At 38.4% G+C, this 144179-nt stretch overlaps 1 protein-coding gene across 3 annotated transcripts; it reads left to right on the plus strand.

Moving 5' to 3' along the window:
* Positions 1 to 13550: 13550 nt before the first annotated feature.
* MINDY3 (MINDY lysine 48 deubiquitinase 3) lies at positions 13551 to 94828 on the plus strand. Of its 3 annotated transcripts, none has more exons than XM_040248974.1 (15): positions 13554 to 13877; positions 25803 to 25882; positions 29946 to 30006; positions 31675 to 31848; positions 35095 to 35146; positions 36023 to 36137; positions 38623 to 38696; positions 39568 to 39647; positions 50720 to 50790; positions 55848 to 55928; positions 75982 to 76054; positions 87112 to 87184; positions 89056 to 89143; positions 91232 to 91303; positions 93840 to 94828. In XM_040248974.1, exons 1-15 carry the CDS (start codon positions 13784 to 13786, stop codon positions 93987 to 93989), a joined length of 1338 nt encoding a protein of 445 aa, XP_040104908.1. In that variant the 5' UTR covers positions 13554 to 13783; the 3' UTR covers positions 93990 to 94828. The 3 variants fall into 3 exon arrangements, with proteins under 3 accessions (XP_040104910.1, XP_040104908.1, XP_040104909.1); XM_040248975.1 differs by having other exon boundaries at positions 13555 to 13634; XM_040248976.1 differs by lacking the exon at positions 35095 to 35146 and having other exon boundaries at positions 13551 to 13877.
* Positions 94829 to 144179: the final 49351 nt, after the last annotated feature.

Raw genomic sequence — 144179 nt, forward strand, 5'->3', positions numbered from 1 at the left:
AAGCAGAAACAGTGTCCTTCCCCTCAGAGAGTTAATTCCATCCAACTCTCTTTATTTTGAGTCTCCATCCTCTGTGTAATTTATTCTATCATAACTTTATGCATGGCTTTAATCTTTCATATGCATTCTGGAAGAGTTATCCAAATTTGTGTACTTTAGTGCCAACCTGATTACCTGCATCACTAATTACGCTCTTTGTTGCCTCCATTTCAAATCTTTCTTCTTCCACGTTTTTGTTTTTTTTCACAACCTTTCTCCCATGTATATTCATTTTGTTGTTGTTGTCGTTTTTGGTTGCACCAGGCAGCATGCAGGATCTTAGTTCCCCGACCAGGAATTGAACTCCAGCCCTCTATATTGGGAGCGAGGAATCTTAATCACGGGACAGCCAGGGAAATTCCTATATATCCCTTTTGTAACAGTCATTTCTATTTTCTTCCTTACCTATTAACATTTTATTTCATATTTCTATTCTTATAATCTTTTCTGGATCAAGGGAATTTTTTCTTTATACTATGAAGGATGCAAACAACGTCATGAAATTCACTTCCAAAAGTATCTTCCCCTAGAAGCATCCTGTCATCCTTATAGCTTCAACTATTTCTGCGACTTTTAACAACAAAATATTCTTGATTTTCCTCAGTGTCTTAACTTATATAAACTTATTGTTATGTGTAATATATGTTATATGCAATAGATAGTTACTTTGTATAAAATTTCTCTGTAAAAAATTGAGCAGCAAAATTTTCAATAAATATAAAGGATACTTTCTACTATCAAGGAAAACAAAATCTAAAAAAAGATAAAAAGTTCACCCTTGTTGAAAAATCATGAATTTACTTTCCGGACATAAAGGAAAAAGTACAAAAGTAAAATCTTATGATTTTTCACAGAATGGATAAGGATCTACAACCAAACTTTGAGAAAGCATAATGGCAGAGAGGAATTGAATATTAACACAATATGTCTGGGATATGCCCTCACTCTGTTTTTGTGCCAAGAAAAATATTCCCCATTCTTCACTTACCACTCCAGCCGGAAAAAGCTCCAGATCTGAAAATCAAAGAGATCCTCCCTGCCCATTTTAAACCCTAGTAAAGACAGAATTGCAGTATGTTAGAATAATTCATGGAGAGGATGATATGCATATCATTTCTTATCACAATTTAATAAAAATACCATTTGGATTATTCTATATCTTTTTTCCTCTAAACTTATTCACTTACTGTACTACACAGCAACTTCAGTTGTTAAAATTTACTCTTTTCACTCCTCATTGTGTAATGAAAAGAACACATAACTTAAAAGGATCTGGATTACTGTGGGCTTCAATACTTATTTAAGTGTAATTTTTGAAAACTAATCTTGACTATGAATGGCGATTGTAACAGAGTTGTATCATTAGAATCAATGAGAGTAAATCTGATAACAAATTTGAAAATGTGCCTTTGAACCATAGAGGTGTGATAACAAATGAGAATTATATATTAAAACTTATACTGAAGAATTATGTTAACATTTCTTAGTTTATAATAAAATAAAATGTATCCAGTATGTTGATAATTGTATCATTTAACATGTAGCCCCTAACTTGGATTTCTGCTGCCAAATAAATTGTATTTTGTCTACTCTGAGCTGAGTTTTCCATCTGCTGATCTGCTCATCAAATTGATGCAAATGATTTTAAGTAGGTTTGTTTCACTTCTTGACATTTGTGTTGTGTACATTTTTAGATTTGTGTGTGTATATATTTTTAGTATTGCTAAAGAACTGTATTATTTTCAATTTCTTTTTTTCAGATCATCCATACCAACAATGCAGGACTAATTAGCATAGACAAGCTATGGGTTCCTCAAATCACTGAGGAGAATTACAAGAAACCTCAAAGTAAGTTCTTTTGGTGAGTCACAACTTCTTATTACCAACTTCTGTGTTCATGCTGTGACTTTGACAAGCACTTTCTAGGGAAATAGCTTTGCCAGTTTACACAGTGAACCAAAGGCAGAACTCGGAAAGGATCGGAGCCAGCTATCCTCCATTCACTCTCTTCATGCCAGTGCATATGGGGTTCGCCCATTCCATTCCAAGCTGACCCTGCACAACTTGCTGCAACATGGAGAGATCGCCCAGTGGTGTTATTTCTGGGAATACTGAACTGTAAAGAGATCTCTTGACAGAGGTGTGACCAATGTAATATTTAATAGCATCTTTAAAAAAATAACCTATACACAAATAGACAATGAGTGTTGTCTTGCTTTTCTCAGTACAAAAAAGAAAGAATGCAGAGGTGTTCTGTTACAAATGCAAGTGTTGTTAGTTAGTTACTCAGTCACGTCCTACTCTTTGAGACCCCATGGACTGTATAGCCCACCAGGTTCTTATGTCCATGGAGTTCTCCAGATAAGAATAGTGGCGTGGGTTGCAAAGGAGTATTTTAAAAATTATAAAATTTTCTGTTGCCTTGTCATATATAGCCTTTATTATGTTGAAATATGTTCCTTCTATACCTAATTTACAAACTTTTATCATGAATCAATGTTTTTTGCCACGTGCTTTGTTTGTGTTTACTGAGAATATATAATTTTTTTATTCTAATAATATGGTTGATCACATTGATTTCTGTATGTTGAACCATCCTCACATCCTAAGGATAAATCTCACTTGCTCATGGTGAATGATGCTTTTCATGTGCTTCTGAATTCTGTTTTAGAGTGATTTTGCATCTATATTCATCAGGGACATTGGCCTGTAATTTTCTTTATAAAATGAGAACTTGTGATAATCTGAAATTATAAAGCATACATTGGTCCTGTAGATATCAGAATACATAGTTATTATTTTTGGTTACTAGTTGCTTTGTCAACAAAATGGCACACATTATATCCTGAAATTTCTAGAAGTATTATATAAAGTAGAAGAATCCAGCCAAGTTTATTCCAGGACATGATTTTCAACAATATACATGTTTTAAACAAAATCATAAAATCAAGGTTCCTAAGGTACAAAAGCGATGACCGAAGTCTTTGGAAAAAGGAAGATGCTTATAGGTGCAACTACTCCAAAAAGGTTTTTTGTTTACAAAATTCAAACTATAATACAATGGCACCACCTGTTGATGGAACTGCAGAATTGAAATGCTAAAATTACAGATACAATATCAAATATTTATTGGAATTACAAATCAAGGTACGGATATACACATCATTGACTACTGATTAGATGAAATCTATCGGTGAGATGGTTAGGTGGTAATTGACTGGCTTACATCAATTGTTCTTTGACTTTCTGGCATTCTGTGGAATGGCACAGCATTCCTTTAAGGGCTAGTCATTTCTTGAACAAAAGAAAGTAGATACTTACAATTAGTTTTCAATATTTTTAATTGAAGTATACAGTTGATTTACAATGGGTATTAAGTTCTGTTTTGGGCTTCCCTGGTGGTTCAGTTGGTAAAGAATCTGACTGAAAACTGGTTTCCATCCCTGGGTTGAGAAGATCCCCTGGAGAAGAGAATGGCTACCCACTCCAGTATTCTTGCCTGGAGATTTCCACGGACAGAGGAGCCTAACAGGCTACAGTCCATGGGGTTTCAAAAAGTTGGACAAATTCAGTTATGTATATATATATATATATATATATATATATACACATTCTTTTTTACGTATTCTTTTCCATTATGGTTTACAATAGGATATTGAATATAGTTCTTTATGCTATACAATAGGACCTTGCTGTTTATCCATTCTGTATTTAAAAAGCTTACATCTGCTAACCCTCATCTCCCATTCCATCCTTCTCCAAACCCCTTTCCTCTTGGCAATCACCAGTCTGTTCTCTATATCTGTGATTCTGTTTTTGTTTCATAGATAGGTCACTTGTGTCATATTTTAGATTACAAATATAAGTGATGTCATATGGTATTTGTCTTTCTCTTTCTGACTTACTTAGTATGATAAGCTCTAGCTGCATCCATGTTGCTGTAATGACAGTATTACATTCTTTTTTATGGCTGAGTATAAATGTATATACGTCTTGGTTAATGTGAATAGTGATGCTATGAACATAGTGGTGCATGTATCTTTTTGAATTATAGTTTTGTCTGGATATATGTTCAGGAGTAAAGTTGGTAGATCATATGATAATTCTGCTTCAGTTTTCTGAGGAACCTTCATACTGTTTTTCAGAGTGGCTATACCAACTTATATTCCCACCAATAGTGTAAGAGGGTTCCCTTTTCACCACACCCCACCAGAGTTTGTTATTTGTAGACTTTTTAATGATGGCCATTCTGACCAGTGTGAAGTGGGCCCACACTGCAGTTTTAATTTGCATTTCTATAAAGAAAGCTGAGCGCAGAAGAATTGATGCTTTTGAACTGTAGTGTTGGAGAAGACTCTTGAGAGTCCCTTGGACTGCAAGGAGATCCAACCAGTCCATCCTAAGGGAGATCAGTCCTGGGTATTCATTGGAGGAACTGACGTTGAAGCTGAAGCTCCAATACTTTGGCCACCTGATGCGGAGAGCTGACTCATTTGAAAAGACCCTGATGCTGGGAAAGATTGAGGGCAGGAGGAGAAGGGGCTGAGAGAGGATAAAATGGCTGAATGGCATCACCGACTCAAAGGACATGGGTTTGGGTGGACGCCGGGAGTTGGTGATGGTCAGCTAGGCCTGGCGTGCTGTGGTTCATGGGGTCGCAAAGAGTTGGACACGACTGAGCACCTGAACTGAACTGAAAAACTAGCAATGTTCATGTGTCTCTTGGTCATGTGTATCTCTTCTTTGAAGAAATGTCTATTTAGGTCTTCTGCCCATTTTTTGATTGGGTTATTTGTTGTTGTTGTTGAGTGGTATGCGCCGTTGATGTATTTTGGAAATAAAGCCCTTGTCACTTGCATCATTTGCAAATATTTTCTCCCATTCTGTAGGTTTTCTGTTTATTTTGCTTATGGTTTCCTTTGCTGTGCAAAAGTTTGTGGAAAACTTGTCCAAAATATGACAAGTAAAGGTCTCTGTCTTGACATAGAATCTACATGGATCAATAAAGAGCCACATTTGAGAATTTGTAATGATGTATCTTCCTCACATAGGCTGCAGTTATCATTTTCACTCTCTGCATGGTCCAGGAAAATTTCGTCTCAGAAAGCAACATAAAATTGATCTATGGCAGCATAATACGCAAATTCAAAATGTCTTTGAGGGACAAATACTCAATCTATATATACAGTCATACGAGATTCCCACAAACCAAACTTAATTTAAAAACAAGTTTGGGAGTCCCTGGTGGCCTAGTGGTTAGGATTCTGGGATTTCAGTGCAGTGACCTAGGGTCAGTGCTTGGTCAGGGAACTGAGATCCCACAAACTGTACAGTACATCCAAAACAGGAAAAAAAGCTTATAATCCAAATCATAGAACTAACAAAACATTTCATAATAAATGAGTTAGAAAATACTATTATAAAACTTCTGGAAAACAATCAAAGATTTTGATTTGTATAAATAAAAATGAAACAATTGAGATTTAAATTTTCAATTAAATTTTCTAAAAGCAGTAAAGACAGAGGTGAGCAGAGATTAAAAGATGAAGACTTTATTTTTACATATATATTACGTAGAGAAAAATAAATGGCATATATGGAAGACAAGTTGAGCATGGGGGCCTGAGTGACTAAACCCAATGTATGTCTGTTAGGATTTCCAGAGATGGATAATAATGACTGAGAAAAAAAATATTAAAAATTAAATGGCTGAAATATTTTCCAAGTTGATAAAAGACATAAATTTACAATTTGAAAAAGTACAACAAATACCAAGCAGGATAAATAAAAATGACCCATACCATATAACACAGTAGAACAATAGAAAACCAAAGATAAAGATGGGGGAGAATGAGAAGAGAGAGGAAAGAGATAAAGAGGGAGATGTCTGGTGTCTCTTCCTTTTCTTATTAGCCCACCAGTTCTATTGGATTAGAATCCCATATATATGATGTCATTTAAGCTTAATTACCTCTTTAAAGGCATTATTTGCAAGTCACATTGAGGCTAAGGCTTCAGCATATGAATTTGGAAGAGGCACAGTTCAGTCTATGGCACCTCCTTAATCTGACATTCTTCACTCATCTCTCTAGTGACACTAATGCCAGGCTCCTGCTGCAAAATTTCATGCCTAAAAGCACATCCTCCCTGTCTTTGCTAGTCAAAATTCTATCCAGTTCAGGGGACTTCCCTGGTGGTCCAGTGTTTAAGACAGTTGCTTCTAATGCAGAGGATGCAGGTTTGATCCCTGGTTGGAGAACTAAGATCCCATATGCCACGCAGTGTGGCCAAAAATACTAAATTCTGTCCAGTTCAAACTTCTCTGATGTTTTCTCCAGGTCAAATGCAGCAATAAGTCATCTTTCATCTTTCTCCCCAAGGTTCCTGGTTCAAACCATCAATATAGCTAACACAAGAAGAGCATTTTTCATTATGCATTTTTTTGTGTACTCTGTTAAATCCCATAATCCCTGTATGATGTAAATATTAGTAAGTTTATTTTCTGTATGTGGCATCTGAGTCTCAAAGTGCTTATTATATCAAAATAGAGAACATTTAAATATGCGCATGTTTATACAGAATGGCACCATTCACTGATAATGAAACATGAAAGGGGAGAAGGTTTTCTGGGGCAAGATATTTGATTTAGCACATACTAAGTTTGAGTACTTGTGACACATCCAAGTGTGTATATCTTATATACTCATTTAATATAGTTAGTTCTGGATTAATATGCAAGTTTGAATTTGCTCGTAGTTAAAATGATAGCACAACTAAATGGCAAGTAGCAAATTACCAACCTCTTTAATTCTGTGTTAGTGAAGAATAGTGCTAAACTGTTTACTCTTTATACTTGCTCAACATTCTTTTTCTTCTCACTCCTTCTATACATCTTAACTTCTAATCAGCCAGTTTTTAAAATCAGAACTGGGCATGATCTAAAGTAAATGGGATATTAAGAGAAGATTTAAATTTAGTCCTTACTATGAACAGAGAAAGCACAGTTAAGTGATTCATCCAAGGTCATGGTACCCAAATAAAAATGAACATCCAGCTTTTCTAATTCCTATAAAAAAATCTATTCCATTAGGGACTTTCCTAGTGGTCCAATGGTTAAGACCTCCCCTTCCAGCACATAGGGTGTGTGTTCAATCCCTAGTCAGAAAGCTAAGATCTCACATGCCTTGTGGGCAAAAAACAAAAAACAGAAGCAATACTGTAACAAATTCAGTAAAGACTTTAAAGATGGTCTACATCGAAATAACCTAGGAAAAGTTTTAAAAAAATCTCTTCCATTATACTGTGGCCAATGATTTCCAAACAGTTATCTGTAGAAATAAACTGTAAGAAACTCAGTGAACAATATGATTCAAATATAATTCGATCTCTTGCTCAGTTCAGTTTAGTCGTTCAGTTGTATCTGACTCTTTGCAACCCCATGGGCTGTACCACACCAGGTTTCCCTATCACCAATTCCCGAGCTTACTCAACCTCATGTCCATCAAGTGGGTGATGCCATCCAGTCATCTCATCCTCTGTCATCCCCTTCTTCTCCCTTCTTCGATCTTTCCCAGCATCAGGGTCTTTTCAAGTGAGTCAGTTTTTTGCATCAGGTGGCCAAAGTATTGAAGTATCACCTTCAGCATCAGTCCTTTCAATGAATATTCAGAACTGATTTCCTTTAGGATGGACTGGTTTGATCTCCTTGCAATCCAAGGGACTTTCAAGAGTCTTCTCCAACACCACAGCTCAAAAGCATCAGTTCTTTGGTGCTCAGCTTTCTTTGTAGTCCAACTTTCACATCCATACATGACTACTGGAAAAACCATAGCTTTGACTAGATGGACATTTGTTGGCAAACTAGTGTCTCTGCTTTTTAATATACTGTCTAGTTTGGTCATAACTTTTCTTCCAAGGAGCAAGTGTCTTTTAATTTCATGGATTCAGTCACCATCTACAGTGATTTTGGAGCCCAAGAAAATACTGTCTGTCACTGTTTCCATTGTTTCCCCATCTATTTCCCATGAAGGGATGGAACCAGATGCCATGATCTTCATTTTTTGAATGTTGAGTTTTAAGGCAGTTTTTTCACTCTCCTCTTTCACTTTCATCAAGAGGCTCCTCAGCTCCATTTCGCTTTCTGCCATAAGGGTGGTGTCATCTGCATATCTGAGGTTATTGGTATTTTTCCCAGCAATCTTGATTTCAACTTGTGCTTCATCCAGCCTGGCATTTTGCATGATTTACTCTGCATATAATTTAAATAAGCAGGGTGACAATATACAGCTTTGATGCACTCCTTTCCCAATTTGGAACCAGTCCGTTGTTCCATGTCCAGTTCTTTGAAACTGTTGCTTCTTGACCTGCATACAGATTTCTCAGGAGGCAGGTAAAGTGGTCTGGTATCCCCATCCCTTGAATAATTTTCCAGTTTGTTGTGATCCACACAGTCAAAGGCTTTGGTGTAGTCAATAAAGCAGATGTTTTTCTGGAACTCTCTTGCTTTTTCAATGATCCAGTGGATGTTGGCAATTTGACCTCTGGTTCCTCTACCTTGTCTAAATCCAGCTTGAACATCTGGAAGTTCTTGGTCATGTACTGTTGAAGCCTCACTTGGAGAATTTTGAGCATCTCTTGCTTGACTTTATTTAACTCAGCATTTAATGACAGAACCCCTTTTCCACCATGTGTTTGTAGGAAATGACATTTTATGTCATACCTGAGCATGACAGTGGTGGATTTATAAGGAACTGAGACATGTTTAGTTTGATGCAAAGAAAAGAATTTCATGCGCTCGACAGATTTACACTGTTATTGGAAGCCAAGGGACATATACATGAAATAATTTTTGTTAATAAATACAGAGAGGATTGTTTTAGTAGCCTGCTTAGAACTTATCTTATTGTAGAGTGGATTTCTGAAAGATTGATTTCTCTTAAACAAGTGGTGCAAATATACTAAATTAGAATCTGAGGGCTTCTAGTTGGAGAAGTGTCCTTTCATGGTAGTTGCTAGGAACATGGTCATGAAGCTGTTTTGCTCTTTTTCGACAGGGAAATTTGGGGAAAGTTAATAGAATAATTCAGCATGGAGTTAGCATTTGATAATGAGTAATTCTGTTTCTTTGAAATAGTGAATTTGGCTAAAGAGAATTGATGATTCTAGTAATCTAAGCCCAGTTTTATAGAGGTGCCCTGACTTGAGTTTGAAAGAGGAATACTAAAAATAAAATTTAACATGTTAATAGGAATTTTCTGATATTTTTAGACTCTCTTTTAGGATTAAAAACCATTTATGCAACCTATATGTCAACCTGCCCCACTGTTCTTGCCTGGAAAATTCCATGAACAGAGGAGCCTAGTGGACTATAGTCCATGGAGTCGCAAAGAGTCTGACATGACTGAGCCACTGGGCATTCATGTATATGTGCATCTTAATGACACACATCAATTTAATCAAAACTATAGATGGTACTGGGCTTTTCTTGTAGCTCAGTGGTAAAGAATCAGTCTTCAATGCAGGAAACCTGGGTTTGATTCACCAGGTTGGGAAATGGCAATCTGGAGAAGGAAATGGCAACCCACTCCAATATTCTTGCCTGGAGAATCCAATGAACAGAGGAGTCTGGCAGGCTACAGTCAATGGGGTTGCAAGAGTCGGACATGAGTTAGCTACTTAGACAAAGACTAATAGATGGTCCTAAGGAAAAAAAATATTATGGCAAATATGGAACAAGATAAATATGCCAAAGAAAAATTACATAATTTTCAAGTCATTATAAAAATGAAAAAGGCATTATCCTCCTGTACCAGAAATATATGCAACAAACTTGACTGTTACAATTATTGTTATTTTTCTAAATAATTACTAACTAAAAATATGTTAAATGAACATTAATTTGCATTTCTAATGTAGTGTAACTTCACAATTCAAATGTAGCAAGTAATGAATAATTAAGCAACATAAATAATTTAACAATCAAATATTCCTTGTTAAAAATATGTCCAGCTAATTTAAAGTTTTAAAGCATGTTGCAAATAGAGAATACAACCTAAAGGTAGAAAGATCATGCATATTAACATCTACCCAAGATTTTGCCAGTTTCATCACAGCTGAAAACTAAGAAAAATCATGGATCAAGAAATAGTTCATTAAAATTTTTTGGAAAGTATTTCTTTCTATTCATGGACAATTATATCTATAATTACGTCTCTATAATAATGAAAAGAGAAAAACGTGGCAAACACCTCTGAACTTACTGCTGACTTTAAAAAAATGCAGTGTGAGAGTTGTGAGTTAAGTTTTATTTGTGGCAAAATGAGAACTATAGCCTGAGAGACAGCATTTCAGATAGCTCTGAGAAACTGCTCTAAAGAGATAGTGGTGAAGGTCAGTATATATGTGATTTTGGTGAAGGGGGTGTACATGCAATCAAGCATATATTTTTGGAAGGTTTCTGCTAGTCACAATAAGCAGTTGTCACCATGAAGGATTTTAGCACTTTTCTAGATATGACAAGATACTAGAATTGGGCTCATAAAATCAGCTCCTCAAAATATCTAACTATCTGAAGACCTGTTCTGTCCATTTTTTCCAGAGCACAGAGTGCTACATTTCTGTTCTTCACCCTGAAGGCCTTTCAGGGGTGTTAAAAATCAGCAGCTGCAGCAGCACATGATTTAATCCTTGTAGATTACAGGTAGATGGCAAGCTCCCATGGCAAGTGCCAATTTGTAGTTGACATTAGAGTTCTGCCACTTACAGGATCTATGAATATTGGCCCTTCTGTGTCTTTTAGGAAGTGAAATAATTGTGCAAATTATAAATCACCTGTACAAATAATAGACATTTACTTGGACCAGTCACTGGTACTTTGCCTCATTTCCTCACTTCTTGAATTCTTAAGTTCCATAAGTGAATTCTCAAGTTCCATAAAGGCAAGTTTCATTCTGATACTGAGATCCAGCTATGTTCAAGGCTCTCTATTAGTAATTATGAATAAGACAGGTCCTCATCTTCCTTAAACATCTACCACAGCAGAAGAGTAAATAATTATTTGCAAATTACAAATGACAGTAATTGTCATAAGCAAGTTACAAAATGGCAAACCACTCCAGTATTCTTGCCTGGAAAATCCCATGGATGGAGGAGGCTGATAGGCTATAGTCCATAGGGTCACAAAGAGTTGTACACGACCAAGCAACTTCACTTTCACGAAATTTCAGAAGCTAAAAATTTTCTTGTATATTGTAACAACTGGAGAAGGCTTTATTCAAAGTACCATTTCTACTATGTGAGAAGTAGAGTGAAAAGTGGAAGTGTTAGTTGTTCAATTGTGTCCAACTCTTTGTGACCCCATGGACTGTAGCCCACCAGGCTCCTGTGTCCATGGAATTCCCCAGGCAAGAATACTGGAATGGGTAGCCGTTTCCTTTGCCAAGGGATCAGCCCAACCCTGGATCCTGCATTGCAGGCAGATTCTTTACCATCTGAGCCACCAGGGAAGTACCAAGAAATGGAGTATTTCCTGCCACATCAGTAAACAGGGATATCACAGTCATCAGTGATTATAGAACTCCAATGTGAATTCCTGAGCCCTAAGGGCACTCAGGAAGAAGGGTACCTGTGGATTAGCAGCCACCAGGACTGTAGCTACTCCCTAAGGGGAGTCCCAGTGGAGCTCAGGATGTGAAAAAACACAGGCTACTGGCCCAGGATAGCTGAGATTCATATGAAAGAAATGATTTCAGTGATCCCAGACTCTTGCATCTTCCCATACATAGAAAAGTGCTAATTTCTTTAACTTGGGATATCTGTGCTGTGCTTAGTTGCTCAGTCGTGTTCAGCTCTTTAGCCTGCCAGGCTCCTCTGTCCAGGGGGATTCTCCAGGCAAGAATACTGAAGTGGGTTGCAATGTCCTCCTCCAGGGGAATCTTCCCCACCCAGGGATCGAACCCAAGTCTCCTGCATTGCAGACGTATCCTTTACCATTCCAGCCACCAGTGAAGCCCAAGAATATTGGATTGTGGGATATCTGGCTTCCTTTAATTAACAATAATCTTTTGATGTTCAGACTACCTGCCCTTTGTTGCAAAACTTCTATTAACCTGGCTCCTCCCCTTCCCTCCTTAGAGCAGTTGTCTCAAGGTTACTACAAATGCTGTCTCCTAGGCTTAAAGTCCTAAAAATTCTCACTGAATTAAAAAAAAAAAAAAACCTTTGAATTTTTAGGCTGTATTTTTTAAGTCAACATACATCTTGAAGAATGAATAAGATTTTGTTTGAAAAATAGGATAAAGGATATTTCACAAGGAATAAAGATTGGGAAGAAGGCTATGGATAGGGTTCAGGTACTTTGAGCAATTCCTTTTAATAACAGCAAAGGTTGCTTAAGTCAAAAATAGAGTATAAATTAGCAAACTCTGTTATTTGCTGCCTGGAAGGAGCCCAACAGATTTTTGCCCTTTTGTTTTCCAAATTCAGCCAGAATAAGTTTTCTTCTTTGTAAGTGTCACAAACAGAAAATTTTCAGTTCAATTCAGTTCAGATGCTCAGTCGTGTCCAACTCTGCGACCCCCATGGACTGCAGCATACCAAGATTCCCTATGTATCACCAACTCAGAGAGCCACTAAATTTAACTGAATGCTTGTCAATGATTGAAACCTGATCTTTAAGCTCACGTGTTGCCCATACAACCTACAGTCTTCAAAATTGCAGGTAAAATTACTCTACCGTTTACAAATGGGCAGCTTTGAATCTGTTTTCCTATAAAGAGCTTTGTAATTCTGCGTTACGCTTGGGTCAGGCATTTCTAACATTCGTTCGGCCACATTCTTGTTATATTGATATTTGGTTTAACTTTATGTGACTTAGCAAGAGATTGAGAGCCTTCAATTTATGGGCACAGACATGAATGTTTCCTCAGGGAGACTCAACCATACTTTTAAAGCTGTAGTTTGGCATAATTAATATTACAAATTTTAAGGTATAGGATATGTTTCGAGTCCAGGGCTTGGGCCTGGGGTCCTACGGCTAAGCCCAAAACAGTGCGAAGGAGGTATTCTACAAGCTCCAGTACTTTGGCCACCTCATGCCTGGAAAGAGGCAGATTGCAGGCAGACTCATTGGAAAAGACTCTGATGCTGGGAGGGATTGGGGGCAGGAGGAAAAGGGGACGACAGAGGATGAGATGGCTGGATGGCATCACTGACTCGATGGACGCGAGTCTGAGTGAACTCCGGGAGTTGGTGGACAGGGAGGCCTGGTGTGCTGCGATTCATGGGGTCGCAGAGTCGGACACGACTGAGCAACTGAACTGAACTGAGAAATATGCCAACGCCCACGGGACGCGATGCTCCTGCCAACACAAAACCAGCCACCGCACGAGTCCCCTTGCACTGAGTTCAGAAAGGCCTGAAGACTCCCCTGCAGCTCTTCTCGCCCCACCCCCACTTCCGCTTCCGGGGAGGTGCCGCCTGCCCCTCCGGCCGTGGGGTCCGCAGTGAAAGAGAAGCCGGAAGTGGCTCCGGTACTTCCGGTACGGGAAACTCCTTGCTGCCGCTTCGACCGGGCTTGACAGGCGGGGTCTCTGCAAGTAGGTCTCTCTCCTTTTGCCTCCCTCCCGTCTGACCTTCAAGCTCGTTTACCGCCGCCGTCCCGCCACTCTGGTCTCGGAAGCCGCCCCTTCCCCATGTGCCGGGGCAGGAGTCCTGAAAGCCAAGACCAGCTCGCCGGCATCCCATCATGTCCGAACTGACTAAAGAGCTGATGGAGCTGGTGTGGGGCACCAACAGCAGCCCCGGTCTCTCTGACACCATCTTCTGCCGCTGGACGCAAGGTACCCCGGCTGGACTCTGGCTTCCAGCCCCCGCTTCCTTTTGCCCCGAGAGAGTCGAGCCGTGACGCCTCTCGCGCCAGTCCCCTCCCGTGCCCTGTACTCTGTCCCAATTCCCCTGCTCTGCACTGACACTGGACTTTCTAGAAACGCCCTGCCCTTCCAGGGGGTAAAGGTTGGGTAGGAGAATGGTTCCAGCTGGCAGCTAAAGACCCGAAGTGCCCCTGCCGCTCCCTGGGCTGCCTCTTGGGCTGGAAAGGAGAAGGGGGCGGCAGTCGGGCTGCAGGGTGTGACACTGAAGGTGTGCCCTGTGCCTTGGTATCCATTTCTCAAGACTTGCTCTGGCCTCCTGGGTCTTTACCCTCTAACGAGGCTTCATCTTGGTGTTTGGTCTAATTTTGGAGAAGGGAAGTCCACGTGAAACTCACTGTGGCTAATTCCACGAAACGATTGTGCAGTTTGTATTTTAATTAGGCGGTTAGGCGTGGTACTCGGTGCAAAAATAAAACGCTGCTGCAAAGTGTTTTCTACACCCCAATATGCCTGATTTTGAGGTGATTTAGTATCTGTTCCGTGGCTCATAGAACCTCCTGCGCCGATCTGATAATGCAGACAGGATTTTGAATTATATAAGAAGTTTTGTTAATACTACGAATAATTGTGAAATAGAAAACACACACACACACAGATTTAATTCCAGAGCTGTCCCAGGCTCTGCCTTGGGCACTTCATGCTAGTCATCATCCCTGTCTCGTGCGTTTTAATATTAAAACGAAACGAACACATTGGTTAAGGTGATAAGAAAGTGAAGTTAACAGCATAGTCTTTGAAATCAGAAGGGTAGGTAATGTATATATGTAAAACACCACAAGCCAATGAATAGTAGCTATTTAGTACTATTATTAAAATGTTTTGTTATGAAAACATTTATTTAGAAAATACTGATTCTCAAAGGATTTGGGGTAAATTTAGCATAGTAGATATATGTCTTTACTTCATAATGTTTACATAGTAACAAACATTTACGGTTTAAATCATGTCTCCTTCCCTCTCAGATACTTTTAAGACCTGGTAAAAACAGAATCATAATGTGTAACAGCTAGTTAGGTTATTTAGTCCATTACTCTGTTTGAAAATGAGAAAAATGAGTCCTGAAGGCTAAATGACCAGGCCAAAGTTGCACGAATTGATAGAACTGGGAGTGAATTACAAGTCACAGCTCTGTCTTGTTTTCCTTTCTGTTTTTAACCAGACATGTAATTAGTTCCTGGTGGCTCAGAAGGTAAAGCGTCTGTCTACAATGCGGGAGACCCAGGTTCTATCCCTGGGCTGGGAAGATCCCCTGGAGAAGGAAATGGCAATCCACTCTAGGACTATTGCCTGGAAAGTCCCATGGACAGAGGAGCCTGGTAGGCTACAGTCCATGGGGTCGCAAAGAGTCGGACACGACTGAGCGACTTCACTTTTCACTTCACACACCTAATTTTGTCACTTAACAAATTTTTTTCAGAAATTATGGGCATTCACATTTGCAAGTTCTGTTTTAAAACTTATTTTCCTATTTGTCTTATTTATTCTAGTAATGAATAGCCCTAAAGTACACAAGATTGTAAGATTGAGAAAGGTTTTACTTTTTGTTAATTAAGTAGTAATATAGCATAGAATAGGGTGATATTTGGCCTCATTTATTTTAGTACTGTGTTGCAGATACAAGGAGAATTCAGAGAGGCTGTTCTAATAATGGTTAGGAGCAGGAGCAGTCTTTTGGAACAGGCATTCTTTGGTTCTGGGTTCAAGTTTTTTAACTTAAGCCTCGGTTTCCTTCTCTGTGGAGAACAGATAGTACTAGTGCCGATCTTACACGTTTGTTGTGAGGATTAAAGGCAAGTACTTAACACAATATCTGACATAAACACTCAGAAAATGATAGCTTAATTTAGAAAGTGCTTAATTGTAGGATAGATCAAGCCAAAGATCACTCAGTTGCAAGAAATTATTGTTAATTAGATCACTTTGAAATGACACATTAGAATGCTCTACCATCTTGTAGTCAGAAGTTCCTTAACAAAATGTGTTCAATATCATTTGAAAATAAAAGGTTACTTTTTGCTCTTTACAGAGTGCAGCTATATTGTGGCTGATTCAAGGTTTTAAATTGATCATGGTTTTAAGGCAACCGAATATGTATTTTTAAGTTATCACTTCTGAATCAGAGGGGTGGTGTTACTGGTTTCGCTCTGTTGACTTTGTATTCATTTATTCTTTCTCAGAGGAGACAGAAATTGCTGAAGGTTGCTGTGGCAATGATTTGGGAATGACACAAGACACTGCTTTGCTTCACTTACTGCATTTGTAATGTGACATCAGCTTTGGCTTTATTTCATCATCTGTAGCTGTGCTTTGCATTGACAGCTGTAACCTCATTATCTTTTGGAAGCAAGTTATAGATGTAAGGTCTTTAGCGTAAATATTTATAGAACTATGTCCAGGAATATTCCATTTATGAAACTATACTGATTGGTCCTGTTAAATTCCTTTGATATGTTAAACAGCTTTAGGAGTTTTCCTCTCTCCCCTTTAATTGATTTGGCCTCTTTAGATAAAACGTTAAAGCAGTAAGTGCAGGAGTAGCACATAGGTTTTTGTGTGTGTGTGTGTGTGTGTGTGTTTTAAAATTCATTTGGCAGTTTAAGATAATTCTCTTTTTCGAATACTTTTTTTAAAAAGAGAGAAAAGTAGGGTTTTGGTGTGAGGTTTTTTTTTTTCCTGCAGTTTTTATTTTAAAGTCAATAAGTCACATAATTTAAAGATTTGAAGTTGTTTTGTTGTTTAATTTGGACATTTACTCCCTACTCCTGCCTACTTCCCTCCTGCTCAATTGTCACTAATGCTTTTTAAAGGAAAAAAAATTTTTTTTCTACTTCATTATTTGTAAATATCATTTATTCTTCCTTTCTCTCAAACTGAAATGTTCCAGGCTTACTTGATAGGGCACAAGGGAAGACAAATAATAAATATGGCATAGTATATATACTAGAAGGTAAAGAAATAGGAATTATAGGGTGAAGTTGCCTGGAAAGGCCTCATTTTAAGATGAGGTTTGAACAGACCCTTGAAGTAACTACATTAGTCATGCAGGTATCTGAGGAATATTCCAGGCAGCGAGGATAGCCATCATAAAGACTTAATGCAGAGTACGTCTGGTCAAGGAATGGGAAGGAGGTTAGTTTGGCTGGAGACAGAATGAAGGAAGAGGGCACCAATAAAGATGATATAAGAAACAATATGGCCCAGATCATTAAGATTTTATAGGCCATTGTAAGGACTTTGGTTTTTATTTTAAATGAGATGACAGGTCATTGGGAGTTTCGGAACAAAGGAGAGACACAACGTGACAATTTCTAAAGGACTGACCTGACTACTAAATTTGAGGATGGACTGTAGTCCTAGAGTGAGACAACAAGACCAAATGAGAGAGAATTGCAGTAATCCAGGGGGTAAAAGACTGTGACTTAGACCGGGAGAGTGGTAGAGGAGATGGTTGGAAGTGGTCAGGTTGACCTCAACACAGCAGAACCAGAATAAGAGTCACCATGATCTAACAAAAGTAAATATTCATCTTATTACAAAGGAAAACATTTTGGCTGGTTGAGACTTTGTTTTCTTTTCAGTATTGATTGTCTAGCCAGTGTCTGGCAAATATTTTCTTTAAAGGGCCAGTGACTTTATTGTCTGGCATTGCAGCAGAAGCAGCCCTTGATAAGATGGGTGTGGCTGTGTTTCAAATCTGCATTTAAAAAACACGCCAACCTTGATGTATATTATAAACTCTGAGAACCCATCTTTTCCTTTTTTCTACCCAGTTCCTTCCAGCTTTAAATTACTTCATTGTTTCACCTAAAGATTAGCCAGAAGAGAAACCCAGTTTTGCTGTTTATTGCAGTTCAGTGTGTTTTAGGGTGGAGGTGAAGTGTTTGGAGCTGTGGTTGTTTGAAATTAGAGTTTTGCACTTTCTGTGTAGGACATTATTTACTATATGATTAAAAAAAAAAAGATTCTAAATAACTTTTGAAAAATTGAGGGATTAATTTGGGTTAAAATCCAAAAGTGTGATGTGAAGGTAAGTCAGTACTATGGATCATATAATTTCAAAGATCTTTGTTGTTGTTGGAAACCTTTTATTTCCAATATAGATTTTACTTTCTCAAACCTACCTACATCACATTTGACCTAAAAAAATCAATTTTAAAAATCTCTAATTTGTAACCTTATGTAATAAAGTCAATTTCTTGGTAATTTGAGTACATAATGTATTCTTAAGTTCAAAATATTTATGATAATACCTTACATTTGTATTATGCTTTACAGTTTTTGAAAATCTTGCTTAATCTTTGCAAGAACCCCAAGAGACAGCAAGAGATAAATGTAGTTATTCTCCTGTTTATAGATGAGGAGACTAAGGCTCAGTTCAGATTCCACTTAATATTATATTATCTAACTTATAATGACAAATGAAGACTTTTGTTTACATGGAAGACTAGAACTACATAGGCAATAGTTGTCAAACTGGTTTGAATAATGTAAGTAAGTCATATGAAAATAAAAGACTAGGAAATTGCAAAGAGGTTCATGGCTTAGGTTTAAATTAGTTATGAGCCATAAAATTGAGAAAGACTTATATGTCTGTCCAGTGTGATACAAAATCATATGCTTAGGATCAGATGCTAAGTTAGATGGCTAATTTCAGATCTAATTAGTAAAGCAGTCATTTTGTGATAAGTCAATTCCTCTTAAAACTAGGAAATACAAATATGAGAACACTTGACAAGAAAAATAACTGTATCCTAAAAAATTCCAACTCAAGTGAAACCTTATTATAAAAGGAGATGCCTACATAGCATAGTCCTGTTTCAGGACAGAAAAGTTCATTTCCATTTGTTTGACTTTATTACATTTTAAGCTGTAAGAGCCTTTGTTCATTATCAGATAAAACCCTCAAGCATATATGCTGCAATTAAACAGAATTTGGTATAAAGCAGATCTGCCTAGAATTCTCTCCCTGGGGTTTTTATCTCTAAAGTACAAAAGCAACTCATCATAATGTATTTCAGTCTAAAAGCCCCACCCATGGACCTTGAAAATTGAATTACATTATTAGTGATTTTAAGAAAGGCAAGAATCCATTACTGATACTTATTTATCGCATACCCTGAAGTTTGGAAGAGCTTAGTTTCACCTCTGCACTTAGCCCCAACACCAGTGACCCTTTCTTGCCACTAGGAAAAGAGGTGGATGAAGAGTAGAGGTCCCTTGGCTTCACCTCTTGTTTCCAGGTTGGATCTCAGTTTTGCTTGTCTTGATGTGATCACCAGCACCCTTAGTTCTCATTTGTCCTTATTAAGTTTGCCCCATCGTGCCTGTTTTTTAGCCTCTATTCTGTTTCTCCCAAAGTGTTGCATGTTGCTGGAGCAAATTGTAGTCGGCATCAGTACAGATATACTAATTAAACCTTAGCTGAGCCCTCAGTATTTCTTTTAGTTCTTTATCCTGTCGACTCTTATGTTTTTTTGGAATTAATACTGTTTTCTATGCCCCTCATTCTGTTGCTCTCAGTCAGTAACATCACTTCCTCTTTGCCCATATTTCTAAGTTGAAAACCTGCTAAAGTTTTCTTTTTCTCAAGTTTATAAACTCAGGGCCCCATTACACTCTTAAAAATTATTAAAGACTTCACTATGAAAAAAAATTGAGACCTGTGGCATTATTTTACATTAAAAAATCTCTTCAGTGTCTAGCTCATTAGAAGACAGCTGGATTCTCTCACTTGCTCCTCCAGTCTGTTATATTCAGTCTGTTGTTTTGGTTGAAGTGTATGCAGAAAATCCATCTTCATACATTTAAGCAATTGGTAATATAGGAGTATCATAATAGCATTTTCAAATAATTGTGGATATTCTTCTTTGATACTACACTGAAACTCAGCAAATGGTAGTTTCTTAGAGGTTAGTTGAGATATGAAATCTGAAGCCACGTTGATGAACATTTTGTACTGTATTAAATTGAAATCCATTGGTTTTTTGTCTTGTACTTTGAGTGGATCTTCTACCTGTGAATTAATTTGTAACCATTTGTTGTTTGGAAATTATTGGTCTGCTGGTTTATGCAAATCTTCCAAATGTTAACACATATTATTAAACAATATCTAGAAGACTCTAGAGAGTCCCTTGAACTGCAAGGAGATCCAACCAGTCCATTCTGAAGATCAGCCCTGGGATTTCTTTGGAAGGAATGATGCTAAAGCTGAAACTCCAGTACTTTGGCCACCTCATGCGAAGAGTTGACTCATTGGAAAAGATTCTGATGCTGGGAAGGATTGGGGGCAGGAGAAGGAGACGACTGAGGATGAGATGGCTGGATGGCATCACCGACTCGATGGACGTGAATTTGAGTGAAGTCCAGGAGTTGGCGATGGACAGGGAGGCCTGGCGTGCTGCAATTCATGAGGTCTCAAAGGGTCGGACACGACTGAGCGACTGAACTCAACTGAACTGAACTGAAAGTCATATTTTTTATTATCTCCCTGATCCTGTCAGAAAAATCTCTTTGAGTATTGGGAAGCTTCAAGCTCACAGTGCTGGCCCCGAGTTTTCCAGAATTTTAGTTAATCACTTGAAAGCTTGAAATTTTATTGCTGGCAAAAGTACTGTCAGTTTTTTTTTCCTTTAAGTATCAGGCTCACTACATTTACTTCTGAGAAAAAGTCTAAATAATCATAGTTTGTTACTAGCTCTTCAAAGTAAAAATAACATTCACAGACAAGCTGTTAGTTCAGCTCACAGTTCAAAAAATGACACATCTGCTTTTCTTTGAGCGACCTGTACAGGGTGCGTAGGAGAGGTGCTTCATAGGTAGTTTCCATTGTGTCATACAATTTTTTTTTAAGTACTTTGTATTCAAAGTTAGGATTTAATAAGATTAGCATTAGCAAGAGCTTTCTTAAGTTAAATTGGCTTTTTCTGTGTGTTTGAGAGCATATCAGGGTGTTTCCTAGTACAGTGACTGCTGGTATAGCTTAATGGCGTTGCCTTGATGTGTGCTAAGGCACCAGTAACATAACCCACTTTTTGTTTTGTACCATCACTGTGAATATCAAACCGAGAAAAGGGCAGATATCTCTGTATTATAGCAAAAATGATTTTCACCTCTAGCAGGTTCCCTAAAAGGTCACTAGAATTTCCAGGGTTCGGTAGACCACACTTTGAGAACCTCTTTATCCAGTCCCCCGCCATCTCAGCTTTCTCAGAACTCAGCGTCCTTAAACTTTCTCTTTTTCCATTTGATCACTCTTTTCCTTCTTGGAAACTCATGCCTTTTGGCCTATAAGATAATAATTCTGTATCCAGCTGCCCTTCAAGCTGCCATCCTCTGTCACCTCACTTGTTTACCATAGTTTGCAGTGTCTCTTTCTGCTTGTGTTCTGAATCACACCTCAACCCTTTCAAATCTGACTGCTCTTCCTGGTATTCTAAGTTTCCTTTTTTTAGTATTCCCAGTGATGACATGCTTACTCCAGGGTTTTCATGTATGTTTCTATTCCACTCAGCATTTGAAACAGGTGACTCCTGCTTTCCCTTTTGGGGCCTCACTGTGTTTTTCTCTTACCTTTCAAGTCTGTCGGTCGTCTTTGCTGACTCAGCACCGGCTTGTTTCTTTTTCTTTTTTTTTTTTTTATGTTAACTGCCTTCATTATCTTTGTTCTGTGTTCTCATTCACTTTAACTGCCATGTTTAGGGTGATTCAAATTGCTGTCTTTAATCTTCAACCCTGCTGTGAGCTCCAGACCCATATCCACCCCCACCACACTTTAGAGACTGAATTTAGAAACAAAAATTTCCATTATCAGGCTTCCCAGATGGCTCAGTGGAAAACAATCCACCTGCCAAAGCAAGAGACACAGGAGACATGGGTTTGATCCCTGGGTCGGGAAGATCCCCTGGAGAAGGAAATGGCAACCCACTCCAGTATTCTTGCCTGAAGAACCCCTTGGACAGAGGAGCCTGGAGAACTACAGTCCATGGGCTCACAAAGAGTTAGATGTGAATGAGCTCACCCCTATTATCTTTCTTCCCAAAACTTCAGCAAGTATTCATTGAGTATTAACAATAACACACTAGGAAAACAGTGGTCAGTAAGAGAAACAGGATACTTGCAAGGCAAGACACAATAAACAAATGAAAATAATGTAATTACAGATGGTGATAAGTCCTGGTTGGGCTGGGGAATGGTAGGAAGGATCTGCTTAGCTAGATTTGTCAGTGAACATCTCTCTGAGGAGTTAATACCTCCGCTGAGTCTTTTAGGATGAGAAGGATTCAGCTATGAGAAGGGTAAAGGCCATTTCATGCAGAGAGAACAGCTGACACCGAGGCCCCAGGTAAAGATCTTGAGATGTTCTGAGGACTAAGACCACTGTATATGATGAAGGTAAGAGTGAACTGAGGGAAGTTGGGATTGATAGATCATATAGGGTCTTTTTTAGGCAATGAAAAAGGAATTTGAATTTTATTTTAATTGCAGTAAGAAACCATTTGAATGTTTTAAGCAGTCTGTGAGAAAAACTGGTTTCCATTTCTAGACTATTTCTCTGGTAAATTTATGGTGAATAGGTAAGGGGTGGGTTGGGAATTGGGATGTGGGTGAAATGGGGCAGGGGGATCCTGATTGGAAATTCCTAACGGTGTTCTAGATGAAAGACGATGGTGGTTAGAACCTGAAGGTCAACCAGAAATGGAACGGAGATGGGCAGATACAGATGTGTTTTGGGCCCTTGAACCAAGAGGTTCTTATAAGGTGAAGCCTTAAAGTTAAGTGGGAGTTTTTTGGAGAAGGTGTTTCAAGTGGAGGGAACATGTTCAAAGCATGAGAAACCAGAGAGAGAATGGGTATTTGATGGTCTAAAAGAAAGTCTGCACACCTGGAGGCTAAAGAAGGAAAGTGTCAAAGGATGAGATAGGAGACACAGGCAGAAGCCAGACCATAGAAGAGCATGTTAAAGAATTTAGATTCTGTCAGCGACTGGAGTTCCAGTCAGGGCTCTCTTTGGAGATGACCTGATTATAACCCATAATGGAAACCTTGGGAGTAGATGAGTTACACAGGGAGAACATGTAGAACGAAAAGAACAAAGACTCTAAAGCCAAGACCTGAAGAACATTATCATTTAGTCGCTAATCAACGTTGATACAGAGTAGAAACAAAAAAGGAAAATCTGGAACAAGAGGGACCGCTAAAGCCAAGGGCCAGAAGGTTTTCACAAGTCACTGGTGAGCATTTCAGATGGTTCTCTGAGGGGTCATTGGTGAATTTGGTGAGAGTGAGTTTGATGCAATCACAGGTTGAAAACCAAATTATTGTGGGTTGAGTTAATTGAGGAAATTGAGACAGTGCATACAATTAGGTATGCTTTGAGCGAGTGGTGTTTGGAGTCTTGGATGGAAATTTTTTTTTTTAATGGTCAAATGATTTTTTAATAAGACTTTTCCTTTTATAACAATGTTATTTAGGTTCACAGCAAAATTGCGAGCAAGATACAGAGATTTCCCCGTATACCTCGTGCTCCCATGACGTGCACAACCTCCTCCAATGTCAGTGTCTCCCACCAGAGTGTTTGTTACAATTTTGAACCTACATTGACTCATCATTATCACCCAAAGTCCACAGTTTTTATTCTTGGTTCTATACATCCTATGGGTGGTGACAAAATATAATGGAATGTATCCATCATTATAGTATCATAGAGTATTTTCACTGCTGTAAAAATTCTCTGTGCTCTATCTGTTCACCCCACCCCTCTCTCCCCTCCCCTTGGCAGCCTCTGATCTTTTTTACTGTCTGCATAGTTTTGCCTTTTCCAGAATGTCATATAGTTGGAATCATATGGTATATAACTGTTTCCCCCTTGTTTTTTTCGCAGCTTGCAAGCCATTATTTTTTATAAACACCGAATAATATTTCATTTTCTATACATACTATTTATCCATTCCCCTACTGAAGGATATCTTGGCTGCTTCCAAGTTGTGGCAATTATGAAAGGCACAGTAAACAGTGTGTGTAGGTTTTTGTTGGGGGTGGGGTGTGCTAAATTTTCAACTCCTTTGGGTAAACAAGGACCTTCTGGTAGAGTCTGAAGGAGAATTTTTGTTTTTAAATAGGAGGTACATGTTTAAATCCTATTTGAAAGAGATTGAAAGGTAAAGAGAGAAGAGGTGGACTGGAATGGCGACCTCTGTACTATTTGTTAACTCACTTGCTACCTAGTGTCTCAAGGTAGAAACAGAGTTAGATCTAATTTCTTACATACCCAGCCTTTGCTGCACTTGCATATATTCATCAAATCTTAATTTTTACCTTAGAAATACTGTTTGTATATAGTGTTTTCTCACAACATTAGTGTTGTTTTTATTAGTCTGGAACTGTCTCTATAGGTCTGTTGAAATGGTCTCCTCCCCATCCTGGTCCTTTAAAGAAAGAAACAAAATACCAGTATGGTTGTGTTACTACTTTAATTAGCACTTGTCATGATGTGGCCCTTCCCAGTATGAATGTCCTGTCATCTCTTCTTTCTCACCACCCTGCCCCCATACAGCTCTTTAACTGTATGACATTTCCCTCTGATCCATGAACTTGTCCTGTTCTTACCACACCTTTTTCCTTTACTGAAGATGTTTTCTTTACCTGAAAGTCATTCTCCCACCCTTGCCTCTGTTAAAGTTCCATTCAAGGTCAGCTTTCAAGTTACCTGTTATGACTTGATTTAGGCAAAGTCATTCCTTTCAGTTTCCTCAACACTCTCTTCATACTTCTGTTAAAACATTCATTTATCCCTTTATTTTAGTGATTTATTCGTATGTCTGTCTTCATCTGGACTGTTGGCTTCTCCAGACAAGGGACTTTGTCATGCATGTCATTTGTATATCCTGGATGTTTGGTGTCGTGTCTGAGGGTCATGAAATATTCGTTGGATAAATGACTGAATTATAACCATTAGGTATGTTGGAATTGGAAATGATTGTTTTAAAGCTAAGTACCCCGAGGCCTAGGGAGGTGAAATGATTTCCTGAAGGTTGTACAGATTGTAACTCACCTCTCCTGACTTTGGCTGCAATATCTCCACAGTGTGCCGTGATCTCTGTGGGAACTTGTCCTGGCTGCTCTCAATCAGTGCAACTTGGTAATACTTAAATTGAGATGGAGCCAGTATGAGCACGTTTGGTGTGTATGTGCTGGGCTTAGCCACTCGGTCATGTCCAACTCTTTGCAACCCCTTGGACTGTAGCCTGCCAGGCTCCTCTGTCCATGGGATTCTCCAGGCAAGAATACTGGAGTGGGTTGCCATATCCTTCTCCAGGGGATCTTCACATCCCAGAGATCAAACCGGGGTCTCCCACTTTGTGGGCAGATTCTGTACCGTCTGAGCCATCAGGGAAGCTGTCAGTGTGTGTAATGCTCTTTAAGTTTTAATGCTTTTTAATTTAAAGAGTCCTAAAATTTCTGTTTAAATTCAGTAAACTGTCTGGTCTTTCTTCCAGTATATTAAATTACTTTAAAAAATCAGATTTAGTGTCCTTTTACTGAGGTCTACACTGTATCTCTTTAGTCCACTTAATAGGGGGCCCTGAGTGCAAAATTGTGTTTGTGTAGGTGTGTGTGCACACGCACATGTGCACTTGGCAGGGAGCCTAGGTTCCATATCTTTTTTCAAAGGGTTCTTTTATCCTCCAAAAAGCTAAGAACTATAGCAATGGACTGACTTAAAGATAATTTGCTGTTGTGATAAGTGATTCTCTCTCAAAGCAAAGTACATTAAAAATTCTTTCAGCTACTACTTGAATGACATGTTTAATCTTTGCTGCTTGCTTTCATTTTTAGGGTTTGTGTTTAGTGAATCAGAGGGATCTGCATTAGAACAGTTTGAAGGTGGCCCCTGTGCTGTTATTGCACCTGTTCAGGTAACATAGACTACTTTACCAACTCCTTAGAGGGACGTGTTCAAACGTTCCCTCCTTGACTTTGTGTTTTCTAATACCTGTACTCTGTGTAATCATGAAGCATAATCAGTTACCTCTTAACTTGTGTTCATGTAAATTGCTTTAAATGTCTGAAATAAAAATGAATTCAGAATATGAGTAGCTTACACAGCAGTAGCCATTTGGCTGACTTTAACTCCAAATTTTCTATTATGTTTTCTTGAAAATAATGACCATGACATCTTACACAGTGATCCTATTGAGTAATAATAATTTATGCCAGAGGTAGTTATACCATAATCATGGTACCGTTTGTATTTCTTCTGGCTCCTAAAATGACTCTTCAAAAAAGTTGAAGATGGGTTAATATTTTCATGGCCTAAAACTCAATCAGATTTTAAAGTATGTTGACAATATATACTGTTTTAGGGTGTATCTTTTTGGTCTTTAGAATAAAATCAGTAACAGCAGATTTCAAACAATTCCCAAAATTAAAAAAAAAAAAAAGATTTTTTTTTTCTTTGCACATGAGATAGGGTGAATTTCGGTGTGTGTATTTGATTTTGAATTTTTATGTGTTGCATTGTTTGAAATTCAAAGGCTGATTTGCCATGAAGTATTAAATTATTAAAACAGAAAATTGAATTTTCAGTTTGCTGTGATATTTACGATGTCTAAACAGCAGTATAACTTCAGAACTGTTAAAAAGAAACTTGAATTTATTGCTTGTTTTAATCAGCACATTTTGAAAATACATTTTTAATGTGGTATTTATTATTCATTGGGCATAAAAAATGCTTTCCTGACTGTTAGTTGCAAAATAAATTTGTCTCTCAAACTCCATACACTTACATTGTTAAATTTAAAGTGCATTTTCTGAAGAAATGAAATGTTTTCCTTTATGGTTGATTCTAAAATATATTCTTTTTAGGTCATTGTTTCCTTTTTAAAAAGTAAAGTTGATACATTTTTTCATTAGTAGGTTTTTTTAAATTAAGAAAAATTGGAATGAGCTTTGCCTAGGGATTTTGGAGTATAAATAAATTTAACTATAAATTAATTATTAGAGCTGTTGAACAACTGAGGTAGGTTTTGGTTTGCTACTAGGAATCTTATCAGAATTTGAGGATTCTGTGTCTTGTTTATATACAAGATAGATTTTATTACCACTGACCCTCTTGGAACGTGATAGTACCTTAGAGTCTGTAAATGCAAGATAAATAGCAGGAATTTCATGTTTTATAAAATTCAGTATATTTCCAAAATGGTAGTTATTTTTGCAAGTGGAGTTGTTATGTAACAGGAAATAATTGTAATATTCAAAATCAAGATATATCTTTGAGGTAGTAACTTAGCTTCATAGTCACATAAATGTTTTCAATTATAGAACTTTGTTTGTATTAATATTTCAATGTAAAAATCAAAACTAAATTACTGAGTAATGAAGGGAAGTGTGCGAGTTGGATGTTGAACTTTTAAAAACTGAACTCTAGAACATGGCACTTTTGCTAGAAGAATAGACATTATGGAAGGTGAAGGTGCAGCCGCTCAGTCGTGTCCGACTCTTTGCGACCCCGTGGACTGTAGCCTACCAGGCTCCTCTGTCTAGGGGATTCTCCAGGCAAGAATACTGGAGTGGGTTGCCATTTCCTTCTCCAGAGGATCTTCCCGACCCAGGGATTGAACCCAGGTCTCCTGCATTGGAGGCAGACGCTTTAATCTCTGAGTATGGAACCAAGTAGAAAATACAGTAGTAGACCATGTTACATACAATAGTTCACTTGGAATTAATCGCATACCATAATAAGAAGGAATGCAAGTCATTGATGAAATACAGTGTAGTTCAGTAAATGCTACTGATATGACAGGTTGATAATTTGAGGGGGAAAACTGAATCTCGGTCGTCTCATACCATGTACCAAGTTTATTCTTGATATAACACTTAACCACGGGAAGTTGAAAATAATGGGTTACCAACCTTCTAAGAGAATAGATGAGTTCCAGGCTCAGAAAAATATCTGCAGGTAATGTTAGCAAAAAGTGAATATCTTTCTTAGACAAAGAACTCATACACATTGGTTAGAAAAACACTTAAACTTCAGAGGCGAAATGGGCAATATGCAGTCATGGCAGGTGGAATGATGCTGCACAACCAAAAAATCAAGATGCCCAAGCTCACTAGGGATCCACCAAAGTACAAAAAAAACTTTTAAATAGATTCTTTTGCTTACTCTTCCCTATCTTTAGATATAAAATAATTGCCCAAAGGCTTACTCTTCCTAATCTTTATATATAAAATAATTATCAGTACATATAAGGATAGGATGATGCTGGCACACTCTGTAGCTACAGATAACTCTATGTAGTATAAATTTGTACTATGACCTAGGAAGGAATTTTACATTATAATTGAAACCATAATAAAATAATGCAGATTCTTTGATGAGAATAATTTTACTTCTGTGAATCTTTCCTGAAGAAATAATCCTTAAAATTGAAAGAGTGTATTCAGAAATTAGCTTTTTTACAGCAAGTCCAAATATGTTTTTTATTTATAGTAGTTTTAAAAAATTGCAAATAACCTAATACACAGTAATGTCATGTAAACATGGAATAATGTTGAAGTAAACTTTAATAGCTTGGTAGACAGTTAGAGATTGACTTATAGTTATGAATTATGTGGGAAAACAGAAAAGTGGAAAACAATCACATACCCATTAGGCTTCTCACTTAAAATTTGAAACAGCTATGAAAGAAAGACTGGAAGGAAGTATATCAAAATGCGAATGGTGGTTCTATTAGTGGTGAAATAATGGTTGTCCCACCTCACTTTTCCAGTTTTGCAATGTAGTTATGTTACTCAATTTTATGGTTTTTGTTATTTGGGGGAAAGTCAGAAGCACTTGGTTGTAGTATTTGTAGATTTTATTACTGTGAGAATAGTACTTATTTTTTTGTTTAAATGTTTAGAATTGATAGTTTATTAGGTGCCAGGTATTGTGCTAAGTATATTACTAGATCATCTCATGTAATCCTCATTACAACCTTTTAAAGTTTGTGCTATTATTTTTAATTAGTAAAATAATGGAACCAGAATTCAACTAAAAGTAGTTCTCTTATCTGTATACTGCTGTTTTCAGACACTGATGAGTAGGAATGAAATGGCAACCCACTCCAGTATTCTTGCCTAGAGAATCCCAGGGATAGGGGAGCCTGGTGGGCTGCCATCTATGGGTCGCGCAGACATGACTGAAGCGACTTAGCAGCAGCAGCAACTAAAAGTAGTTTTCTTATCTGTATACTACTGTTTTCAGACACTGATGAGTATGAATCACCATAGTTACTACTTTTTCTTGAATCTGCCCCCTGGAGATAAAGTAGGTGGAGCATCAGGATCTGCCCCTTAAATAAATAAGTCAGGTTAACTACACTTTGAGAAGGAAACAGTATTATAGTCAGAACTGCTGTCTATTGAAACACTAATGTAACATAGTTGGCACACTTAAGAAAAGGTTAAAAATGGGTTTGTTTTTTCTTTGGGATCTTAAAGCTTTTTGAGTTAAATCAGAAAGTTAGGAACTCCTTATCAGTGATCCACACAGTGGTATTCCTGTGTCACAAATGACAACTAGTACAGAACCACTTTTGTATTTAGCTTTCTTTCCTCAAAGGAATCAAAGAGAAACGTAGATTTTTTTTTTTTCCTGGTCGATAGAGCTTTCACTCTGTGAATGAAGCAGAAAATTTCTTTTTCACTTACGCAGTTATTATTTTGAGTCAATTCTTCTATTTGCCAAAAAATATGTACTATAAAAGAAGAATTGTATGGATCTAGAATCAAGTTTATAATAATATATTCTAAGTAAGTAAGTATGTTCAGTTACTGGTGAATGTGAAGGAAAATGATTTGAAATCCTATAGCACCATTCAAAAGATCAGAAAGGAGGTACAAATTAGGTGGGGTTTTTTTCCGTTTTAGAATAAAAGAATGATATAAGATATGTTTATAATAAATTCTAATAATTATTGCTTTAATTGTATAAAGGCATTTCTTTTGAAGAAGCTCCTGTTTTCATCTGAGAAGTCTTCTTGGAGGGATTGCCCAGGTATGATAGCTGTCTTTTATCAACTTTTACTCCATCTTTTATTTCATAAGTGATTCCTGCAGCATTCATTGGCAGTAATTCAGTTGATATTATCTGTTTTTAAAAAGTAAACTATCAGTTACTTTTTTGTGAGGTTGACTTTTTAAATGTTCCCGGAAGTTTCATGAACAGTGACTCTAGGTCTTAAAAATGTGTATTTTGTAATGTGGTTTTCCTAACTGAGAGAGGTAAGACAGGTTTTTACAACTTAGGGAAAAATCTTTTGGTGCAGTTAAATGATAGCATACCATAAGAAAGAATCATTTATGTTTGTATTGTCTTATTTAGCTTTGAGCAAAAACTCAAGATTATCTTTGTATTGCTGAATCTTTTAGTATAACACTTTACACAATACCAATACTACTACAGGTAATTCTGAGTTAAATCACAAATGACGCTTTCGTGGCTTCTGCAATATGATTAAATCAGAGAACTGTATGTGCTACCTGATAATAACAAACATTTGCAACCTTGACAGTTTACAAAGATATTTTCTTCACTTACACTATTTTATGTGAACTCACAATGACTACTGAAAGAAGGTAGAATATATTATAATTGCAGTTTTGTATATAAGGGCAGAGCAGCTTCCATTCCAAACCATGCAGGTACATTCTACTAGTGGTTTTGAATTTAAGAGATAAAGTGTCACTGTCATGCATTTTTAATTAATAACTGAAATGCAAAATAAGTTTCAGTAGAGAAGAAAGAAACTATTCAAAAGAGACTGTTACTAGCATGAACATTTTACTAAATTTCTAAAATTTCTTGCATAGAAACATTCATATTGATAAGAAATTTTTGTAGCATTGTTGTAAGTGCCGTAAATGCTGTGGTGGCTACAAAGTGAATAGGACAGTTCCAGTCTTTAAAGAACTCTTAGTCTATCTAGGGAGAGAGAAACCTCCCTCTAGCATAAAATTTCCCATGGGGCATATAGCCATCTTATCCCCTTTGTTTGAAAGCTTCAGAAAGTGGTACTACTTCTGGAGACAAACACTACTCAAAAAGGGGAGGGTGGCTAAGGTTCAGGACAGAGTTGAGCATTTGTGCTATTTTTTATAAATGTCTGATGCTCAGATCACCACAGTACAATATCAGTGGTTTGTGTACTATGCGGCATAACCGCAACGGCCTCTGCTAATGTAATGGATTGTGTCATTGTATGTGCTGATGGTATATTATCTCATTATCCTTCCCCCGTGGGACTGGGAGTTCAAAGACATGAGACTAATTCAGAAATGGGGAAGAACAGAGGTCTCCACAGGCCCTTACAAGACCTGGTTCTATAAGAAGGCTGAAAGGTTCCGTTTGCAGCCTAAGAAAGGAATGATCAGTATCAGCTTACTCCATCCACATAGCATATTCCTTCCTCTGATGTTTAATTCTGCATTTTCCAGGATTCTTTTTCTCCTGAATGGAAACATTCAATAGCAGTGACAATTTAACCCTCAAGCACATTGTTTTTCTAAACTGTAATTGAAGATCAGTGGCTTATGGATTTCTACCCCTCTAAAAAATGCTTGATTTTCATCACTAAATTAACATATTCTTAACATTGTTATTTGACAGGATTTTTTTGTCCCCCACAGAGAAAACCATTGTAACTTATGCTTCGGTTATTTTTAGAGGAAGAGCGGAAGGAACTCCTTTGTCATACCTTGTGTGATATTTTAGAAAGTGCTGGTTGTGACAACTCGGGATCCTACTGCTTGGTTTCTTGGTTAAGAGGAAAAACAACTGAGGAAACCGCTAGTCTTTCTGGGAGCCCTGCACAGTCTAGTTGCCAAGTGGAACATTCTTGTAAGACACACTTTTATTTCATGAAGTAATTTCTTGTCTATGTGTTTGAATAGAACTACTGAAAATTTTAAAGAGAGAACAAGATTTAAACATTGTATAAGATCTGTTTCTTAGCCTAAGCTTACTTAATCCTTGAGCTTTGTTAGTTTTCATTTCTCACATGATGATTTTAATTGCTGGAGGATATTACATTTGTTTATTTTTTCTTTGATTTTTGGGGAAAAAACATAGGAAATGCATCTCTTAAAGTAAACTTAGTAAAAGTTCTAGTTAACTTCTACTTGATGACACTCTCTTTTCAGCTTTGGAACTCTCATTTAGAAAGCTGAAAGAACATATTTCTGTTTCCTTTGCTTCAAATACTTTAGTGTTTTCCTTGGTATTGGAAAAAACAGGGAAATTATTATTGTTACAACTGTTTTTTACATTAGGAAATGTCTTAATTATCTTCAGCTGTTTCCTAAAGCAAAGATGGGGACATTTTTCTTCCCTGTGTTGTTTCTTTTCCTCCTGAACTTTTTGGACATGGTTACTATAGATGAATTATTTTGAGATAGCTTTTTTATTATGAGTTTTAATTTTGCGTTCATTTAAGTTTTTCATACCTTGAAGATTTCTCTTAAAGAAAAATAACAGCCCTTCTCACTCACAATAATTATATATTCTATAGTCTTTAGTTTTTAAATATTCTTACCTAGTTAACCTACAAACTGCCAGAATGAACTAGTAAGATTGTACTACAGATAGAGTTGCTTTTCTGGTTTTCTTTTTAGAAATTAAGTTGTTCATAGGTTGCTTTTGGTAATTGATAGTTCTAAGTGCCTTTATTAAATAAGTGACTTGTTCTGTTTATAGTGTAATCCATTAACTATTGTCTTTGTGGAAACTGTAGACACCCAATTTCTAAAAAGTAAATTTCAGTTGCTATGGTACACATCTTTTTCTCCCTATAGGATTGTCTACGAGGCAAGTTGTCTCTTTGAGCCAACATGTCTCTATGATGTCAGCATCTTCTCTCTCTCACCTTTGCAGTTACAGTGGCAAATTCTACTAATAGTACATTTGCAAGGAATAATTTTTCAAATTTAAACAGTTGAATGACATTTCCTTTTAGGCCTTTCAAACATAGCATTTCAAAAAGAATTTAATATATTTTTAGAGTTAAAGAAAACAAGTGGAAAATACTCACAAGGTTGATAATCAAAAAATGTCATTAAGGCTGGTCTTAAAATATTTTCCAGATTTTACTGGATTGCATAAAAGCATGTTTAATAGTTTTGTTTAGGATATTAAAATCTTAATAGGAATAGTTGAAGAGGTTAGAAGTTGTTTTAAAGAATATGTGGTTAAAACTACTCCATGTATTAATATTATAAGAAAATAGTTTTTTGCTAACATTTTTCATTCGTATCTTAGTACACTCTGTGCTCACCGGATGTGCTGTACATTTCTGTGTTGATGGGTTAAGTTGTTCTAGGTTAAATGCCTCATGATGTTAACTTTGGCACTTCAGTAACCTATTTGGGCATATTATATTGACTCCCCCTCCAAAAAACATTTTTTAGTAATTTTCCCATTTACATTGTCTCATTTTTAAAATAGACATGAAATGAAACTATTATAAATTGATTTTTAATGTTATATAAATTTGAGAAGTTTTAGTAATTGAAAATTTGAAAATTCACGTTAGATGTTGACAATGAAATGAGCTTATATTAAAATTTATTCCATATAACAATCTGTTTTACCTGTTTTTTCCCTTTATTCCCAGCTTTGTTCTTTTTCTTGTGTTTTATATTTTTTCTACCATCCTGCCTGCTAAGCTTTTTATTTTGCTTGCCTCTTTACTCTAAATTACTATCTTTATGTCAACTTTCATATTGTACACTCAGTAAAATTATTTAGATAATCAGGTACCACATAGAAGTTAGCACAGTTTGGAAAAGATTAGGTAGAAGTTTTATTCTCTCTTGAAATTTTAAATGTGAAGTGTTTTTCCCCTTGTCAATATTACATTGTGTACAAACATTAATTTCATTGGCTTTTGTGGTGTGTAGTTTTGGCTTTTGGTAATGCACACTTGTTTGCAGTAGTGAATACTCAGGTTCAATTTCAGTTTGTTTCCCACACACAAATCAAAAGATTATTTAAATGAATCCATTTGGACTTTACAGATGTTAAAAAGTAATTCAAAACATTTGAAAATTAAATCTGGACTTTGAAAGGCTAAAATAATGTGACTTTTTTTATTGTAAATCAAAATTTCACTTTTGAATACATAGTTTCTTCAGATCTCTAGTGAGGATTAGTATTTGAAAGTACTAACATTTATTTATTTATTTATTAAGGTATATATGAAATTGTTCCTTGTGATTAATTAGAGTGAGCATTTTGATCTGTGTAGGATTTCTTTAAAGACAGGATTTCTTTGTAGAGCTGAGACTATCCAGGTTCAGATCTCAGTTCTGTAGTTTATAGCTTTTTGCTCTTGGAAGGATTCTTCTTTGGGCCTCAGGTTCCTCTACTGTAAAATGGGGTAATAGGCTTGTTTGTGGATTAAATAAGGTTAAGGCCCATAGAGCATTTAAAAAGGGACCTGGAACTTAGAACTGTGCTAAGTAAACATTACTTTTCATTTAAATGCTTTCTTTGATTTCCTTTGATTTCTTAAAATTTTATAATTTTATTAGTAAATATAATCTAAATAAGATACTGAAAACTTGTCAACAGTTATACAAGTAAATGAGGAAACAAACTTAAAGCTGTCGTTGAACCTGTGTACTTTCAAAGTTCTCTGCCTTTTTATACACAGTTGTTTAATAATGAAACATCAAGTCTAAAGATTTTATATTAGAGGAAGATTAGCAGTGAAGATTTGACTTGGCTCTAAGAAATGAAAGATGATTTAGAAGTGCAGGACACATTGCAGTTATGTGTGAAGCACTATGATTGTCAATGCTTTCTCACGTTATTAACTATTCTAGCACAACTGAATTTAAAGAAAATGTTTATTATTTAATCACCTTTCTACATTCTCAGTATTAAATCCATTTTAGTTCTATTCATGATATCTAAGATGTTGAAATATAAATTTATGTTACAGTAAAGTGGAAAATAAACTGAGAATTCTAAGGAGTAAGGAAAGAGGGAAACTTTTGATTGCTTAAAAGTATTTACAGCCTGCTGTGTGTATCTTGTGTCATTTATTTGCCATGTGTAGTGCTGAAAAGTGTCTTTTATGTATAGCTGCCTTGGCTGTCGAAGAGCTTGGCTTTGAGCGATTTCATGCATTAATTCAGTAAGTAACATTGGAACATTTAAAATACTTACTTGTGGACACATTTGCCATTTTAAGTCTGTTCATACTGTGGAAAGGTACTTAGATTTGTATGCTTGAGGATTAATTTGTTTTCAGATTTTTTTTAAAAAAGAATGCTTTGTCAATATGTTCTTAAAATATTCTGATTCCCAAATTAACTTTGGAAATACACCCTTTTGTAACATTAAAGGCTTTTTCATCATTATAATGAAAAATCATTTTAGCTTAATAATGTTTCTCCAAGTGAAAATAAAGATTTCTAGTATGATAAATATTTGTGTTATTGCTTATTGTCAAAATATGCTTTCTATAATTTTCATTAAAAGTGCCATATTTTCATTAGAGTATTTCCATTTTTTGTTGTGAAATAAAAGGTAAGGATAGCTATGTTGGTAGAATTGCAAGTGGCATTTGATTTGAAATACAACGTTATTTTAAAAGAAGCCACAAAGGTACACCTTATCCTTGGTGTTCAGATATTTGTTAAATAATTTTCAAGCTTTAAAAAGTCAATTTTCTTTGCTCTTAACCATATCCTAGAAGAGGACCACCTAATTCCTTAAATAACTGTATGATCATTAAACAAGTGATTGATGTCAGACAGTTCACCTAAGAGATGAAGAGGTTCCCTACCAAGTAGGCTTTCTATTTTAATGGTACCTATTACGTATAATGACAATTGTCAGCAATAGCTTCAGCTGTTAATGGCTAAATTTATATTTGAAAATTTGAGACACAAAAATCTCCTCTTTGTATGTATGCATTTTAATATAGAAGACAATTAAAAAATGTTCCCATTTATGAATGTGGTCAATCTCATCATCATATTAATACTTAATTCTTTTTTCCCCCCAGAAAAAGATCATTCAGAAGTTTAGCAGAATTAAGAGATGCTGTCTTGGACCAGTATTCAATGTGGGGAAACAAATTTGGAGTATTGCTTTTTCTGTATTCTGTGTTACTGACAAAGGTTGGTTAAAGAAGATGTTTTTCTGATTTTTATTCATTTGAGTTTAGTATTTTTCCTGCTGCAGAGAGAAATTTTACTCCTGATGTTGTTTCTAAATCTCAGAATTGAAATCTCTTGTGCCAGTAATGAAGAATCAGTCTCTCTTTCTTCATTCACCTGTTACTTAACCACGTTTCAAGCTTTACCCATGATCTTCTAGACTGCAGAGATTTATCAGTAATGTTCTAATTATGAAGTGCAGTGAGGTATTTGGTATTTTATTTTCTTGGATCATAGTGGAAGCACTTGACCCCTTAGCCCCTTCTGGAACAGCTGTATCTAACACCAGTCTCTTCTTAGCTTACCTGATAAATCACTATACTGGTTCTCTTTCTGTAATGCCTCATAATTACTTTTCTGCTTATAGCTTCATTTCCATCTTTTCCCGTTAGTTAACCTTTGTATCCTCTCAGCTTACCTTTATATGGTTCATTCTGACCTGTATACTTCTGGTCTTGCCCTTTTCTGCAAGTGCCAGCCTCACATCTCCAGCGACCTGTTTGGTCTGAGTTATCCTGCTGGATTTGCCATATCTGGAATCAGACTTCATTCACTTGATAAATGTTTATTGAGCACTGACTGTTTATTAGGGACTAAACTTACAATGTGGGATACAATTTTTGTTTAGTCATTCCTCGCCAATGTTGTAAACAAAAAAGTAGACACATTAATAGTTACTTCCATTTTGGCAGTGTTTTTGGTGTTTGTTTGTTTCATGCACAAAGCGTAGTGGGACAATAGAAGGCTCGCCTTAGTTCATATGGTGGAATCAAGGGCAGACCTTGTAAGCATCATCTGATAGATGGGGAGAAGTTTTCTGGACAGAATAACTATGGGAAGAAATTCCAAGCTGTGGGAATAACAGGTATAAAGACATTATCTTAGTGTAGCATAATATACCAGAAAGGCAACCGTTTAAGTTGAGAATGGCATATATGTAAGAATTCTTGTCAGAAATACTTAAAATCTCATTTTATATGGCCAGAATTGGAACAAATAAAAAATTGTGAGCAATGGAGTAACGAGATCTTTCTGTTGCTAAAAGGTTCTTTAAATTGGTATCAGAGTTGTGCTGGAGGGAGTTGGTATGTGGATAAGACGACTAGAGTCAGGGAAACTGGAAAAGTAGTTACTGAAATAGGTGACCCTAAGCCAGAGCAGTGATCATGGAAATGGAAAGAAAAGGAGCATATTTTTTAGAAGCATGTTTTAAACTTAGAAATTTTAAATCATTTAGGAGCATATTTAAGAGAAAGAATGAAAAGTAGTTAGTGGTCGATTAGCAATGGGGACTGACAGTGATGGAGGTCCCGAGGATGCCTGGTTTCTTAATGAGTTCGTGACTGTTCAGTACTCTTCCAGTTCTTATGCTCAAAACTTTTGATACCTCCTCTCTGTCTAGTCGTTCACAGCCAAGAAAACTGTCATGTCTAGTTCTTCCTTGACCTGGTCTTTGAAATAAGATCCCCTCTCTCCCTAGTGATTTTTGGCACTTGATTATGCTATTCATTGTGACTTTATGATAGTCCATTTTGTATAGTTGTCCACAAGGAAGGCCAGTGTGAGATCTTAAACTTGTTTGTATCATTCTATAGTATTTCCACAATTTACTATTTTGATTGTTGATTATCATCTCTTTAATTTTTAGAAATGGCCTATAATCACGTGGAATCAATAGTTAAAGTTAGGTGAATAGCACAAAGAATGGCAGTTTATCTTTGTCATTTTGGAATTGATGGAGATAAGATGCCTAGGCCTTCTTGTACATATCCAGTAACTAGACCTTTAGGGATTTGAGCGATCTTTTGGGCGATTAAAAATACCAGAAAATTGGCTTTCAAGAAAATAAGAAACTCCTGCCCTCCTAGTTTACATTTTGTCAGTGCACATTTGAATGACCAATATGTAAGAACACACAATCAGAAGAGAACCTTCCATTTTCTTATGTACGAGAAATACCTGTTGTGTATTTAAATTTATATCTTTATCGTGTGTGTATATATTTAGTGTTTTAATGATCTAAGAAAATATATCAGGTACCTCAGTAGGTATATTGGGTTCAAATTTAATTTCACCTAAAGTTAAATGAGTATTAACTTTCAGATAAAATAATTTTCTCCTCACTTCTCTTGAAACTTAAACAGTCTCTCTGTCTCCCCCTCTCTGGCCCTCCCCCCCACCCCTTTAACTCACATACCCACATTGGATCTGTTACCTGTTCTGATGTCTAATACACAGAAGAAAAGATTCTAAGAATTAACTGCTTCTCACCATTTTCATTTCAAATGCACCCCCTATTTCAAATCTGGGTAATTCTTTGGGAGAAAAGTTACTTATATAATGGTGTTTTATTAATTCATAGTATAAACTGGTTAGTTTTTAAACTACCGTAATTTTCATTTTTAGTTTTTTTAAAAATAAGCCAATGAATTCTTGGTTTCTTTAGGGCATTGAAAACATAAAAAATGAAATTGAAGATTCGAGTGAGCCTTTGATAGATCCTGTGTATGGACATGGCAGGTAATTGACTAAAATCTATTATTTCCTCATATGGACTTTAGGTTTTAGGACTGATAATATGCACATAAGATAAAACACTACTGAGTCAGATAATTTTGTTTGTCGGTACTTACAGCTTAAAGTCTCTGAGTATGAGCAGTCTTAAGCTTTATACATTGCTTTTAGGTATGAAGTATTAACTTTCACTTTAGATCTATGTATGCACTGGGTTTATTGTAGCAAATAGTTTCTTTTAGGATGACAGTGGGAATATTTTAACAAAGTTTGCTTGATAGTGCATTCATGAAATTTTCTAATAGATGAAATTTGCTCACTTTAACTTAGAAATAAGTATACCCATGTGTATTTGTGAATGTTTTCCCTGTTTGGGGGAAATTTTTTTTTTTCTTTATTTTTCTCTGAGAAAACCCTGCCTCTCAAGCTTTTTATAGCTATTTATGCTAAAAATTGATGACACAGTGACTGATTGTTAACTCACTCCAAAACATATTGCCTTTAGATCTTTCTGCCCCAGAGGTTAAATTCACATGTCTTGCATCAAACACAAAATAATAAAAATTATATCTGTATTTTTAAGGTGATTATAAATAAATTAGCAGTCTAAGTATCATTTCTAATCTATTTAAATATGATGCCTTGACTAAAGTTGTTAAATTTATACGATTATGTAGCACAACAAGCACCATGGTGGTGACACAGGAAGTGGTGCATTTAGCAAGGTCGTGTAGAAAATGAGGACTGTAAGGGTTTCTGTTTTTTAAACAACATAATTCAATGTAAAAAGTCATGATTTTATGCTTTGTCATAAGAATGATTTGTTTTGAAAATTAGTATATTCATACTTTAATTACTTTTTCATCTTTATTAATAGCCAAAGTTTAATTAACCTCCTGCTGACAGGACACGCCGTTTCTAATGTATGGGATGGTGATAGAGAATGCTCAGGAATGAGTAAGTGTATTTATTCTTTGTTGTGTTTATTTTGTTTATGATGAATATTCCACTAAAATACAGTTGATTGTTAATTCATCTGTTTAATGGCTTTGTGTTACTTAGAGGTTAAGATAAATGCTTTAGTATAGAGGAATCCTTTACAGTTTTCACAGCACTATAACATGAAGAGCATAGACTTTGGAGGCTGACAAACTTGAGTTCAAATCCCAAGTATGTGACTTGAGTCAAGTTACTTAAGCCTTTAGCTTTCTCTAATATAAAATTAGGGAGTAACTTGCTTAGAAAAAGTAATAGGTCTTTGTATATATGTAAAGTTAAAATGTTTTGTATATATGTAAAGTTAAAATGTATATATATGTAAAGTTTGTACATATCCAGTGATATCTGTCTGTAAGTTGAGAACACTATTGAATTTTGCTTAAAATTGAAAAATTATGAGTATCATGATTTGGAGTACTTACTTTAAGAGTCTAGTGGTTTTTTCCCTGTATTACTTTTAAGGTTTGTAATTTCCTTTAAAATGCTGGGTAAATTTAAGGTTGTCTGAGAATTTTAAAACACCATCACCTCCATCTCTGGTCTCAATTATTTCTTTCATATACCTTCATATGTTGCCAGGAATGTTGAAGTCAAGCACCTTTGGCCAATCCATCTAGTTCAGGAGAGCTGATATACAGCTCTGAAAAAGATTCTCTGTAGCTTATTGTTACTTCGTCAGTTTGAATTCATTTATTTGTTCTTTCAACATACATTGAATAACTACCACATATTCAGTCCTGCTAGTTAAAGGCATGTCAGACTCTCAAGTATGTAATACTTGAAGTGTGTAATATAGAACAGAAATCATCATGACTCCTATAGTTCACAGGGAAGTTTAATTTTTCTCCTAAAATTGAATAAAACTGCCAACAAATGACAGAAGCAAATATTATGACTGAGAAAATAATAATTACTGCTTTTTGCTCCCATTTAAATGAATGAATCTTGATCTTAAATTCAAATTTTCTCAAATTTTAGAAATACATGGAGTTAATAGAAACATAAAAGAATACAATACTAGGGGGAAAAAATCAGTAAAAAGGAATGAATTTCAAAATTGAAAAGCACCTTAACACCATCCAGCCTTAACTATTTAAGAAATCTAAGAGGTACCCTTCCATCCTACATTAGCTAATGTATACAAAATTATCTCAGTGATGAGGTGAAAATGAGAACCTAGTTCAGGTGATTTCTGGTAAAGGTCAAAGTTCAAACAGTAAAATGCTCTGACAAAAAAAGCAGTGAGGTGAACTTGCTCTATATTTTTGTAATTGAGCCCATCCTGTTCTTGAGCCCTCATTCTGATTGAGAGCTGAAAGTATTCAACCCTGCTAGTCAAAGGCAGGTCAGATTCTCAAGTCTTCCATAGGCTTTTCTTCATGCTATATATGGGTTGGCCAAAAAGTTCATTTGGGTTTTTCCATTACATCTTATGAAAAACTTTTTGGCCAACCCAATATTTACAGAATATTGGTCAGCTATCCAGTTGTTGATATGTACTAATTCATCCTTTTCTGTTTCTTGAAACACTAGCTTTCAAAGCTGTTGTCTTACAGTGTTTTTTTGTTGTTTTTTTTTTTGAAGTGAAGTCGCTCAGTCATGTTCGACTCTTTGCGACCCCATTGATGGTAGCCCACCAGGCTCCGTGATCCATAGGGTTTTCCATGCAAGAATACTGGAATGGGCTGCCATTTCCTTTTCCAGGGGATCTTCCCGACCCAGGGATCGAACCTGGGTCTCCTGCATTGCAGACAGATGCTTTACCGTCTGAGCCACGAGGGAAGCCCAGTTTTTTTTTAAGTATAGTTTAAATATCAAAACTAAGCAATGGCTTTAAAATATTATCTTGGAAAAGAAAATAGACATGGTATATTTCTTGCATTCTCCCTTAATTGTTATGAATGTTGACTTAAGGTTGAATCTGTTTTCATTCACCAAAATTAAAATGAAAATCCATACATTCATCTAGCATTTATTGAATATTTTTCTGTCTGACAACATGGGGGGAAATTGTGATATATGTATTATACAAAGAATAATAATTAAAGAATTACTAGTTTTGCAGATCTTTAGGCAAGCTGCTTTACTTCTCTTGTCTGCAGTTTCCTTATTTATAACTCAGGGAGGTAATACCATCCTTAAAAGAAATGTTAGATTATGAAGATTAAGATTAAATTTCTAAAATGCCTCAACCAGCCCATGGGAATACTTGGCCTTCCCTCAAAAGAGGAAAACAAGAACATGCACACAGATAATTATAATGCAAGGCAAAATGAACACAAGTTGAAGTAAAATATGATAGACGTTCAAGGAAAGGAGGAAACCTTTCCTACTCTGTTTGCCTTGGGATGTAAGTAGGAGTGGCCATTTTAATGAGGCCACATGGAATGAGAGAGAGGGAAAAATAACAGGTTTGTATCTAGAGACAGGGAGACAGACCAGTCTCATTAGAGCAGTGTATCTTAATCCCGACTATGTGTTGTCACTTAGGAAGCTTAAGAGTAAGTCACTGCTCAGGCCCCAGCTGAGAATGAATAAACAAATTAGAATTTCTAGGTAGTGGGCTCTGGACATGATAATTTAAAAATTACCTGTACTTAATTAGAATGTACAGCCAGATTTGAGGAGATAAAAGCATTGACTATGAAGACGACAGAAAAGATCATAAAGATAAGGTTGGGTAAGAAACCAGAGGATCTTGATACTGAGAAGTTTAAACCTTAATTGTCAAGTGTTAGGAAGAGAGTCATTGAAGGCATTTAAGCAGAGCAGTAACATAAGACAAAATAAGAACTTGAACCTGTCAGCTTGTATGCATAGGAATGGGACGGGATGACAGGTCACAAACTAGAACACGTAGTCAATGGGTGGGAAGTAACAAGATGAAATAGGTGTGGCAAGGAAGAGAAAGAGAGCTGCTAGGATTATGTACTTTGTGCCAAGCAATATGTTTTGGATGTGTATCTTCTCAACCTCAATTTATAGTTAAGAAAACCGAGGCTTAGGTCATTTGTAATTCACCCCATGTCCAACAGCAGGCATCCATGGCTTCTGACCACAGCCCAGGCCTGTGCTCAGTCCACCATAGCATGTTCTCCTGCTGGAACCCTGCCTCTGTGAAAGAGCCTCCGGGAAAGTAGAATCTGTAGAACACAGCTGTGAATTAGACGGATAAGAGTAAGGTACAAATAACCAATAGGTTTTCAAATGAAGTTTATTGAGTGAATGAATATGTGCAAGAAACATTATAGGAAGTCAGCTTTAAGTCACTGTTTGGGTGGCAGAGAACAATTCTTGTCCTCAGGTATTTCATTTTCTTTAAAGGGCCATTAACAACTGTTGACACTTATTAAGAATGCTGATCCTGTGTGCCACAGCTAAGACCTGGCACAGCCAAGTAAATAAATAAAAATAAATAATAATAACAACAAAAAGCCCATTATCCAGCAGTGACAAGCATCATCTTAGCAGTGCCAACCTCTGTTCTTAATATTTCATGATTCTCTTTCTTTTCTCCCATTTTACTCACTTCTTTTCTTAAAACTACTCTATGAAGGTCATAGAATAAAGGAAACTAAGGCACCAAATTGAGTATCTTATTTCATGCAAACAGAGCTGGAGTTTAAACCACAGTTGTCTGGTTCTCTTACAACCAGCATACTTAATCATCATGATAGCCTATTAAACCACACTTAACAGAGTTTTCAGTGTGAAAATAAATATATAAGATGATATAGAAGAATTTCATTTTATTTAATTTCACAATAGCCCTAAGAGGTAATTTTTTGCCTCATTTATAGAGAGAAGCAGAGATTCAGAATTTTATCCAAAGATTTATGTGTGTGTGTGATACAGAGTTAAGTGAATGAGCCATGCTGAATTTCTCAATCAAGGAGAATGAGGACCAAGAATAGGCTATGAATTTAGCAGTTAATGAGGGCTTTCCCATAAAAGAGCAGTTAAGATAGAATCCATAGCATAAGGAATAAATATTTTAGGAATGTAGGCAAGGACATTTTGCTGGTGAAAGGGTGGAAAGAGAGGAGTTCGTTGCCTGGTCATAAGACCAAGAGATGGTATACACCAGTTTTGTTTTAAGGGATAGAAGTCTCCTAAATTATCTGTTAGGAGGAAAACTGCTTTTAATAGAAGACATAGTAAATGGAGTTGATAGTAACAGTGATGTTGGAAAGATACACAGTTCTTCTAAAACAAGAAGAAAGAATGTATTGAGAAAAGAAAAAGAAAAAGGCATTTTGAGGTATCAAATATTTAAATTGGGATAACTTTTGAGAGTTTGAATTTGTCCACTGACAATGAATGGACAAAGTTAGAGGCATGTAAAGGAGAAAGAGTTTACATCGACTGCTTTAAGAAGGAGTATAAAGATGAATTATGGAAGGAATGTGTAAATGTGCAATCAGAATTTAAGAGCTGAGATGAAGTTTACATAGGATTATTTATTAGAGTGGATCCAACCAATAAAGGTTACAGTTAGGCTTCTGTTCTTTTTCTTTTTTTTAACTAATAGATTTATTGAGATATAATTCACATAATTTACACATCTGCCATTTAAAATGTATAGGTCACTGGTTTTTAATATGTTCTTGAGTTGTGCAGCCATCACCATATCAGTTTCAAAACATCTGTATCATCTTCAAAAGAAACCTTAAACCCATAAGTAGTCACTTCCCCTCAGCCACCATTCATCTGCTTTCTATCTCTGTTGATTTGCCTTTTCTGGACATTTAATAGAATCATGTAATATATAAACTTCTGTACCAGTTTATTTCACTTGGTGTAGTATTTTCAAAGTTCATCCATATTTTAGCATGAACGAGCACTTCACTCCATTTTACTGAACACTATTTCATTGTATAGCTTATAGCACATTTTCTCATTTTCTTTTTCATTCATCAGCTGATGGACATTTGCTTTGTTTCCACTTGACTGTGATGATGTGGTTAGTAACATTTATGTACAAATGTTAGTGAGAAGATGTTTTTATTTTTCTTTAGCATCTACCCAGGAGTGAAAATCCTGAGTCATAACTGTGTTTATTTAACCTTTTGAGGAATACCTGTTAAACGTTCATATGCCAAATTACCTTTGGAAATTTGCTTTACCGACTAGAGAAGTATAAACTTACGCTTGCAGTGTATAGTTCCTGTTTTTCTACATCCTAACCAGCACTCAGAACTTTCACTCTTTAATATTTTTGTCAGTCAGTTTATTGACACTTGGTAGCCTATTTTGATTCACATTTCTCTGATTCCTAGTGAACCTGCACCTAATCATCTTTTCATATGTTTGCCAACTTTTAGTGTTTTCTTCTTCTGGTAATTGTCTGTCTTTTGGCATTTTAGAAGAGAGGTTATTTTACCTATAATTTCTAGGGGTACTTTATAAATTCTTAATTCTTTATGTATTAAATCTGTGTTGTAGATACTTTGTCTCAGCCATTTCTGTCTTCTTTAACTTTGCCACTGCTATCTTTTATATACCAAAGCTTTCATTTTTGATGAAATTAAATCATTTGATCTCTTCTTTTAGGGCTTCTGGGTTTTGCTTCTTTTGTTAACATTTTTTTCTTTGTATCTGTTCTGTGTTTTTCCCACCCCAAGGTTAAAGCTAGCACTGCCTAGTATTTTCTTAAAATGCTTTGGTAGGCTTTATTTCTTTTTAATGTTTATCCGGTTAACCCATCTGGATTTTATTTATTCATGAGTGGTATGAGAAAGGGATCTACCTTTTTACTTTTCCCCAAAGGATTACCTAATATCCCAATTCTAACTTCCCTAGTGGCTCAGATGGTAAAAAATCTGCTTGCAATGAAGAAGACCTAGATTCGATCCCTGGGTCGGTAAGATCCCCTGGAGAAGGAGCAAGCCACTCCAGTATTCTTGCCTGGAGAATTTCCAGAGATGTCTGGCAGGCTACAGTCCATGGGGTTGCAAAGAGTTGGACACTACTGAGGGACTAAAACACACATACGCACACACACACACACACACACACGTTGCTAGATAAAATGCAGAGCTCCCAGTTAAATCTGAATTTCAAATAAGCAATCCTTTTTAGTGGAAGTATGTCTTGTTTAGTATTTGGAGTATACTTATAATGAAAATTTTTATTTTGTATCTGAAATTCAAATATAACTGGGCATATTGTGTTCTTATTGGCTGAAATTGGCAACTCTGGCTAGATGCCAACTCCGTAGCAACCTGACTTCTCAGGAATATAACAACCAGTTAGTGGGTTTTTATAAAGCGCTTCACTTCAAAAATAGATTTCACAAAGTTCATGGCTCAGAGTGCATGTACCTTTACCTGTAAATGAGATGAATCAAGCCTTTTTTTGTATTTTTTAAAATTTTAGGTATCCTAGCATTCTTATTAAAAAAAGCCCTCCCCCCCCATTTTTAAACTATAGATTCTTCTTAAAATTTTTATTGGAGTATAGTTGCTTTACAGTGATGTTAGTTTCTGCTATATCATAATCAGCCGTACATATACATGTATCCCGTTTTTTAGATTTCCTTCTCATTTAGATCACCACAGAGCATCAAGCAGAGTTCCCTGTGCTCTACAGTAGGTTCTCATTAAATTAGTTATCTATTTTATGCACAGTAGTGTATATGTCTATCCCAGTCTCTCAGTTCATCCCACCCTCCTTCCCCCTGTGGTAACCATAAGTTTGTTCTCTACTTCTGTGTCTCTCATTGTGCTTTCAGATAAGACACAGGTGTACCATTTTTCTAGATTCCACATATATACATTACTATATGATGTTTTTCTTTTTCTGACTGACTTCACTCTGTATGACAGTCTCTGGTTCCATCCACGTCTCTGTAAATGGTACAGTTTCATTCATTTCTGTGGCTGAGTAATATTCCATTGTGTGTAGATTCTTTACTTAGTGACCTTACATAATTTCACCCCAGCTTATATTTTCAGCCATCATGAACTTATCGATGCTTGAACAGAATCCTGCTACTTACCTTCATTTCTTCATGCATGCTGCTCCTTTTGCGTGAAGACCTCTATCCCTCCCATCTCTGCTTGGCCAGTCCTTCAGCTGCCACTGCTTGTGCTGTCTCCAGGAGTCCCCAGAGTCCCACAACTGCTGGTTATCTGTCTGGTCTCTGAGCATTTTGCCTTCATCATACTTACCACATTCTACATTGTTGTTGGGGGGAGGGGGAGGATTTGAGTTTTTTTAAATTGTAGTAAGAATGTTTAACATGAGATCTACCCCTGCAACGAAGTTTTAGAGTATGGTATTAATTATAGGTATGAGATTGTACAGCAAATCTTATTTGTCTTATATAACTGAAACTGAAACTCTTCTATCTGTAGAATAGCCTCTCCCCATTTCCTCCTCCTCTAGCTCCTATCAACCACCATTCTACTTTCCGCTTCTCTGAGTTTGTTTTAGATACCTCATCTCAGTGGAATCATGCAGTGTTTCTCCTATGAATGGCATCTGTCAGTTAGCCTAAGGTCCTCAAGGTCCATGCATGTGCACATACGATAAGATTTCCTTCTTTTGTAAGCCTGAATGGTAATCTTTGTATGGATGTTGCACTCTTTCTTCATTCATTCGTTGCTAGACATTTAGGTTGTCTGTTTCTCAGCTGTTGTGAACAGTGTAGCAGTGAACATGGGAATGTGGATATCTCTTTGAGATGCTCATTTCACTCTTTTCAATTAAATACACAGAGGTGGAACTGATGGATCATACGGTGGTTCTATTTTTAATTTGGGGGGGGAACCTCCATCCTGTTTTTCATGTTAGATTCCCACCAACAGTGAACAAGGATTCTACACATCCTCCACAACACTTATTTATAATCTTTTCTGTTTTTTGAGAATGGTTATCCTAACATTGTGGTTTTGATTTATTCCTGTCTGATGATTGGGGATGTTGATCTTCAGCATCTTTTCATATGCTGTTGGCCATTTGTATGTATACTTTAGAGAAATGTCTAAGTCTTTAGCCCAGATTTTTTTGTTTAGCATTTTGTTTGGTTTGGGGAGTTACTTTTTTTTCAAACAGTTTTCGGAATTTCTTATATGTTTTAGGTGTTAGCCCCTCATCAGATACATAGTTTGCAGAGAGGTTCTTCTGTCTTCATAGTCCTGGTGATGCCTTTGTATTCCTACACTGTGCTTAACATTGTTCTTTTCAATACTTGGCCCTCAGGGTGTTTGTTAAATAAATATAGCGCAGGTATGTGCTTTCCAAGTCAATATCAAGTTTGAAAGGCCTAACAAGGACTTCTATAGACACCCTGACAGTAGTGAGAAGTGATAGTTGGGAGCAGAGAAGGGTATAGAGAAGCAAACTCGTGAATATATGAAACTCTACATTTTGATACAGTCTGACTGACTGAACACAAAGGTGGATAGACACTTAATCATGGTTAGTCTTAATTGCTAGGCTAAAAACAAGAAGAAAGTTCTGAAATATAATGACAGAATTATTAGAATTTTCTGCAAACTTAAACAGATTTCTTGGAAACTTAGTGAGAAAAGTGTAGTGTAACTAAATTCTTTAAATTTTAATATGTGAGAATAGTATGTCTTCACTGTAATTATAACATTGTACAATAATAAATATTATTAATGATGCACTTTAGCTATCAAAAAAAGATAAAAATTTTAAGTACATAGGAGTGATACATTTTAAAAATATTACCATTCAAACAACATGGCTAAACATATGATTACTGACTGCATCTGAATAATTCAATATTCAAGAGTTTTGAAAGCTGATTTGGTGTATTTAGTAGCATGATATTATAGATATAGTATTCCAGACATCTGTAAGGAAATAGATGATGTAGTAATCAAGTCATAGCACTAGGTGGTGGTAAGTGATTTTAGAAATTAAAATGTAAAACTGTTTCTTCATTTCAGTTCAGTCGCTCAGTCGTGTCCGACTCTTTGTGACCCCATGAATCACAGCACGTCAGGCCTCGATGTCCATCACCAACTCCCGGAGTTCACTCAGACTCACGTCCATTGAGTCAGTGATGTCATCCAGCCATCTCATCCTCGGTCGTCCCCTTCTCCTCCTGCCCCCAATCCCTCCCAGCATCAGAGTCTTTTCCAGTGAGTCAGCTCTTCACATGAGGTGGCCAAAGTACTGGAGTTTCAGCTTTAGCATCATTCCTTCCAAAGAAATCCCAGGGCTGATCTCCTTCAGAATGGACTAGTTGGATCTCCTTGCAGTCCAAGGGACTCTCAAGAGTCTTCTCCAACACCACAGTTCAAAAGCATCAATTCTTCAGCGCTCAGCCTTCTTCACAGTCCAACTCTCACATCCATACATGACCACTGGGAAAACCATAGCCTTGACTAGACGGACCTTAGTCGGCAAAGTAATGTCTCTGCTTTTGAATATGCTATGTAGGTTGGTCATAACTTTTCTTCCAAGGAGTAAGCGTCTTATAATTTCATGGCTGTAGTCACCATCTGCAGTGATTTTGGAGCCCCCAAAAATAAAGTCTGACACTGTTTCCACTGATTCCCCATCTATTTCCCATGAAGTGATGGGACTGGATGCCAAAACCACTAGACCATTCAGGCATGACCTAAATCAAATCCCTTATGTTTATATAGTGGAAGTGAGAAATAGATTTAAGGGCCTAGATCTGATAGATAGAGTGCCTGATGAACTATGGAATGAGGTTCGTGACATTGTACAGGAGACAGGGATCAAGACCATCCCCATGGAAAAGAAAAATGCAAAAAAAAAAAAAAATTTACAAATTACTGTTACCCAAATTACTATTATCCTGATACTTTACGTACTTTAGCTGAAAGCTGTAGTCTATGGAAAGACTTTATTACCATTACAGTTACATTTCTGATGTGGAATAGTCTGTCTTCATTTTCTGTGCTTTTTTTGCTCTTTCTTATCCATTTCCATGATCATGTTGGTGATTCCCTAAAGCTTTGCATCCAGTTCTGACCTCTTTTTCTGTGTTCCTGAACCTTACTTCTAGTAATGTACCCACCTCTCTCTCAAAGTCCTCAAGGTCACTCAATTCGACTTGTCTAAAACTAAACTCATGCTCTCTCTTCATACCACTTCAGAACTTAAATCTTTATTCTCTCTCTCAGTCAGTCACCATTTATCAGGTTCCCTAGGCTAGAAACCTTTAAGGAAGCTTTGACAAATTTTTCACCCTTGAATACATTGATTTTTCATACTTCTTTGCCATTTCTTCTCTTTAAATTTTCTTCTTATCCTCTTCTTGGCCTGGAAAATTCCTACATATGCTTCAGGATTCAACTCAGATGTTAGCACTTGCATGCACCTACCCTAACACAGTAAACAGATGCCCTTAACACCACTGTAAGATGTGTGTGTTCATCTAAACAAAGAGCACAGGTTTTCTCATCTGTCTCCTTTGATAAGCTCTTAGCCTTTGTAAGGGTTTCCCTTGTAGCTCAGTGGGTAAAGAATCTGCCTGCAATGCAGGAGACCTGGGTTCCATCCCTGGGTTGGAAGATCCCCTGGAGAAGGGAATGGCTACCCACTCCAGTATTCTTGCCTGGAGAATCCCATGGACAGAGGAGCCTAGTGGACTACAGCCCATCGGGTTGCAAAAAGTCAGACACGACTGAGTGACTCACACTAGGCTTTGTGAAGCAGGTACTGTGTTGTGTTCTTCATTATTTCCCCAGTCTTAAGCTGCTGCTTGTGTTTATTTAGAGGAGAAAGGGATGATATCAAATGTCTATCAAAAGTTAACATTGAATATAAAGTTTTATAAATGCATTTAATGTACATATAAAGGCTCCATTACCTAATCTAATGGTATTTTGTAGTGAATAGGACTATCACGATGACTTGATGTGATCTCTTAACAGTAAATGTATGCTAGACTTTTAAAGTACAATTTTGGGTGAAAGCGAAAGTTTTGGTGTAGAATATATATATGTATGTGTACATATGTATTTATATTGAAGTGCTTTTCAGATCTGTATGCTAATGCATTGCTGACTTTTTTGTTGCAGAACTTCTTGGTATACATGAACAAGCTGCTGTAGGATTCTTAACCCTCATGGAAGCTTTAAGATACTGTAAGGTAAGTTGATTTTTAAGGTACTTTGAATGATTTTTATTCTCTTGTCCCCTGTTAGAGAGAGCATTTTTCTCCTATGACAGCATATTTTACTTTACTGCTGATAGTGTATACTCTCAATTCCTTTTTCATCACCCTTTCTGAACTGACAGGCTTATCAAGGATAGAGTTAAGCTGGCCAATCATGCTGAGTTTCCTGTTTTTTTAGGCTCATTCCTTTTGAGGGTCAGAGGCAGAACCCACTTTGAAATAATTTATGAAAACAGATATCCATTATTGAATATAAATAAAGTTTTTTATAAACTGAGGGAAGAGAATGTCCTATTTGATCTTCCATACTAACAGTATGGTTCAGTGAAACAACTGGTAATAAATATTTTGTCAGGCATAGTAAAACAATTTGTTAAATGCCTGAAATTCCAACTTTTGTCTATTTCATCTGAAAAATGATTTCACACTAAAAGAAGAAAGACCTAAGCATTTCACAGCATTAAACTCTTAACACATGTGCTAGGATTAGGAGCTGCCATGAAGCTCTCATTTCTTGATATGTATCTCATCACTTTTCCTGCATAATCTGAAATTACTATGGAGTTTAAATCATTAATGATTTGCATTTAATAAAATGTTCTGATTTTGGAAAAAGAAGTAGATCTCCTATTCTTTTCCAATTTAGAATGGTGGTTTCATAGCAGTGGTTCTAATGGTGGTGATTATTTTTAGTAACAGTAACAGTCCTTGCCTGCCTGCCTGCCTACCTCCCCTTCCTCATCCTCCCTCCCCTCCCTTCCTCTCCTTCCTCTATTTCCTTTCTTTTTCACTAGACAACATTTGTCTTTCATGACAACACTTGCACAGGGATGATATGGACATGATGATCAAATGATTTCATCCTGCCTTTATTCATTAATAGTAATTGTACTGTCAAACAGTAGTAACTCTTACATTTTTAGTGACTTTAGTTACACAAGTTAAAGCTATTCTGAGGCAGTCTAGCGACCAGGGAATAAAGCTGTGTCTCCTCCCCAACATACCCACAACCAACCATTCCTAAGTGTGACTGTGTATGCACATCAAAAAAATGGTGACTAGAGTTAATGGTGTTAATTAGCTTGATTGTGGTGATCTTTTTTACAGTATGTACATGTATCAAAACATCAAGTTGTCTACCTTAAATATATTTAGTTTTTGTATGTGAAAGATATTTCAGTGAAGCTGTTTTCTAAAAAGTGCATGGAGTGTGTTTTGCAGGATAGAGAGTGAAGGTGATAATGTTCTGAAATCTTCACCCTGTGGCCTTAAGGCCCTGATGGTCTGGATTCTCTGTCCTCCAGCCACACTGTCTCCTGTCAGTTCTTCATACGTGCCAAGTCCTTACTTCCCTGGGTTGGGAAGATCCCCTGGAGAAGGGAATGGCAACCCACTCCAGTTTTCTTACCGGGAAATCCCATGGACAGAGGGACCTAGGTGGGCTACAGTCCATGGGATCGCAAAGAGTCAGTCATGACTTAGCGACTAAACAACAGACAACAAGCCTGTACCTGATGAATCTTTATACTTCTTTCATTTCTGCCTGGAATACTGCAGCTGAATGGATCACTCCTCTCTCCTTCAAGCCCTAACTCAGATGGTACCTCAAAGGCCTTTTCCTGGACCATTTCCCACTGACTCCTTTTCACATTATTTTGTAGGAATAATCACTTTGTAATGACCTTTTTTTGTTGGCTTAGTTATCTTTTTTTTTTTTGATCTTGAATTTTTCTGTTGTCCTTAATGGAATATTAACTCTATGAAAGCAGTCACATTGTCCTTCTGGGTACATATTAGATGCTCAGTAAACATTTGTTGAATGAATGAGCAGACAGTTTCACCAGAATGGTGAGCTCTTCTAAATACATGCGTTTGCTTTTCTTTAACTGTTAGATAGAACAGAGGAATGTTTGTTTTCTGCCTGCGATCATAGTGGGAAGTCATTAGCTGCTGTATATTCTCCTGTTACCCCAGTATTACTGCCTTAGTACTATCCTAGTATTACCCGTCTAGTGTTGTAGCAGTAATTGTGTTTTCTAGGGTTTAAAGATATTTCTTATGGTAGGATACAGCACACAGATGCTCAGATAGATGAAAGGCAGAACGCTTTTGTTACTTACAGCTCTAAGCAAGAGAAAGCTCCAAGACAGGAAGAGAAGGAGACCTGTGGACAAGGCACCAGTAGGCTGCAGCCCTGAGGGGCAGCTTCCTATGGGAACTGGGGTGGAGTTGGCTGGGGGGCTGTGCAACCCATGCCTGGCCCCGCTGTGGGCTGGCTGGTTTGAATAGATTCAGTGGGCTCTGGGCTTGGGAGTTGTCCCTTGTTGTCTGGTACCAGGCTCCAGGGCGATTAGGGCCATACATGGTGGCCTGGAGGGTGGGAGACATATCAGGGAGGTTTGGACTTTATCAGCTGCCTTTTTTAAAGGAAGCTGACCAGCCCCTAGTGAGGACCTCGAAACTAAGTGAAGACAAGCATTTAAAAAGGAAGAAAAATAAAACTCTTACACTGTGGTGCTCATCTGTATTTAATTATAGCTGTCCTTCTGAAAATATATATATACTTGGAATTTTATACTAATTATCAAACATTTAGAGAAACAGCAGTAAGGAAATAATTGTGTTGTTAATGGATTTTGTGAGTCTGAACATTTTCCTTTTCTTTGATAGTGTAGCAAATTGCCCTTTAGAGTTAAAATGATCAATTTCATATTACGTTTATCATATGCATTCATTAAGACAAAGGAAACAGTTGCTCTCATGGGCTCTCTGGCTCTCTTTCTCTCTCCCTATCTCCATGTGTGCATGTGTCTATCAGACTGTACTGAGATGAAAGGTTGACTCTGAATGCTTTGGGGTGTGCACTTAAAAAATATATATATAGAACTCCAATGCCTTAAAATTCACCATTTTAAAGTATATAATTCAGTGGGTTTTTTTGTGTATTCACAAGGCTCTGCCATCATGACCACTATCTAATTTCAATACATTTCCTCCAAGAAGATTCTGTACACCCTTTAGCTGTCACTTCCTCATTCCTTGCCAGACCCTGGCGCCTTTTTGTGTCTGAAGCTTTGCCTCTTCTGGATAGTTCATCTAAATGGAATCGTATAGTATGTGGCCTTTCGTGTCTGGCTTCTTCTTTCACTTAGCATAATGTTTCCATTGTTCACTCCTGTGTATTAGTACTTAATTTCTTTTTTATGACCAAATAATATTCTTTTGTATGATTTATCAATTTATATCAATTTTGTTTTTCTCTTTAGTAGTTGATGGACATTTAAATTGTTTCTGATTTTTGACTCTTATGAATAATACTGCTATAAACATTAATATATAATATTAACATAATAATGTATAATACTACTGTGAACATTAGTGTTTTGTAGACATGGTTCTATTTCTCTTGGGTGTGTACCCAGGAATGAAATTACTTGATCAAGTGATATCTGCATAAGTTTTGGAGGAACTGGCAAACTGTTTTCCAAAGTGGGTGCACTATTTATGGCCTTTCAATTTATTATTACAAAACACTGCATGAGTTCAGCACTCATTTACCCTTTGATCCCACTGTATATACTTTTATCCTCATTTTTTTACTTCTACCTTAACACACACACACGCCTACACACTGATACATGCACACTTTTTCTAGAAGAGGAATTAAACGATGTCTAAACGTTGCATCACAAGAGGCAGCATGATGTAATGGAGAGCTGCCACATTGTGTGTCAGAAAACATGAGTTTTAATTCTGACTCTATACTAGTTAGCTGTTTGAATTCAGACCAGGCACTGATCCTGTGTATCTTCCGGGTTCCTTATGTAGAATGGAAGGACTTGGCCGAAAACCTCTAAAATCCCTCAATTCTGAATCTCTGCTAAGCTTTGTCTTCTCCTTTGTCCTTTTGCTGTTATCTTCTCTGTTGTCCTCAGATCACCCTTCCTCCTCTACTGGTTGGTCATTCCGATTAGCACATCCAGCTCATGTCTCCCATCACAGGTCAAAAGATAGTTTTACTATCCCACTGCCCTCCTAATGATCACAGTAAATTTCAAAGGTGGTTGAAAGCAGGACACCATAGCAAGGCTTTTGGCTGCCTAGTGATGAATAGTTGACCCTGACTGACTGTTGCAAGTAGCCACTTGGGATTTCCCAGCTCCAGTGGGGCTTGGGGGATGGATGAAGGTCTTTGTGAGAAAAGAAAACTCAGCAAATGTTATTGGTAAGGTTACTTGTTTTTTAAGACTCCTTGTCCATCTAACAGTGAATGACTGATGTGAACATGGTCAGATTTCACAAGTCAGTTTTTAACCTGTTGAATTTTAAGCTTGCCTTTTCTCTGTCACACGAAAATGATACCCTTAAATTTTCGGCGCTGTTGTTTTTATAGGTTAAGTGTGTAACCTTGAAGGCAGGCCATAAGGTATAACTTTTTAATATATTTTAGAATGAATATTGTGTAACTTTGAACTTACTTCCTGCCATAATCAAGTGAAAGATTCTTTAATATTCCTAGATGGAAGTATATATTTTGCTTTAGAGAGATTATTATATTGCTCTAGGTTCTTTGAAGATAGAATGTTCTTAAGGCTTTTTTTCTTATTTATTCATGTATCTACTCACTTGTTAATTTATGATTATTTTCCTGATAAAGTAATTACCATCAGATTTATAGTTTTAGAGTTTGAAGTACCAAGCTGAAATTCTAGAAGTGGCCATTTTATCTAGGATCTTCAGTGAAACATGAGAATGATTCTTAGGGTTACTCTAATTTCTTTTTTGCTGTGTTAAATCTGTATTATTATTATTCTGGTGGAAAGATGCAGTATAAGCTTTGCCCTGACAGTCTTTATAACACTGATTTTTACATTTAGCATTTGACCTTTATGGGTAAGGCATTCTGGCATAATCCATTATTCCATTTAAATATGAATTAGGCACTTTAGTGATGCTTCAAGGATTTGCTGGTAAATACTTAACAGGCAATATAAAATTTTCATTTTCTTATTTTACTACCTTTGTTCTAGGTTGGCTCTTACTTGAAATCTCCAAAATTCCCTATTTGGATTGTTGGCAGTGAAACTCACCTCACTGTATTTTTTGCCAAGGTATGCTTTGCAAGATCTCTTGTTGTTGTTGTTAAGTTTGACATCAGACAAACAGGTAATATTACGTCCATATTTAGTTTGAATCTTTATACAGAGTTCAGTGGATTGTTTCAAAATCTAAAAAAGCGATACTAAAGATTGTACTGCTTGTATGATTGTCCTGCTCTAGTTTTGGAATCATTTCAGTCAAGTCTGTCATGATTTAGTTATAATTTCTTTATCTTTACCAACTATACAAGTTTGACGTCTGATTTTTTTTAGAAATCACTGTGTTCTGGTGAAAATAATTGAAATTAAATGTTTTGAGTTACTGTTTTCTAGAGGATAAAAATCGAATTTACGTGATATAAAATAGTTTTAGTTACAACATCTAGGAAAATATTTTGAAGTTTATTAATAGTTCAATGATTTAGAAGTCAGTTGCTCTTTTAGAATGGAATATTTCCACAGTTTTAGTATATATAGTATAACAATATCGAACTAGGTTAAATACATTTGAATATGTTTAAAATGTTTGCCCCCAGAAAACTGTTGCTAAATGCAAGGCTTTATAATCTTTCTCTTTCCACAATTGAGTGGTTTAGAGCTTTGAATTCAGAAGCCTTTGTTAGCATCCCAGCCTTGCCACTTCCTAACATGGCTCAGCCTCTTCGCCCATGTCTTTAAAATAGGGTTTAGTAATAGGATCTTGTTCTTAGGATTGTTCTCAGGCTTAAATAGAAAACATTTAGCAGAACCTGGTACATGTTAAATGCCCAGTAAATCTTAGCTGTCATCGTCATCATCATCATCATTGCCTTTTTCATTATTCTGGTATGCCTGCGTAGACATGCTAGATGTTGGACTAAAAGGAGAAAATAAATAATTCTGTTTTTGATGATTTTTAATCCTGTTGCACTTTGCTGATTACTCAGCGTGCTCTTCCAGCTTATACTTGTTACTGTTCTTTATTTGTGTCTGTGGTAAGAAGTCTGAATTATATAGATTGTACTAAAGTCTAAAGTGACAGTGTGAGGTGTAGTGGGTCTGTTTCATTATTTATTACTGTATTTACTTTTATTGTGCTGGCAAACATCCAGCAAGTGGGTTTAGTGGCAGATACAGGCTTAACCTTTCCTTACAGGGAAAGCTATAAATACAGTTGAAAAGTACAGACCTTACTGATTTGTTGTATTTCATCTGACAGCTTTTGCTGTTCATTTCCCTCCTGAAGTAGAGAGAAAGAAGTTAAAAGCAAGTGTAACCTGCAGAAACTAAACACCCAGTTCCCTGACTGAAGATTTCATCATTTGACTAATTTTAGTGTCAAGTGTTATAAATTTCCAGAAAAGGAAATCAGTTCCAGTTCACATACAGAAATGTGTTATCAAGCCAATTATTAATTATTTTTATCACAGCCCTATTCTTAAGCATTAGGAAAACTATTAAATTCTATGAAATATAAAAGATAAAATGTGTTTTTTAATTTTAACTTTTTATTTTGTATTGGAGTATATAGCTGATTAACAATGTTGTGATAGTTTCAGAGATGCAGCAAAGGGACTCAGCCATACATATACATGTATCCATTCTCCCTCAAACTCCCCTCCCATCCAGGCTGCCGCGTAGCATTGAGCAGAGTTTCCTATGGACCTACAGAGTTTCCTGTAGGACCAAGGCCCTACAGTAGGACCTTGAAGATAAAACTGTTTTCAATCTTAAATTTTATGAGTGATATTTAAGAAATGATTTTGTTGTCAGAACAGCAGAAAAGATTTCATGGGAGATGAACGCAAGCAACAGTGTCAGCTGAGCTATGTAACAGTGCAGACATTCTGTTTTCAAGCATTGAGAATAGGCATGTCGAGAGTGTCGTGGGAGCACGCACCTTGCTGTGGAATACACACTGCCCCCTCCCTGTCCTGGTTTGCTTCATTGTTCCCAGTGAAGTTCCCTTCGTTGTTCCCAAGATGCACAATTGTTCCGCTCAGGCCTTTTGTCGCTTGATTCCTGGTCAGTAGTGAGCCTTGTGTAGGGCAGGGACTCTCATTGATTTTCTTATCCACAGACCTCAGCCACATGCAGTGAAAAGTTGAGTTGGAGCCATGAGGTACATACATAGAGAAAAAACAAAGACCTTGCAACACCAGTTGCATGTAGGCCTCAAAACACACTCAGTGTACACTGTGGAAATCAGTCAAGACTTTTAAATGTTCGTTTGTTTTTGGCTGCGTTGGGTCTTCGTTGCTGCATGTTGGCTTTTTCTAGTTGGGATGAGTTGGGGTCACCTTCGTTGGGGTATGCCAGCTTCTCATTGCAGTGGCTTCTCTTGTTGTGGAGCCCAGGCTCTAGAGCACAGGCTCAATAGTTGAGGCGCATGGGCTTAGTTGCCCCACAGCATGTGGGATCTTCCTGGATCAGGGATTCAACCCATGTCCCCTGCATTGGCAGGTGGATTCTTAACCACTGCACCACCAGGGAAGTCCAGTCAAAGTTTTAAAATCTGTCTTCATTTATATGCATCCTCAAAACTACTAATAATCCTAATAGGAAAGTGCACGTAAATTTAAAGTGATTATAGAAGTTTATGTTAAGATTTTAGCTTCTTCTGCTGTTATAAATTATAAAATTTGTATATTTCAAATACCTTATCTCTCTTTTAGAACTCTTAAATTGTGTGCCAATTGTTTTGACACTTACCTTTGTGTAGTTTAGTCGCTCAGTCATGTCCGACTCTTTGCGACCTCATGGACTACAGCACTCCAGGCTTCCCTGTCCATCAAAGTATAGGGAATTCATTAGTTTCATGAATAAAGCCTTTGCACAAATTTTCCACATTTAGGTTCCAGTGACATTTATATCTTCTAAAAATGTTTTCTCATGACTCACTCTGAAGCTTCTTAAAAGCATGGGTACTTCTTTTTCAGTGAATTTTAGAGCAATTGAATTTGGATTGCTTGCACATGGTATCTTTAAAAAGTTAGATGTAAAGAATTTTTCCCTTTGAAATAAACTGTTACAAAGCTGGAAGAACATGTAAATGGTAAATGATATTAATAATGTGCTCAGTCTCTGTCGTGTCCTACTCCTTGCAACCCCATGGACTGCAGCCCGCCAGCTCCTCTCTCCGTGGGGATTCTCCAGGCAAGAATACTGGAGTCGGTTACCATGCCCTCTTCCAGGGGATCTTCCCAACCTAGGGATGGAACGAACCCAGGTCTCCTGCATTATAGGTAGATTCTTTACCGTCTGAGCCACCAGGGAAGCCCAGTATTAATAATACTTGATAATATTTACTGGGTTCAAATATAAATTTTTCAAAATTTTATTCATGTAGTGTTTGCCATTTAGATAGTATTGTAAACTTTGTTGGTTTTTACATTACAATAAGATCTGTTATTTGGTCACACTTTCTTGGATGTTTATGTATTTGAGTAAGTGATTTTGGCAGTGAATTTATTTTTGTTACTGTTTTTTATTTGTTTTTGGTAGGTTTACCCACTTGTATGTTCCTGACCTGAAATAACACAATTTCCCCTCTCTCTCCCTCCCCCAAAACTTAAAGTGAATATTGATACCTTTTTCTACAAAACTTGTGTGTTTGTCAGGAAAAGTATTTTGTGTATGCTGACTTCTTTGTACGGATTATGATGAAATATTTAAAAAGCATGTTTTAAGGTCATGATTTTAAAGGCAGTCTATAATTTGGCATTATGTTGGGTTGGCCAGAAAGTTCATTAGGCTTTTCCATAAGCTGTTACAGGAAACCCAAATGAATTTTTTGGCCAATGCAATAAAATGCCTTTGAAAAGCAATAGACTTTCTCATGTGACTTATACACTGGAAGTGATTATAGTTGCAGTTCTCTTCATTTATGTATGTACCCATTTCTTACATATTTACAGGGTTTATTTACTATGCGCCTGGCATTATGCAAGGTGCTGTGAATACAGTGGTGAGGAAAAAATAGATTAGGCGCCTGTTATGGATGTGTGCATTCTCATGGAGGAGGCATTAATCAAAGAGTCACACTTAAAAAATTAAAGCTGTGATGGGTGCTGACAAAGCACAGGTCTCTAAAGGTGGATTAGAGGAAGATTAGGGATGTCTCCTTGAGAAATTGATGTTGAAAATGAGCCCTGAGGCATCAGTAAAATTAAGCTACAGGGAGAGGGAAAAAAGCAGTTCCTACAAGGGAAATAGTTGGAGCAAGCAAATTACTGCAGAAGAAAGGACTGTGGTGCGAACAGCTGATAGAGAAGAAGGGGAGCCCTGAGACTTGGAGGTGGGGGCAGGAGGAAAATCTGCAAAGGTAGACAACCTGTGCAAATCTCTTGTAAGAGTAAGGGCAGCCACTAGAGTTTAAAAGTCGGTGTTGGGAGTAGTTTGAGGGAGAGATAGGAAGGAAGGGAACAGGACTAAAAGTACATTTTGAAAAAAATCACTCTGGCTAACTGCAGAAAGCAGACATTGAAGGGTATCCTAGGGATTCGATAAACAAGACTCCTGTAGTCTTCCTGGTGAGCAAAGGGTAGTTTGATCCAAGGTAACAACTGTAGACATGGATAGAAGTACAGCTGACCTCTGAACAACATGGGTTTGAACTGATTTTACATAGATTTTTTTTCATTAGTAAATGCTACACAATTTCTGGTTGGGTGGATCTCCAGTTGGTTCAATCTGTGGATACAAAACCACAGATACGGAGGAACTGTGAATACACAGGGCCAATTATAAGTTTCCTGTGAGTTTTTGACTGTGCTGAGCATCCGTGTCCCCAACCCCTGCATTGTTCAAGGATCAACTGTATATAAATTTTAGAGATTTATTCCTGAGTTGACAGAACTTGGTGATAGATTGAGATAAGTGAGGAGTGAGAAGTCTAATGAGATGTGTGTTTTTAATTAGACCGTAGACCCTCAGAAAACTCCACAGCTTTGCGCTTGTCGAACGCACCTACTCATGATTAAGGCCATTTATTTTTCTTTGGCTACGTTGACAAGGTCGATATAGCAGTGAAACGGCCCAGCCAGAATAACTCCACAGTGAGGTTTACAAGGCCTGCCCACACAGACAGTGCTTTTTAGTCTCTCACATATTAAAAGACCACCAAGGATCATGAGACATTTGAGAAATGTTAATGTGAAGAACAGAAATCAGAACAAATAGGGAAAAGGAGCTCACAAGATTAGAGACAGTGTAGGACAATGAAGGCATCAAAAGAAAATTTCAAAAAAACCAAGAACCATAAGAGAATTTGTGATGAACTTCATGAAACTGTGGAAGCCGTGAGGAAAGGACATTTGAAGGACAGAAGAGAAACCGGAAACTTCCTGAAAGAACTGAAAGACAGATTGGAGAATGCCTGCCCTAGGTTGTGGCAGTAGCTTCCTGACGACCGTGCTGTTGCCCTTCGTGGAGCTTAATAGCTTCTCAATTCAGCAATAGAATGAGCCTATTGCATGAGTCGCTTCATGTCACTGGCTCCCTTTTCACTAAGAGTAGAAGCCCGTGTCCTTAGAGTGACCCCCTTGGCCCTTCCTCGGCTCATCAGACTCCGCATCACCTGGTGTGCGTGTTTCTTGCTCCTCTCACCTCCTGCCTTGCTTGGCCACGGTGGCTTTTCCTGTACCTCCGACGGGAAGCAAGCCCTCCACCCCTGCTCTTGCCTTTAGGATCTTGGAGCAGACGTCTGTATCAAGGATTCCTCCCTACCTTCATGTCGTGCATGGCAATCCAAGTGCAGGCTGGAAAAGAATCTCCAGACAGAGCATTTCAGAAGGGAGTGATTTTATTAAGAACAAAGAGCTGAGATAATGAGGGCACTGTGAGCACAGCGGGCTGACCACCTGGCAGATCAGGGAGAGCTGACTTAGAACTGTGGGCCTGTTCAAGAGAAAGCCAACCCCTTTCGTGGATTAGTAGTCAGTTTCTGTAGCCTCAAGACAAAATTCTTGCTGAAAGGGTGGCATTAGGTGATTGGTTAGGGTGCTATAGGGTGAGTACTCGAGTGGGCATTTTTACCTAATACGGAGTCAGGGAACTGGCTGGTAAGGATGTGGGGGCTCATGGCAATGGTTGCTATGGGGCTCAGTCAGTTCTGGGAGATGACCTTGGTGGGGGACTCTGTGGCCTTAGTACAAGGCCTCACACCTGTGACCTTGGTATGGAACTCTATACTTCAGATCAGGATTCAAGTGTTAGTTTCTTAGTGAGGCCTTCCCTGGGGCCCGTTATAAAAATCTCAGTCCCTCCTCCCTTTTCATTAACAGTCTCTCTTCCACTTATTTTCAAAATAGATATTTTTTAATTGAGGTAAAATTCATGTAACAAAATTAACCCATTTTTAATGAATACTTTTGTAGCATTTGGCACTTTTCACAATATTGTGTAGCCATCACCTGTATCTAGTACTAAAACATATTCATCACCCTGAAGTAAAACCCCAAATCTATTTAGCAGTTACTCCCTATTCTTCCTGCCTGGAATCCTAGCAACCACCAGTTTGCTTTCAGTCACGATGAATTTACCTATACTGGATATTTCATATAAATGAATCATACAGCATATCACCTTTTGTGTCTTGAGGCTCATCCTTATTTCAGCCTGTCTCAGTGCTTCAGCCCCTTTTCTGAAAGAATGATACTCCACTATGTGCATGTAACACAATGTGTCCGCTCATCAGTGGATGTGTGGTTTGTTTCTTCCTGTGGTTACTGTGAATAGTACTGTAGTGAACATTCCTACACAAGGACCTGTGTGAGTCCCTATTCTCAATTCTTTTGAGAATTTGGTATCAATGTAGAACTGGAATTGCTGAGTCATATGGCAGTTTTATGTTTTAATTTTTGGAGAAATGCCAAGCTGCTTCCCAGCAACTATACCATTTTACATTCCTACCAGCAGTAAACAAGGGTTCCCAGTTCTCCACATCTTTGCCAACACTTGTTACTGTCCCATTATTAGTATTGCCATCCTAGTGGGTGTTAAGTGGTTGTTGTGGCTTGATTTACATTTTCCTAATGACTGATGATGTTGATCATCTTGTTTTGTGCTCTTTGGCCATTTGTATATCTTCTTTGAAGAACTGTCTATTCATGTCCCTTGCCTGATTTTGAATTGGGCTGTTTGTCTTTTTATTGAATTGTAAGGTTTTTTTAATATATTCTGGTTACTAGGCACATAACATATATTTTACTTACTTGTTTTAGGTATTATCTCACTAGTAAGCTCAAAGATGGCAGAATTCTTGTCCACTTTGTCTCGTCCTGTTTCCAGCACCTAGAACAGTGCCAGGTTCAGTGTTCATGCTCTATAGATTTTTGTTAAACAGATGAAGAAAGAAATTAGCAGAATACACTGAAGATTTATTTCACATTGTGATGTAACCATGTTGATACTTGATAAAGGGGGAAAATGGAGCTGAATATGCTAAATTGTTTTTTATCATAAGAATTCAATAGATCCCTAAGCTTGAAATCAAGAAATAATTGTTAATGCTTGCAGTATCCTATATGGAGGCAAAAATAGAACTTACTTTTACTCTTTGGCCTGATCAACTTAAATACACACACATACATACACAGATTCTTTCTCCAGATGAGTGAGTAAAAAAACTTCGAGTATTCATAAATAATCATTTAAAAGTCTGTCTTCATGGTTTGAGGATGGATAAGAAAATTGTTTCTATTCAGTGAAATAACTTCTTTTTCTTTTTGAGATGAACAGTATATTTTTAGGACTCTCACTTCCATACATGACTACTGGAAAAACCATAACCTTGACCAGACAGACCTTTGTTGACAAAGTAATGTCTCTGCTTTTTAATATGCTGTCTAGGTTGATCATAACTTTCCTTCCAAGGAGTAAGCATCTTTTAATTTCATGGCTGCAATCACCATCTCCAGTGATTTTGGAGCCCCCCAAAATAAAGTTAGCTACTGTTTCCCCATCTATTTGCCATGAAGTGATGAGACTGGATGCCATGATCTTAGTTTTCTGAATGTTGAGCTTTCAGCCAACTTTTTCACTCTCCTCTTTCACTTTCATCGAGAAGCTCTTTAGTTCTTCACTTTCTGCCATAAGGGTGGTGTCATCTACATATCTGAGGTTATTGTTATTTCTCCCGGCAAACTTGATTCCAGCTTGTACTTCATCCAGCCCCGCGTTTCTCATGATGTACTCTGCATAGAAGTTAAATAGCAGGGTGACAATATACAGCCTTGACGTACTCCTTTACCTTTTCAGAACCAATCTGTTGTTCCATGTCCAATTCTAACTGTTGCTTCCTGACCTGCATACAGGTTTCTCAAGAGGCAGGTCAGGTGGTCTGCTATTCCCATCTCCTTCAGAATTTTCCACAGTTTATTGTGATCCACATAGTCAAAGGCTTTGGCATAGTCAATAAAGCAGAAATAGATGTTTTTCTGGAAATTTCTTGCTTTTTCTTCTCTTTAATCATCAGTTTTCCCTTTGGCTCAATAACTTCCTTTTTTACATTTGGTGGTCACAGATTAAAATTATTTAGCTCACTTTCATATTTTCTTCTTGAATTGGAACTAATTATGGAGCTAATTTTCAATGCAGATTCAAGATGATGCTCTATTTGATAGTATGATACTTAATAGTATTGGAATTATATTTATAAAAGGATAGACAAATAAATTTAGTGTTTTTGTTTTCATTGTGCATTTAAATCTCTGGAATGGAAACTGTTGATTGAACATAAAAATAGTTGGAACCTACCTGTGACATCTGGCTTCATCTTCAGAAGATCAGTGACTAATTTCCTTGATAATCCATTTCCAACTTTCTTTTGAAGCCAGGAAGATGAGTTTTACATTCCTTTTTGTTCTCTTTTATGGTTATAAAAGGACTCCTTGTATACTGTGTACAGAGTGTTGCCTTTGACCTTTCCTATGATAAAATAGGTTTCCTTTTAGATAAGTACACATGAAAACACATCTCTGTTTAAATGCAAAGTATATGGAGAAACTGAATTTAATGCAAAGGAGAAACAAAACATTGAATTGTTCCTGCATGAGCTGACTCTTCTTACAGTGGTATCTGTTACTGGGAATTGAGATAGAATTCTTTATACAGAGCGTGCTCTTTTTGTGTCCCTACTCTTTGGTGTAACATTAGCAGGACTACTGCAGTTACATGTTAGAACCTTTTTTAGGGCGTTCAAAAGTTGAACAGTTCTACTTTATCATGAATATACTCCTCTACGTGTATTAACACAATTTTAAGGAAAAGAAGCAAAATGATGCTTTATAGATTTTATTTCTCATAAAGAAAATTCACTTCTATGTATCTTTCATTACTGATAAAAGTCTTAGGACTTGGAATATAATTAGATTCACAGTTGGGCATTTTTTAATATGGTTTTCCTATGTATTAATACGGTTTAATCGTCCTATCCATTTATCCTAAATAAATTTTAGAGTTTTGTGCATTTGTTTAAATTTCATGCCTTATTTGCCTCAGAAAGGAAAATGGATTTAAGAGCTAAAATATTACTGTTTGTAGTTTAAATCATAAAATATTACTGTTTGTAGTTTAAATCGTAATCATTACTGTTTGTAATTTAAGTCCATAAATCATAATTTTGTGTCATATTTTGGTATTGTTTTTTATGATTTTTCTTCTATTAATTATCTCAGTCATATCCATGGTATTATGCAGTTTACTGAAACTAGTAAACTCTTTCCATTTGAATTTGTGTCTTGTAGCTTTTTCTTACATTAGAACCCAGATAATTGTCCATACAAGATACAGTATTGCTGATATATGCCTAAAGGCATTCTGTTATGAGTAAAGTCTATGAGTTTTCATTTAGAATCAGCATTGATAAGTCTGTACCTCTACCTGTCCATCTAGAATTGATGAAAATAATTGTGGCAAATAGAGTGGGTTGCAGAAAAAGCCTTAGCATATGTTTAATATATGATGAAAGTGAAATTGAAGGTTGCTCAGTCATGTCGACTCTTTGCAACCCCATGGGAACTATATGGTCAGCATCTTATGTGCACTCCTCATTCAGGCCTCTGTGCAACCCTGTGAAATAAGTACTGGTTTCATCTACATTTTAGAGTCTGGGACCAGTGAGAAATAACACCTCCGGGCTAAAGCATGAATTCTGTTCACTGAGCTTTTAAATACTTCTGTCCCTTAGGAAAACAAATTATTAGACTAGGGTGAACTAGGGACTGAAAGAGGGGAGAGGTGTGTGCAGAAGAGATGGCATTGGAATTAAAGGACATAATGTATATTAGACGAAATGAGGAATGTGCTCTAGGCTTGGAGTAAGAGTAAGCAGAAAGAGATGTGGGATATGAAGCTCTGTGCTGTATTTGGAGAATAATAGTTGGTTCATGATGGCTGAACTATATTCATTGTGCTAAGAGATAAGATGGAAGCAAAAACTGGGTTTAGATACAGCAGCAGCTGGCATAATCATTTCTCCTCTGACATCTCACTATACTATGCTTATCTTGATAAGCTATGCATGCTTATCTTGATATGAAAGGCTAAGCATGAGCATCCAGGTCATGAATGTAAAGCCTGTTCGTGGAAGTGGAACAACCTTCTTAAGAACTTTCTCTCTGAAGCTGTGATGAAACTTACAGAGTATTAGAAGTTGAGTACTGTCAGTATTTTTCACAGTTTAAACTTTGTTTAAAATAGTAGGAAAGTTGGAAGGAGGATGTGGGAGGATCTAGGGTCAGGGATGTCCCTTACTTTGCACTTACACTAATCCAGGACTACGAAGTTTAAATAACCATTGTAGTGTTGTGTGGACTATAGTGTCAGTCATCTTTCTAGGCTTCTGTTTTCACAAGAAACATAGGAAGTGTATATATGTATATGGAGATTCCTTCTGTGTAGCTTATATGGTTAAAATTCACGTCAATGGGTAGCATGGAGGAATAGAAGAGGAAGAAGCAGGTCAAGGATGAACAGGACCAGCAGATATTATACATGTGACATAAATTAAAACCTCAGCCAGAATGTTAGGGTTAAATTCCTTTTGCCAGCTTCCTGAAGTCACAACTAATCCTAAAGTTTGAACAGTTCACACAGCAGTATTCAAGAAGGGTGGGGTGGGGGCAGTGAGAACAGTCACCTCGGGCCAGAGTAGGCATTTGGCCACTGAAATTGTCTAGAACTGCCTGCATATGACAATGATAAAGAGGAATTTGACCAAGTCCGTTTTATTATGTTTAAACTCTGTGGACAGTGTCCCCTCTTTTTGCTGTGCTGAGGCACACTCTAACTGTCTCCCCAGACACACACCCTGATGCTTCTCTTAATTTGCAGAGTGGCTGCATGTATCCCGCAGGTGCCTGCCTCCTGCCGTGAGGACTTCGCAGTTCTCCTGGCACAGCCACAGGTGGCCCTCACAGCTTCTTCCAGGAGCTGGCAGGATGTCACTTCTGCTTCTGTTTCTTTGGCCAACAATGGCACCTAACCAAATCATGATGTCAGTGGGGCTCAGGAGTAGATCTCTGCCACAGAGAGGTACTGCAGAGCCCATGACAACAAGCAGTGATTATACTCTCACGGGGAAGAGCAAGGAATTGACATCGACTGTACCGTCTACCACCCTGGGCTACTGTGGGGCCAGGTAATGTCACAGAGTTTCAGTTTGTTTAAAGGATATAAAGAGTCTTAGCCTAGAAATGAGGAATTTTTGACCGTCAGATTGATTTTTGATATAATATGAACATCTGCCATTTTTAAAAAAGCCAGATAATCATTTTTCTTGAATTTTGTAGGTATCCTTGTGCCTAGAGAGTAACAGCTTGTGTTAGTGGTTTTCTTCATAACATACGGTAGTTAAAGGGGCGAAGAGCTTTTCTTGGCTCAGTTCTTCAGAGTAAACAAGAGAAACCAGAAGTTATTCTGGATGTCCAGGAGAGCAGGACACCTTAGGCCTGAGGGATGAATTCTTCGGCAGAAAGCAGTGGAGAAGGCTGGAGGGATCCCTGCTGTGAGTGCTGCAGTCATAACGATAGGGAGAAAGAGAATCCAGCCACTGTTAATATGAATCATCATAAGGACTGCAGCGCATCGTCTCGAAGACTTTCCTTCCAATGCCTGGTTTTGTTTACACGTTTAGAGTGTATGTTTCTGTGCAGAAAGAATCTTGAAGGGCTTTGCTTTTGTATTTCCTACTCTGACTTCTCCGCTGACACAGCACAGGTCAGCAGCACACAGCAGTGAGCTGTTGGGGGGTAGCTGGGACTGCTGCATATTCGAACAATCATGGAAGAGTGAGAAAAAAGGCCACTGTCCTACCTACTTTAAAGACCATTAAAAATTATTTATTTATTGGGCTGCACTGGGTCTTGGTTGTGGCAGGCAGGATCTTTTGTTGTCATTGTTGCAGTGTGTGGGCGCTCAGTAGTTGCTCCACCGCATATGGGATCTTAGTTCCCTGACCAGGGATTGAATCCGAGTCCTCTTCATTGGAAGGCGGTTTCTTAACCACTGGAGCACCAGGGAATTCCCTACTTGAGAGCATTTGATAACTGATTTAAAATCTTATTTCTTAGTAGTTCTCAAATTATTTTCCTTAAGTAGTTCACGAGCAAAGTCAATATGGAACATATAATAAAGTGGTTTTTAAAGCAAAATTTTACTTAAAGTCTAAAGGGAAATTATATCCCAGTTAGCTTTGTGTGTGTGTGTGTGGAAGGATTCCTCATAACACTATAAAATGTTGTCTGCAAGCTAGAATGTAATTTATATGTGCGTGATCATTCCTGAAAATAGATAAGGTTCTCAGGGGTTCTTTGATTACTCATGACAGCAGATTGCTCTTGATAATGATGAAAGGTATAATAAATAAGCTTTAAAGACCTTTCTGGTAATGAGCTACATACTTACATCTAGCTAACATACTGAACACGGGCCTTCCTTATGTTTCCGTAGGTACTTTAGAAGCATAGCTAATGTTACAACATTTTGAAAGGTTCATGGTGGACAGAGCTACACGAAAAAGAGATATTCATTTCATGACTCTAGGATATTAGATAGTCCCATTATACCTCAGGGTTTTGTTTTTTTTTTCCTTTTCTTTTATAGTACTTTGCCAGTTAAGGAAAGTTGGATGAAGCCAGATAACTTTAAAAGCTATATTATTTAGCAGTCTCTGTTGACCAGTAAATTGGCTAAGAAGTTATTTGCTATAATATTCCTGTCATTAAAGCATCCGATGATATTTAACTAATGTAGAGAACTACTTTAAAAATAAAATTAATGTTGATGATAAATCAGAACTTAAAAGTATTGCTAATTAAAATATTTGACTCTTAGGTTTAGATTCTCTTGTGGGAGTACCTTAAAGAGTTTTGGATGCAGTACACACTGAAATTTTCTCCTAAGTACTGCAACTGGGGAAGAAAAAAAAAATGCTCACAGTTATCCTTGCTGCCTTGGATAATTTGGAATTACATCATTGGAATCTATTTATTTTCAACTCAGCAGTTTTTTGAGGATGGGGGATATGTGTGTTTGAATTTTATTTTAGAAAGTAATTTTAAGAGAATTTTAATAATATTCATGGAACATATAGGAACATATTTTTCTCTATTCTATTAGATTGTGATGTCTTTATCTCATCTAATAGGCTTGACAGGTATTCAAAACATTATGGGTATGTAGGTAGTTATATGGGGAAAATATGTTAAATATGTAGTCTAAAAACTATTGCCACATTTGTCTTAGATATAGAAAATCTAAGGGTAGGATCCTCTTCATATTGTTGTTCACATTTATACAGTTTTTACATGAGTTCTATTTTAAATTATCCTTTCTAATTAAATCATTTTCTTTATGTGCAGTGAAAAAAAATTGGCAGTTATATCTCACTAAAAGGTTGAAAAGGACCCTTTCTCAATTAATGAAATTCTACACTTGCTGTTCAAACTTGCTATGCAGATAGGAAATATATGTAATATTACCATATCACTGAAATTACTACATGGGCCATCCTCCTCCAGGTCTTACACAGGGAACCTTGTTTAGAAGTGTTGAAGTTAAATACATTGGTAAAAATGAGTGTTGGAATTTGTAATTTTAAACCAAATTAGAAAGTTAAAAGTTTGAAGTTCAGCATGAAGCACTTTAATGGGAATAGAAGGTGGTTTTGTAACTCGTCCTGATTTCATCTATAAACATGTAAACATTACATAAATTTAAACGGGCTTTAACTAAGAGATCTTTTTCTACAGTAATCTAAAAAGCATTGTAAACACTCAAAATAAGCAAGCCAACAATCAATTTAGAAGACTGTTTTTAATTTATGGATGAAAACTTTTGGAATGTTTTCCTTAGAATTTATTGTAATCTTTTGTGGTTTTGGTAGGGAGGCTTTGTGTTTTTCTTTTTCCCCCGGTAGTATAAACACATCTTAAAATCAGTGATATGAGTTAAGAACAATTAATTCCTAAGGAGTTTGGCAGATTAGCTATTAGTATATCACTGAAACCAAAGGAGCAAAACAAGATTTTTTTCTCTTAATCGTTCAAGACACAGTTTACTCCACTAGTAATGACAGTCATAGTTGATGGTTTTATTATGTGGAACCTGACCACTGCCACTGGGTTGTATTTTAAGAGGAAAAAGGCATTTCTGTTTTAGTAGTTTACTTCTGAGGGTTTTTCGTTGTCTGCTCATAGCATTTTGAGATACTTGTTTCAACTTTTAAACGTCAAATAAGAAATTCTCTAAATTCCTTTTTGGAAATACTCTATTCTGACGTCTTTGCCATAATCTCCTTTCACCTGTTCCCATATTTTGCCTGGCAGACTCTCCAGCTTTGATCTCCTTTAGTCCTCATCGCCTTTTTCTGCTGGCCTGTGAGAGGCCTACAACTGGCAACCACTGGATGGCATAGTGTTAAGACAGCCACGTGCTCTACTTGAGTTTTTAACCATCTCCTCCAAACTTCGTTTATTCTTCCATCAGAGCTGATTGCCCTGCCTAACCACTCCCTGTCTCTCACAGTTCTCCGTCCTGTTCAGCTCTTTCAGTTTCCCTTGTGCTGTGCTCATTCACGTTTCTGCCTTTGATGATTCCATTCTGGCTAGTGAGAATTTCCTACCCTCTTTTCTGTTCCACATGAGAGCCAAAGTACCTTCTTTGTAAAATTTATTAAGGTGATTAAGACATCATTATATCCCCAGATATGTAAAAAGAAGGCATGTTTACTACAGCTTAGAGCATTGAGGGGGAGAAATATAATATATTCTCTAAATCATGGGTCGGTAAACTATGGCTCACAGGCTAAATCAAGCCCTACACCTATTTTGTGAAATATTTATTGGAACACAACCAGGTGCTCTTGTTTATGTATATATTATCTTGCTGTTACACATTGTCTTATCTTGCTACCTTATGGCCTGTGAAGCCTAAAATATTTACTGTCTGGCCCATCACAGAAAAAATTTGCCAACCCTTAACTCCAAATGAACACTTGTTAAACCAGAGTACACCAGGACTTTGCCCAGGCTTCATCTGATATTGCTATATTAGGCCATGCCTGTCCAAACAAGAATTAAGCACACATTTTCTGAAGCCTAAATTGTTTATATGTTTATAACCGGAGGCAAGAGATAAGCAGTGAATGTTTTATTAAGTCTACTTTAATTTTCTTTTCTTTTTTTTTTTTTTAACATAAGCATAGTATTTATTTATTTGTAGCACTTGAAACTTGGAGATGAGGCATCAGGTAGTTAATAAATTCTTTTCACACTCCCTTATTTTCTGAAATCTTTAATGTCAGAGAATTTGATGCCAACCTTTTCCTCTGGCTAAAACTGGAATCTTCCTTGTTCCCCAAACTTTATAAATGGTGGCAATTTCCCAAAACTTCACTTTGTAGGAAGATTTAAAAGATGCTTTATTTTTATTCTCTGCCACCTCTTCCCCCCAAAAGATTCTTTTTGTTTGTTTTTTAACCAAGAAAAACATGATGCCCATTCCTTCTACTTAGATCACAGTTTTAATTAATATTTAGAAATTTTGAAGTAATGTGTTAAAACTCATTTCGAGCTCTGCCTGATCACTTACTAGAAACAAAGGTTGAAATGCAACAGGTGTTGAGTAGGAAGAATGACTTTATCTTCCTCTTGTGCCTCCAAACCCTCCCCTTTGCATAAGAGCTCATCTACAGCTGTATACCTTTTCCTCCACCAGCGTTTCAGTGACTCTGCTCCTCCACAAATTCCAACAGGTGTTCTCAAGGGGAACAATTGAAAAAAGAAAGGAGAGTTGGAAACAGTTAAGGAGGTGAAAGCTTATTCTGCAATACACGTTGAAACGTTTGCTGTAAAGGTTTGGAAGTGGTAAAGGAAGCTAAGGAATAATAACAATAGTCTCAATGCTATTAAATGCTCCCTAAATCTGAGAACCCACACTACAATCCTAGCCTTGATACAAAGGTGATTGTAGAGCTAAGGCTCTACTGAGGATGTATTAGAGAAAGGAAAGCATTTTAAGAAATACTGTTCAGTCTAGGTTAAATGAACACATTTAACCCAAGAATCGGGTAGTATCTGTAGTACCAAACTACAGTCCCTTTTTCCTTTGGCTCAGTGATCCTGCTCTGGAACTCTGTCCTACAGATACAACTGTTGATGTCCTATAGATATGACTGTTCACGTATGAAATCACATGTTCCAGTTTATTTGGTACAGCAGTGGTTATGGTAAAATGTTAAGCACAATCCAAGTATCCAGCAGTAAAGGACTGGATCATAAAATCAGAAAGGCATTGAAAGTTCAACCAGATGAAAGCATGGCCCTTGACATGTGTATTATCTATGATACTGAAAATGCAGGAAAAGGAGACCCTAAAAGTTGGTATCAAGGGATGGTAAAAGGGAAATAATTGTACATTATCAGATCTACATTATAAAGTAACAAGATTTTTTAAAATTATTTTATCATTTAATACATTAAAACTGTGTAGGGGCTTGTATATATTGCCTTGTTTTGACTCCCATACCCATTTGATACCTACTCCCCATTGAATGGAACATACTGTTAAGGTGCTCAGACACGGTCAAGTGAGAACTACTCTAACTGACCCTGAAGAGTTTATTCCTTCATCTTTGAGATAAGGGCAAGATGATTAGGACAAAAGTTATTTAGTGCATTTCTTAAAAATTTGTTTCCATGAAGAAATAGCAATTTAAATTCTATTTAACATTTATATCCCACTTTTTTAAAAATTGAAGAATAGTTGATTTACAGTGTTGTATTTCTGCTGTACAGCAAAGTGATTCTGTTATACAAATATGTATACTCTTTTTCATATTCTCTTCCATTATGGTTTGTTACAGGATACTGTATATGGTTCCCTGTGCTGTACAGTAGACCATGATGATTATCTATTTTATATATAGTTATTTGTATGTACTAATCCCAGGCTCCTAATTTATCCCTCCCTCATCCCCTCCCTGCTTTGGTAATCATAGGTTTGTTTTCTATGTGAGTCTGCTTCCATTTTATAAATAAGTTCATTTTTGTATATTTTAGATTGCACATGTAATTGATATCATACAGTATTTGACTTTCTGGTGTATTTCACTTATTATGATAATCTCTAGGTCAGTCTGTGCTGCTGCACATGGCTTGATTTTATTCTTTTTTATGGCTGAGTAATATTTGTGTGTGTGTATACCACATCTTTGTTTCTTTCATGTCTTAGCTATTCAGATAGTGCTGCTGTGAACACAGGGGTGCATTTATCCTTTTGAACCACGGTTTTCTCCAGATATCTGCCCAGGAGTGGGATTGCTAAATCATATGGTAGTTCTATTTTTAGCTTTTAAAAGACTCTCCATACTGTTCTCCATAGTGGCTGTACCAATGTACATTCCCGCCAACAGTGTACAACTGGTCCCTTTTCTGTGCACCCTCTCTAGCATTTGTTATTTGTAGACTTTTTAATGATGTGGCCATTCTGACCTTTGTGAGGTGATACCTCATTGTAGTTTTGATTTATTTTATTTATTTAATTTTATGAGGTATTTGGATATTTTGGAAATTAAGCCCTTGTCAATTGCATCATTTGCAAATATTTTCTCCCATTCTTCAGGATGTCTTTTTACTTTGTTTATGGTTTCCTTTGCTGTGCAAAAGCTTAAGAGTTTGATTAGGTCCCATTTGTTTATTTTTACTTTTATTTCTATTGCCTTGGGAGACTGACCGGAGAAAACATTGCTACAATTTATGTCAGAGTGTTTTGCCTATGATCTCTTCTAGGAGTTTTATGGTGTCATGCTTTATATTTAAGTCATTAAGCCATTTTGAGTTTGTGTGTGGTACTGAGGTAAGTATTCTAAGTTCACTGATTTTTATGTGGCTGTAAATCAAGTGTGTGGGTTTATTTCTGGACTCTGTATTCTGTTCCATTGATCTGTATGTCTGTTTTTGTACCAGTACCATGCTATTTTGATTACTGTAGCTGTGTAGTATTGTCTGAAGTCTGGGAGGGTTATGTCTCCAGCTTTGTTCTTTTTTCTCAGGATTGCTTTGGCAGTTCTGGTCTTTAATGGTTCCATATACATTTTAGGATTCTTTATTCTAGTCCTGTAAAAAATGTCATAGGTAATTTGATAGGGATTGCTTTAAATCTGTAGATTGCTTTGGGTAGTATAGAGATTTTAATAATAATTCTTTCAACCCAGGAGCATGGGATGTCTGTCTCTTTAAATCATTTTCAGATTCCTTCATCAGTGTTTTATGGTTCTCACCATATGAGTTTTTCACTTCTTTGGCCAGGTTTATTCCTAAGTATTTTGTTACTTTTGATGTGATTTTAAAAGGGATTTTTTTTTGTGTGTGTACTTTTTGATATTTCATTGTTAGTGTAAAGAACTGCAACAGATTTCTGTATGTTAATTTTGTATCCTGCTATATTGGTTGGTTATTTATCAGTTCTAGAAGTTTTCATACGAAATCTTTAGGGTTTTCTACATATATGTCATCTGCATATAATGACAATTTTACTTCTTCCCTTTTATTTTGAATCCCTTTATTTTTCTTGTTCGATTGCTGTGGCTAGGACTTTCAGTACTATGTTGATTAGAAGAGCTGAGAGTGGACATCGTAGTCTTGTTTCAGATTTTAGTGGGAAAGCTTTCAGCTTTTCACCATTGAGTTTTATGTTGGCTGAGGGTTTGTCATAAATAGCATTTTTCATGTTGAGATATGTTCTTTTTATATCTACTCCTCAAAAAGGAATCAAGATAGTAAAAAGGGAAGCTTGGGAAACTTGCTCTCTGATAAGGTTTGTCTGAGTGAACACAACTACAGGCAGGCAGATATATGAGTAGAGGAAAACAATTAGAGCCTATATTCTAGTTTCATGTTGGTTAAGTGTAGAATTTCATAATGATTAAAATATGTGGAGTAAAGCTTTGTGAAGAGTCCAGGATAACATTGAATTATGTGCTTATTTTTGGTAAGTTGTAACGTGGCTTACTTTTAAAGAAATTCATCATGATAGAGAATAAGTTTTATAGGGGAAAAAAAACCTGCCTTTTGAATATTTCCTTTAATAAAAATTAAAATTCTGAACATGCTGAAGTTGTTATTGATCTGTCCCTAGGTCATTGATATAACGTGCTTCCTAAAGTAAAAAATTTCAAATGAATTCTTATGTAATTGTTATCATATCTCTGGATTTAATTTTTAGATATTTGAAAACTAGAGTATGTTTTGTTATTTTTTCATTGGCTATTACTATACAACAAAAAATGTCATTAATTTTTACAGATTCAGTTTTATAGTAATTACTTATACAAGATTAGACTTTTTCAAGAGTTATATAAAACTTTATATATCATTCTCACAACAGTTCTCTGTGGTTGAAGTGGTATTGCTATTTTTCAGAGGTAAAGTTAAGGCCCAGAGAGTCATACAGCTATGATATAAATATTAACATAACGCACAGTATTTTGATTCCAAATGTCTTCATTTCTCTAGCCTTGTATTTATTTTGTTTTTAACGTCATGATATTGCAGCTTGTTGATGGCATGTTTTTTTATGTTTTCAGGATATGGCTTTAGTTGCCCCTGAGGCTCCCTCAGAACAAGCCAGAAGAGTTTTTCAAACTTATGATCCAGAAGGTAAAAGATTTTATTTTTTATTAATATTGTTTTATATCTTTATGTATTTAAAATGCATTGATCCTTTCCTGAGTTTCATTTTTAAAGAGTTGTTGGATTACTGAATGAAATCTATCATGTACTAGTTGAAAGTTTTAAATAAAAAACAGTAGAAGTGAGAACCAAAAAAAAAAAAGTGATCATCATATTTTCATATGGTAGAAGGGTTTTGTTTCACATGGTACTTAAGTATGGTTACTTGAATCTTGACTTCTGATGGTATTAAACAGGGAAAAATACTTCCGAATTAAACTTTCTTAGCAACTTTCAAATGAACAATACAGTATGATTAACTCTAGTCACCATGCTGTACATCACATCCCATGACTCATATTATAACTGAAAGGTGGTACCTCTGACATCTTTTACTCCTTTCACGTACTCCCCTACCCCTTGCCTCTAGCAACCACCACTCTGTTCCTGTATCTGTGAGCTCAGTCTTGTTTCACTTCAGTTCAGTTGCTCAGTTGTGTCCGACTCTTTGCAACCCCATGAATCGCAGCACGTCAGGCCTCGATGTCCATCACCAACTCCCGGAGTTCACTCAGATTCACGTCCATTGAGTCAGTGATGCCATCCAGCCATCTCATCCTCTGTCGTCCCCTTCTCCTCCTGCCCCCAATCCCTCCCAGCATCAGAGTCTTTTCCAGTGAGTCAACTCTTCACATGAGGTGGCCAAAGTACTGGAGTTTCAGCTTTAGCATCATTCCTTCCAAAGAAGTCCCAGGGCTGATCTTCAGAATGGACTGGTTGGATCACCTTGCAGTCCAAGGGACTCTCAAGAGTCTTCTCCAACACCACACAGTTCAAAAGCATCAATTCTTCAGCGCTCAGCCTTCTTCACAGTCCAACTCTCACATCCATACATGACCACTGGAAAAACCATAGCCTTGACTAGACGGACGTTTGTTGGCAAAGTAATGTCTCTGCTTTTGAATATGCTCTCTAGGTTGCTCATAACTTTCCTTCCAAGGAGTAAGCATCTTTTAATTTCATGGCTGCAGTCACCATCTGCAGTGATTTTGGAGCCCCCAAAAATAAAGTCTGACACTGTTTCCACTGATTCCGCATCTACTTCCCATGAAGTATGGGACCAGATGCCATGATCTTCATTTTCTGAATGTTAAGCTTTAAACCAACTTTTTCACTCTCCACTTTCACTTTCATCAAGAGGCTCTTTTGTTCCTCTTCACTTTCTGCCATAAGGGTGATGTCATCTGCATATCTGAGGTTATTGATATTTCTCCCAGCAATCTCGATTCTAGCTTGTGCTTCTTCCAGCCCAGCGTTTCTCATGATGTACTCTGCATAGAAGTTACATAAGCAGGGTGACAATATACAGCCTTGAAGTACTCCTTGTCCTATTTGGAACCAGTCTGTTGTTCCATGTCCAGTTCTAACTGTTGCTTCCTGACCTGCATATAGGTTTCTCAAGAGGCAGGTCAGGTGGTCTGGTATTCCCATCTCTTTCAGAATTTTCCACAGTTTATTGTGATCCACACAGTCAAAGGCTTTGGCATAGTCAATAAAGCAGAAATAGATGTTTTTCACTCCACATATAATTGGGATAATATCGTATTTGTCTTTGTCTGATTTACTTCACTTAGCATAATGCCCCCAAGTTCCATCCATGTTGAGGCAAATAGAAAGATTTCCTTCCTTTTTTATTGGCTGTATAATACTCCATTTAGTGTATATACCACATTTTCTTTATCCATTCATCCACTGATGGACATTTAGAGTGTTTCAGTATCTTGGCTTGTAAACAGTGCTGCATTGAACATGAAGATGCATCTCACGTAGTGTTTTCTCTTCCTTCAAATAAATACCCAGAAGTGGAATTGCTGGATGATGCGGTAGTTCTCTTTTTAACTTTCTGAGAAATCTTCATACTGTACGCCATAGTGGCTGTACCAGTTTACATCCCCACTAACAGTGCACAGGGGTTCCCTTTTCTCCACATCCTCTCGAACACTTGCTATTTCTTATTGTGACTTTGATATGCATTTCCCTGACGACTAGTGGGTGTTGAGTACTGTTTCATGTACCTGTTGTATATAATCAGTATATCTTCATAGGAAAATGTGCATTCGCATCCTCTGCCTCTATTGTAATCATAGTGTTTGGGTTTTCTGTATTGAGTTCTGTGCGTTCTTCACGTATTTTGTATAGTAACCCCTTATCAGAGGTGAGATTTGCAAATATATCCTCCCATTCAGTAGGTTGCCTTTTCATTTTCCTTTGTTACACAGAAGCTTTTTAGTTTGATACAGTCCACTTGTTTATTTTTGCTTTTGATATCACATCCAAAAACATCAATGCCAAGAGTGTCTTGGAGCTTACCACCTGTGTTTTCTAATAAGTAAGTTTTAAGGTTTCTGGTCTTACAGTTAAGTCTTAACTCAAAGTGGATCAAATTATGTGTGTGGTGTAAGACAAGTGGTCCCGTTTTCACAGTACCACTTGTTGAAGAGACTAGTCTTTATTCGTTGTATATCACAACTCCTGTGTTGTAAGTTAATTGTCTGTTTATGTGTAGGTTTATGTCTGGACTCTATTTGTTCCATTGATCTGTGTGGCACCCGGGGGTAGACCTTCTGGGAGGAGGTGCAGGAGCAACGCTGATGAAGGCGGTAGGAGACCATTGCAGCAGGGGCTGCATGTGCCCCCCCCGCAACTGCTGGGGGGCCTGCACAGGTGTTCCTTTTCCCCCAGGTGGTGAACTTCCTCCCAGGGCAGCCCTCCTGGTGTCAGGCTGCTCTTGGCTGGGGGTGCTTCTTAAAATGCCGTGTGCTTTTCTCCACCACTATCCTCGGTCTGTTTTGGAACGCCATGGGTTTGTTGCTTCTGCTTCATAGCCCAGTGCTATCCCTGGACTGTTTTCTTCAGTTTGTAGTTGTTTGTTGTTTTGTTGGGTTTTTGTGTGGGAGACATGAGTTGGGGTCTCCAAGCCCTCCATCTTGCTGATAACACTCCCCAGAATATTTCTGTGTAATATTGTGCAAGAAAATACAGAAGAAAAACCAACTTTATGATTTGTTTTTGAGCCAGATCTTAGCTTCTCTAACACACTAACAAAGGTTGTTTTGAAAAGTTCATAGATAGATAGATATCACTCTGTTGTCCACTGTATCATTGTTAACTAGGTGGTTTTGATCACCTTTGCATTTATGTACTTTAGTTAGGTGATGGTCACGACTAACTCACAGACTTTTCCAGGATAACCTTAAAACTGAGTCATGCCTTCTATTCCCTTGTAAATTACCATGTAGGAACCTAGGTTGTTGGAGTAGTCCTTATCAACTGCTGAAAGCATTCAGTTATTTTTATAAATTCATTGTCTTCGGTCTTGAAATTTTTTGTTCTTGGAGATGTACTCTTTCAGTCACACAAATTCTAGGAATCTTGGTAACCCATGTAACTAGTTACCTTTCAGTCTATAAGTCTGCTTTCTTATGTATCATATAATAGCCTATTTAAGAGTCCTTATTAAGATTAAATGAATAATGTTGTGTAAAGCATCTGCAGTGCTTAACGTGTAGTAGATATTTCATAAGTGTGATTCCTTTCTCTCTACACCTCAAGTTAATTAGTGCTGGTACTGGTAAGTTTACCTACAGTTAGTTTCTTCTACTGTACCTTTTTATTAACTTGAAAAAAAGTTTCTTTCCTCTTGGAATTAATAATCTTTTAAACTTTCAGTAACATTTCATTCTAAGTCTTTAGAAGTAAAAGGAATTTATATCTTTATATTTTCCCACCACTGAATGAAATCAGTTTTATAGTATTAATAAGTTAACAGCTTCAACTGGAATCACTGGTTATGTGTAGCACATTGAACTGTGTCGTGGAGGGTGACAAAAATAAGCATCCTCTTACCTTTGAATCATTTGATGGAAAAGATGGGAAATAATTTATGTTCCTAAATGCTTTTAGTATCTTTGGAGTTGGGATCAAACTTAAGAGTTTTTGGAAACTGTAGCAAGTTAAAATGAAAATAAGATTGACATAAATAAAGTTAAAAGAAATGTGATTGAAGTGAACTGAGATTAGTTAGAGAGCCATTAAGAAGACCTGAGTGGGGAGGGTCATGCTGGCAAATAGAAGCGTAAAGAAGAGAAAGTGGTATCTGTGAACATAAGGTAGGAAATAGCAATTTATATGCACGCAGTAGCCAGCAAAGTGCTTGACTTGAGTGCAAAGACAGGGCACAAGAAAAATAATCATGTAGTATTTACTGAAGTGATGCCAAAGGTAAGAAATTAATGGTCAAGGCTTGGATTTATGGGTTTTTTTTTTTCCTTTATTTTATTGGGATGTAATTGCTTTACAGTGCTTTCGTAGTTTCAGCTGTGTATATGTATATCCCCTCGCTCTTGCACCAGGGCAGGAATAGAGATGCAGACATAAGAGAATGGACTTCTTATACAGGGGCGGGGGGGAGGCGCTGGGGTGCGGGGCCGGGAGGGGACGAATGGAGAGAGCATTGACATATATACACTGTCATGTGTAAAAGAGCCAGCTAGTGGGAAGCTGCTGTACAGCACAGGAAGCTCAGCTTGGAGCTTTGAGAGGATCTATGTTTTAAAGAACTATATTTCAGAGAACGAGTCAAGCAGTTTTCTGTTATGTACCTTCCTCTTAAGGATTTAAGGTATTTGTTTTGTTTTTCCCTTCCATCTCTCACCCCTCTTCTAGATGTTTGCCTTTTCTATACCTCCCATCCCAGTGGAGAGTGAGTGTCGAGTGGTATACACACATACACATGTAAAATGCCTGCTCTGTTTCAGGACATACTAGGTGACATGTTTCTACCCATATGGATAGTAATCACTGTGTGAGAGGTAGATTCCTTCTGGAATGGAAGGCATTATAGTAAGGTAAGATGACTTGACAGATGAACGGGGTATTTTTCCAGGGTTTCCAGTCAGCTCTTTATAGTGCTGTGTAATTTTGATTTGAATTGATGGTCCGAGATGTCAAACATACTGTTATCCCAGTATAACCACCATCACAAACCACTCGCAACGCAAACATATGGCCTTTCTGTACCTAGCCTTTTTGGATACCTATATATTTCTTTCCACAGTGAGAAACTGAGACCTAAAATTATAAGTGAATGAGTTTCTTGAGAAAGAAATGTGCACAGAAAGTATCAGAATATTTCAGGAGATAACTGAACACAATATTTTAGGAGACGAACAGAGTTGTAGAGAAATGCCTTCAGAATAAGGAGGAGTAGATCTGGACTTGAAAAGCCTAATGTGATTTAGAAGGTGAGTTTTGGTTTTTATTCTAAAGGAACTATCAGGAATACAAAGATACTAAAACTAACGTTTAGTCTCTTACAGTCACAAGTAGTAGATTTGTTTGCTTTTTACAATTTCAATTTTTTCCATCATTAATGAGGTAGCAGACTCCATTGGGTTTTACTGAATTACAAGGAAAATTAGACTGTCTTATTGTCAATATGAAAACACAATTTATGATCAGTGGCAGTTTTTCAGAATGGAGTCCTGAGGAATACATAGGAAAATAAATGTTATGTTTTTTAATTAGAGAAAATTATTGATTAAATAAAGTAGTTTTCATCTATATAGTTTTATTTGGGACGACTTAGCAGGGTTATAATCTGATGGTTAAGAAGTAAACAAAACTTGTTCAGTCATCTTAGAAAAGCTGTGTCTTTCTATTACTTACCTTCAGTTCAGTCAGTTGCTCAGTCATGTCCAACTCTTTGTAACCCTTTGGATTGCAGAACACCAGGCTTGCCTGTCCATCACCAACTCCTGGAGCTTACTTACCATGGAGATAATGAACTCCACTTTCTCATTTGAGTATCACTGTTTATTGTTTAGCTATAGAGAGTCCACTCTAGGAAGTTGGATTCAGTTCAGTTCAGTTGCTCAGTCGTGTCCCACTCTTTGTGACCCCATGGACTGCAGCACGCAAGGCCTCTCTGTCCATCACCAACTCCCGGAGTCCGCCCAAACCCATGTCCATTGAGTCGGTGATGCCATCCAACCATCTCATCCTCTGTCGTCCCCTTCTCCTCCTGCCCCCAATCCCTCCCAGCATTAGAGTCTTTTCCAATGAGTCATCTCTTCCCATGAGGTGGCCAGAGTACCGGAGTTTCAGCTTCAGCATCAGTCCTTCCAGTGAACACCCAGGACTGATCTCCTTTAGGATGGACTGGTTGGATCTCCTTGCAGTCCAAGGGACTCTCAAGAGTCTTCTCCAACACCACAGTTCAAAAGCATCAATTCTTTGGCACTCAGCTTTCTTTACAGTCCAACTCTCACATCCATACATGACTACTGGAAAATCCACAGCTTTGACTAGATGGACCTTTGTACAGGCAAAGTAATGTTTCTGCTTTTTAATATGCCATCTAGGTTGGTCATAACTTTCCTTCCAAGGAGTAAGCATCTTTTAATTTCATGGCTGCAATCACCATCTGCAGTGATTTTGGAGCCCCCAAAAATAAAGTCAGCCACTGTTTCCACTGTTTCCCCATCTATTTGCCATGAAGTGATGAGACTGGATGCCATGATCTTAGTTTTCTGAATGTCGAGCTTTAAGCCAACTTTTTCACTCTCCTCAAGAGGCCCTTTAGTTCTTCACTTTCTGCCATAAGGTTGGTGTCATCTGCATATCTGAGGTTATTGATATTTCCCCCAGCAATCTTGATTCCAGCTTGTACTTCATCCAGCCCCGCGTTTCTCATGATGAACTCTGCATAGAAGTTACATAAGCAGGGTGACAATATATAGCCTTGAAGTACTCCTTTTCCTATTTGGAACCAGTCTGTTGGTCCATGTCCAGTTCTAACTGTTGCTTTCTGACCTGCATACAGGTTTCTCAAGAGGCAGGTCAGGCGGTCTGGTATTCCCACCTCTTTCAGAATTTTCTACAGTTTATTGTGATCCACACAGTCAAAGGCTTTGGCATAGTCAATAAAGGAGAAATCGATGTTTTTCTGGAACTCTTGCTTTTTTGATGTTCCAGCGGATGTTGGCAATTTGATCTCTGGTTCCTCTGCCTTTTCTAAAACCAGCTTGAACATCTGGAAATGCATGGTTCACGTATTGTTGAAGCCTGGCTTGGAGAATTTTAAGCATCACTTTACTAGCGTGTGAGATGAGTGCAATTGTGCAGTAGATTGAGCGTTCTTTGGCATTACCTTTCTTAAGGATTGGAATGAAAACTGACCTTTTCCAGTCCTGTGGCCACTGCTGAGTTTTCCAAATAGAAAATTCTTCATTTTTAGTCACAAACTAATATACTAATTTGATTCCCACCCCCACCATAGTACTCTTTTCTGTATTCTTCACCATGTTTGGTTTGGTTTGGAACTTTCCCATCACATAAGGTGAAGTGGTTCTGCAAGATAGGCCAGAAATCAACTACTCATTTCTTTCCAAACTTCATAGGTACAGTTCACAAAGCTGTTTTTGGTTGAACCATGGTGCCGGAACAGAGCAGTTTATGTAAGTCTAAAGTTAGGGTTAGCTTGAATAATTGTCAGAACTGTGATTGAGCAGTTTCTTGTATCAAGCCCTGTGCTGGTCCTGGGGCTGTGTCTTCCCTGCTGTCCAGGAGCCAGAGAAGCAAAACAGCAGGGAGACATGGGACAGGAGACCAGGGCAAAAGCAACCACAAAAATGCCCGGACCCTGCTTCAGGGCCAAAGTCACAGAGGTTAAAGCATCTGCCTGCAATGCAGGAGACGTGGGTTTGATCCCTGAGTCGGGAAGATCCCCTGGAGAAGGAAATGGCAACCCACTCCAGTATTCTTGCCTGGAGAATCCCATGGATGGAGGAGCCTGGTGGGCTACAGTCCATGGGGTCGCAAAGAGTCGGACATGACTGAGCGACTTCACTTTCTTTAAGAGTTCTACTAAATTGTCTATGTTATTAAAGTATTGATAATAATAGGTAAAGTATGATACAACATTTAATAAAAATTATTTATTATTTTCTTGACTAAGACCAACAAGTGTTTACATTCTCCTCAATTAGATCTCTTCTAGGAAATGGCAACCCACTCCAGTATTCCTGCCTGAGAAATCCCATGGACAGGGAAGCTTGGCGGGCTACAGTCCTTGGGGTCGCAAAGAGTCAGACACAACTTGGCCACTAAAGAATAAACAATAACTAGCTCTCGATTTTCTCCTCTGTTCCTAAGAAACTTTACTCTTCTCATCTACAGAGGTTTGAATATATTACAGTCCCAATGCTGGGTCCTGCCTCCTCTCAAGCTCTCCTGACACAGCTCTTCTCCTGCAGCTCTCCATCAACTGCGGCCTCTGCTAAGAGAGACCTGCCAGGTTCCGCTTGTCTTCCGCAGGTTTCCCCAGTGGGAATCTCAGTGGGTGCTCCCTTTTCCTTCATGTCCAGCTCTGACTTCTTCTTCCTCATGAACTCTCATCGTACCCAGCAGGTGGTTAACTCACTCCACTGTCAACGCTCCTTCCTGGCACTGCTCTGCGCTGTGTCCCTCCTCTCACACTCTAGGAGCTGGGCACGTCTTACCATCTGTTCACTTGTTTTGAAAAAGCAAAACTCTTTCAAATTTGTAAACAAACAGCTTTTCCCCTCTTTTTCAAATGTGTTAAAACACAACTTAACTGTATGTGAACAGTTGGCTCTGTAGCTGCTCACCAGCTCACTGTCACACACACAGTACCCCTCTTATCCTCCCCCTTCTTCTGAGGTGGAATGCCTGCACAAGTCTGTTTTATATTCATGTGGTTAAATTCCTGATGCATTCACATTCTCCTTTTTCCTTTTGTGTTTCTTAGCCCTGCCTGTGTGTGTGTGTGTGTGCACGTGCGTGCACGTGTGCTCACTCAGTCGTGTCCCATTCTGTACAACCCACCAGCACTGTAGCCCATGGACTATAGCCCACTGGGCTCCTCTGTACATGGAATTTTCCAGGCAAGAATAGCTTGAGAAGTCAACAGATTGACTCTCAGGTTTCCTCTCCTGTTGGTATTGAGGTCATCTTATCATTGTGTCTCCATTTCCATATTCTCTGTGGAACCAACCAACTAAATCCTAGATGGCATGAGTTTCATCTGCTTAGACTTAAGGCTGCTTTTTCTAAAGAACTTGTCTTGATATGAATGACTGCTAAAGAATAAAGTAACTTCAAAATCAGTGTTTTAAAAAGGTAATTCCAAATCTCCTCTTCTGATCTTGGGTATATTAAAAGTCTGTGAGGTATTGAAAAAATGCTCTCCAGTCTCTAGTTACACTGTACGTATAAAAAAATAGTCACTGGCTTATAGTCACTGCTGTGCTCCGTGTTTACAAGCTGTAAATCTCATAGGCTGCTTAAAAAGTGTTGGAGTGGTTACATTTTGAGGTAAATCATGTTTGAGTTAACGAGGTCATTGTGTTGTTTTCCTGCTTGTTGTTTGTATCTTATACAGCCAATAGCTTTTTCTGAGGATGGGAGCAGAGTCTCAGTTACAGTAAGAAGAGATAAGGCTGCCTGCCATTCAGTGCTTCTGAAGAATATTGTAACACACACTGCCTGTGTCGAGTGATACATGTGATAACCCATAAACACAGAACTGTTTCTGTCTGCCAGTGACCTGATAAAGCCTGTTTTACATTAGGAGATGCTAAGCTTTTAGCTGTGACCTAACTAAGCAAAATGAGTAATTTTTTTCTACCTTTCGAACTCAAGTTAGGCTTACAAAGCTGGAATATTTTCACAGGTGCCTTCAAACAAGTGCTTTATTCTCTATATTGTAAATCATTGGTAGCTTGACAAACTGGAATTATTCTAAACCCCCACTTTATAAAATTATGTTTAGGAAAAATTTTAATTATCCTAAATGATTCTCAGCCTTTTAGTCAAGGCCAGTCAGTCTTCATATGAATAAGCATGTGCTTAGGAGGTTTAAGAAAAGACTTTAAAGAATCATAACTTCTTTATTTCCTTTCTGGTAGAGACAGAGTACATGCTACATCCAGAAAGAGTTCTCCCACCTTTATTTTGTGGTTTGATGACAGAAGCAGGACTTTTGGACACCTCATTTTCCAAGCCAAGATTTTTATTTTTATTATTCTAACCCCTGAAAAGGGTATGGTGGTGTTATTATCCTAATCCCTGAAAAAGGGTATCATGTTGGAAGCTGATCGGAAGCCAAGACAGTCTTCAGAAATGAGTAAATGGGTAGAGGAACTCAAGTGTTGTACATTTAAGGGAATCAACAACTTGCTTGCTTAGAAGCACTGTGCTTTCAGACAGCTCTACAAGCTTTTTTTGTGTGTCATGTTTTATTGCATCATCTGAGTTTGGGCCATTTCCCATCCTCATTGAGCCCTAGAAAAGGAGTATTTTCTATTGACTGGTCTTCATCAACATTTGAGTCTACCCTACGTCCCAACTTTTTTTTTTTTTCCTGTTAAATCTTTGGCTTTTATTTAAGTCAGATGTGTTGATTTAAGTCAATCTGTTGATTTAAGTCAAGAGGTATCTTTTCTTGATCTTATATTATTAGAGATCTAAATAGCAATTGATCATGAAAATCCTTTCAAAAAATTACATAACATTGTGACAAGAGGAATTTATTGGTAAAGGATTATTTAAATTGGATTTGTTAAAGGGAATTTAAAGATTTACATTATTTATTGAAAAATATACCTAATTAATAAATAGTTGTTATAAACTTAAGTAGAAAAAACTTACATCATTTAAATTTGTAAGCCTGTTTAAGAAGTAATTTGGCTTTAAGTTTTCTTTGGTGTTCTTAGGTAGAAGTCATGTGGTTATTTTTGTATTAAAAACTAACCTTGAAAATAAATCTTTGCCTATGTGCTCAAGAACACTAACAGAAAAAAGAAGCTAATAATGATAGACATTGTACCCAAAATAAGCTGAATATGCTATTCCTTAACTCTTTGTATCCCTCTTACTGACTTTTCACTGGTGTCTGTGATCAGCAGTAATAGCATTTCTTAAAGTAAACTATCTAAATTGTTTCTGTAATATTTTTTTCTCAGATAATGGATTCATACCTGACTCACTTCTAGAAGATGTGATGAAAGCGTTGGACCTTGTTTCAGATCCTGAATAGTAAGATACATACAAAGTGTTATTTAGTGAGGGGGGAGGGTGGGAGAACTCTTAACTGCCCCACGTTGCCATTGTCTTCATTAATAATGTACATCATTACATCTATAACTTCTATAAATTTGGGATCTTTATTATCCATGGGAAAATCTCTCTCTAGTTAGGTGGACACACGTTTTAATCAAATACATAATATATTGATCAAATATAGGTTATTAAAAATCACCTTTGATCTACATTTCCTTTTTTTTTTTCCTTTTTCTGAAAGTGTATCTGACAGTGAAAAAGCTTTAGCTAACAAACATTTAAGGAAAGGATTCAGCAAAAGCAACCCAAAACATATTGGTATACAGTTTTTAGAACTTGATACTATTCTGTTTTCAGTTAGTTTGGCTATATTTTCTTTGAAAGTATGAAATATGTATAAATATTTGCAAACTAATCACATGTGAAATAATGTCTCAATCTCACCACCTAGAGCTGGGATGTTACCCTTTCTTAGTAGACATAATTGGTGATTCCAACTTAAAGAGGAGAAATTCAGAGACAGTTGAACCAGTCCAATAAATGGTATAATAGTAACTACCGTATTTCTTCTCAACTGATTACCAAGTGGAGACCTTTTTGTTTACATTGCTCTAATATGCAAAAGAGACTTGAATTCGGATAATTTTGGTTACTAAGAAGTCTTAAGATGGGAAGGAAGAAAAAGGCAGTTCTTAAAGTTAGCTCAGCAGAGTCAAATTGTTTTTCTAGAAGTAGCTGAAAGATTGGACAGTTACTCACTTGGTCCTTTGGTCCAGTCCATTTATAATGTTTGATGGCCATAAGCTAACTGGACCGTATCAAGGATTAATAAATATAGTAAATATGACTGTGTCTTCATTTGTTTCATTTCATAACATGATATATATGTATTACTGTATTCCTAAAGTAAGCTAAAGGAAAGGTTATTAGGAAAATCATAAGAGAAATTTATTTATGATATATGTATATATTGATTGAAAAATACATGTGTGTGTTTGTGTAAGTGGACCCTGGCAATTCAAACCCATGTTATGCAAAGGTCAACTGTATAAAAGTTATCTTTACAGCCTGAGAGGTAATATGGAGAATAAAAATGTTCTGAAAAGACCATTTTCATTTTTAAAACTCTTTAAACTGCAGTCCACTCTTCTCTGCCTTCTTTCTACACATAATACCTTTCAGCAACCTCAGTGACACCAAATAGTAAGGGCTCTGCCAAACGCTACTCCAGACCGCTACTGGAACAATAGTCATGCCACTTCTTGAAATTCAGTGTACTTTATTAGCTCTCTGAGAATTGTCTTACCTTTTTTAACCTTCAGTTTACACTGTCTAAGAATTTTAAGCCTCCACCTCATTTGGTTCTTGAAAGTAAGCTTTTCAGGAAATGTTTTTGATTATCTGATGTACTGCTACCTTTGACACTGTTCCTTTTTCTCTTTAACGTAAAAGAAGAAAATGTTTATTTTTAAGCCTAAATGCCTCATTTGGTAGCTAAATTCAGGCATACCTATGAAGCAAAGGGAATGTGCCTTTGGGAGGCTATAGGCCTGCTTTTACAAGCCTGGGTTTTTAAGTTACTTTACCTAATAAGGAACAATATTCCAAAGTCATCATCATAATTTAAATTCTAAATAGTAACAGATTACTCTGGTTTAAAAATAACCAAGTTTTGGCAAATTAGATGTCATTCCTGTGTATTTGTCATTAAGGGTCTAAAAAAGAACAGCTCTCAGGATTTTTGGCAGTCAAATGTGTTGCAGTACCAGTAATTTAATCATGAAGGAAGAAAAATAAGCTTTTTTTCCCTGTGGTATCCACTGTTTTTCTTTTTTCTCTCTCCATAGTATAAATCTCATGAAGAATAAATTAGATCCAGAAGGATTAGGAATCATATTATTGGGTCCATTTCTTCAAGAATTTTTTCCTGATCAGGTAACATTGTTTTATTCTATTGGGATGATCATATTATGATTGTTTCAGCATTTTTCCCTACTAAACATGTTCTAACATGCAGATATTAGGCTAAGAAAGCAATATTATGTAAATACTTGCCCAGACCAAGAGGATAGAAGGGCATGTATGTTCAATACAATAATGTAAAATTTTGATTAAAGGACAGAGGTGGTGAAAGCCAGTATATACACCAATATAGACACTTTGATACTGTTTTCTAAAGAAAGATTCAAATTCAGAAGTACGTGGAATAAAAACAGAAAGATTCTCTTAATCCCCTCCTGCCCCTGGGTAACTTCTTTCAGGTAACTATTGTCAATAGATTGGTGTGTATCTTTAGAACTTTCTCAATGCTAGCAAAGAAGGTTAAGGATCCTGTATGTAGTGCGAACTCCTACCAGTGCTCCTGTGTCCCAGGAGAATTTTAGTTGCATTAAAGGAGACCCTTTGAATGGAACCATACTATTTCACGTTGGGTCATGTCTACGTCACTGGCTAATTCTACAGCCTACACTTAACTTTTCCTCTTGTCTTAGTGCAGGGTTTTACCACTCCCTCAAATTATTTAGCAAGATGTGTTGTGATTTCATCAGATACCAGCATAGTCTACAGTAAAAATAGCAGAAGCAGCTACCATTTAAAAAGCATGTACTATGCATGAGATACTGTGTACCTTCTAAATTGCATATTATTTTTCCCCAGTTTTGCCAGTGAGGAAATTGAAGATTAGAGAACTTAAAAAAATGGCTTAAGGTTATACTGCTAGCACGAGGCCAATTCAGGATCCCAGTGTAGGTTGTCTAAGCCCAGAGACAAAGCATTTTAGTGTGGTTACATTACCTTTTGTTGCTATTTATTTTGTAAGTTAAAATACATTAACTCTGAAAATCCAGTCAAATCATTTATCTAAGTAATTGTACTGACTTGTGTATAAATAAGATGGTTGATATGTCTTATAAAGCTTTTGAGTGGGATACAAAAAAGAGCATAGATTCTAGACATGAAAAATTAAAAAGTTAAAAATATGAACTCTTTTAAAATATGATGCACAAATTATTGAGACAACTGGAAGCCCAATTAGTATAAGTAAGATTTGAACTAAATCTTGTAAAACAAGAGAAGTTGGAAAAAAATCACAAATGTGCACAGAGCTGACAACAAAAGGACTTTTCATGTGAAGATGAGGAATATGCTTGTCTCAGAGAAGTGAGAAAGGTGAGTGGTTGGGCACAAGACTGGAAAAGCAGCTTGGGTCCTACATTTTTAGGATTCTTGGTTACAAATCCCAGCATGAACTAAGCATAAACATGAGCAGGAAGGAGTAGCTCAGAATACCTGAAAGATGGAAGAGGTAGGTAGTGCCTGGAAGGTGGGTTCCAAGAGCTTCTGGGACTGGGCCAAGTTTCATCTCCACCTCCATACATGCACATATTTAAAACCATAAACTACTGTAGAAGAACTTATCATAAAAATCACTGCTTTGCCAATCTCTAGTCTCTTCCCCAGATGCAACTATTTCAGCTTTTAGATTTTATAGTTCTTAAGTGTAATGTCGGACCCCGGGGGCCATGATGGGCTGCCCCTTCCCTCCCCTGCCGGTGGGGGAAGTCCCTAAGGAAGGAGCCTCCCAGATCCCGGGGACCAGTGATAGCACAGTTCGCCAACTAAATCCGCCCCACCCCAGCCACATAGAAGGACCTATCAGCCCACGACACCTCGGCCCGACGACCTATCCAAATCCCCATCCATTAACCTGACCATCCCTCGCAACAAACTCATATAAGCTGCTTCTAACACGGCTGGGCGCAGACTTCCTCTACCTGCCTCTTTTGGGTCCAGGAATCCGCCGGGTAGCACTTTGTCATTAAAAAACTTGTTAGATGTGGGGTTTTTTTTGGCGTCCTGGTCGTCTTTTACCTAACATAAGTACATAAGTCTAGGTGTCTTGCTTTGTCAACTGATTCCTTAATCAAAGGCTGTGGAATTAAGAAGCTTCCATTTTACTTTGAATTGCTAGTTAGAAATTGCCTGATATACAGTTTTAATTGTTGGTTATTTATAATATAGGGTTCCAGTGGTCCAGAGTCTTTTACTGTCTACCACTACAATGGATTGAAACAGTCAAATTACAATGAAAAGGTATGATAACTCAGTGTAATTTGTCTTCACCTGAGTTGATAAAATACAGGAGTATGTATTACAATGTCTGAGTCCAGTAAAACTGATGCCTAAGCAAGGAGGTTATTCTAGGAGTCTCTTTACTGTCACAGCTTATCTTAGACCTGGACTCAGTGAGATCCTCATTGGAATTTTGGAGCAGTGGTTTCACTATAACAAGGTAACTCATCTACATACATGTTGTTACAAAATCAAGTTTAGTCCACTGAAGTTATTGATCCACTTAAAGAAGGGGCAAGAGGGAGATTTTTTTATTAAAAAATATATATATTTTAAAGGATTTAAGTTAATAACCATAACAGCGAGCATTTGAGGATGTACCAAGAATTGTCATCAGCACTTTGTTTTCTCCTAAGTTTCACCCCACCCCATGAACTAAGTATTCTTGCATATTCTCTGTTTACAGTAGAGAAAATTGAGGCACAGAGAAGGAAGCAGCTCACCAAGGTCAGGCAGCCAGGAGACAGCAGAGCTGGAGCGAAGACTAGGTGTTCCCTCTGAGCCTGTGGTTCACCCGCTGTGCTCTGATCTTGCCTTCTTGAATCTCAGACAAGGGCCCACGGGTGCTTCACTTCCAGATGTACTCCCCCACTCTACAGCAGAAGTTTGGTCTTGCTAATTCACCCTCTTTGATTAATGAACTTGGCGACACATAACATCTGTCTACTCTGTTTGCATTTATTCCAGTTAAGAGTCACAGTAGATACAGCTCATATTAGAAGGACTAAGGCCTGACATGCCTTTTTAATTTGAAGTACCTGTGCTGACTTCATGTGTATCTGATATACTGAAGATGGCTACAGAAAACAGATCGTCATGTGTATTAGGGTACATCTAAACCTGCCCCTAAAATTTACTTTTGTTTTCATAACAAAATATAAATTAGAACTTTTACTAAATTAGGGCCAAAGATCTTTTCTATAGGAGGATAATTGATATCTATTGTGAAAAATAGAAATTGTCAATAAGAGAACTTGTATGTTCGGTCCTAATGTGTAAATTAATGAGCACTTCATCTAGTTGTAAGTTCTGTGTAGCCTTGTACTAGAAGGTACTTTGTAGTCACAAAGTAGTTACTTGCCTACACAATCCCTGCAAGGATTGTTATCTGTATTTTACAGATGAAGCCTCTGGGACAGGGAGATTAGCGACTCACCCAGGGTCACACGGCCAGTCACTGGCAGAGCAGGGACTGGAACTGAGTTCCTGAAACCCAGTCCTGTCCTTGGTCTGCTTGCCCACGCTATATGTGTATAGTAAGTTTTTAAGTCATGCTCATAACAAGTGTCTGACATGACTAACAAAAAGATCAGAAATCAAAGATGAACTATTAACCTGACAACAGGACATAAGAATTAGAATGCAAAGCATGTATTATACTATTAAGCTGCAAAGGTATAACAGAAAGTTACTTACGAGGTAGAAATGTGGTAGACCGCATAGAAGATACTATTAAAAATACCTGAGGAAACAGGTAGCAGGAGAAGGCTGGCCAAGTGGAAGGGAGCCTGACCCACCGGGGCAGCCCAGGCTGGTGAGGCCACAGAGGAGATCATGGTACTCAGCCCTGAGCACTTCTGCTCTAACGCTGTGACCAAGGAAAGGTTCTCATGGAAGAGAGGTCTTGTCTTTCTTGTTCATTATGATAACCTGTTATATGCTTGGTGGACAATTTTTGAGAAAAAGAAGTTTTGCTTTAGAGAGCTAAAAAGCATGATTACTTAGGGTTTTAATAGTAAAGTTACTCCATCAAAACTAGAACCTAATTAAGAAACCAAAGTACCTGACCTAGTAATAGAAAATACTCCACTCCTGTAGTTAATGTTTTTTAAGGAGATTCCAACTTAAGGCTAAGTTTATAGCTTTTATCTTGGAAGAACATAATTACAATCATGTGTATCAGCCACTGAGTGTGAAAATCATTATACATACTTTTTCAACACAGCAGGCTTATACTGTTGTCTTTCAAATTATGCAGTTAGAATATTCTAATATCAAGAGAAATTAATGACAATGCTTTCATGTATACAGTGGGTACTTATAAATGCTAACTTATTGTCAGTATGTTACTTCATAGATAAATGTCTAAAAGTTTTTTAAATTAGAATGAAACCTTTTTTGACGTCCACCTGCCACTGCATATCAATTACCTAGTTTTTTATCCATCAACCTTTTCCTGCTATTTGATTTCTGTTTCTGACTGAAGTCTTTTTTTCTCCATGATTTTTTGTGCCAAACCAAAATGAAGAGCACTTCAGAAGTATTTAATACAATAACAGAAAATTTCATTGACAAATATCCAGTTTGCTTCTAGCTCTGGAAATTCAGCACTTTATTTTCTGCTTTCATTATAAGTCCTTCTCAGAATATATAGCTGTATTTTTATCACAGCTTTTTATCTGAAATAAGGTAGCATTTGAATGATGAGGCAACATTTGAAGCGTGAATTTTCTTTGCTAAGATTGATTGACCTCAGTGGCTTGCTTCTGTTCAATAGGTAATGTATGTAGAAGGAACCGCAGTTGTTATGGGGTTTGAAGACCCCCTGCTACAGACAGATGACACGCCCATTAAACGCTGTCTCCAAACCAAATGGCCATACATTGAATTACTCTGGACCACAGATCGCTCTCCTTCACTAAACTGACTCGCCTAAGTATTTATAAAGAAGATTGTAATAGCAGATGTTGAAAAAAGGATGCAAGACTGGCAAGTGGCCCAATGAAGCTATACACTGGTATCACTGATAAACTGTAAATAACAATTAAAGACACATTTTCAGTGTTTAAGATACGTTTAAATTATTTGTTTTAAAGCTTTATGTTAAAGGTTACCCTATTTAAATTCTTTATGTGAAATTTACTAGCAAAACTAAGCTTTAATCAAAGTTCATCACTGTTGCAGTCAGATAATTTGGTCATTTGCCAAATTACAGACATCATATTATAATAGCATTTTTATATTGAGTATCAAGGTTACTATTTATAGACTTCTACTTTGGGATTTTATTTCATTCAGGCACCGTTTATTGTTTTAAGTGATTCTGGCATGCAATGCATCAGCCTCTACATTGAAATGCAAAAGAATTTTTACCTTCATTATTTCTTAAATCTGGTTTCCATTAGAAATATTGATAAATAACAAATTATCAACCTGAATCATTGACAATTGGCTTAGCTCTGGCATGTGTATAATAAAGTAGAAACTATAAGGGAACATTACCATTTATTCACAGATATATAGAGGATGTATTTTAAAAAAATGATAGGAAAGAGAATCTGTTTGATAGTCTTAACACTGTTAACTTTCACTGTATTGCCAACTACACATTTCCAAATTCGTCCCAACAGCCCTGTAAGCCAGCTTTCTTGTATATTTACAAATGTGATAAATGCATGAGAACATCTGTTATTACATTAGTATATTGCATTATTTATTACGATCCTAGTCAGTGGCCTAAATAAACACTTTTTTTCTTTAACTTTACCCTTGATTTGTTTACATTCATAGCTCAAAATAATGTACTCTTAAATGAGTCTGCCCAGTAGGCCTGAGAGCACAGAACAAATACCTGCTGGACTCACACAGCACCTCAACAGGGAGACCAAACCTTGCACTTAGTAACACAAATGGTCGGAAGCACCAAAACCTGGGGGACAGCTGTCTTCGTCAGTAGACAAAGTTACAGAAGCCGCTTCCTGTGTACTTTTGAGAGCAGTTATGTATTTCAATAGTTTTGTTGCCCAATAATTTGAAATGTGAATACCCAGAAAATACTTCACTTAAGGCAGACAAGATAGCCTCATAATGAATTTCAGAACTGAACTTTTACTTCAATAACATGTATTTCCTCTATAAATCTCTTGGGGGGTTTATTTATATTTTTGTACACATTGACAATGATAAGTAGATTTTAGCATAGGAAAACCCCCAATTTTATATATAACAACTTTCAGTAGCACTGTATTAGGAGTGTGATACTAGCTACTACAATTACAGCTGTAAAATGTCAGTATTTGGGGTTAGTCTTGCTTATTTCCAAATGGATATAAAATATTATGCTAGAATTAGTTCTCTAACTCTGTTCCGAAATTCCATAAGGATTATGAAAAACCATAGATTCTATTCATAAACATTGAGTCTACAATATAATCTGTTATTCTTAGAATTGTTTCATAACAAACCATTCTAAAACTTCATGACATAATCATTTTATAAAGGCTATGGCTCAGGGGTTTGAACAAAATACAATGGGAGTGGCTTGTCTGCCTCTTAGCCTGGAGGCCCAGCTAGGAGAGTATAGGTGTCTTAACTCCCATGACTGGGACCTTAGCTTGATCTGACAACTGTCTAACATGACATTAGACAACTGCAGATAACATTTTCTTTTCACGTCCACGTGGGATACTTAACCCTAGACCATAGGCTGCACCATAAAACAAACCTAGAAAAATCCCCAAAAGTCTGGAGATTAAGCAGCACACTTCTGAATAACCCAAGGGTCAAAGTGGAATTGCAGTGGGAATTAGAACATATTTTTTGCCGAATGATATTGAAAATAGCAAAATTGTGGGATAGAAATAAAGCAGTGCTTAAATGCAAATGTGTAACCTTATAGAAAGTTGGGAAATTAAAAAGGTTAGCTTTCATCTCAAAAACAAACTGAAAGTAAATAACGATGCAAAAGCAATCATTCACGTGCAAAGGGATGACTTCCGACTTCTACTTCACGTTCTATGTAAAAATTTAAAAGATCAGAGATCTACTTGTAAGCTAAAACTATAAAAGAAGAAATTTTCCTCATCACAATAGGTTAGGCAGTGTTTCTTAGAATACCAAAAACAACCGTAGCAGCAAAGATAAATTGAACTTCATCAAAATTAAAAGCATTGTGTATCAAAGGACACCATCAAAAAGATGAGATGACAACCCACAGAATGAGAAAATATTTGAGACTCATTACCTCAAAAGGAATTTGTATCCAGAATAAATAAAGAAGTCTTAACACAAAAATTTTAATGGCCATAAGACTGGAAGAGATACTACCAAAGATGATAAAAAAAAATGTCCAGTAAACACATGAAACCATGCTTAACAAAATCAGTCATTAGGGAAATTCAAATACAAGTCATGAGATACCATCTTACCTACCCGAGGATGTTTAAATTAGAAAGCCAGACAATAACAGCTGTTGGCAAAGATGTGAAGAAAATGGAATTCTGCAGTTGTTGGTGGGGATATAAAATGGTGAAATCACTTTAGAAAAACAGTAGTGCAGTTCTTCAGAAAGTTAAATCAAGGGTTAGTGTATGACCCAGTGTTTTCCACTCCTAGGTATACACACCCAAGAGAAACAACATATATACCACAAAAACTTTTCTTTAAATATTTATAGTGGTGGTATTCATACTAGCCATAAGTGGAAACAGCCTAAACGTTTACTAATGGGTGGATAAATAAGTGTATATACATATAATGAAAAATCATATGAAAATTAAGAATTACTGAAACGTGCTACAACATGGATGAACTTTGAACAGTTGCTAAGAAGCCTGTTGTAAAAGGCCATGTGTTATGATTCCATTTATGTGAAATGGCCACAGTAGGCAAACCATAGAGGCAGAAAAGGGGTTAGCAATTGCTTGTGCCTAGGATGGGGATTGAGTAGGGCAACAGAACTGGGAAATAACTGCTAATGTATAGGGGTTTCTTTGGGGGTAATAAAAATATTTTATAAAGTTGTGATGGTTGCATAACAATATACTAAAAGTCACAAAATTGAAAAAAAATATAAAAGGGGAAATCCATGAAACAACAGTTATATACTATGAAAAAAGCAACACCAAAAGACCTCTTGGGGCAGGGGAGCAGGGAAAGAACTAATAAAAAGGATAAAAGCACCAAACAAAATGAGAAGTAAAACAAATTATTAACACCAAAAAGAAAGGGGAACATTGCTTAAAATTCTCTAGATATTAAAAAGATAGGAGTTAAGAGTACATTCAAACTTACTATTATCTTAAAAAGATACATAAATTTAAACCTCATGGAAACAATAAGCAAAAACCTATAACAGATACACAAAAGATAAAGAAATCTAGACCTATCACTACAGAAGATCATCAAACCACAGATGAGATCAAGAGAAGAATGAGGAGTTACAAAACAGCCAGGAAACAATCAACAAAATGGCAATAAGTACCTACCAGCAATAATTACCTAAAATATATATGGACTAAATTCTCCAAAATACACAGCATGACTGAAAAGATGTAAAAACAAGACCCATCTCTATGCCGTCTGCAGCAGACTCACAGGTTTTAAGGACACACACTGAAAACGAAGGGATGTAAAATGATGTTCTGCACAAATGGAAGACAAAAACCTGAGTCAAAACTGACTTCCAAAGACTAATAAGAGACAAAAGATAATTATAAAATAAGTCAATCCAATGAGAAGATATAACATTTGTGAGTTATACTCAACATAGGAGCACCTAAACATATAAAGCAAATATTAACAGCCCTAAAGGGAGAAGGAGACATCACAATAATATTAGGGGGCTTTAATAATCCACTTTCATAAACAGAACATCCAGACAAAACCAGAAAGGAAACATTGGACTGAAGCTACATGTCAGACCAGATGGACTTAACATATACAGAACATTCCATCCAAAAGCAACAGGATACACATTATTCTCAAGCTAACATGAAACATTTTCTAGGATATATGATGTTAGGGCACAAAACAAATCAACAAAGAAGACGGAAATCATATCAAGCATTTTTTTTCTTCTGACTACAATGGTATGGAAACGAGCAATCAAAAACTAAGACAAGTAAAAATGGAAATAAAACATACAAAACTTTACGGGACTCCAGAAGCAGTTCTAAGAGGGAAGCTCATAATGATAAGTGCCTATGTAAAGAAACAAGATCTCAAAAAAATGACCTAACTTTTTTCCTTAAAGATACAAAAAAGAAATTAATCTCAAGTTCATACAAGGAAGGAAATAACAAAGATTAGAGTAGAAATGAAATAGAGTAGGATGGGATAGGGAGTGAGAGGGAGGGGACATATGTATACTTATGGCTGATTCATATTGTATGCCAGAAACCAACACAGCATTGTAAAGCAATTATCCTCCAATTAAAATATTTTTAATAAAGAAACAGCCTTAAAAGACAAAAGGTCATTGAAATGTAAGAGCTTGTTTTTTGAAAAAATACAGAAAATTGGCAACATTTGACTAAGAAAAAGAAGAGTACTCAGTATCAGAAATGAAGGAGGAAACAACTGCACTGAGAAATACAGACTCATAAGAGGCTGCTGCTGCTGCTGCTAAGTCACTTCAGTCGTGTCCAACTCTGTGTGACCCCAGAGACGGCAGCCCACCGGGCTCCCCCCATCCCTGGGATTCTCCAGGCAAGAATACTGGAGTGGGTTGCCATTTCCTTCTCCAATGCATGAAAGTGAAAAGTGAAAGTGAAGTCGCTCAGTCGTGCCCGACTCTTAGCGACCCCATGGACTGCAGCCCACCAGGCTCCTCCATCCATGGGATTTTCCAGGCAAGAGTACTGGAGTGGGGTGCCATTGCCTTCTCTACTATGAACTATCTTAGGCAAACAAATTGTATAACTTTGGAGACATGGAAATTTCTAGAAATACACAGCTATCAAGACTGAATCATGAAGAAAGAGAAAATCTGAATAAATTCATTACTACCATGGAGATTGAATCAGTATACCTAAAGTTAATTCAATGCTATATGCCAGTTTTATCTCAGAATTTTAAGGATAGGAAAGTATAAATTATAGGCTAAGCAAAAGGTAGACATGTCTTTCTAAAGTAAAAATGATAGCACTCAATCGTGTCCAACTCTATGCAACCTCATGGACTGTAGCCCACCAGGCTCCTCTTTCCATGGAATTCTGTAGGCAAGAACACTGAAGTGGCTTGCCATTCCCTTCTCGAGGGGATCTTCCTCACCCAGGGATCAAACCCAGGTCTTCTGTATTGCAGGCAGATTTTTACTGTCTGAGCCACCAGGGAAGACCACATACTTCCTTTATTAAATAAAGGCTGGTGAAAGCACCATAATTCTCTTCTTTCAAAAGCAAACATTAATTGTTGAATAAATAGCACAATATACAATTGTTCTTCTAGGTTTGCCCAAGCCCCTTCCAAGAAGATAAACAATAAAGCAAGAAGAAAACTGAATTTAAGCTTATAAAATCTAGTTTTAAACCTGGCTCTATCACTTAAATTTATTCATTGAGCAAGCATCAGCTCTCTCCTAGACATAAAGTCCACTTAATATTTTGAATCTTAATTCCTCTGCTATGAAGTGAAGTTAAGTGAAAGTTGCTCAGTCATATCCAACTCTGCGACCCCACGGACTATATGGTCCGTGGAATTCTTCAGGCGAGAATACTGGCATGGGTAGCCGTCCTCCAGGGGATCGTCTGAACCCAGGATCAAACCCAGGTGTCCCACACTGCAAGCAGATTCTTTACTCCAATGCAGGAGACACCGGTTCAATCCTGGGTCAGGAAGATCTGCTGAAGAAGAGATAGGCTACCCACTCCAGTATTCTTGGGTTTCCCTGGTGGCTCAGCTGGTACAGAATCCTCCAGATTTTACAGAAAATGTAAAAATAACTATTAATTTAATTGAAGAAAATACATGACTCAATATAACATGGTATTTGACTGGTTTAAAATTGAGAAAGGAGTATGTCAAGGCTGTACAGTGTCACCCTACTTATTTAACTTATAAATGAGTAGAGTACATCATGTGAAATGCTTGGCTGAATAAGCACAAGCTGGAATCAAGACTGCTGGAAGAAATATCAACATCATCAGATATGCAGATGACACCACCCTAATGGCAGAAAGTGAAGAGGAACTAAAGAGCCTCTTGATGAGGGTGAAAGAAGAGTGAAAAAGCTGGCTTCAAACTCAACATTTGAAAAACAATGGTCATGGCATCCAGTCCCATCACTTCATGGCAAGTGACATGAAACAGTGACATGAAACAGTGACAGATTTTATTTTCTTGGGCTCCAAAATCACTACAAAGGGTGAAGTGCAGCCACAAAATTAAAAGATGCTTGTTCCTTAGAAGGAAAGCTTTGACAAACCCAGTAGAGTTAGTTCAGTCACTCAGTTGTGTCTGACTCTGTGACCCCATGGACTGCCACACACAGGACTCCCTGTCCATCAACACTCCTGGAGGTGACTCAAACTCATGTCCATTGAGTCGGTGATGCCATCTGACCATCCCATCCTCTGATGTCCCCTTCTCCTCCTGCTATCAATCTTTCCCAGCATCAGGGTCTTTTTCAGTGAGTCAGCTCTTCGCATCAGGTGGCCAAAGTATTGGAGTTTCAGCTTCAACATCAGTCCTTCCAATGAATATTCAGGACTGATCTCCTTTAGGATGAACTGGTTGGATCTCCTTGCAGTCCAAGGGACTCTCAAGAGTCTTCTCCAACACCACAGTTCAAAAGCATCAGTTCTTCGGCGCTCAGCTTTCTTTATAGTCCAACTCTCACATCCATACATGACTACTGGAAAATCCATAGCTTGGACTAGACAGACCTTTGTTGGCAAAGTAACGTTTCTACTTTTTAATATGCTATCAAGGTTGGTCATAACTGTTCTTCCAAGGAGCAAGCATCTTTTAATTTCATGGCTACAATCACCATCTGCAGTGATTTTGGAGCCCAGAAAAATAAAGTCAGCCACTGTTTCCACTGTTTCCCCATCTATTTCCCATGAAATGATGGGAGCAGATGGCATGATATTAGTTTTCTGAAAGCTAAGCTTTAAGCCAACTTTTTCACTCTTCTCTTTCACTTTCATCAAGAGGCTCTTTAGTTCTTCTTTGCTTTCTGCCATAAAGGTGGTGTCATCTGCATATCTGAGGTTATTGATATTTCTCCTAGCAACCCTGATTCCAGCATGTGCTTCATCCAGCCCAGCATTTCTCATGATGTACTCTGCATATAAGTTAAATAAGCAGGGTGACAACATACAGCCTTGATGTACTTCTTTCCCTATTTGGAACCAGTCTGTTCCATGTCCAGTTCTAACTGTTGCTTCTTGACCTGTATAGAGATTTCTCAAGAGGCAGATCAGGTGGTGCGGTATTCCCGTCTCTTTCAGAACTTTCCATAGTTTGTAGTGATCCACACAGTCAAAGGCTTCGGCATAGTCAATAAAAGAGAAATAGATATTTTTCTGGAACTCTCTTGCTTTTTCGATGTTCCAGCAGATGTTGGCAATTTGATCTCTGGTTCCTCTGCCTTTTCTAAAACTAGCTTGAACATCTGGAAGTTCATGGTTCATGTACTACTGAAGCATGGCTTGGAGAATTTTGAGCATTACTTTACTAGCATGTGAGATGAGTGCAACTGTGCCATAGTTTGAGCATTCTTTGGCATTGCCTTTCTTAAGGATTGGAATGAAAACTGACCTTTTCCAGTCCTGTGGCCACTGCTGAGTTTTCCAAATTTGCTGGCATATTGAGTGCAGCACTTTCACAGCATCATCTTTTAGGATTTGAAATAGCTCAACTGGAATTCCATCATCACCGTAGTGATGTTTCCTAATGCCCAATTGACTTCACATTCCAGATGTCTGGCCCTAGGTGAGTGATCATACAATAATGATTATCTGGGTCATGAAGATCTTTTTTGTACAGTTCTGTGTATTCTTGCCATCTCTTCTTAATATCTTCTGCTTCTGTTGAGTCCATACCATTTCTGTCCTTTTATTGAGCCCATCTTTGCATGAAATGTTTCCTTGGTATCTCTAATTTTCTAGAGATCTAGTCTTTTCCATTCTATTGTTTTCAGAGGAAAACAATTTCTTTGCATTGATTACTGAGGAAGGCTTTCTTATCTCTCCTTGCTGTTCTTTGGAACTCTGCATTCAGATTTCTTTGCTTTTGGCTTCTTTTCACAGCTATTTGTAAGGCCTCCTCAGACAGCCATTTTGCTTTTTTGCATTTCTTTTCTTGGGGATGGTCTTGATCCCTGTCCCCTGTACAATGTCACGAACCTCCACCCATAGTTCATCAGGCACTGTATCATGAATCTATTTCTCACTTCCATGAATCTATTTCTCACTTCCACTGTATAATCATAAGGGATTTGGTTTAGGTCATAATCTGAATGGTCTAGTGGTTTTCCCTAATTACTGCAATTTTACTCTGAATTTGGCAATAAGGAGTTCATGACCTGAGCCACAGTCAGCTCCCGGTCTTGTTTTTGCTGTATAGAGCTTCTCCATCTTTGGCTGCAAAGAATATAATCAATCTGATTTTGGTATTGACCATCTGGTGATGTCCATGTGTAGAGTCTTCTCTTGTATTGTTAGAAGTGGGTGCTTGCTATGACCAGTGTGTTCTCTTGGCAAAACTCTATTAGTCTTTGCCCTGCTTCATTCTGTACTCCAAGGCCAAATTTGCCTGTTACTCCAGGTGTTTCTTGACTTCCTACTTTTACATTCCAGTCCCCTATAATGAAAAGGACATCTTTTTGGGGTGTTAGTTCTAGAAGGTCTTGTAGGTCTTCATAGAACCGTTCAACTTCAGTTTCTTCAGCATTACGCATCGGGCCATAGACTTGGATTACTGTGATATTGAATGGTTTGCCTTGGAAACGAACAGAGATCATTCTGATCTTTTTGATATTGTAGCATATTAAAAGAGCTGAGACATCACTTTGGCAACAAATGTCAGTATAGTCAAAGTTACATTTTCTCCAGCAGTCATGTACAGATGTGACAGTTGAACCTGAAAGAAGGCTGAGCACCAAAGAACTGATGCTTTCAAATTGTGGTGCTAGAGAAGACTCTTGAGAATCCCCTGGACTGCAAGGAGATCAAACCAGTCAATCCTAAAGGAAATCAACCCTGAATATTCATTGCAAGGACTGATTCTGAAGCTCCAATACTTTGGCCACCTGATGTGAAGAGCCGAATCATAGGAAAAGACTCTGATGATAGGAAAGATTGAAGGCAAAAGGAGAAAGGGGCAGAAGATGAGATACTTAGGTAACATCACCAACTCAATGAACACCAATCTGAGCAAACCCCAGGAGACAGTGGAAGACAGAGGAGCTGAATGTACTACAGCCCATGGGGTCATAAAAAGTTGGACTGACTTAGGGATTGAACACACTTATCAGGGTATTTGACTTAACAATTTTCTAAGCATGAGAAAAAAAAAAAAAAACTGTTATCCTCTGCAGGTTTTTTATCTGAGTGTAAGATTGACAGTACAATGTTTTATTCCACTATATTCCAAATCAGAGTTAACACTAAACATCTCTACTGAAGAACACTGACTCATTCTATCAACACAATGGTCACATTATACAGCAATATTTTCTTCCCTGTCAACTGCACTTTTTTCCTTATTCACACTAACTGATGTTACATATTAAATCAATTGACTAATTCCAAACAAATATTTTGAGCGAAAAAGCAAATGTGAGCAATTTCCATCTGTCTCATAGAATTAAATTAAAACATTTTGTCTATAAACACACATATAATCTTGTTAAAATTTAATAGGGAAATATGCCATGTCAAAATCACACTGCTCTGGAAGAAAATGTTTCTTTTCACTTAATACTCATATACTTGTATTTGTTTTCTGTTACACTTATTTACTTGCTTTTACAAATCCTAGAAAGTCAGTGGTTAGATAGCATTACCAACTCAATTGACATGAATTTGAGCAAACGCTGGGAGATACTGGAGGAGAGAGGAACCTGGCGTGCTGCAGTCCATTGGGTCACTAAGAGTTGGCCATGACTTAGCAACTGAACAACAACAAAAGAAATTCAGTACCATGTTTTTCTCATGTAGCAAAATTCCAAAAGAAAGCAGAGATGTTACTTTGCTGGTAAAGGTCCGGCTAGTCAAAGCTCTGTTATTTTTTTCCAGTAGTCATGTATAGATGTGAGAGTTGGACCATAAAGAAGGCTGAGTGCCAAAGAATTGATGCCTTTGAGCTGTGGTGTTGGAGAAGACTCTTAAGAGTCCCTTGGACTGCAAAGAGTTCCAACCAGTCCATCCTAAAGGAGATCAGTCCTGAATATTCATTGGAAAGATTGATGCTGAAGCTCTAATATTTTGGCCACCTCATGTGAAGAGCTGACTCTTTGAAAAAGACCCTGTTGCTGGGAAAGATTGAAGGCAGGAGGTGAAGGGGACGACAGAGGATGAGATGGTTGGATAGCATCACTGACTTGATGGACATGAGTTTGAGCAATTTCTGGGAGCTGGTGATGGACACGGAAGCCTGGCGTGTTGCAGTCCATGGGGTTGCAAAGAGTTGGACATGACTTAGAGACTGAACAACAACAAGTAAAATACAGATTATTTCCTTGAAAGAGGCTGGAGCCAGAAGTTGACATAATGGATGCTTCTGAAGGCAGTGTAGATCCTTGACCAATGTCCTACCACCCACTAGCTACAAATCATTGAATTAGTTCCTTGGTTTCCATACTGGTTTCTTCATCCAAGAAATGGGTTGTAAGAGTACTAAACATAATGAATAAATTTTATGGCTTAAATAAGTAGTGGGTATTCTTTTTTTTATCCCCCATATCCCATGGCTTCTAGGATCTTAGTTACCCCACAGGGGATTCAACCTGAGCCCCAGCAGTGAAATTGTCAAGTCCTAATCACTGAACCACCAGGAATTTCCAATGATGGGTATTCTAATTGTTCTTAATTGATAATCAGCTACCTCACTTGCCAACCAACAATTCAGGATCCTGCTCAACCGAAAATACTAACTTTCTAAAGGAGACAGTGCACAAATCTGTTGGGAATAGACAGAAAGCTATAACTACACTTAAAATATTCCAGCTCCCAAACCAACTTTTTATGGGAAGGGGCAACAGTTTTCAGTAGAAATGGGCTTGTGACCCACCTACTTTGTTAATCAGTTCAGTTCAGTCTCTCAGTCATCTCCAACTCTTTGTGACCCCATGGACTGCAGCACGCCAGGCCTCCCTGTCCATCACCAACTCCCGGAGTTTACTCAAACTCATGTCCATTGAGTCAGTGATGCCATCCAACCATCTCATCTCTGTCGTCCCCTTCTCCTTCCACCTTCAATCTTTCCCAGCATTAGGGTCTTTTCAAATGAGTCAGCTCTTTGCATCGGTGGCCAAAGTTCCTGAAACAAATATTAAACTGATACTCAACACTGTATCCTAAGCCTAAAAATGACCATCTTGCACAGCCATAGTGAGCAAACAGGCCTTGATGTATGAGTGGAAATTCTTTTGCCATATTGAAGAGAAAGGCAAAGAGCATATTCTGCTGACATCAAGATTACAGAACATTTTCAGAGAATGATAATAAATAATGATGAACACTATGCTATCAAAAGATAACATTAACATCTTCATGTGTGAAATTATTATTTTTTTAAAAAAGAATAAAGATATTTATTTATTTATTTAGCTGTGCCATGCAGCTTGCAGGATCTTAGTTCCATGAACAGGGATTGAACCTGGGACCATGGTAGTGAAAGCCCAGAATCCTAACCACTAGGCTACCAGGGAACGCCCATCATGTGTAAAATTAAAGGGAATCATGCGTAAACATAATGAACATGGGATCCATCCCTCAGGAAAAAAGGATACCGAACCAAGAATACCTATCCAACCAAAGAGAAAGAACTGGAAAGTTAGATCTATTTATATTTTCCCCAAGCTTTCTTGAGGTATACTGACAAACTAAAAAACTGTTTCTATTTAAGCTGTACCATGTGATGTTTTGATATATAGGATCTATCCTTATATGAATGAAAAGAGAGGTAAGATTATCACCCCTTCCAATGTAAGGCCATCTGGCACCACAAGAGTCCTTTGAACTAGAGACCAACCAAAGTCAACCTCAAACCAGATGTGGTAGACTTGCCACCTACCACTCAATGAGAAGCCCACACACTGCAACTAGAGAGTAGCCCCCAGTTGACACAAGAAGAGAAAGCCCACATGGAGCAATGAAGCCCCAGTACAGCCCACACACTGCAACTAGAGAGCAGCCCCCAGTCGCCGCAGGTAGAGAAAGCCCGCATGTAGCAATGAAGCTCTAGTACAGCCAAAAATAAACAAACAAATCTTTAAAAAAGGATGAGGGTTCAAACAAATAATGACATTTCTTCACTTTAACAATAACTCAAACACCACCTCCTGCAGACAGAATTTCAAAAGTTAAACCTTTTTAGATTATTTTCTACCAAAATTTCAATCTATATATCCAAATAAGAGGTAATACTTGATGAAGCAATGATAAAGACGATGACTGAGATTCAAAACATATAATCCTGGAAAACTTTCAACAAAATATGGAATTTTGGTCAGGATGGCTAGGGAAAGTGAAACTGGATATATATATGCAACCTTGAGATTTATACAGGTGAAGGAAAGAAATTTGGAGAAGGCAATGGCACCCCACTCCAGTACTTTGCCTGGAAAATCCCATGGATGGAGGAGCCTGGTAGGCTGCAGTCCATGGAGTCGCTAAGAGTCAGACACGACTGAGCAACTTCAATTTCACTTTTCACTTTCATGCACTGGAGAAGGAAATGTCAACCCACTCCAGTGTTCTTGCCTGGAGAATCCCAGGGACGGGGGAGCCTGGTGGCTGCTGTCTATGGGGTCACACAGAGTTGGACATGACTGAAGTGACTTAGCAGTAGCAGCAGCAGGAAAGAAATTGCAAGAAGCAATATTATTGGTCCTATGACTTTATCTTGGTTCATGGCATTGTATTTACCAAGACAATTATGACAATAATGTGTCCATATCTGAAATATTGTTGAAAATAAAACAGAGTTCATGGGATTATAAGAGAGAATCGTGGTCTACCAAACCAATTACAGGAGAAATCTAAAAATCTACAGAGGGGAGAAATGACATTCATACAGAAGAGAGACATGATTCTTCTTATATGGAAAGACAAGAGTCTAGTCTGCATGGTGACAGCTTTTCATGATGGCAACCCACTCCAGTACTCTTGCCTGGAAAATTCCATGGATGGAGGAGCCTGGTAGGCTATAGTCCATGAGGTCGCAAAGAGTCGGACACAACTGAGCGACTTCACTTCACTTTCCATAGCATCTACAGAAAAGGAAGACAGGAGGACTGGCCATCAGATAATTAAGCCCATTTATGTATTAGGGTATAATAAATATATGAAAGGAGTTGATTGATCTGACAAAATTCAACATCTTTTCCTGATGGAAATTCTCAAGAAAGTGGGTATAGAGGAAATATATCGTCAACATAGTAAAAGCCATATATGACAAGCCCGCAACTAACATCTTACTCAGCAAATGAAAATGACTGTTTTTTCTCTAAGATCAGGACTAAGACAAGGATGTCTACTGTCACTGCTTTCCTTCAGTACATTACTGTGAGTTCTAGTCAGAGCAATTATGCAAGAAATAAAGGGCATTCAAATTCTAAAGGAAGTAGTAAAACTATCACTATTTGTAGGATACAAAAATCAATATACAAAATGATGTTGCATTTCTATGTACTAATAATAGAAAGAGAAATTAAGACAACAATCCTATTTACAGTCACATCAGAAATAATAAAATACCCAGGAGCAAATCTAATCAGAAGGTGAAAGACTGGTACCCTGAAAACCTTAAGACATTGATGAAAGAAATCTAAGATGCAAATAAATGAAAAGATGTTCTGGGCTCATAAACTGTAAGACTTAACAGTATTAAAATGTCCATACTACCCAAAGTAATCTACACTTCAATGTGATTCTTATCAAAATTCCAATCACAAAAAATTCACAGACACAACAGAAGAAACAATCCTCAGAGACATATGGAACATGAAAGACCTCAAATAGCCACAGCAATCTTGAGAAAGAAGAACAAAACTGGAGGCTTGCTGCTTCCTGATTTTAAATTATATTACAAAGCAACAGTAATCAAAAGAGTATGGTATTTGCATAAAAATAGACACTTAGATCAATGGCACAGAACAGAGAGCCCAGAAACAAATTCACATATATATGATCAACTAATTATGGCAAAGAGGTCAAGAATATATTGATACAACAGGGAAAGAATAGTCTCTTTAATAAATGGTATTGGGAAATCTGAACCACTACATGCAAAAGAACAAAACTGGATCACTATTTTATACCATACACAAAAATTAACTCACAACAGATTAAAGATTTGCACATAAGACCTGAAACCATAAAACTCCTGGAAAAAAACATAGGCAGTAAGCACCTTGACATCAGACTTGGCAATGATTTTTTTTGGACTTGGCTCCAAATGCAAAGGCAACAACAACAAAAGTGGGATTACATAAAACTAAAATTTTCTGTACAGAAAAGGAAACGAACACAATGAAAAAGAGCAACTTATTGAACAGGAGAAAATATGTGCAAATCATATCTGATTAGAGGTTAATATCCAAAATCCACAAAGAACTCATACAACTCAACAGCAAAAGACCAAACAACCTGATCTGCTTAAAGAGGCAGAAGAGGGACCTCCCTGGTGGTCCAATTGTTAAGAGTTCACCTGCCAATGCAGGGGGCATGGATTTGATCCCCGGATCAGGAAGATCTCACATGCCTCGGAGCAACTAAGCCTCTATGTCTCAGCCACTGAAGCCCGTGTGCCTAGAGTCCATGATCTGCAATAAGAAAAGCCACTGCAAGAGAAGGCCAAACAATGCAGCTAGAGAAGGCTGGAGCACAGCAACAAAGATTCGGCACAGTCAAAAATAAATAAAAGTATAAATAAAACTGTTTAGACTTGAAGAGACATTTTTACAAAGAAAACATACAGATAACCAATGAGTACATGAAAAAGTGCTCGAGATCACTAGTTATCAGGGAGGTAGAAATCAAAATCCAATACCCCGTCACAGCTGTTTAAAAGGTTATCAAAAAGACAAGCAGTAACAAGTGTAGGTGAGCACATACAAAAAAGCAAGCCCCGTGTACTGTCAAGAGGAATCTAAATTGGTGCAGCCATTGTAGAAAATAGTATGGACTGTCCTCAAAATGTTAAAGATAGAATTACAGTACCATATGATTTAGCAATTCCCCTCTGGTATTTATCCAAAGAAAATGAAGCCACCAAATGAAAGGATATATGCATCCCTATGTTCACACTATAACATTATTACAATAGCCAAGATGTGGAAACTACTCAGTGTCCATCAATAAATAATGAAAATATGGTCTACATTTACAAGGGAAAATTATTCAGCCACGAAAAAAGACAACGTTACCATTGCGACAGTGTGGCTGGATCTTGAGGACATGCTAATTTCAATGAATCAAGCAAGAAACACAAATACCATATGGTTTCATTTATATGTGAGTGTGAAAAAAACCAAAGCTCACAGGTGCAACACACAGATTGATGGTCGCCACAGGCCAGTGTTGCAGGGTGGGTGAAAAGGTCAAAAGGAACAATCTTAACAAATGAAGAGACAACATACAGAATGGGAAAAAATATGGGCAAATGATGCGACTGACAAGGGCTTAGCTTTCAAAATACGAATAGCTCATATAACTCAACAACAGAAAAAACCACCCAATCAAAAAACAGGCACAAGGCTTAAACAGACATTTCTCCAAAGAAGATACATACGTAGATGGCCAACAGGCACGTGACTATATGCTCATCATCGCTACTTATCAGAGACACACAAATCAAAATGACAGTGAGGTAGCACCTCACACCTGCCAGAATGGCCATCCTGAAAAAGTACACAAATAATAAATGGGGAGAAAAGGGAACCCTCGCACACTGTTATTGGAAACATTAACTGTGCAGCCAGTGTGGAAAACAGTATAGAGGTGCCTCAGAAAAGTAAAAATAGAATTCCCATTTGGCCCAGCAATCCCACTCCTGGGCATATATCCAGATAAGACCATAATTCAAAAAGATCCACGCACCCCTATGTTCACAGCAGCACTATTCACAATAGCCAAGAGATGGAAGCAACCTAAATGTCCACTGACTCATGAATAGATAAACAGGATGTGGTACATAAATACAATGGAATACTACTCACCCCTAAGAAAGAACAAAAGAATGCCATCTGCAGAAACATGGATGCAATCAGAGATTATCATACAACATGAAGTCAGAAAGACAAATACAGTATGATTTCACTTATATGTAGAATCTAAAATATGTCACAAACAAGCCTATATACAAAACAAAAACAGGATTATGAACACAGAGAACAGACTGATGGCTGCCAAGCAGGAGAGGGTTAAGGGAAGGATAGAGTGGGAGGCTGGGGTGATATAAGCTATTGTATATAGAATGGATAAACAACAAGGTCTTATTGTATAGCACAAGGAGCTATATTCAATATCCTATGGTAAACCATAATGGAAAAGAATATATAAAAATAAAAAAATAATGTGTATATATATATATATATAGTTATATATACAGGAGAAGGCAATGGCACCCCACTCCAGTACTCTTGCCTGGAAAATCCCATGGATGGAGGAGCCTGGTAGGCTGCAGTCCATGGGGTCGCTAAAAGTCAGATATACTGAGCGACTTCACTTTCACTTTTCACTTTTCTGCATTGGAGAAGGAAATGGCAACCCACTCCAGTGTTCTTGCCTGGAGAATCCCAGGGACGGGAGGCCTTGGTGGGCTGCCATCTATGGGGTCACACAGAGCCACACATGATGGAAGCAACTTAGCAGCAGCACAGTTATATATACATATAACTGAATCACTTCACTGTACAGGATAAATTAATACAACACTGTAAATCAAGTATTCTTCAATTTAAAATTTTTTTAAGGTACAAACTTCCAGTTATAAAATACATAAGTCATGGCAAGTATTTACAGCATGGTGACTAAATAATATTGTATTGCATATCTGAAAGTATTAACATTAACAGAGTAGATCTCAAAAGCTCTCATGACACAAAAAAAACTATTATCAAGTATGGTAATGGACATTAACTAGACTTACACTGTGGTGATCATTTTGCAAGATAAACAAACACCGAACCATTTCATGCATACCTGAAACTAATGTCATAGGTCAATTATATCTTAATTTTATTTTTTTTAATTTTTATTGGAGTATAGTTTTTTACAATGTTGTGTTTGTTTCTCCTGTACATCAAAGTGAATCAGTTATATGTATACATGACTCCTCTTTTTTGGATTTCCTTCCCATTCACATCACCACAGAGCACTGAGAAGAGTTCCCTGTGCTGTACAATAGGTTACCATTAGTTATTTACTTTATGCACAGTATCAACAGTGTATATCAGTTTTCAATCTCCCAATTCATTCCAACCCTACTGCTTTCCCTCTTGGTGTCCATACGTTTATTCTCTGTATCTTATACCTTTAAAAAAAAAAAAGAAAAAGAAAATGAAGAGGGAAAGAAAAGGAGCAGAGAGGTTCGGTCATCCATCCGTGTGAGAAGGTAACACTCATGGCGAAATAGCATTCTCTCCTCACACCAAGTTTGGGAGATGAGGAAGGGTCTCCCCTCCCTAAAACCCAGTAAGTGAGGCACCAGAAGAAACACATCTGACTGAGACAGTGACCAGACGAGGCACCTCCCAGACAGCAGCTACTGGGATGTGTCGATATGCTGTTCTGAGCAAGGAAGAGGAGCCTTGGAACGGGGCGATGAGGTGGCGGAACAGCCACCGCTTCTATTCGCTGGAAGCACCAGGGGATGTAGTTGTGCGCGAGTTATCTCCAGGTGGCCCAGCTAGAGCAGCACTGCAGCGTCTAATACTTCACTACCTCCACAGGTAAATAAATGCATAGAAGGGAGCTCCTCAGCACAGTCTAAAGACTCACCCACACACCCCCTTGAGAGGGCAGCATGGGGGAACCCACTGAAATGAGTGTCAGTGGCATTAGTGATGGCCAGGCTTCCCTGGTGGCTCAGATGGTAAAGAATCTGCCTACAATGTGGGAGACCTGGGTTCGATTTCTGGGTCAGGAAGATCCCCGGGAGGAGGACATGGCAACCCACCCCAGTATTCTTGCCTGGAGAATCCCATGGACCAAGGAGCCTGGTGGGCTACAGCCCATGGGGTCCCAAAGAGTTGGACACGACTGAGCAACTAACACTTTCACTTTCAGTGATAGCCAGGAAACAGGTGACAATCTACCCAGAGGGGATTGCACGACTTTCTCATGACATCCTCCCTCTCCGCTCCTTCCTTGCTCCTCATTTTCCAGCATCTTTCTGAATACTTTGCCTACCTCCAATCCAAGAGGTCTGAGTCCCCAGTTCAAGCCCATACTGGTCCAGTGATGTTAGGAAATAGAAGGAGATGAGGTTGCCACTGAGTTTGAAATTAAAAGTTTGAAACTGGATTGATTTAATAACTGTAAGTGACATGTGAGGTACCAAGAAGAGTCGAATTCATAGAGTCAGAAAGTACACTGGTAGATGTTAGGGGCCTGGGCGCAGGGGGTGGGGAAGGGGGATGGGGAGTTAGTGTTTAATGGAGACAAAGTTTCAGTTTAGGAAGGTGAAAAATTGGGGGGATGGAGGATGAGAGCTGCACAATCACGTGAGTGTACTTAGGGCCACTGAAAGACACAGCTAAATGTGGTTAAAAACATAAAATGTTTTATGTTATTTTTACCACAATAAAAAGATTTTTTAAAAAACTGTAAGTGACCTAAAAGGTAAGGAATCTTAAGTTAGCCTTAATTCCCTTTCTTTCTCTCTACACCAGGATCAAACCAAAGGAGCCTCTTTGTTTTACCTTCAAAATATGTCCATAATTCAACCACTTCTCACCGTCACCCTGGTACACCACACTTTCTAGTACTAGCTACCACTCTCTTTTGCCCGGATTATTGTGAAAGCCTCCCCACCGTATCCTGACTCCGAATCCTGCCGCACTGCAACCTATCTCTAATGGGGCTGACAGACATCCTTCTGAAATGCAGTCCCATTCATGCCACTATCCTGTTCAGCTCTCCCGTGGGTGCCCTTCTCAGAATCAAATCTGAAGTCTTTACAGCAGCCCACATAGCCACGCATAATCTATGCCCACAGCACCCCTGTTTTCTCTCTTATTTCCTGTTCAAGTTAGCACACACGCCCCTGCCTCAGGGCCTTTGCATTTGCTTTCCTTTTCCTTAAAACTCCCTTTACCCAGAAAACCCAAACCTCACCCCCTTCTACCCTTCAAATCTTTGCTCAAATGTCACTTTCTAAACATGGTCAGCCTTGACCATGCTATTAAAATGCATTGCCTTTTCCAAGACCCCAGTGGGTCTCCTCCCCATTTTATATTTTTCAACTTAGCCCTTGACTACATCTAACATATTTTCCTAGTTGTGGTAGGGTATGTTCCCAATCATTTGCAGTCAGGGTTGTTCATGTGTCAATAAAACATGAGAGGCAGTAATGCATGGTACTGCTGAGCAGAAGCTGTAAGGGGCATTGCATAGCTCCACCATCTCTCATTTCCCTCTGCCACAAGATCAGCATGTCCCAGAAAGGGATTTCTCCTTGGCCTTGAAGGAGGAATGGAGTAGAGAAGCAGCCAACATACAGAGACCATATACAGTACGTCCCCTACATATAAACCTTCAAATGCCAGCTTTCAAAGATGTGAACAAGTGTTCGCATGTCAAATCACATAAAGGTGTACGCGATATTATAGCATGTAAGCAATATTATGTCTCCTATTGCTGACGATCCTTCAAGCTCTACCATCTCCCATCTCCTGTCCCTCCTCCAGTCAGTAACGCTTCCCGCCTGTTCACTCGATGCCAGCCCGTGTGCCAGCTGTTGTACTGTACTACTGTACTTTTCAAGGTTCTGTACTGTAAGATTAAAAATTTTTTGTTTTTTATGTATTATTTGTGTGAACCTATTATAAACCTATTACAGTATAGTACTATAGCTGACTGTGTTAGTTGGGTACCGAGGCTAACTCTGTTGGACTTAGGAACAAATTGGACTTACAAACGCACTCTCAGAATGGAACTCGTTTGAATGTGGAGGATTTATTGTTAATTCAGTCCCTGTTTACATTATATGTAAACTACCTATGCTAACTGATATACTTGTTTATTATATTTTCCACCAAAATGTAAGTTCCATGAGAGCAAAGATTTTTGCTTGTTTTATTCACTGCTGTATCACCAGGGTTTAACACACAGTGGGAACTCAATAAGCATTTTTTTGAATGAATTACTCTAGCCAAGAATTTGTCATAGGATGGGAAAACAGATTAACAAATTATGATTTAAACCGGTGACTGGGGAGAAAATACCACAACATTGAGATCACACAATAGTAAACCAGATCACACAAAAGTAAACCAGTGTGCTTAGAGAAAGAAGGTGAAAGTGTTAGTCACTCTGTTTTGTCCAACTCTTGGCAACCCCGTAGACTGTAGCCTGCCAGGCTCCTCTGTCCCTGGAATTCTCCAGGCGAGAATACTGGAGTGGGTTACCATTCCCTTCTCCAGGGGATCTTCCTGACGCAGTGATTGAACTCTGGTCTCCCTCATTGCAGGCAGATTCTTTACTGTCTGAGCCACCAGGAAAGCCCATGGTGCACAGAAAACGCTGCATAAATGTTTGTTATGATGTCTGCTACTGTTACTCGTAGGTCAAGGAGTATATCCAACTGAAATTAGAATGCAGTATAAATGCTGAAGGTATTTTGGGATGGGAAAATTTTGTGTTGGGGCTAGAACACTGGGATGGTGCGAATTTCCAAATGGCCTTTCTCACAGTGCTGAGAGCTGGTACTGCTTACCGCTGGGAGTTTAGCTGTGGTTACATTCAGGGCTCTCAGTTCTTTGCCATGTGGCCCTCACCTTGCTGCTGCTTGGGCTTCTACATAGCATGGTAGCCAGTTTCTAAAAAGAAACATTCTGGGACTTCCCTAGTAGTCCAGTGGTTAAGAATCTGTCTTCTAACACAAGGGACATGGGTTCAATCTCTGGTTGGGGAACTAAGATCCCACATACTGCAGGACAACCAAGTCCACGCACCACAATTATACAGCCCATGTGCCACAACTAGAGAGATGCCTACACGCCAAAATGAAAGATTCTGAGTGCCACAACTAAGATCTGGTGCAGCCAGGAATAGAAATGTATTAAAAAGAAATTCTCTTAAAAAAAAAAAAAAGAAAAGAAATATTCCAGAAGGACACATTTCAAACTGCAAGTGCCAAGCAAGTCTCCATGCATGTTTCATTTGCTGATGTTCCATTGGCCAAGGTTAGACACATGGCCAAGCTCAGAAGCTATGAGGGAGGCAACTACACCAGGCTGTGAGCACTGGGGAATACGGGTCATGGTGGGGAGCCAAGCAGACATCTCAGGGAGTGACTGTACCAAAGGCAGGCTGAACATCCAGCTTCTCAAATTTATCACTGTAGCTAAACGAGAACTAATTTGGGTGTCCACTTCACACAAACCAACTTTCCAAGAGTGTGGTTTATAAGTGATAATGCCAATTCATTTTTCTTGGGAAATCTGCCTGCATCAAAACTTGGAGCCACACACACAGGGGCAGCAGCAGGTCCTTGTGGTGGGAAGGGTCAACAGGAGACCACATGGTAGTTCACACGGTAAGCAAAGAATCAGGAAAAAGGAAACTCTGCATTGTCAAAGGGGCATTTTCAGCAAACTAGTAATACCCAATGTGTTATTCTCCAAGTCAAGAATATTTCCATCTCAATCTGTGGAGCTGCCCATTAGATTTAAAGTAATGAGCCCTCTGGACAGTGCTAGTCAGAGAAACCAGATTTCACTCTCTAAATTTCTTCTTTAAAGACTCAGGGTGGGCCTTCCCTGGTGGTCCAGTGGATAAAAATTCACTTGCCACTGCAGGAGACATGGGTTCAATCCCTGTTCTGGGAAAACTCCCCAAGCTGCAGGGCAACTAAGCTTTCACGCCACAACCACTGAGCCCAAGCGCCACAACTACTAAAGCCTATGCACCCTAGAGCTTGTGCTCTGCAACAAGAAAAGCCCCCAAAGTGAGAAGTCCACACACCAGAGCAGAGAGGAGCCCTCGCTCACCACAACTAGAGAAAGCCCACTTACAGCAACAAAGACCCAGCAGAGCCAAAAATAATCAAGTTAAAAAACCACTCAGCATGAATGTATGCAATTATTATTTCAAAATTACATAACACCAGGTTACCAAGGACACACCGCCTGCTAGTTTAAATTGCTGGTTTCTGGATGAAATTCAAGGATATTGGTATCAATGGCAAAATACATACATAATACCTCCCAGTTGAGTAATTGCCCAAATACACTCACTTCTTGATGCTTCTACTCAGCATCAGTTATACAGACAGGAATGTGCCCTATGGGCATAAAATTTGAAAACAAGTGTTTAGAATCATCCATCTGGCATCACCCTCCAGAACGTTAGGAAAGTATAGAAAGACAAAAGTAGGAAAAATAGATCCATGATGTGGGCCATGACTAGGGGCGGGAAAAAGGAATCTGAAAAATCAGAGGAACAAATAAAGATGACTCCAAATATTGATTTAGGAGTTTGAAAACACTGGGATTTGAGGAAAATCATTTGGAATTAGATGGAAAAACACAGGATGATGACTTATTGGCAGAGGGGAGGGGCTGTGAGGGGCTGTATGTATTTGTAGATATCTCTTTTTATTTATTTTTAGTTGCACTGGGTCTTCATTGCTGCGTGCAGTCTTTCTCTAATTGAGGCAAGTGGGGCCTACTCTCTAGTTGTGGTGTGTAGGAGCCTCTCATCGGCGCCTTCTCTTATTGCAGAGAACAGGTTCAATAGTTGCAACATGTGGGCTTAGTTGCTCCACAACATGTGGGACCTTCCCAGACCAGGGATCGAACCCACGTCCCCACATTGGCAGGTGGACTCCCAACCACTGGACCACCAGCGAAGTCCCTCTCATTCTACAGATATTTTTTGAGCTTCCACTATATACTTCCCCGGTAGCTCAGACAGTAAAGCGTCTGCCTACAATGCAGAAGACCTGGGTTTGACCCCTGGGTCGGGAAGATCCCCTGGAGAAGGAAATGGCAACCTACTCTGCCGGGAGCCAGCGTGAGGAACTCTGCCCATGGCAAAGGTCATGAGGAAGGAGGCTTCGGCATATGCAAAGGCAGGATCGAGCCTCAGGAAACCCCCTGTTCCCGAGCATCTACCCCCCAAACCAGAGTCTACCCACTTTACTGTTTCATGCTCTCACCTACACCTCTGACTCTATGGGGGGCTGTTCCCACCGGTTCTCTCGGAGAAGGAGTAAACTTGCAGCTCCAGTCAATAAAAATTCCTGGGCGTGACAAGGGTGTCTTAGGTCAGACCTCTCTGCTGGCAGACTAGCTTGTGTGACAGGATTATCCACACTCCTGCCACTACACACATGATTGTTTACTACCTCTCAACCATAAATAGCACAGAGAGTTTGGAGTATTTTGAAAATCTTAATTAGCATAGGGTTTTTCTCATTGTTGAGTCAATGACTGCCGCCAGGCCTCCATATCCTTAGGCACCTGGGAATATATTAATGTATTTGGAATATAGAGAAGGAAATATAGACCTTTTGAGTTAATGAATTTTCTCTTTTGTTATAGATCACTGTACTTTGTTATAAATCACTGTGTCCTTGCTATGTAAAAATGTAACTTTATCACTATCTTAAGACTAAATAGATCTAAAGGGGAACATTGGTGAAGGGTTTTCATTTGTTGGGCTGATGTTTGCTGCTAAATCTCCATATTCCCTGCCCTTATAATGAATATAACTAGCATATAGGAGAAATAAGTATTAACCTTTAAGATTAATCATGTTAACCTTAGGTTAAATAAATTCCTTTCTTAGTTGTAACCCACTATACCCTCACCCTATAGGAATGCAACTTTATCTGGTCCCTTCAGAGGGTGGTGCCTGGTTTAAGAAAAAACACCCTTGGAAAAAATAAGTTTTTTGGTTATCAGAAAGAAAGGATCATAAAATGTCAGCAGGCCTCATGGCCAGAAGATGATGTAAAACCCCTAAGATCTTTTTTTATATGCATTTATGTGAAGCACCTGATTTTGATAAAGGTCAGGACTGCTGACACCTGCGTGACTTTAAAATTTCCATTTGTCTCTATGTGTAACAAAGGGTATATAAGCAAACCTAAGAAATAAAGAAATCGGATCAGTTTCTGGAAAGACTGATTCCCCCGTGTCATTTCTTTCTTGCTCCCCGTTTTTCTGGCTGAATTCCCATCTGGAGCGTCGGTGCTTGCCATGTCTACTTACTTGCCCCAGCTTTTAAGTTCCACACGAGAAGGAGCCCAAAGAGGGGCACCTTCCGATATTCAAGTAGATGGTGCAAACTCCTTGTCTTGGAGTTTTATTGGTATCCCACGTAAACCAAGTTATTCAGCATCTTTTTCTCCACTAATATTTCCTACTACACTATCCATTTCTAATCTCTCTTTATATTTCTAATTAAATAAGTTTTTTTCCTAGGACGCCGATTTCGTCTCCCCTTCGAATTACCCTGGATCCACCAGGGCTGGACCCCGGCACTACTCTAGTATTCATGCCTGGAAAATCCCATGGACCAAGAAGCCTGGTGGGCTACAGTCCATGGGGTCATAAAGAGTTGGACACCACTGAATGATTTCACTTCACTTCACTATGTACTAGACACTGCTTGAAGCTCCAGGCTCTGGTGGGGAGTAGGATTCTGTCCTCAGGGAGCTCACATTCTACTGGAGAGTGACAGACAGCAAACATATAACCAAACAATTTGGGGTAATAATTTATGAATGCCACAAAGAAAACAAAACTAGGAAATGGGAGAGAGAGTGGATGGGACTGTCAAGGGAGGTGAGAACCACGTTACCTCGGGAGGCCAGGGAAAATCTGAGTCCTGAAGGGTGAGGATGAGCTGGCAAAGGGAGTATTTGGGGAAAGCATTGCAGGCAGAGGGAACAGCAAATGCAAAGGTGCTGAGTGGGAACTAGCTTTGCATGTTTGAAAGTTGGAAATGAAGAGAGGCAAGGTAAGACACTGGTTTAAGGAAGGGAGGCAGAGGTCAGTTAAAACAGAAGCTTTAAGTAATGGTGAGAAGGATCGATTTTATTCTGATAGCAATGGGGCATCCCTGAAGAATATTATGTAAGAAAGTGATAGGATCGGCTTTTAAAAATCACTTGTGTTGCAATATATAGGTGTATGAAATCAACATGTTGTACACATATCTCAATTATACCTGAATAAAGCTAAGGGGTAAAAGATCACTCTGGCTGCTCTATGGAAGATGTATCATTAAGCAGTAAACAGGATGAACTTATTTGCCAAGCAGAAATAGAGACACAGTTGCAGAGAACAAACGTATGAATGCCAAGGAGGGAAGAAAGGATGGGATGAATTGGAAGACTGGGGTTGACCCACATCCACTGCTATGTATAAAATGGGCTTCCCAGGTGGCGCTGATGGTAAAGAACCCGCCTGCCAGTGCAGGAGACATAAAAGACACGGCTTTGACCACTGGGTTGGGAAGATCCCCTGGAGGAGGGCATGGCAGCCCACTCCGGTATTCTTGCCTGGAGAATCCCATGGACAGAGGAGCCGGGTGGGCTACAGGGGTTGCAGAGTTGGACATGACTGAAGTGACTTAGCACACACACATGCACGTATAAAATAGGTAACTAATGAGAACCTACTGTATAGCACAAGGAACTCTACTCAGTGCTCTGTGGCAACCTGAATTGGAAAGAAATCCACGGAAGAGGGGATATATTTATACACACAGCTGTTTCACCTTGCTGTACTGACACAACAATGTATGGTGACAATACTCCAATTTTTTTTTTTTTAAAGGAGTAAAATTGGAGGTGATAGACCAGTTTGGAAGCTATTGCAGGTCTCCAGGGAAGAGGTAATGGTCTAGATGCGAGTTCCAGCAGGAGAGGAGTTGAGACATATTAATATCCTGTCAGTGGATATATTTTGATGAAAATGTGCTGATGGATCCAAGCTGGGGTGTGAGGAAAAGAAAGTAACCTTGCAAGACTAGCACCTGCAGAGCCCAGAGGGAGAGACACTGAAAAGGAAGGAGAGAGAGACACAGATTTTGAGAGACAGTAAAAGAAAGGATTGTAAGACATTTAGGATGGGGCCATTCTCTAGGTACCTGGAAACACAGGACGAGAATTTAGGTGGAAGGTTAGGACTGGAGCCATGAGTTTGAGACTTCTTGGACTATGTATGATGGTTGCACTGTTCACACATTCTAATAGACAAAGCATAAAGTGGGAACGGGAAGTCATGGCACTCTTATTTAGAAACTAGCAGGATAGGGCAACCCTGGTGGTCCTGTAGTTAACAGTCCATCTGCCAATACAGGGGAACAGGTTCCATCCCTTGTCTGGGAAGATCCCACAGCAGTGGTCAACTAAGCCTGTGCACCACAGCTACTGAGCCTGTGCACCCCAGAGCCATACCCCACAAGAGAAACCACCGCCACGAGAAGGGCATGTGCCACAACTGGAGTGCAGGCCGCATTCACCGCAACCAGAGAAAGCCTGCATGCGGCCGCAAAGACCCAGTGCAGCCAAAAAAAGAAGGGGGGAAGAAAAGAAACTAGGCAGATGGCTTTGGGATAAGGACGGTGAAATAGAAGGACCTGAGCTTACCTCTTCCCATGAAAACACCAGAATCACAACTAACTGCTAAACAATGATTGACAAAAAATGACCGAAAACTACCAAAACAGATATTCCACTTCCCCAGAAACTAGTAGAATGAACAGTTAGGGGACCAGTTCCAAGAGAGAAATGGCCACAAGAGGGAGAGAGCCGAGTGGCCTGAAGCTGCATAAACACAGGCTCTGGGTGACTTTGTCTACTGGCGATGACCTTGTTTGTCAGTTTGTCTAATTTAAGATGACGCTCCAAAGGCCTCAGTGACGCAGGAGGATAATGGCGTGGAAAGGGCCAGAATCACTGAAAATGGAATCAGATGAAATAATGAGATACCATGGAAGAGGAGAGTGAAAAAGTTGGCTTAAAGCTCAACATTCAGAAAACAAAGATCATGGCATCCAGTCCCATCACTTCATGGGAAATAGATGAGGAAACAGTGGAAATCGTGTCAGACTTTATTTTTTTGGGCTCCAAAATCACTGCAGATGGTCATTGCAGCCATGAAATTAAAAGATGCTTACTCCTTGGAAGCAAAGTTATGACCAACCTAGATAGTATATTCAAAAGCAGAGACATTACTTTGCCGACTAAGGTCCGTCTAGTCAAGGCTATGGTTTTTCCAGTGGTCATGTATGGATGTGAGAGTTGGACTGTGAAGAAAGCTGAGCGCTGAAGAATTGATGCTTTTGAACTGTGGTATTCGAGAAGACTCTTGAGAGTCCCTTAGACTACAAGGAGATCCAACCAGTCCATTCTGAAGATCAACCCTGGGATTTCTTTGGAAGGAATGATGCTAAAGCTGAAACTCCAGTACTTTGGCCACCTCATGTGAAGAGTTGACTCATTGGAAAAGACTTTGATGCTGGGAGGGATTGGGGGCAGGAGAAGAAGGGGACAACCGAGGATGAGATGGCTGGATGGCATCATGGACTCGATGGACGTGAGTCTGAGTGAACTCCAGGAGTTGGTGATGGACAGGGAGGCCTGGCGTGCAGCGATTCATGGGGTCGCAAAGAGTCGGACACGACTGAGCGACTGAATTGAACTGAACTGATAGAATATCCTGACACTGGAACATCACTCAGCACTAAAAAGAGCTGTCAAGCCATGAAAAGACTTGGGTGGTCCTTAAATGCATACTGCTAAGTGTAAAAAGCTAGTCTGGAAAAGTTACATAGTATATGACATTCTGGAAAAGATAAAATAGATAAGTGATTACCAGGCATTAGAAGTGAGGAAGGGACAAACAGAGCACAGAGGATTTTTAGGGCAGTGGAACGATTCTGTAGGATACTACAAGGGGGGATACACAAATGTTTATTCTACAGCAATGTCCTAATGGAGTTCTGCCACATAATTTTAGAACAAATGCCATATTTCACTATTTTATTAACTACAGAAGTTCTGTCCCTCTGATTATTCTGCACTGACTGACCAACCTGATATATGTTTTATATCTTTGATATTAAAAAGAAATCTTTCAAGCTCATTTGCTTAATACAATATTTAAGGACCAAATTAAGTTTTTAGAATGCATGGAACTGATTATCAACTTCATCAAAGCCTGAACTGTAGAAAACCTTTGCCATTCAGTGTGATATTTTTGGATGTTTTTATTTGAACACTGAAAGAGAAATGACCACAAAACAATGGTTGTGTATATTAAAACCTGATAAACTTTTCAAACTACATTTGTCATTAGTCTACAGCCAAAGCAAATTGCAAACAGGCCAAGTATGCTTTTGGTAAGACAGGAATTTGCTGCCACCAAGAAATTATAGCAAAATGAGAAATCACTTGTCTTTTTTTCCCCTTGCTTTAAACAAGTGTAAAATAGCTTAAATTACACTTAGTGAGCAAACAGATAAAACCAGCTCAAGGCATCGAACAGCACCACTAAGCAAGGGAAAATATTTATCACTGCAATTAAGCAATGCCACTAATATTTTTATCTTTAACTATTGTTAACATCATCACTAAGGATAAAAAGGAAACCTTGGACTACTCCATTGAGACTCTAGAGAATGGGACCACAATTCCAGACTGGGTGATACCCTTACAATTGCAGCTATTTCTTTTCTATAGTTTTGATATTGCTGTTCTGTCCCCACCATCCCCTCAAGGTCCCTTGTTTAGCCATAAAATACATGGAACCTAGTAAAATAAAAACAGGTGAAGGTATCTCAGTATTCTCAATGTGAAAGAACACCAGAAGCTCAGATGTTCTGTCATGTTGGGCTGTGTAGCAATAAAACAGACAGGCTAGAATAAAATAAATAAAACAGGCTAGAAGTTGTCTGTTATAGTTATTAAGAACTTTACAAGGTAAAAGCTTACTGTAGGACTTCACAGCCTGTCTCTATGGGAACTGCAAAATATCAACACATGACTTTGAAATACACAGTGTTCCTCTCACTGAACACAACAAACCACACTGGAGTTGGAAGAAATCTTTTATTTTAGTCCAAACTTACTCTCATGGTTCCTAAATTAGGGTTAGGTTTAATTTACATGTCTTCTACTCATCTGTGCTAAGAGAACTATAATACCTAACACAGGATGATACATACCCAGGCACAGAGAGACGAATAAAGCAGGATGGAACATTCATAAATGAGCTCATCTGTGTGTGTAATACGTAGTATTTCAAGTCAAAGGGAAAAGGACGGTTGATTCAATCATATGTCAACATACATATATTTAAGAAAAAATTAGTTTGAGCTCTCCCTCATCCCCTATAATAAAATATATTTCAAAGGATTTTATATTGGAGTTCCTGGTGGTTAAGCATCTGCCTGCCAATGCAGGGGACATGGGTTCAATCACTGCTCCTAGAAGATTCTACATGCTGTAGGTCACCAAGCCTGTGCACCACAACTACTGAACCCACTTGCTGCAAATACTGAAGCTCACTTGCCCTACAGCCCATGCTTTGCAACAAGAGAAGCCACCGTAATGAGAAGCCTGCACACTGCAGGTTGATCTGCTACAGGAGACCACTCCCTTAAGACTGGAAGTGGTGACTTTTACCTAATGCACGAAAACCACACAGAATCTAGGAAAATGAAGAAACAGAGGAATATGTTCCAAACAAAAGAAAAAGAATTCAAGAAACAAACCTTAATGAAACAGAGATAAGTGACTCACCTGATAAAGAGCTCAAAATAATGGTCAAAAAGATGCTCACCAAGCTCAGAAGAATAATGCATGTACAGAGTGAAAATTTCAACAAAGAGGTAGAAAAATATAAGAAAGTATTGAACAGAAATCATAATGCTAAAAAATATAATAATTAAGCTGAAATTTTTAATTGAGGGATTCAACAGCAGAAAAGATGAAGTAGAACAAAGATCAGGGATTTCCCTGGTAGTCTAAGGGAAAGAGCTTAGAAAAGTGGAAAGTGGCTAAGACTCCACATTCCAATGAGGGGATCTGGGTTTGATCCCTGGCCAAGGAACTAGATCCCACACGCTACAATTAATAGTCTGCATGCCTCAACTAAAGATTCTGCACAGTGCAAAGAAGACTGAAGATCCTTTATGAAGCAACTAAGACTGAGTGTGGCCAAAATATAAACTGTTAAAAAAAAAAAGAAAAATGAAACATTAGCAAACTCAAAGACAGGGCAGTGGAAATCACTCAACTGGAGTAGAAAAAGAAAGAAAAACAGAATCAGAAAGTGTAAAGACAGATTACGGGACTTATGGAACAAGTAAGTGCACCAATACTCAGACACAGGAGTTGCAGAAGGAGAAGGCAGGCAGAAAGCTTATTTGATGAAATAATGGCTAAAATTTCCCTAAGCTGGAGAAAGAGATAGGCATATAGATCTAAGAAGCCCAAAACATTCCAAAAAAGATCAATTCAACAAGATACACATGGAGACACATTATAATTAACATGGTAAAAGTTAAAGACAAGCAGAAAGTTTTTAAAGAAACAAGAGAAAAACAACATACACAACGGAATCCCCACAAGACCATCAGCAAACCTTTCAACAGAAACTTTGCAAGTTGAAGGGAATAGCGCTATATATGCTAAGTGCTGAAAGACAAAAAATTGCCAACCAAGAATACTCTACCCAGAAAAGCTTTTCTTCAGAATTTAAGGACAGAAAATGAGTTTTCCAAACAAGAAAAACTGAAGAAGTTCATGACCACTAGACTGATCATGCCAAAAATAAGTTTTTAAAAGTAAAAGCAGGTTCTTTAAGCTAAAAAAAAGGTACTAATTAGTAACAGGAAAACATATGAAAGGATATAAATTTCAGTGGTAAAGATAAAAATAAATTCAGAATATTCTAATGTCATCATGGTGGGTAAATCACACATAAATCTAGCACAAAGCTTAAAAGATAAAAGTATTAAAATATAATATATAATTTGCTAAAGTATAACAAGATAAAAATGAAAATTGTGACATCTAAACAAGGGCGAGCATTTCAAAATGTACAGCTTCAGTATGCTAACTTAAATCATTATTAGCTTAAACTACAGAGAAGGCAATGGCACCCCACTCCAGTACTCTTGCCTGGAAAATCCCATGGATGGAGGAGCCTGGTAGGCTGCAGTCCATGGGGTCGCTAAGAGTCAGACACAACTGAGCGACTTCACTTTCACTTTTCACTTTCATGCACTGGAGAAGGAAATGGCAACCCACTCCAGTGGTCTTGCCTGGAGAATCCCAGGGACGGCGGACCCTGGTGGGCTGCCATCTACGGGGTTGCACAGAGTCGGATACGACTGAAGTGACGCAGCGCAGCAGCAGCTAAAACTAGGCTGCTATAAGACATTTTGTATAAGCTTCACGTAACACAAAGCAAAAACCTATAATAAATACACAGCAGATAAACAGTGAGGAATCTAAGCATACTATTAGAGAAAATCATTAAATCACAAAAGAAAAGAGTAACAGAAGAAAGGAACAAAGAACTTCCAAAACAGTGAAAGAACAATTACAAAATGGCAATAGTAAGTTCATACCTATCAATAATTACTAAGATGATGCTGTTAGAAGTGCTGTACTCAATATGCCAGCAAAATTGGAAAACTCAGCAGTGGCCACAGGAGAAGACTCTTGAGAGTCCCTTGGACAGCAAGAGATCAAACCAGTCAATCCTAAAGGAAACCAACCTTGAATATTCACTGGAAGGACTGATGCTGAAGCTCCAATACTTTGGCCACCTGATATCAAGAGCTGACTCACTGGAAAAGACCCTGATGCTGGGAAAGACTGAAGGCAGGAGGAGAAGGAGATGACAGAGGATGAGATAGTTGGATTGCATCACTAACTCAATGGACATGAGTTTGAACAAGCTCTGGCAGTTGGTGATGGACAGGGAAGCTTGGCATGCTGCAGTCCATGGGGACAAGTCAAACACAACTGAGCAACTGAACTGAACTGAGACTAAATTCACCAATTGAAAGTGACAGAATGGCTGAATCAATAATAATAATAAAAACCTCAACTACATGGCCTATAAGAGACTCACTTCATCTTTCAGGACACACACAGACTGAAACTGAAGGGATAGAAAAACGTATTTCATGTAAACAGAAACCAAAAGCAAGTTGGGGTTGCTGTACTTATATTTTAACACAAGCTATGAGAAAGGTCATCATATAATGATAGAGGAGTCAATGTGAAACCGAGCAGGACCCCGTGGTGCCCAGTTGGTACAAGTCCTTTCTGTCCCCCATTTCTTGTTTGTAGGAAAGAGACTTCATTTAGCCTCCTTGGCAGATTCAAACAGTGGCTAATCAGAAAATGGAGGGAATATAGAAACAAAGGAAGGGCAAGCAAGTAACAGTAGCGTAGGGTTGTGGCTCCTTCTCAAGGAAAATATACATACTTAATATGAATTCAGATTTTATTTGATGTAGACCATTTTTTAAGTCTTTATTGAGTTTGCTACAAATATTCTTTCTGTTTTACCTTTTGTTTTTTTTGGTCTTGAGGCATGTGGGATCTTATCACCCTGACCAAGGACCCAACCTGCACCCTCTGCATTGGAAGGCGAAGTCTTAAACCACTGGACCACCAGGAAAGTTCCTCAAGATGAATTTAGTATCTTTGAATTCTTCTGCAGGAACTAAGATCCCCACCCAGGTGTAGGATGGTAACTTCAAACACCATACAAAATTTGAAGAACACCGCCCTATTACCTCCCCATCAACCAATCAGAAAAAAAGTCTGCACACAAGGGAAGATAATGAAGACTCTGATCTCTTTTCCAAATGATTAACTGTGATTAACTTCTCCTTTTTCCCTTAAGAATTTTCATGGTCAAGTAGAATCTTTGGAGTAGGCTCTTGGATATGAGTCTGCCTTCTCCCCAGGTTGTTGGTCTCTGGAATAAAGCAAACTCCCAATTAATACTTGTATTGGCTTTCAAGTAGCAAGCAGCCAAACCTGAGTTTGGTAACAAATTTGACCAAAGCATATAATATGCTTTGTTATAGACAACCAACACAGGAACACCTAAATACATAAAGCAAATAATAACAAACCTGAAGGGGTAAATAGACAGCAATACAATAATAGTTGCGGACTTCAATACCCCTACATTCAACAACAGTTAGATCATCCAGACCAAAAAATCAATTAGAAAACACTGCGCTGGAACTACATGTAAGACCAGATGGAATTACAGGACATTTTATACAATATTACATCCAAAAGCAACAGAGCACATTCTTCTCAAGTATACACGGAACGAAACCCAGGATAAATCATATGTCAGACCATAAAAGAAATCTTAATAAACTGAAGGCTGAAATTATGTCAGGCATCTTTTCTGACCACAATGGTACGAAACTAGAAATCAATTACCAGAAGAGAGACAAATGAAAATGTAAATACAACATACAGAAAACTCAACGGGATACAACAAAATAAGTTCTAAGATAAATAATGATAAATGCCCACATTAAGACACAAGGAAAAAAATCTTAAAAATCCTAACTTTACGCCTCAAGGAACTAGAAAAAGATGAAACTAAGCCTAAATTTTGTAGTAAGATGGAAATAAGGAGATCGGAGCAGTAATCCATGAAATAAGACACTGAAAAGGCAACAGAGGAGATGAAATTAGGAGTTGGCTTTTTGAGAAGAAAGCTGGAAGACTTTAGCTAAACTCACCAAGAGAAAGAGAGGACTCAAAATCAGTAAGGAAGGAGGAAACATTAAAAGTGATACCACAAAACTACAAAAAAAGAAAAAGACTATGAACAATTATACCAACATACTGGACAACCTAGAAGGGATGGAAAGATTCCGAGACGCGTACATGATACCAAGACTCAATGATAAAGAAACAGAAAATCTCAACAGAATGATCACCAGTAATAAGATCGAATCAGTAAACAATAACCTCCCAACAAACAAAAATACAAGACCACCAACTTCACTGAACTTCATCAAACATTTAAGAATTAACCAATCCTTCTCAAATGCTTTCAAAAAAACAGAAGAGGAGGGAACACTTTCAAAATGGTTTTATAAGGCCAGTATTGCCCTGATATCAAAATGAGACAAGAACGTCCCTGGAGGTCCAGTGGTTAAGAGTCTGCCTGCCAATGCAGGGGACTCTGGTCCGATCCCTGGTCTGGGAAGATCCCACATGCTGCAGAGCAACTAAGTCCGTGCACCACAACTGCTGAGCCCACGCACCCTAGAGCCTGTACTCCACCAGAAGAGAAACCACAGCAGAGAGCACTGCAGCTAGACAGTAGCCCCCGCTCGGCGCAACTAGAGAAAAGCCTGAGCGGCAACAGAGATTCAGCACAGCCAAAACTAAATAGCTAAAATTACTTTTGCAAAAAAAAAAAAATAATAAGGTTAAAGCTTGGGGAAAACACCCCTGGAAGAGACAATATCCTTTAAAGCCTAAGGCCCTGAGGGGAATCCAACCACTGCTCAGCAAATTCCTAAAACCCCATTCATTAGGCCTTGCCAGTGCCCCTGCAACACCCTGCCTCTCCCTGTTCAGAAGCCTAACAGGGAGTTTTCAGTGCAAGACTTATGAGTAGTGAATGAGGCCGTCATCCCTACTCACCCAGTGGTGCCAAAGCCTTAACACCCTCCTCACCCAAGTGCCAGGGAGCACCCAGTGTTTTTCTGTTTGGACTCAAAGACGCATTTTTCTGTATTCCCCTACATCCAAACCCTCAATACCTTTCCACCTTTGAAAGGAGGGACCCTGAAACCCTGGAGGCTACCCAGTATACATGGATGGTGCTTTCTCAGAGTTTTTGGAAGGGCCCCCACTTTTTGGAAAAGCATGAACATGAGAACTGAGGGAACTGAGCCTAGAGAAGGGAACTCTGTTCCAGTATATTGATGATTCGGTGATAAGTAGTGAAACCAAACAAGATTCGGATTAAAATACTGTTGAGTCCTAAGTTGTCTAGGAAAACCAAGGCTTAGGTCTCACAGCAATGGGTTCAGTATTTAGGATTTGTTTTCACCTGGGAAGGCGGGACCTGGCACCAGCCCTGGCCACAGATCGGAAAACAGCACTGAGTGCATTACCAGCTCCAACCACAAGGCGGCAACTCTGAGGCTTTCTCAGGATGGCTGGGTTCTGTCCTAGCGAGTGAAAGTGGCTCAGTTGTGTCCGACTCTTTGTGACCGCATGGATTGTAGACCACCAAGCTCCTCTGTGCATGAAATTTTCCAGGAAAAAATACTGGAGTTATTTGGCATTCCCTTCTCCAGGGGATCTTCCCGATCCAGGGATCATACCCAGGCCTCCTGCATTGCAAGCAGATTCTTTACCGTTGGAGCCACCAGGCAAGCCTGGGTTCTGTCCTTTCTGGATTCCAAATTATGGCCTTAGAGCCAAAAGTCTACATGAGGCTCTAAAGGGAGGAGAAAAGGAACCCCTTCAATAGAATAAGGCCCACCAGCTTGTGGGGGGCAGGGGCACGCTGAGTAGACACCAGCACTGGGGCTTCCAAATTTGGACAAGCCCTTTACCCTCTATGTTCATGAGAGGTCAGGAATAGCAGTGGGATCCTGACACAAAGCTGGGACCAGACTAGAGACCAGTGGCTTACTTTTCAAAACGACTGAACTTAGTTGCCCTGGGTTGGCCAAACTGCCTGTGGGCATAGCAGCCATAGTCCGGGTGGTTAGTGAGGCTTCCAAGCTCCCCCAGGGCAACACTTAGATGTGTTAACCCCTCGTCAGGTACAATCTGTGCTGGACATCACTGGTTGACTGGAGGAAAGGTAACAAGATATCTGCTAAGTCACTTCAGTCATATCCGACTCTGTGCGACCCCATAGGCGGCAGCCCACCAGGCTCCCCCGTCCCTGGGATTCTCCAGGCAAGAACACTGGAGTGGGTTGCCATTTCCTTCTCCAATGCATGAAAATGAAAAGTGAAAGAGAAGTTGCTCAGTCGTGTCCGACCCTTAGCATGGACTGCAGCCTACGAGGCTCCTCCATCCATGGGATTTTCCAGGCAAGAGTACTGAAGTGGGGTGCCACTACCTTCTCTGAACAAGATATCAGGCCCTCCTAATGGATGCCCCTGAAATTACCTTAAAGGTGTGCCAAACCCTGAACCCAGCAACTCTGCTTCTAAGAGTTGAGAGAGGAGACTTAGAGAATCAGTGTGTAGAGAGCCTAGAATAAACTCAGTCCAGCAGGTCTGATCTTCTAGATGAGCCTCTTGACAGCCTTGAGGTCAGCTGGTTTACTGATCAAACCAGTTTTGTAGAAATGGGACCCAAAAGGCAGGTTACGCCATAGTTAGTCAAGATGACGTCATAGAAACCAAGGCCCTGACACCCTGGACCTCAGTCCATAAGGCTGAACTGACTGCATTCACAACAGTTTGTAGTTAGGGAAGGAGAAGAAATTAAATATTTTTACTAACTGTAAATGTGGGTTTCATGTGCTATATGCTCATGCTGCCATTTGGAGAGAGAAATGTTAACCACTAGAAATTCTGCCGTAAAACATCAAGATTTGGTCCTGGCTCTTTTAGAAGCAGTGCAGTGCAGCTCCTGACCCGGGCAGCAGTAATCCACTGTGGGGGCCGTCAGAGGGATGGATCCTTCGTGAGCCAAGCGCATGGCACAGTTGATCAAACTGCAAAACAGACAGCTCGACTGCAGGAACCTGAACAAGTTGCGGCTGGCCACCCCCGCACTCTCAGCCTCCCTGAGTGCTCCCCACAGGAACACAAACATGCTGAGAAATGGGGTTCTGAGAAATGAAGCACAGGCTGGTATAAGGAGGAGGAGAAGGTTCTAATTCCTAAGACCCAACAATGGAAACTCACTGAGAGCTTACCTCCCACCCACTTTGGGAGGGATGCACTATGGGACTTAACACAAAAGGATTTTTCAGGGAAGGGGCTTAAAAGAACAGTAAAACAAGTAACACATGCCCTTGATTTATGGACCCATAATAACCCATGTGTGCGTGCATGCATGCTCAGTCATGTCCAACTCTTTGTGAACCCCATGGAGTGAAACTGCCAGGCTCCTCTGCTCATGGAATTTTCCAGGCAAGAATACTGGAATGGGTTGCCATGCCCTCCTCCAGGGGATCTTCCCAACTCAAGACCAAACCCATATCTCCCACCTCTCTTACATTGGCAGGCAGAGTCCTTACAACGGAGCCACCTGGGAAGCTCTGTGATAACCCACAGATCCATCTAATCCCGCCTTCATTACTCAGGTCAGTTCAATGCCAAGGGCCACAACCAGAGAAATACTGGCAGCTAGATTTCACTCAAATGCCCTCATGATCAGCATGTATTAACATCTGCTCATGTTTGTCGATATTCTCATAGGATGGGGTGAGGTCTTCCTCACCTGACCTGAAAAGGTTATGGAAGTCTGTAAGTACCCCCCTGGTTCTCTTTTTTTCATTTTTTTTTAATGTGGACCATTTTTAAAAAGTCTTTATTGAATTTGATACAATACTGCTTGTTTTGTTTTGGTTTTTTGACCACGAGGCACGTGGGATCTTAGTTCCTCAACCAGGGATTGAACCTGGATCCCCTGCATTGGAAGGCGAAGTCTTAACCACTGGACCACCAGGGAAGCCCCTGTAAGTCCCTTTTAAAAGAAATAATTCCTTGGCTTGGACTTCCAAAGTCCTTGCAGAGTGATAGCGGGCCCTCTTTTATACCCAAAATCACACAGGGGCTCACAACAGCCCTAGGGATAGACTCCAAGCTGCACACCTTGTGGCACCCCCAGTTTTCAGTGAAGGCAGAGGAAATGAACCACACTTTAAGGAAAACCTAAGCAAAGCTCTGCCAAGAAACTCATGAACCCTGGACCAACGTGCTTCCTACTGCACTCTTCAGGGTCCGTGTAGCCCCCAGGAGTGGTCTGAGGCTTAGCCCATTTGAAGTGACCTATGGGCGGCTTTTTCTTACTGATATTCTACCAGAAGAGGATGTGAGCCAGAGCCTGAGAGATATTATTCATCTAGGAACACCCTTTCCCAACAACACAAGAGATGCCTCTGCACATGGACATCACCAAATGGTCAATACCAAAATCAGATGACTACATCCTTTGCAACCGAAGATAGAGAAGTTCTATATAGTCAGCAAAAACAAGACCTGGAGCTGTCTCTGGTTCAGATTATCAGCTCCTTATAGCAAAATGCAGGCTTAAACTAAAGAAAGCCAGGAAAACCACTAGGCCAGTCAGGTAACCTAAATCAAATCTCCTATGATTATACAGGTGAGGTGATGAATAGATTCAAGGGATTAGATCTGGTAGACAGAGTGCCTGAAGAACTATGGACAGAGGTTCATAATATTGTATAGGAGGCACTGAGCAAAACCACCCCAAAGAAAAAGAAATGCAAGAAGGCAAAGTGGTTGTCAGACAAGGCTTTACAAATAGCTGAGGAAAGAAGAGAAGGGAAAGGCATATTCAACTGACTGCAGAGTTCCAGAGAATAGCAAGAAGAGATAAGACCTTCTTCAACAAACAATGCAAAGAAATAGAGGAAAACAACAGAAGGGGAAAGACTAGATATCTCTTCAAGAAAACTGGAGATATCAGAGGAACATTTCATGCAAAGATGGGCACAATAAAGGACAGAAATGGTAAATACCTAATAGAAGCAGAAGAGATCAAGAAGAGGTGGCAATAATACACAGAAGAACTGTACAAAAAAGCTCTTAATGACCATGATAACCACAATGATATTGTCACTCACCTAGAGCCAGACATCCTGGATTGTAAAGTCAAGTGGGCCTTTGGAAGCACTGCTGCCAATAAAGCTAATGGCAGTGATGGAATTTCAGCAGAGCTATTTAAAATCCTAAAAGATGTTGCTGTTAAAGTGTTGCACTCAATATGTCAGCAAATTTGGAAAACCCAGCAGTGGCCACAGAACTAGAAAAAGTCACCCTTTATCCCAGTTCCCAAGAAGGGCAGTACTAAAGAATGTTCAAACTCCCAGACAACTGCAGTCACTTCTCAGGCTAGTAAGGTTATGCTCAAAATCTTTCAAGTTAGGCTTCAGCAGTACTTGAATTGAGAACTTCCAGGAGTACAAGCTGGGTTTAGAGAAGGCAGAGAAACCAAATTGCCAACATTCACTGGATTATTGAGAAAGCAAAGGAAGTCCAGAAAAACATCTACTTCTGCTTCATAGACCATGCTAAAACCTTTGACTGTATGGATCAAAGCAAACTATGGAAAACCCATAAAGTGATGAGAATATCAGACCATCTTACCTATCTCCTGAGAAACCCGTATGTGGATCAAGAAGCAACAGTTAGAACTGGACATGGAACAATGGACTGGCTCAAAATTGAGAAAGGAGTACCACAAGGCTGTATATTGTCACCCTGTTTATTTAACGTACATGCAGAGCACATCATGCAAAATACTGGGCTGGATGAGTTACAAGCTGGAATCAAGGTTGTCAGGAGAAAAATAAATAACCTCAGATATGCAGATGATACCAATCTAATAGCAGAAAGTGAAAAGGAACTAAAGAGTCTCTTGATGAGGGTGAAAGAAGAGAATGGAAAAGTTGGCTTAAAATACAATATTAAAAAAGTAAGATCATGGCATCTGGGCCCCATCACTTCATGGCAAATAGAGTAAAACGTAGAAGCAGTGACAGATTTCCTCTTCTTGGGCTCTAAAATCACTGCAGATGGTGATGCAGCCATGAAATTAGAAGATAATTGTTTCTTGGAAAGAAAGCTATGACAAACCTAGACAGTGTATTAAAAAGCAAAGACATCACTTTGCCAACAAAGGCTCGTACGTCAAGGTTATGGTCTTTCCAGTAATCATGTGCAGATGTGAGAGCTGGACCATAAAGAAGGCTAAGCACCAAAGAATTGACGCTTTCAAATCAGTGCTAAAGAAGACTCTTGGGAGTCCCTTGGACAGCAAGGAGATCAAACCAGGCAATCCTAAAGGAAATCAACCCTGAATATTCATTGGAAGGACTGATGCTGAAGCTGAAGCTCCAATACTCTGGCCATGTGCTGCGAAGAACCCACTCATTGGAAAAGACCCTGATGCTGGGAAAGATTGTGTTGGGCAGGAGAAGAGGGCGACAGATGATGAGATGATTGGATGGCATCACTGACTCAATGGACATGAACTTGGGCAAGCTCTGGGAGATGGTGAGGGACAGGGAGGCCTGGCGGGCTGCAGTCCATGGGGTCACAAGGAGGAAAACACGACTTGGCAGCTGAACCACAGGACAAGTTCAGAAAGTAATCCAGGACCATGCCCATAAGGCATTCCCAGAGTCCACTGAAAATACAGAGAAAGGGGCCGTTCCCTTGGAAATAAACCCTTGGGGACCGACTTCTTAAAAGCTGGAGAGAGGGGTCTCCTGAAGATCAGCCATCGCCAAAATGGAAGGGCCCTATAATGTAACCTCAACCATTCCCACTGCTGTCAAGTGGCAAGGGATATCGAGTCGGGTACATTTGTCCAGACTAAAAGCTTTTACCTCCGGAAGCCCTGCAGGTCACAGCAGAAGAACAATACACCTGTGAGCCAGTGGAAGACGTGATACCTGTTCAGAAGGCAGGCACCATCCACATAAATAAAATGACGTATCGGGTGGGCTCCTATCTGAAGCTCTAATGGGACTTGGGACGTCTCTTGTTTCCTTGGCTGATGTGGTGCTTGACAATCATCTGGCCCTTGAGTACCTTTTGGCAGAACAAGGTAGAGTTTGTGCAATAACTAATCCTTCCTGCTGCACTTGGATCAAGGCGACAGGACAGGTAAAAGTTGATGTTAAAGAAATATACACCTAGGCAGAGCAGTTTCATACTTTTTGTAGGGGTGATGTCACTTTCCTTGTGATGTCAACAGTTAAGGACGCCCAAAATTAACCTGGTCCCTTTCCTTGCTAGGCCCTTCAATGGCTATTGTTGTTATTCTCCTTTACAGCCCTTGTTTTGTTTAACCTTTTAGTTAAGTTTGTGTCTTTCAGGCTCCGACAGTTTGAAGTGAGGCTCCTGATGGCTCAAGGAATTCAGCCCAATCCAGTGGAAAATAGCCCAGATCCCTACAGGTCATTGGAACAGTCAGTGAGGGACTTCTCCACCTCTAGGGAAGGCCAGGGCCTGTGGCCCCTGTCCAGCAGAAAGAAGTTTCAGAAGAGACCTTCGGCCCTTTAAGAAGGGGAGAATGAGACAGGCCTAGGAACTTTTGCTGCAATGCTTTCTCTGGGCACACCTCTCCTCGAGCAACAAAATAAAGAGAAACTATATGGGACTAAAAATAACTGTGCAGACATAGTTAGGGCAAATTCTAGACGAAAAAAAAATAAAAACATACAAAGAAACCAAGAAACCTAACTGCCACTTCTGAAGAGCCTGGAGCAAAAGCAGCATACTGCACATGCCCCTATCCACACAATACCACCTCAGGGGTGGGCAAACCACCCCTCTGGCCCAGTCCCTGGACACACCCCTACCCTCAGCCCGTATAAATAACAAGCTCACCGCCCTCCCGCGGGGAGCCAGCAAGCAAGGGAACCCGACGTTTGTTCCTGCTCCCTTTGCTGCAGCAGGAGCCCCAGTAAAGGCTTGCCTGAATTTCTTGTCTGGCCTCTAGTCAATTTCTGTCTAGTAAGGAGGTCAAGAACCCTAGTTGGTAACATAATTAGCTAAGAAAAAGAAATAAAAGGCATTCACCTTGAAAAGGAGGAAGTAAAACTTCCCTATTTGCACAGAAGACTAAAGACTGCACTAAAAAATTGTTAGAACTAATAGAAGAATTTAGTAAAGTTGCAATTACAAAATCAATTTATAAAAATCTGTTGGGCTTCGGTACACTAACAAAGAAAGAAATTAAAGGGGGAAAAAGATCCCATTTTAACTGCATAAAAATAATAAAATATCTAAAAATAAATTTAACAAAGGAGGTAAAGAACTGTACATGGAAAATATACAACACCGAAAAAAGAAGACACAAATAAATATTCATGGAAGGATTAAACTGTGAAAATTTCCATGCTACCCAAAACAATCTACAGATTCAATGAAATTCTTATCAAAATTCCAAAGGGATTTTTAATAGAAACAAAACAAATGATCCTAAAATTTGTATAGAACCACAAAGACGTTCAATAGCCAAAGTAACCTCAAGAAGAACACAGCGGGAGGTACCACGCTTCCTGATTTCCAACTATATCACTTACATTGTTATATATAGTATCAGATAATATATATAATTATTTATCATATATAATAAATATATATTATATACATTATTATAGGAATAAAAACAGTATGGTATTGGCATAAAAGATCAATGGAACAGAGAAAAGGGCCCAGACATAAACCTATGCATATGTAGTCAATTAATTAACAACAAAGGAACAAGAATACAGAAGAGGAGAAAGAAGTTTCTTCAATAAGTTATACCGGGAATACTGGACTGCCTCATACAGAAGAATAAAACTGGATCACTTACTATCTTACACTGCACACAAATATCCACTCAAAATGGATTGAAGACTTAACAAAAGATTTGAAATCATAAAATCCTAGAAAGAAACATAGGAAGTAAGCTCCTTGACATTGGTCTAGGCAATGATTTTTCTTGGATTTGACACCAAAAACAAAATAAAAATAAAAAATAAACAAGTGGAACCACATCAAACTACAAGTTTCTGCACAGCAAAGGAAATCGTCAACAAAATGAAAAGGCATCCTATGGACTGGGAGAAAATGTCTGCTAAGGATATGGGGATTAATATCCAAAATATATAAAGAACTCATACAGCTCAACAGCCAAAAAAAACACCCAAACTAAACAATCTGATTAAGCTCTAGGCAGAGGATCTGAACAGACATTTTTCTGAAGACGACATACAGATGGCCAATAGATATGTGAAAAGGTTCTCAACATCAATAATCATTACGGAAATACAAGTCAAAACCACAATGAGATACCACCCACACCTATTAGAATGGTTATTATCAAAATGACAAGAGGGAACAAATGTTGGCCAAACTACAGAGAAAAGTGAACCCTTGTGCACTGTTAGTGAGAATGTTAACTGGTGCAGCCACTATGGAAAACAGTATGGAGATTCCTCAAAAAATTAAAAATACAGCTACTATGTGATAGCCTCACCGACTCGATGGATGTGAGTCTGAGTGAACTCCGAGAGATGGTGATGGACAGGGAGGCCTGGTGTGCTGAGATTCATGGGGTCGCAGAGTCGGACACGACTGAGCGACTGAACTGACTGAACTGAACTGATGTGATCCAACAATTCCACTTCTGGGTATTTATCCAAAAGAAACTACATCACTACCTCCAAAAGGTTATCTGTGTCTGCATGTTCATTGTTATTCTCAATAGCCAAGACACAGAACATCTCAAGGGTCCATGGATGTATAAACAGATACAGAAAACATGAAATACATATATATGTATATATATAAATAAATATTATTCAGCCATAAAAAAGGGAAATCTTGCCTTTTGTGACAACATGGATTAACCTTCAGGGCATTATGCTAAGTGAAATATGTCAGCCAGAAAAAAACAAATACTGTATTATTTCATTCACAGGTGGTATCTAAAAACACAAACTGAACTCATAGATACAGAGAACAGATTGGTGCTTACCTGAGGCAGGAGATGAAGTGAGATGGCAGAAAGTGGTGAAAAGATGCAAACTTAACAATTATACGATAATAAGTCTTGGGATATAATGTATAGTATAGTTACTATAGTTAATAACAGTGTATTGCATAGTTGAAAGTTGCTAGAAGAATAATCTTAAAAGCTCTCATTAAAATAATTATAACCCTGTGACATGACGCATCAATGATAACTTGTGGTAAACATTTTTCAATACATACATATGTCAAATCATTGTATTTCATACCATGGACTTATGCAACATTATATATCAAATATATCTCAGAAAAAAACTAGAAGAGTATTAGTATTTTAAGAGTATTAGTAAAAGTTCTAAGTGACTTTATATGGCCTTGGGATGGAAAGAGGTTTTCTAAACATTACCTAAAGTGGGAAAATGACAGCACTGACATAAAATTTTACAATTTCTGTGTAGACAACCATAACTCAATGTAAAAAGGAAATGACAAACTAGGGAAAAATACACATACATGGCTGACCACCACCCTGCCCCAATGAGAAAACAGGCTCAGGATACAACAGGAAAATGCCTCCCTAAGCTTCAGTCACCCTCATGAATAACTGGGAATCATGATAATGCATGTATAGAATTCATGGCTGGTCCAACACTTGAAGTTCCTAATGAAAATGATTTTATTTATTAATGCATGTATATGGTGTGACGCTTACTCCTTGGAAGGAAAGTTATGACCAGCCTAGATAGCATATTCAAAAGCAGAGACATCACTTTGCCAACAAAGGTCCATCTAGTCAAGGCTATGGTTTTTTCAGTGGTCATGTATGGATGTGAGAGTTGGACTGTGAAGAAAGCTGAGGGTCAAAGAATTGATGCTTTTGAACTGTGGTGTTGGAGAAGACTCTTGAGAGTCCCTTGGACTGCAAGGAGATCCAACCAGTCCATTCTGAAGGAGATCAGTCCTGGGTATTCTTTGGAAGGAGTGATGCTAAAGCTGAACCTCCAGTACTTTGGCCACCTCATGCGAAGAGTTGACTCATTGGAAAAGACTCTGATACTGGGAGGATTCGGGGCAGGAGGAGAAGGGGGCGACAGAGGATGAGATGGCTGGATGGCATCACCGACTCGATGGACATGAGTCTGAGTGGACTCCGGGAGTTGGTGATGGACAGGGAGGCCTGGAATGCTGTGATTCATGGGGTCGCAAAGAGTCGGACATGACTGAGTGACTGAACTGAACTGATATTTGTGTTTGTATGCGCACACACACATGCACATGCACAAATGCATTTACACAACCAAGGCATCTCCCATTTGACCTAAAACTGATCATTTTGAAATCTGAAAGCCCTAAGAAATGCCTCAACCCAACTGGGACAGCTGGTCACCCTACTACAGGCATATAGAAAAAAGGGGATGGAAGAATATGCACAAAGATTTTAAAGGACACATTTCTGGGGAGGAAGTTTTATAAATAGTTTTTCTTCTCTTTGTTATGCTTAGTTGTAAATTCTAATTTTTTCATAAATGTTTTATGATAAGGAAAAAACCACATTTAGTCTAATTTGACATTTAAAAAATGGAATATAGCCTCTAGAACTATTCATAGCTATGGAATAATTTCCAAAATATAGACTGGGTCAAATATGAGCAGTGCTTATAATATGGAAAAATCTTCCAGCTCCAAGACATGACATGCTATCAATTTGCCCGAACTAAAGGAGTGTTCCCTGTGCGTGTTTTCTGTACTTTCATGTCTTGACAATTAGCATGGAAAATACAATATAAATGTTTCAATTCAAGGCATGTTAAACAGTTATATTAGCATGCAATGCTCTTAGTGCTGTCAGAAAAAACTGGAGATTCTTCACATTTCTATCCCATTGAATGCACTGACATTTGTGACATCATCATTTCAAAGACTGACTTATATGTTAAAGCTTTATCCATTAGTTATTAAAATTATGATCACATGATGAACTTGATATTATAAGGATAGATTTTTTAAATTCTTAAGTTGAGGGGGGTTATTTTTATTTAATTTCCTTAAAATTGGAACTGTTCCTAACTTTAATACATACTTGGAATTGTCTCTCTTTTTATTTTTTGGTGGAGGAGATAGGTCCCAGAACTTGGAGGAGGGGGAAAAAAACAATAGGATATTTGCATTGTTCTTTTAGTACCTGGGGGCTGTGAGTTGCATGGAATACAGATATGGTAGAGCATGACAAACCATGGGGCAACCTCTTATTGTGACCAGAAAAAGCTTCACAACCCACACAAAGTTTCCCCAGTATCAATGGGATTGTCTTGCATGTCCTTATTTAGTGCCAGCAAGCTGTTAATGGCTCAAGTCTCTCCAGTTATTGTATTTTTGAATACTTCCACATAAGAAATAGAATGCTGAGTTGTTAAAAGAAAAAAAATTTTTTGGAACAGTGGAAGCACTCAAGACAGCCTCTGATCCCCTAACTGCTTCCTAGAACTAAACTCAAAATACAGGCACACATAGACAGAGACACACACACACACACCTGCTGCCAGGACCTCATGGAAACAGATCTAACCCAGTAACTCGGCCCTATTCAGGAACCCAGGCTCTCTGATTTAAACAACTCACCTACATTACTTAAATCCATTGAGCCATAATTCCAGATACATTTGAAATCTCATCTTTGGAATCTAGCACCATTTTGAATCAGGCCCTTATACTTAACTGCCTCAGCCCCCTCTTCGGAGAATTGTCTGCACTTATCACTGCTGGCCTTCATTAGGAAGCCCAAATCACATACCTGGGATTACATTACTGCTGTATATCAACTCCTCAAGACAAAGGATCTCTTTGCCCAAGACAAAGGGCCTCTTTTCAGCAACTGCAGTTAATCAAAACCAAATGAGCTGTGGGCTTTCCTGCTCTTCAAAACAAAACAAAAACAAAACAAAAACAAAAGCCAAGCCAACCAGAAATTACTCCTCTCTGTCGCTCCAAATGCATCTCCCATTCCTTCTTCCTCACTCCCTCCCCTTATCCCAGTACCCTCCGTAAACAAACTGAAGAAGGCCACCAGGCAGACTTTCTGATGAATCCATGAAAAACTTACTTTCTGTCTACTATCATACTTTTTAGAGGAGCTCTACCAGATATATGTGGAATACCCCTTCAAGAACATGCAACTCTGTGTCTTCACAGAACTGCATCAGAAATGAAGTCACCCGAGTCCTTGAAGATACACACAGGCTGACAGCAAGCTGAGCTCTATGAATGGCTGGGAGCAAGTCTAGAGGAAAGCAGCATGGCAACACTCAGCCTATAAACTCTGCACCCAAAGCAAAGTGCTGGGGCTCAGGAGAACTCAAGACTGAGGAAACTGTGAGCTAATGGGCATGTTGACCTCTTGTTTAAAGGGCTGTCACAAAGGTAGCTCGTTAACCCATGAAGAGCCCACTTACACACTCTCTGGTTCCTAAGTATGGGCAGCAGCATTCGTGTTTTTTTGGACCACGTGGTACACATAGCTTCTCTCCATTCCAATCTGGTACCTGGTGGAAACCATTTCCTTTCTTCACAGTTAAGCAGCCATAGGCCTGGCTCCTGTAAGGGCTCCTCCCCAACCTTCCTACCTCTGTCTCCCCCTGTTTTATCTCATGCCTAGAAATAAGAGTTGAATTTCCTTAATATATTTTTATTTATTTGACTCTAGTGGGTCTTTGTTGCTGCACTCGGGTTTTCTCTCTAGCTGTGGCATGCAGGGGCTATTCTCTAGCTGCAGTAAGTGACTTCTCATTGCTGTGGCATCTCTTGTGCAGAACCCGGGCTCTAGGGTGTGGACTTCAGTAGTTGTAGCACGTGGGCTCAGTAGTTGTGGTTTACGAGCACAAGGGTCAGTAGTTCGGGGACATAGGCTTAGTTGCTCCACAGCAGGTGGGATCTTCCTGGACCAGGGATCAAACCAGTATCCTTTGAATCACAAGGCAGATTCTTAACCACTGGACCACTCGGGAAGTTCTTTTAACTTCTCCTGTCCCAGAATCGACCGCTGGCTCTACATTTATTAAATTTATTAAATTGTATGCATTGTTTTGATTTTACAAAACTGTTTACGGTTTAAAGGGCTGTTCATGTTTTGATTTTACAAAGCTCTTTATGGATTAGAGGGTTATTTATGTTTATGGATTAAAGGGCTACTGTGCATTCCTTCCCCATCATGAAACCACCTTCATCTCCAATTACAAACAACAGCTCACTCTCCATCTCATCCTCTATCAATCATAGCTCCCGCAGGTCTGTCTTCAAGCCCAACCAGAGTGCATGGAGACAATGCATCAGAGCTACTGGATTCTGAGATACAGCAACAAAGGCACTGACAGAAACCCGTTTGCAACTCAGACTCGAAGCAGAAAGTGATTACCCTGCCCCTCCCCAAAGCTGTTTAAAGCAACCCAGAGTATGATAGTGGGCAAAGAGAACCACGGTGCCCAAAGAGAATCAAGTCCACACGGAGAACCCAAACAGGTTAGTCCACACAGAGAAAAGAAAGAGAGATGTAATGTCAGTTTAATGGGTCTAGCCAGCATTTGCAGAATCCAAGAAGACAAGCAAAATCTTTTCTAAAAAAAAAAAATCAATTCATGAAGATTCATCAGTTAGAGACTACATTGGGAGCAATGACATTAGTTATTTTCTGTGTTTAGGAACTTGGAAGCCAAAAAAAAAATAAGGAAAAAAAAAAGTCACAGCATAGCAGGTGCAGATCAAATTGCTGGAGAATGAAGACCCTACACAAGAGTCTTTAACCCACCTAGGTGACTGCTGTCACAGGGGTATGAACGAGGAACTAAAGTTTGTCACCATAACCCACTAGATGTTCCTTATAGCTCTGAGGGAGAGATTTGGAAAAATATATCACTGCTTCCCAGGTGGCACTAGTGATAAATATCTTTCATGCCAACACAGGAGACATAAGAAGAGCAGGTTCCATCGCTGGGTTGGGAAGATTCCCTGAAAAAGGAAATGGCAACCCACTCCAGTATTCTTGCCTGAGAAATCCCATGGACATAGGAGCCTGGTGGGCTACCGTCCATTGGGTCACAAAGAGTCGGACACGACTGAAGCAACTTAGCACATACACAATTGTACACAGCTCTCATTTCTGAGCATGAGTTCGGCCATTCTTAGTAAATCCTTCTGTTGGGTCTGTAAGATACCTGCTCCCCTCCTAGAAGGGCTGGATAGATTCTTACGGACGCTTCCCTAAAGGCCTCTGATTGTTCAACTAGTACATTTCATTTAAAATCACAGATATTTCTGTGAGCCCACCCCATTTATGTCTCCCTCTGCATACAGCAGCCACCTGCCAAGGAAGGAGATGTGGGTTCAATCCCTGGGTCAGGAAGATCCCCTGGAAAAGAAAATGGCAACCCACTCTAGTATTTTTGCCTGGGAAATCCTAGAGAGGACAAAGGAGCCTGGTGGGCCACAGTCCATGGGGTCGCAAACAGCTGGACACAACTGAGTGACTAAACAACCACTGTATATAGCACTAGTTATATATATATCTGCATGTTTCTTTTTTAAAAAATTTATTTTGACTGCAGTGGTCTTCATTGCTGCACGCGGGCCTTCTCTAGTTGCAGCGTGCAGGCTTCTCATTGCTATGGCTTCCCTTGTTGTGCAGCACAGGCTCCAGGTGCTCGGGCTTCAGTAGGTGCAGTGCATGGACTCAATAGTTGCGGCATGTGGGCACACTGCTCCACAGCACGTGGGATCTTCCCAGACCCGGGACTGAAACCATGTCTCCTGCATCGGCAGGTGAATTCTTTACCAATGAGCCATCAGGGAAGCCCTCTGCATATTTCTTAGTGTTTAAATACATTGATGTAATTTGGTCCCATATTCCAAGTAAAAATCTTTACCAGATACTATGGGGACACAGCATATACACAACTCATTATTCTTACCCCAAAGGGCTAACCATCTAGTAAGATGAAAGAAACAGGAAGTCGAGT

Source organism: Oryx dammah, unplaced genomic scaffold (genome assembly GCF_014754425.2).
Source record: "Oryx dammah isolate SB20612 unplaced genomic scaffold, SCBI_Odam_1.1 HiC_scaffold_10, whole genome shotgun sequence".
Lineage (NCBI taxonomy): Eukaryota > Metazoa > Chordata > Mammalia > Artiodactyla > Bovidae > Oryx > Oryx dammah.

Bases quoted from the DNA above. Each gene is read 5' to 3' on its own strand.
- MINDY3 (XM_040248974.1), top strand. From the start codon at position 13,784: ATGTCCGAACTGACTAAAGAGCTGATGGAGCTGGTGTGGGGCACCAAC. The intron at 76,055-87,111 runs GTAAAAGATTTT...TTTTTTTCTCAG, and splicing joins TCAAACTTATGATCCAGAAG to ATAATGGATTCATACCTGAC. The intron at 91,304-93,839 runs GTATGATAACTC...TCTGTTCAATAG, and splicing joins AGTCAAATTACAATGAAAAG to GTAATGTATGTAGAAGGAAC.